At 35.7% G+C, this 144,179-nt stretch overlaps 2 protein-coding genes across 6 annotated transcripts; both read left to right on the top strand.

The window, feature by feature from the left end:
• The first annotated feature begins 38,100 nt into the window (after positions 1-38,100).
• On the top strand, positions 38,101-65,807 carry RNPC3 (RNA binding region (RNP1, RRM) containing 3). 5 transcript variants are annotated; one of them, XM_025996315.2, is made up of 15 exons: positions 38,101-38,444; positions 40,514-40,561; positions 45,392-45,510; positions 46,467-46,550; positions 47,287-47,398; positions 48,747-48,815; positions 50,245-50,387; positions 54,223-54,348; positions 55,400-55,551; positions 58,702-58,863; positions 60,116-60,210; positions 60,298-60,356; positions 62,195-62,327; positions 63,029-63,100; positions 64,101-65,807. In XM_025996315.2, exons 1-14 carry the CDS (start codon positions 38,250-38,252, stop codon positions 63,086-63,088), a joined length of 1,557 nt encoding a protein of 518 aa, XP_025852100.1. In that variant the 5' UTR covers positions 38,101-38,249; the 3' UTR covers positions 63,089-63,100; positions 64,101-65,807. The 5 variants fall into 5 exon arrangements, with proteins under 5 accessions (XP_025852100.1, XP_025852102.1, XP_025852101.1 ...); XM_025996317.2 differs by having other exon boundaries at positions 38,107-38,444; positions 55,403-55,551; XM_025996316.2 differs by having other exon boundaries at positions 38,108-38,444; positions 65,601-65,807.
• Positions 65,591-137,120, top strand: LOC112918226 (pancreatic alpha-amylase). The gene is made up of 11 exons (XM_025996321.2): positions 65,591-65,675; positions 130,146-130,358; positions 130,681-130,827; positions 131,654-131,851; positions 132,229-132,459; positions 132,843-132,976; positions 133,729-133,851; positions 133,947-134,046; positions 135,597-135,715; positions 135,822-135,947; positions 136,897-137,120. The coding sequence occupies exons 2-11, from the start codon at positions 130,191-130,193 to the stop codon at positions 137,084-137,086; spliced, it is 1,536 nt and encodes a 511-aa protein (XP_025852106.1). The 5' UTR covers positions 65,591-65,675; positions 130,146-130,190; the 3' UTR covers positions 137,087-137,120.
• The last annotated feature ends 7,059 nt before the right edge of the window (positions 137,121-144,179 follow it).

The following is a 144,179-nucleotide window of genomic DNA, read 5'->3' as shown; positions in this document are numbered from 1 at the left end:
GACTCCAGTATGCTTGTTTTTAACTTGGAGTCATTGCTTTCCACTTTTTTCAACACAGTATCTTTCTCTGTGCCATCAAAATTGCTGGCGATGCAGAATTTCTTAAAAGAAATTCCTAATTGTCCTATTGTCTTTTTAAGTTCCTGACATCCGCTCTGAAAGTTGTGATGCTAGTGCTTTTCTATCTGAATAAGCTCATAGTTTTATTTTTTCCTCATTCAAATTACATGTTGCTGAAACTTAAGAATCTTCTGTTCAGACAACAGAAAGTTTCTCTTCTTTTTTTTAAGATTTTCTTTATTTATTCATGAGAGACAGAAGAGAGAGAGAGAGAGAGAGAGAGAGAGAGAGAGGCAGAGACACAGGCAGAGGGAGAAGTAGGCTCCATGCAAGGAGCCCAATGTGGGACTAGATTCCGGGTCTCCAGGATCAGGCCCTGGGCTGAAGGTGGCGCTAAACCGCTGAGCCACTCGGCTTGCCCCAGAAAGTTTTTCAACAAATTTATGTCTCAGTACTCCAACAATTATCTCGTGTGATTCATGAATTTGGTCATTTCAGCCTCTTTTTGTTTTAAGATTTGGGTTACCTATTTCAAGACTTGGTAATCTCTATAGTTGCACTATTTAGTAACAATACACTTACTACAGTTGGAACTACAGAGTTCCAACAACACACACAGCTCAATGAGGTGAGTAAAATATAAATAGCTATACCAAATTTGCATATGTACAAGGATTAACTAGTACATCATGATTGACATTTAGTTTATAGCAGTTGTAAAATGCATCCTAATTTTAAGTATGTTAGTATTTGAAAATATATATATACATCTGCAATTTGATGAAATGCAGTAGTTTACTACATTGCTCACCTGATTACATAAATATATCTATCACGCCCTCATTGTCACTAATACAGCTAAGCATAGCTTTTTCTTTGCTTATCCAACAGAAATTTTTTTTTTTTTTGAAAGAGAGAGTGCACCCGGGAGTTGGGGCCAGGGCAGAAGGGGAGAGAGTCATAACCAGGCTCCATGCCAAGCACAGAGCCCCACGCAGGGCTTGATCTCACGATCCTGAGATCATGACCTGAGCCAAAATCAAAAGTCGGTGACTCAACCAACTGAGCCACCCAGGAATTCCCCTGTCTTTCTTGAGAGGGAGGGAGAAAGTGTTCACACTTCTTCCCTACAATCTACACTCCCCACAGGAGTTAATTACCTGTGTTTTGAAGGAATAGAATGCATTACAAGAATGTGCTCACATCTTTCCAGATCTCTAAGGCAGAGATTCAAGAGGACGTTGCAAATATAAAGAGCTGTGATCACTTCATCTTTAATTCTTTGGTCTTTGCTGTCAAAGCTGCTGAAAAGGCTTAGGCAAAGTTTAGACTTAGAATTTAACCAAACCTTTGCATCTCCAATGTAAAAGGCACTAACGCTACTTTTTTGGAGAGTGACCAGTAAGATCTTGACATATTTAGCCTCTTTAAATATGTACCTTTGTATTTTTTTGCTCTAATTTTTAAAGTTCAACTTTAATACAATTTGCCCTCTGAATAAACCATACAGAAATAACCAAAAGGTAATATAATTTTTTTAAAGTAGTGAAACAACTTACAGGTAATAGAAGCTAGAGATTAAAGAAAAAGAACATTCTGACTAAAACTTAAATCTCAAATTGAAATCTTTAACAATCTTCCATAACAAACTAAGTAATTCTGTTCTTAAATAAACTAAAAGACAAAAAACAATTCCCTTGGAATTTAGTTTATAATTACATTTTTAAGTATAATTTTTTTAGTGATGTTTTATCTCTGATATAAACACTAGTCCAAGTGTTTTTTTGAAATCAAGAAGTATGCATTGTAAATTCCAGTTCATTTATTCATTGTCATATCCAAATATATTTATATACAGAGTATTCTACTGTAGAATATGAGATTGAAAATATATATAATTCTTGGGGCACTTGGCTGGCTGTTGGTAGAGCATGTGACTTTTGATCTCAGGGTTGTGATTTCAAGCCCCATATTGGGTATAGAGATTACTTAAAGATAAAATTTTGGAAAGAAAAATAAAATATATATAATTCTAAAAATATGAAGAAAAGTAAAAAAAATTTAAAGCTAAATCATATGCATACAAAATGTGATTAGGTATCATTTTAAGAACATTATATTCCTTTGAGAACTAAAAAACCTTGTCACACATATTGAGTTATAATTATTTGTAACTAGTTACAATTGGATTTAATTTATGTAAGAGAGATTCAATTTCAGTGACCCCAAGAAGAGATGCTCCATTTTTTTTTTAATTTTATTTTTTTTTATTTATGATAGGCACACAGTGAGAGAGAGAGAGAGGCAGAGACATAGGCAGAGGGAGAAGCAGGCTCCATGCACCAGGAGCCTGACGTGGGATTCGATCCTGAGTCTCCAGGATCGCGCCCTGGGCCAAAGGCAGGCGCCAAACCGCTGCGCCACCCAGGGATCCCATTTTTAATATGCATCTGCCAAGGGCATCCTAAGAAACATCTTCATTTCTGTTAATAGAAAGAATTTAAAAAGCTTGGAGCATTACCTGTGGGAGAGTTTTATGAGCCAGACCTGGAAAGACTACAATTCACTTCTGTACTCCACTAGCTAAGAACTCAGTCACATGACCACTTCTAACGGCAAAGGAAATTGGGAAAGGGCTGTCAGCTGAAAAAGAAGAGGAGACTATAGCTTGGGTGAGCACTTAGAAGTTGTGTCACTTTTCCTCAGAGATTTTTTTTATGATATTAAATGAATTAATACATATGAGCACTTTAACAATTCCTGAATCATGAAAAGTGTTCAATAAATGTCCATTATTGGGGTGCCTGGGTGACTCAGTCAATTGAGCTTTGAACTCTTGATTTCAGCTCAGGTCATGATTGCAAGATCATGAGATGGAGCCCTGCGTTGGTCTCCCAACTCAATGCAGAGTCTGCTTGAGATTCTCCTTCTCCCTCTTCCCCTCATGCTTGTGCTTTCTCTCTCTAAAATAAACAAATAATCTTTTTAAAAAAATAAATAAATGTCCATTATTACTCCTTTCAATTCTTTCCCCACAAATTCTTGTCCTTTATTTCAGAATAACGAAGTCTTATTAAAAGCATATTTTAAAAAAAGAATATTTATTCTATTTCCTTATGCTTCTACCAAGAAGGGTCTAGTACTGTTGACCTGTAATAGTTAATTTGAAAGATCTAATTGACTTAAATATAAATTTAATTTTGTATGACATTTCTGCACTTTTATTAAACAAATTATTGCCCATTTAGATTACTGCTTACTCTAAGCATAAATACATTATCTCATATTGCTGTTATTTATAAATTTTATAACAAAGTATAAGATAAATATAAACTGATCTTTGATAGATTAAACATTGCATTTGTAACAAGTACAATAGGAGTAATACTTTTCCTTCCACTCCCTGACATTTAAGAATTTAGAAAAAAAAAATTGCCAAAACTAGTTTAATTGGGTTAGATAAAACAGTGAAAAAGGAATTCATGAGAAACTTTTTCCTAGTAAATTGAATTTGTAGTTGATAACAGCTACTAGAAGGCTCCATTTACTTAAATGTTTATCCTGTTAAATATTACTTTCCTTGGAACTAGTGATTAAACCATTATTCTAGGCAGCAGTTCAATATGGAAATTAGTGTAACTAACTATATCTTACTTTATCCTACTAAAAAGTACAGCATTATAAAGTTTTCACATTGTACTCTGAAATCGCAAACCATTAACTGTCTCAGCATGCTACTAAATGGGGCATTCCAATTCAGAATGTGGATCTAATGAGCTCTTTAATGAGATTATCTTAAATAAATTAAATGGTATCCGAGAGTATTTGTTCAGCAAACAATATTTGAGGATATCATTAAACATAAAAGAACATGTGTGGCAATGAATTTTTAAAATATTTTATTGAAATATAATTGACATTTAACATTATATCAGATGAGGTGTACAACATAATGATTACATATATATATAATAAATGGTCACACAATAAGTCTAGTTAATAAACATAACACATAGTTACATTATTTTTCTTGTAATGATAACTTTTAGAATATATTCTCTTAGCAACTATCAAATACATAATACAGTCTTTTTAACTATAGTCACCATGTTATACATTACAATCCAGGGCTTATTTATTTCATAATTATAAGTTTGTACCTTTTTACCATTTTAATTCTTTTTACCTATGCCAACTCCCTCCTCTGGCAACCAACAATCTGCAGAACTCAATTTTTTGATGCTACAAAAATGAGACGATATTTAAAAGACTGTAATATTAAAACTCCATCTAATGACAATTTGAAGGTGGTCTCACAAGCAGCCCAGGGGGCTCAGCGGTTTACCACTGCCTTCAGCCCAGGGCATGATCCTGGAGACCCAGGATCGAGTCCCACATCAGGCTCCCTGCATGGAGCCTGCTTCTCCCTCTGCCTGTGTCTCTGCCTGATTCTCTCTCTCTCTCTCTCTGTCTCTCATGAATAAATAAAATCTTAAAAGAAGAAGAAAAAAAGAAAGTGGTCTCACTATGCAACAAACTGAATATTGGATAACAACTGATATTGAGTAAAAGTAAGGAAAATCTAGTTGTCAATCTATAGGTTAACAACTTTGATGTTCTGTCAATGCCTTCCAGTCAAAGACCACCAGGAAAATACCTAGAGTTGAACAAGTTAGGTTTGTTACTTGCTATCATTGAGAGACAGTGCACACTATGAAGAACTGTGGGACTTTTCAGGAAGAGGATGTTAGAAAAGACTTATTGTAGGGTTTGGGTTATGACTGAATGATTTTGGGGAGGGCATAAGCAAGAATGCCTTAAATTGAGTTCTGCCAGAAACTGGGAAAATTTTATAATTAGGTATCTCATTTATATAGGAAAGGTAGATGAGGGTGAGAGGCTAAAGCAGTAATTAGTTAAAAAACAAGAGTCATTCATATTATCTAGGAAAGAGAAGTGTGCTATATTATGACTTTCACAAGTATTCATAGTTTGTCAATCGTTTTCAGACATGATAATCAAGTACACTTGCCTTTGTCTTGTTCTTTCATGGTCACAGAGTGACCTTTTCTGATGTTGGTGTTCCATGAAATTACTCCACGCTCAAGAAAACACCAAAACTTAGTTATAAAAATCAGGCCAGCTGACAGGATCACCAAAGCTACCCACAAATTTTTCCTTTCTCTTTCTTAGTATTCATTTATAAAAATAATTACTTTTAACTTAGTAGATATGTGGCTTGTTTTTACTAAATTCTGTACTATATCATGTGTATTGACATAGATGTGGTGCTCAATAAGTAATATAGCTGGAGTGAATTCAGCATTAATTTTACTAAATTTATTTTTTTATTATAACTATGATGTAATCTTGAAAAAATCTAAGTTTTAATAATATTTGATGTTCTTCCAACTTACATTGTGGATCACGTAGAGAAAATTTTACTATGAAAACTAATAATCCAGTAAAATTTGCAAGTATATATGGAGGAGCTGGCTCTGTGGCAAAATGAGGTATATATGGAGAAAATAAAGCTGAAGTAGGAACTGGATTTTTCATTTATTTTAGAAAACCAAATTTAGATAAAGGAAAAATAATAGGGTAAATAGGGTAGAAATAGTTCATCGTTAACAATGATTAGCTTATTAAATTAATAATATAAACTGACATTCTGAGTGTTTACTATAGACCAAGTAATTGACATGCATTAACTCATTTACACCTGAACAACATGAAACAATTTCTAGCATTATTCCTATTTCAAAGATGAGGAAAAAGTATTAGACAAGTTGGGGGCACCTGGGTGGCTCAATGGTTGAGTGTCTGTCTTTGGCTTGGGTTGTGATCCCAGGGTCCTGGGATCGAGCCCCATGTCAGGCTTCCTGCAGAGAGCCTGCTTCTCCCTCTGTCTATGTCTCTGCCTCTCTCTCTGTGTCTCACATGAATAAATAAATAAAATCTTAAAAATAAAAGTATTAGACAAGTTGCACAACTTAATTCAGGTAATCCAGGCTAATATATAACAGAAACGTGTGATGTGAAATCATGTCTGTCTGACTTCAGAGCTATACCTTCAATCAATCTTTATCCTACTAAGGAGGTTCTTCCAGAAAAATCATTAATGATGGGGTTTAAGATTATGAGACATCAGAGTGGCCATCCAGTATGAGGACACAGAGAATATGATGCCAATTATTGATGATTAAATTATTTTAGGCTAAATAAGACAACATATTAGTATAAAGAGTGGGAAAGCTCATAGTTTTCTGCTGTAAAAAGCATAAGAACATATCAATAGAGTCACCAATTTGAAACGATTCATCACATTATATTCAGGCTATGCTGAGGCAATGAAATGAGGATAACTGTTTCAAACAAATGTAATTTTTTAAATTATTACTTCAATAAATAGATTTTTCAGGAAAAAAGGAGGGGGTTTGTACTTTTCATAATCTGGCTCTATTTCACTGAACAAAAGTTTTTTTAGAATGAAAAAGTTAGAATGAAAGTACAAACCTAGATGTATATCTTTGTAGTTGAAATTAAATTTTAACAAGACTCATATTCTCAGGACTGCTATTTTTCCCTAGCTCATCACTAGATGATGAATAAAACGGATTAATAAAAGCAGTGCTGTAAGATGATATGACTCTTCCAGAAATTTGCCAATTACTTGGAAGAATTGCAAAACCTCAACATTTTCATACCCTGCTTCCTAATTGCTCACCAGAAATTTACCCAAAAAAATGCAGACAAAAATTTATGAATAAAGAATTTAATCAAATTAATATTTATAATGTTGGAAACAAGCCAAATCTGTAATATTAGGGGAATAGCTAAAGAATTATTATACCAAATAATTTAATATGATGCAGACATTTATAATTTGCCTTTAGTGTTTTTAGTTATGTAAGGAAATTATGCTATATCAAGAAATAACAAAAAAATAAAATAAATGTAGATATACACATAAATGGTCATAACTATAAAAATTCATATAAAAAGACTGAAGAGAAATATAGTGTACTGTTAATCATGAATATTTAAAAGCAGTAACAATATATTATTTAAATATTCCCTAAAACTCTATGTTCAAAACGTGCCTACCATTTCCTCTTCCCAACACTCATTTTCTAGACTCTACTGTACCACAGACTTTAGAAAGACAGACATTTATGAACCTTTTACCCACCTTCTCATACCCAATCATGGATAATCATCTAACCCAAACCCCATCAAGGCACTGGCAGCCCAGTGATAAAATCTGAGTCTTTCAAGAAGTTAGCTGATGGGGTGCCTGGGTGGGCTCAATTGGTTAAGTATCTTGGTTTCAGATAAAGTCATGATCTCAGGATTGTGAGATATAGCCCTGCATCAGGCTCCATGCCAGGTATGGAGCCTGCTTAAGATTCGTTCTCTCTCTCTCTCCCTCTGTCCCTCCCCACCCCTGTCTAAAAAAAAAAAAAAAAAAAGAAAAAGAAAAAGAAAGAAAGAAAAGAAGTGAGACAGAGAGATAGTTATCAAAAACTAATAAGAAAAGATGCTAAGCAGTCATAATTTAGAGCTATTACCGGTGATTCTAACTGGCATCACAAAAATAGGTTAGAAGGTGGTAAGAGAGAAAGAAACAGAATACCTATGCATCAAATAGAAAGCTAGAAAGCAGATTTTAGAGTCTATAGGGCTCCTGGATAACAGAGTGGTCTCTGTTCCTGACATCCCAAATCCTATATTCCACTAGAAAAATACAAATTTCAATTGTGCTCTGCATTTTTTTTTCATTTTAAATTTGAGGTAAATGTGTTTTCTTTTATGCGACTAGTTGAAGTTTTACTAAAAGTAGAATGAGTCAGAGATTGGCAAAAGAAGTCTGAGAGAATCCAAGCATGAAAAAGCATTCAACACACTGACACTGGTTCTGAGATGAAAATGAAAGATTCCTCTAGAAGCCAAGGACAATCCCCAGCTGACAGGGGAACAAGGAGAGGAGGATCTCTGCCTTACAACTGTAAGGAAGTGGATTTTGCCAACAGTGTGAATGAACATGGAAGTGGACTCTTCCCTAAAGTCTTCTCATAAGTGCGCAATTAGCCAACACTTTAATATTGGCCTTGTGAAATCTGGAGCAGAGAAAACAGCTGAGCCAACCCAGAGTTCTGATTTACAGAATTTTGAGATAATAATTTTGTATTGTTTTAAGCCACTAAATCTGTGATAATTTATTATGGCAGCAATAGAAAACTAACATACCGCCTTAGACCATCTGTCCCTGGTTGACTGTTGAGATAACTATTGCCACAAAAGGGATACCAGCTCAGTCTAGCCCCAATTGCTGATCCAGAGAACTGTTTGATGTTTTAAACCACCAAAATTGGGGGAAGTTTTTTAGGTAATAATAAATAACCAATACAGAAATAAGTACCGAGAATTAGAGTCTGCTGTACTAAAATTTTAAAGCAAATGGCAATAAATAAATAAATAAATAAATAAATAAATAAATAAATAAAGCAAATGGCATTGACATTGAGACGAGGTTGAAGGTAGAGCTTTGTAGAGAGGAAATGCTTAGTGAGACTGAAGAAAATGGTGATAAATTGCTTTAAGAAGCCAAAGTAGAAGCCACGTGCCTAGATAATATTTTCCAGTAAGCGTGTATACAGTAAGAAGAGTGCAGTCAGATCCTTAGGAAACAGAAACCTTTAAGGGGTCCAGAAAGAAGATGCTATCAGTAAAGGAGATTGACAAGCAGTGTTAGAGGAAATAGGCTGAGGACCAGGAAAAAGTAATTCAAGCAAATCAATAACCAAGGGATGGTCAGAAAGTTGTTGTTGAGAAATTTGGCAATATGTCTCCAGACTTGAAAATACATGTATATTTTATTTTATTTTTTATTTTTATTATTTTATTTTATTTTTTTATAAATTTATTTTTTATTGGTGTTCAATTTGCCAACACATAGAATAATACCCAGTGCTCATCCCGTCAAGTGCCCACCTCAGTGCCTGTCACCCAGTCACCCCCATCCCCCGCCCACCTCCCCTTCCACCACCCCTAGTTCATTTCCCAGAGTTAGGAGTCTTTCATGTTCTGTCTCCCTTTCTGATATTTCCCACTCATTTTGATTTCTAAGTATAATTTTGGCAAATTATGCTAAGGAAAATCACAGCATATGTTTTAAGAGCTAAAGAGAAATTCAAAAACAACCTAAACAATCTGACAATAAAGTACTGATTAAACAAATGACACAGCTATACTGTGCCACTATTTAAATATTAAAAATTATTTTTTAGGGAAATAGTTATTGACATGTAAGATAATAACCTTTCATTGACCAGTGGAAAAAGCATATTACAAAGCTTAGACTTAGCATTTAAAAAAATATATATATAAATATATGTGAATATTCATATGTATATGAATCAGATTTTTTTTTGAAAAAAAATTTTGGAAGTATATATAGTGAAATAGTAATATTAGTCATCTCTGAATGGTAGCATTACTATTGACTTTTTTCTTCATGTAATTAGTGCTTTCCAATTATTACAAATATGTGTAAGCCAATATTTTTTCCCTAACATTAATGAAGACGTCTTTCTCTAAAGAGTGCTCAGAAATACTAAATGCCACAGAGAAATAATTAAAAAGGGAAAAAAGAAATGATCACTTGATCTGGCATTCAATAGATCATTCACAATTTGAGAAAAACCATTCTATTTGAATTTGGAAGATTCTGATGGAAATTGAGGAATGAATGGGAGCATCCACTTCACAGAGATGTCATGAGAACTAAACAACAATGTGGGTAAAGAGCTTAACCAGTACCTGATACATATCAAGAGAGTAAGGACTCAGTCAATGAACAGCAGTTAATTTTAGGAGAGATGACAATGTCTTTATTTTAGTGCACAGACTTTGAGTTTGGGTTACCTTCAGCATCTGCTTTAGTCTGTCTCAATCTCAGTTTCCTCATCTGTAAATAGGGAGTAGGGGATATCTACATGTATTTTGTCAGACAGTTAAGAATTAAATTTGACAGTATATGCCACACCCAAGCTTTACACTCTGGCTTAGAAATATCTCTGGTTACTAAATAAAGGAGTGGGCAGAGCAATCCTAGGTAGCCTTACAAGAAGCTTGATTATGAAATAAAGGAATGATCGTGATTAAGGTACACAGAACTAAGGGAGAATATTTTCAGGACAAGAGAAATCAATGTATTTTCTGGAAAGAAGGAAATAGTGAAGAATGATTAAATGAATCTATCCAGAAAGAAATGTGATTAGTTTGTGAAAAAAAAATCCTTGAAGAAATGTGGGTAGATGGGATCTAAAAAGCATAGGAGAGGTATTTATCTGAGTCATCTTTCCTGTGAGACAGAAGGTAGCAATAAACATTTATATAAAGCACCTGAATCTTTAGGAAAGTTTTTTCTTGTTGTGTTTGAGTGTGCTTCTGCCTGAAGCTTGGAGAATATTCATTTTTGATCCACAAGTCTGAAAGCAGCTATTGTTCTTATTACTATTATTATCATCATCATTTCTTATTTTCATTGGTATATTATAAAACATCTCTTTCCCCCACACAAAAAGGGAAACTTAGAAAGGTATTTTATTGATCTAAAAACACATTGAGAAAAAGACATTTACTTACTGGAGTAGTGCCTTATCCAAACACCTTACCCAAAAATTATTGCTAGGCCCCAGATATCTTTATACAATTAAGCCTCAGTAATTTGAATTCCCACTTCATATAAACACTAGTTAACACAAGCTATGTGCTTGTTCCCTTAGTACTTTGAATTAACATTTTGAACATTTTTAATTTTTTTAGGTTCTGGAAAAGGAACATTTTTAAGGTATTTTTGGCAGGTGCTTTGGCTAGCTTCACTGAATCTATTCATTAGTACAAGGGAGCATTTTCCACTGGTCGCAGACCAAACCTGAGGTGAAACTTACTGGATAAACATTTCTGTTTACCTGTCATGGTAAATTATTTGATTTATGGCTGAACTAGTTTACTATACACAATAGTTTTGTTTGATAAATAAATTAAGAAATAAGATATGCAGCCAATATAGATGGTGGGTAATATGTTAAAGACAATATAACACTGTGAGGTTTTAAATAAAATGGATCATAATATAATTTGTGCAGCTATATTTCAATTTTCATAATTTTATTTCCATTTGAATATGTTTCTACTACAAGATGAATATGAACGTACTTCATATTTAGTAATTATTTTGTTTCTGGCCTTATATTAGGATTCTGCAGAAAAATAGAACCAGTAGGATGTGCATATATATATATGTATATATATTTATATATGTTTATATTTATATATATATACAAAGAGATTTATTTTAAGAAATTGGCTTACCTCATTTTGGAGGCTGGCGAGTTCAAAATTTGCAAGGTAGGCTGGCAGATTGGAGGCCCACTGCTGCAGTTCATGTCTGAAAGCCTTGTCCTGCTTGAATTCCCTCTTACTCAGAGGGAGTAGATCTGGTTCTATTCAGGCCTTCAATTTATTGAATGAGGCCCAACCACCTTACAGAGGGCAATCCACTTTACTCAAAGTTCGCCAGTTTAAATATTAATCTCATCCAAAAAATCATCTCAAACACATAGCAAAATGTATGACTACATATCTGGGTATGATAGCCCAGCCAAATTGACATGTAAAATCAGTCATTGTATCCCTCCTTAATTGTAATCAAATTTAATGAAGCTTTCAAAATTAGGCTAGAAGGATACATACCTGTGAGAAATAGAGTTTGTACACTAAGTCAATACCAGAGAGAAAACCTTCAATGCCCTTCCCCCCGCACCCCCAATCACTTCTGCTATGCTGGTAAATAAGTTGTGTGCAAAACATGCCACCCTGCCTGACTTTGGTCTCCATTCCTACCCTCTAACCCCTACCTCTAATGGAGGAGGCACCAATAATAGCCTGCCTTTGGCCCTATTCAAAAATCCTGTACTGTATTTCTCTTCTCTCTACTTCTCTCCTCCACTTTCCTCCTCTCCCCTCTTCTCTTTGGAGGTCTCCAAGCCTAGGGACTCCCTTCATTTTCCCTACACCTAAGTGGGTAATAAACCTTTGAATTACTTGTAATCACTGGCTCTGGCATGGACTATTTGTTATCTAATATCTTACAGAGGAGGGAATGCAGACATGACAACTGGTCCAGTCATGCAAAAACAGTAACAACACCAAACTGTTAAGATGAGTATTCCTAGACAAGAGTGCAGAGGATAAAGTTTCTGGTTTCTTACTCAGTGGACAAGTGTGTTAACACAAATATTTTGTAATTAAAAAGTATATATTTATTTTTAAAAGTAGGCCATTTAGGGATACCTGGGTGGCTCAGCAGTTGAGTGTCTGCCTTCAACTCAGGGTGTGATCTCGGGTCTAGTATCGAGTCCCACATCAGGATCCCCACAGGGAGTCTGCTTCTCCCCCTGTCTATGTCTCTGCCTCTCTCTGTGTCTCTCATGAATAAATAAATAAAATCTTAGGGGGAAAAGTAGGCCATTTAATTAGAGTAACTCAGATGAATAGTATATAGATCATGCATTTTTATGATACACACCTCAAATATAGTATTACCAATGGCATAAAACAAGAATGAAGTTTGTTCTCACACAAGTTAAAGGCCCTTGCTGTTACGGCATTATGCTATACAAAGTAATCAGAGGGGCAGCTTCCTTCTAACCTGTGGTTTGTCCATCTCTGTGTTCCCAGATGGCTCATTAACACCTATACAAATTCTAGCTAGAAGTAAAAAGGAAAGAAGAAAGGAAAGCTACTTTCCTTTTCTTTAAGGGTATTGCTTGTAGGTGGCAGAGATTATGTCGGCTCCTATGCCATTGTCCAGTACCCAAGCACATCTAGCTTGAAGGGAGATTGGGAGTCTTTGTGTGTGGGGGGGTAGAACTGAAAAGTCACAGGGTAATGATTACAGGAAGCAGGGAAAAGAATTGAAGCAAATAACTCAGCCTACCATACAAGTAAAAACACCTCCATAGACCTAATTTCCTAAAAATACTGATCTTTTGGGGCATCTGAGTGGCTCAGTCAGTTAAACATCTACCCTCCACTCAGGTCATGATCTTAGGGTCCCGGGATAGAGCCCTGCACTGGGCTCCCTGCTCAGCCAGGAGCCTACTTCTTCCTCTCCTTCTGCCCCCCTCCCACTGCTCGTGCTCTCCCTCTCAGATAAATAAATTAAGAATTAAAAAAAAATACTGATCTCTCTACATTAATATATAATCATATATGTCTAATCTTATATCTTATAATAAAAATAAACACATAAAATACATAAATATATTTTAAATATGTATTTAGTTCATATTATGTGATTTAGTGCATATCATGTGATAGGCACTATGGTATGTGTTTGGCTATGTTATTAAATATGTATTATTAATATACATTATACTAATTCCTACAGCATTGGGAATGTTCACTGATTCCATGGTCCACAACGCTAATATTTGTTTAGTAGTTATACTTTTTATGCCATTTTTCTATATTTTCACAGAATTAATTCATGATATAACTATGTGGATACATTAATTAAACCCTTTATTAAATTCTCAGTACCAATTTTGATGGTTTTCATTGTTGTTATTAAACATAGTTATAAAGGACTCAGTTTTGTAGACTGACTTTAGTAAAGTTAAATACAGTCGCCATTAGGAGGACATCAATAACAACTAACAGGTTATATATTTGTATTTTAGGTTCCAAAGAGAATAAGACTTTATCTTTGTATCACAAGGGGAGTTTGTTAACAAAGTATAGTCTCAGGTCTTACTCCAAGAGAGTCTGGTAGTGTAGGTTCTGTTATGGGCTCAAAATCACTAAATAGAAATTAGCTAAATCAGGGGTGCCCTGGGTAAGCATCTGCCTTTGGCTCACTGGTTAAGCATCTGCCTTTGGCTCAGAGCCTAATCCCGGGTCCTGGGATCCAGCACCCATGTCAGTGCTCAGCAGGGAGCCTGCTTCTCCCTCTCCCTCTGTCACTCCTCTGCTTGTGCTCTCTCACTCTCTCTCAAACAAATAAATATTTTTTTAAAAGGTTTTATTTATTTATTCATGAGAGACAAGAGAGAGACATAGGCAGAGGGAGAAGCAGGCTCCCTGCAGGGAGGTTGATCTGGGACTTCATCCCAGGACTCTGGGATCAGGACCTGAGCAGATAATCACTGAGCCACCCAGGCATTCTAATAAATAATTTTTTTAAAAAGAAAATTGTTTAAATCATTCAATGCATATTCTAAAAAAGCAGTCAGGTGATACAGGTAGTCTTGGAATGCACTTTGAGAAACACAGGTTTTGGGTTTAGGAACTCCAGAGAAAAGATATGAAAATAGCAGGTAACAGTAGACAAAAATGGTTCTCAATTCTTGGCTATTTATTTTTCTAATATGTACTTTGAACATAAAACAAAAATGCTCTAAGTGAATGTGTTTAAAGTACACCTGAATTGGGTAAATGAAGATGTAGGCTATTTTCTATTTCCTTAGCATTTGCAATGATTCTGTGGATATTTAGTAAAATTTTCTAATTAAAAAAGTCATAATGAGATGCTTTTCCTTGATTTTTACTTCGAAGAATTTTAATAATTTGCTTTCTTTCTCTATTATTAAGATGTTCTTGAGTCTGATGACTGATAGCTCTAATTCTAAATATTTTCTAATATATCTAATTTGCTATAAAGAGTTAGTATAGTTGGATAAGCCAGGCAGGATTTTCAGCTTCCTTGTTGTCAGCATTCTACAAAAGTGAATGCCAGCAATATTCTTAAATTGAGACATTTGATGTGAAAATCTGAAGTGATTACTTAATGAAATATGTAAATCCAACCTTGACTGGATATGCTTAGTGTCAAATTTAACTACAAGATTTAGCTTTCAAGAAAATTTGAAAGTTATAACAATGCAGTAATAACCAAACATTATTAAATTATGGTGAAGTTGATCATTCATTCATTACAATAAGAGTAGCTAACAGTTATTGAGCTCTTATAGGCACTTTACATACATTATTTCATTAAATCCTCAAAGAAATTATTCAGCTTGATATTATAATTATTTTACAGATGAGATTCAAAGAAGTGAAGTAATTTCTCATGATTACAGAACTAATAATATGAGTTTTTCCTTATCCGTTTATGCCTGTGGCTTAATATCATAAACATAAATCTGCTTTTCTTCAATTATCAAATATTTCAGGCAAAAATAATCCAGATTTTTTCTACTAAATTATAACATCCTTAATTATTTATTCACTTATTCACTAGATAATAGTTGAGCAGTTACAATGTGTAACAAATTACCCTAGAAATTGTGGACACAGACATATAAGAGAAGATATGGTCCACTATATTCATAAGTTTTGTTTGGCAATTTAATAAATATATACTGATTGATTGAATGGCTGACTAATGACAGTGGACCTACCCATTTTTCTCCTTCAAATTTTTGTCAACCATTTACTTGAAAACACAAAATGAAGGTTTTTAGAATTGTTCATAAACTAAAGATATGTATCTGAATAAAAAAACTAAAGAAATAACCCAAATAAACTAAATTGATAAATTAGAATTCTTTTGGTTGCAAGTGACAGAAAATCCAACAAAGCCGGGTGTTACAAAAAAGGAGGGATACTGGCTAACATAAAGGAACACTGTTGGGGTAAATCTATCTCCAGGTCAGAAATAAAACTGCACCAGAATCAATTTTCAGTCTCTACTCCTTGTGGAGATTATTATCTTAGGCCATGCTCTTCCAGTGAACAAAATGCTTTACCATTACCAAGCCATTCATTGTCATATCAATCCTAGTGTTGAAGGGGAGATTTGCCCTAGTATTCACAGTAAAAGTCTTTAAGTAAACTTTAATTGGACTGGCTCCTCTGTTCACCCCTGAAATAGACTCAATGGCCAGATCATGACTGCCTCAAGCCAATGAGTCTAGCCCTGAAGTACATAGATGTAACTCCATTGAAATCTTGAAGGTGAGAAATAGGAGTGGAGAGCAAGCTCCCCATATGAATATCAAGAGACTTTTGCAAGTATTTTTTTTATTGGGTCTATGCTTTATTTTACATAAAATAGGTTGTCAGTTTGCTTGATTCTAGACAATTGAAATATTACTGAGTAATTCTACTCACCAAAATCATTCATTCAGCAAATATTGACTGTCAGACTTTTATTGGTTAAGTAGACCATAAAAATTACCCTAAAGGGCTAAGATACTATCTTTAATCTTAAGAAATAGCTATTTTCTCTGACTTAATAACTGTAATAAACAAGCTAGCTGAAACTATCTAAAATAATCTAAAAATAATTAAAGCTGTTTAAAATAGGATAGAAGCAGAAGAATCCTTTAAGCTAGCCTTTCCTTTTTTTCTAGAAGTAGAGAAAAATTACTTTAAATGAGCCTTTGAGGGCAGCCCCGGTGGCTCAGTGGTTTAGCATTGCCATCAGCCCAGGGCATGACCCTGGAGACGGGGGATCAAGTCCCATGTTGGGCTCCCCGGGCTCCCTGCATGGAGCCTGCTTCTCCCTCTGCCTGTGCCTCTGCCTCTCTCTCTTTCTCTGTGTCTCTCTCATGAATAAATAAATAAAATCTTTAAAATAATGAGCCTTTGATTATAAAAAGGTAAGTAAAGATCCTATTCTGAAATAAAAGTTTAAAAAGATAAAAAGTTAGTTTCTTAATGTAATTATTGTTAAGTGCTTTCTTTACTCTGAAAGGAGCTGCATTAATGTGGGTAGTTTTCCTTATGAAAATGGATCTTTGCTAAATTTGGATTAAGACAATGTCTCTGAAAACTATTTATTTGGGGGAGATGTGATATCTATGTGTCTGCCTATCCTTACCCAAACTTACTCATCGCTGATAATTTAAAACAAGACACTGGATAAAGGCAAGAAGAAAAAGTCTGACTTCAAAAACATAGAAAAATTGTATAGGGGCAGGACTGAGAGTGCTGGAGCCCAACCTAGATTATTTAGCTGCAACTTCCTCACATGGTATGGTTCTATACTGGGCAATTTGCCAATGCAGAATGATCAATGTAAGCAATATTTTAGTTTAGAAGCGAGGTGGTAGATTCATGGATGTCCTTTTTATTATTACTAGGCTCTAAAACATTTATGTTAGAAATATTCTTTTATATTTATATAATATTATATTTTAATGTATAATAAAGGAAAATAATAAAGGGATTGGTTAAATCCATGCATTGGGATCCTATAAACCATAATATGAAGAACAATGTATAGTTATTCAAACAGATGTTTGGAATACATTACTAAGAGTTACAAAGTAATAAGAATGATAATATTCAATTTTTACAAATACATGTATATAAAATGTGTAAAGGAGTAGAAGGAATATACTAAGATGTTACAGTTTATCAATAGATGTTGAGGTTAAATTTTTTCTTTCTTTCATTTGCCAATCAGTATAGTTTCAATATAAACATGTATTACTTTTAGAAAAGAGTAATACATTCAGTTCAAGTAAGTTATAGTTTAAAAAATATATATATGAGTTCTCGGCGCACCTGAGTGGCTCAGTCCATAGATCCAGGCTCTTGATTTCAGCTCATTTCATGATCTCAGGGATGAGCTGCCTGTCAGGCTCCATGCTCAGTGGGGAGTCCACTTGAGGAATCTCTCTTCCTCTCTCTCTCTCTCTCTCTCTCTCTCTCTCTGCAAGCCCCAACCACATGCATAGGTGAACCCATGCATGCACACATGCACGTGGATGCTCGCACTCTCTCTCCTCCCACTCTCTCAAATAAATAAGTAAATTTTTTCTTAAAGTGTGAGTTCTCAGGGTGACTGAATCCGGAATATTTGTGAGACAGTCATATATTTGAAAATTTTACTTGGGGGATGCCTTCTTACTAAAATAGCTCAACTCATAAATTCTCTCTCAAGTTGAATATAAAATAATTTTATGAGTCAGGTTTGAAAGAGAATAGAGATTAGGGAGGATGTAGGAATCAGCGCAACACTCAGAATTCATGCCAAGTCTTCCTGTGATATAAGAAATCACTGTACTAATTTTTTTCCCACTTTGAGTCATTTAAACTGAGAAAGATTATCAATAGGTATGAATTCCTGCCAACGTTGCTTACAATAGCAAAGTCTGGGTTAAGTTAAAAAAAATAATTTTAATAATTAAATAATTTATATTCCTTTCAATTTAAGCCATTCTAATGAAGAGAATTAAGTAATAGTCACCCTACTTCATAAGCATAGAAGAAGAAAAAAATCTTTTCTTCAGTAGTTGAGTAGTACTTTACTGTCTAAAAGTACTATTATTCATTTTTACATGTCCACATTTTGAATATATTTTAGTAAGTTTAATTTACCACAGAATATGCATACATCTTTAATCAATTTTAAATAATGGATATTTATAAAATTAATTTCCAGAATCTAAAAAATTTGATCATTTAGAAGTTACCTAATTTGTATGCTCTTCAACAGCTTCTTTTCTTTCTTTTACACCAGATGCCTGTTAATAATTTTGCTAAACAAAAGTAAAGTTGGACAAACACAATAGCATTGAACCCAAGTTTCTTTTCCCAAGATGGTATCTTGATAGCTACAAGCAAACAAAAATTACGTGTGGTTCATATCAGTGTGAGTAACCAATAATCATGATAAAAGTCAAAGTTCTTGCTCAAGAATGAAGAATAAGTAGAAGATATAGAGTAACTCAAGACTCAGACAAAATCATAATGGAATTTTAGAACCAGCAGATATAGGGTTGAAAGAATTAGGAAACTTTTGTTAATAATGACTACTTTAAGAGAACTTTCAAAATACTGTTTTTCAATAGAAAAAACTGTGAATAATGTGATAAAGGACTAGTAGAATGACAAATGCTATGCAAGAGATAAGCTAGTCAGAAGGATAGAACATATAATAGAATGAAGAATAAAATATGGGTGATTCTTCTTATTTTATGATTAAACTTTCATCTTCCTATCATCCTGCCAAGCTAAAAAAAACACATATATGACATTTCCCCCTATCCTGCACTTTCACTCCTTTTGTGAGGCTTAACCCCAGCAAGGTTTGCCTTGCTTAGGACAAGCTTGCCATCTAGTGCCAATCCCTGGTAACTACAGAATATGGGAAAACATTCAGTGGATACAAACGTGTGTGCATTACCTCTCTCTCGGTCTCTTTCAAAGATTTTATTTATTTATTCATGGCAGACACACAGAGAAAAGCAGAGACATAGGAAGAGGGAGAAGCAGGCTCCATGCAGGGAGCCCAATGTGGGACTCGATCTTGGGACTCCGGGATTACTCCCTGAGCCAAAGGCAAACATCCAACCACTGAGTCACCCAGACATCCCTACCTCTCTATTTTTTTAAACCATTCTCTTTTTAAAGATAATTTGCATAGTTCCAATTATGAGCTTCAGTCTGGAGATACAGTGGTGAGAAAAAAAAAACTAATATGTTTCCTAAAAGTCTTATGGGGAAGATAGACATTACACAAATAATCATCAACTAAATGCAAAAGTGACAACAAATACAAATTCAATATACTGACTCTATGCCAGATTAAGTCATATAATACAAAAAGCATGTAAGGAAGACTTTTTTCCATTTTACAGATCAGAAAATTGAGACAGAAAGGTCATATAATTTCTCCTAAGTCACACAACAGAGCAGGAATATAAACCCAGGCTGTTTTACTCTCAAATCTGTGCTTTTAATTGCCTCTGAAAATAAAATTGAAACTTGGATATATGCAAGCAAGATAAATATATGACTGGAAAATACTTATTAATTAAAAAAAGTATTTGCTGATCTCCTACAATGTACCAGATACTATTTTTGGCCTGTAGATGAAGAAGTAAAGAAGAAAAAGATAAGACAAATAAACTTAACCTCCTAAAGCTTATATCATAAATACACACATCCATGGACACACTCACATATATAAGCATAATGTTTAGGCTGTTATATGCTCAAAATTTAATACATCAGGTATAAGTGATTAGTGATGTGAAGGTAAGGAGGTACACTATTTCCAAAGCAGTAATGAAAATCTTCTCTGAGGAAAGGATATCCAAATAGATGTTGAATAAATGTGAAGCATATGAGCATCTAGCAGAATGCTAGAAGGGGAAAGAGCAAACACAAAGGCCACTAGGAAGGATTCTATTTTTCATTCTGTGCCTCTGCCCCACCACCCCTATATTCCACTGCAGCAAGAATGATTAAAGGGGAGTATGTATAAGAAACAAAGTAGTAGGATTATATGAGATTACAGAAGTACCTTAAAAGGCTTTAGAGGACAAGGTAAGGACTTCGTTTTCCAAGAGTGATGGGAAACCAATTGAAATGTTCAAACAGGGAAGTAACATGATCAAAGTTGTATCTTTTAACGACCACACTAAAAAAAAAATAATAATAATAAATAAAGACCACACTAGTTACTATGAGAAGAATAGACTATAGGGTTTATACAGTGGAAGTGAAGATATTATTCAGGAGGCTATTGCAACCTTCCGGACAAAACATAAAGATGAAATCTAATAATCAGCACCTGGCTGACTCAGTCAGTGGAGCCATGTGACTCTTAAACCAGGGTTGTGATTTTGAACCCCACATAGGGGGGAGAGATTACTTAAAAATAAAATATTTAAAAATTTGTTTAAATATCTAATAATCAAATCAAACTTATAAATAACTATGATACAAAGGAAACTATAAGTGGCATAATAGAAGGTACAAAATATATAGGTCATCAAAGTTTGTATTTGCATGAAGACCAAGAAAGTCATCACCAAGGGGCTGAGAGATGCAGCATATTTAAGTATACAGAGAAGATTATGTGAATGTGTTTTTTTTTTTTAAAGAGTAAATACTTCAACTTTCCAATAGCATAAAGTGAATGTAAGGGTAAAACACGAATTAGAGTCAAATAAAGGAGTAACTCAAGAGACTAGGGAGACAAAATTAGTCTCTATTTTCTCTGCTTTCTTACACAGCTTCCTGTAACAGCTCAGTTACATGCTAGTTTCCATTTAATGTAGTTGGTCTGTCTTTTTAAATCCATTGAGGGTGGTTAGGCACAGAAAATGATGTTCAAAAATGATTAATGAATCTGCTCAAAGACCACGAAAGTATGCCACATCTATAATCTGACAAACCGGTTTATTTGCTGCCATAGAAATTTCATATTAGCAGAACTGTGGGTCATTTTACCATAACAAAGGTAGAGCCAGTGGGTGGTCTTCCTTGTTAGTTTGGGGGCAAGGTGGAGTTTAATTAATTTTAAAAAATACTTTTATTTATCTTAATTCCAGTATAATTAATATATGATGTTATATTAGTTTCAGGAATACAATATAATGATTCAACAATTTTATACATTACTCAGTGCTCATTTCCATATGTATACTCTTCATCTTTTTCATCTATTTCACCTATCCCACTACCCCCCTCCCCTTTGGTAACCATCAGTTTTCTATATTTAAGAATCTATTATTTCATCTTTCTTTCTTTGTTCCTTTGTTTTGTTTCTTAAATTCCACATAGGCACGAAATCACGTGGTCTTTGTCTTTCTCTGACGGATTTATTTCACTTAGCATTATACCCTATGGATCCACTCATGTTGTTGCAAATGGAAGATATCATTCTTTTTTGTGGTTAATATACCATTTTGTGTATATGAGTGTGCGCATGTGTGTGTGTGTGTGTATATATATATATATATATCTGATATATATGTGTGTGTGCGTGTGTATATATATCTTTTTATTCATTCATCTTTTCATCCTCCTTTTTTTAAATAATAAATTTATTTTTATTGGTGTTCAATTTGACAACATACAGAATAACACCCAGTGCTCATCCCGTCAAGTGCCCCCCTCAGTGCCTGTCACCCATTCACCCCCACCTCCCGCCCTCCTCCCCTTCCACCACCCCTAGTTCGTTTCCCAGAGTTAGGAGTCTTTATTTTCTGTCTCCCTTTCTGATATTTCCTACCCATTTCTTCTCCCTTCCCTTCTATTCCCTTTCACTATTATTTATATTCCCCAAATGAATGAGAACATATAATGTTTGTCCTCCGATTGACTCATTTCACTCAGCATAATACCCTCCAGTTCCATCCACGTTGAAGCAAATGGTGGGTATTTGTCATTTCTAATGGCTGAGTAATATTCCATTGTATACATAAACCACATCTTCTTTATCCATCATCTTTCGATGGACACCGAGGCTCCTTCCACAGTTTGGCTATTGTGGCCATTGCTGCTAGAAACTTCGGGGTGCAGGTGTCCCGGCGTTTCACTGCATCTGTATCTTTGGGGTAAATCCCCAACAGTGCAATTGCTGGGTCTAGGGCAGGTCTATTTTTAACTCTTTGAGGAACCTCCACACAGTTTTCCAGAGTGGCTGCACCAGTTCACATTCCCACCAACAGTGTAAGAGGGTTCCCTTTTCTCCACATCCTCTCCAACATTTGTGGTTTCCTGCCTTGTTAATTTTCCCCATTCTCAATGGTGTGAGGTGGGATGATCTCATTGTGGTTTTGATTTGTATTTCCCTGATGGCAAGTGATGCAGAGCATTTTCTCATGTGCATGTTGGCCATGTCTATGTCTTCCTCTGTGAGATTTCTCTTCATGTCTTTTGCCCATTTCATGATTGGATTGTTTGTTTCTCTGCTGTTGAGTTTAATAAGTTCTTTATAGATCTTGGAAACTAGCCCTTTATCTGATACGTCATTTGCAAATATCTTCTCCCTTTCTGTAGGTTGTCTTTTAGTTTTGTGACTGTATCCTTTGCTGTGCAAAAAGCTTCTTATCTTGATGAAGTCCCAATAGTTCATTTTTGCTTTTGTCTCTTTTGCCTTCGTGGATGTATCTTGCAAGAAGTTACTGTGGCTGAGTTCAAAAAAGGTGTTGCCTGTGTTCTCCTCTAGGATTTTGATGGAATCTTGTCTCACATTTAGATCTTTCATCCATTTTGAGTTTATCTTTGTGTATGGTGCAAGAGGGTGGTCTAGTTTCATTCTTCTGCATGTGGATGTCCAATTTTCCCAGCACCATTTATTGAAGAGACTGTCTTTCTTCCAGTGGATAGTCTTTCCTCCTTTATTGAATATTAGTTGACCATAAAGTTGAGGGTCCACTTCTGGATTCTCTATTCTGTTCCATTGATCTATGTGTCTGTTTTTGTGCCAGTACCACACTGTCTTGATGACCATAGCTTTGTAGTACAACCTGAAATCTGGCATTGTGATGCCCCCAGCTATGGTTTTCTTTTTTAAAATTCCCCTGGCTATTCATCCTTTTATTTTGTGAGTCTCTTGCTGTATTCTTTTAGAGAAATATTCATTAGTAAAAACTCCTTTTCTGTTTCCTACCTTCATGTTGTCATTTTTAGGTGGTCTTTCCTTTCTACTCCAATAGCCCTCTTCAAATATTTCTTGCAGGGCTGGTTTAGTGGTCAAGAATTCTTTTAAGTTTTGTTTGTCTGGGAAACTATATCTCTCCTATTCTGAATGCCTTGCTGGATAGAATATTCTTTTCCCCCTTCAATATTTTGGATATATCATGCTGCTCCTTTCTGGCTGCAAAGTTTCTGTTGAAAAATCTGCTGATAGCCTTATGAAGTTTCCTCTGTATGTAACTATCTTCTTTTGTCTTGCTTCTTCTAATATTTGTTCTTTATCATTATATTTGGCCTTTTTAATTACAGTATGCCTTGGTGTGGATCTGCTTTTGTTGATTTTGTTGGGTGTTCTCTGTATCTCCTGGATCTGGATATCTGTTTCCTTCCTCAGATTAAGAAAGTTTTATTCCTTTAAGTAAATTCTCTGGTCTCCTTTTCTCTCTCTTCTTCTTCTAGGACTCCTATAATATGAATTTTTTTTTATTTATTTATGATAGTCACAGAGAGACAGAGAGAGAGGCAGAGACACAGGCAGAGGGAGAAGCAGGCTCCATGCACCGGGAGCCCGACGTGGGATTCGATCCCGGGTCTCCAGGATCGCACCCTGAGCCAAAGGCAAGCGCCAAACCACTGCGCCACCCAGGGATCCCCTATAATATGAATTTTAATGTCTGATGAAGTCACTGAATTCCCTAAATTTATTCTCATTTTGCATAATTCTTTTTTCTCTCTTTTGTTCAGCTTCATTGTTTTCCATTACTATCTTCTAGGGCATTAACTCTTTCCTCTACTTCTTCCAGCCTGCTGCTAATTCCATCAAGCATGTTTCTCATTTAGTTTATTGAGGTCTTGATCTCTGTAATACTTTTCCTTATCTGTGTTAATGGTCTCATTCATCTCCTTCACTCTGTTCTCCAGTCCAGTGAGTACTCTTATGATCATTGCTTTAAATTCTCCATCAGGTGTGTTACTTATATCTGATGTTTCAGTTAGATCTCTGGCCATGGCCTTATCCTATTCTTTCAATGGGAGAAGTTCCTCTGCCTTCTTATTTATTCTAAGCCTCTGTGCCTGTGCCTATGTTAGGGAAGTCGGCCACAGCTCATTTTTGAGGGTAGCGGGTTTTTGAGGATGAGGTTTTATAGTATGCTGCTGCATAGTGTCTGTCCCCTGTTCCCCAGGCTTTGGCACTTTCAGAAATACAGCCAGTTCTGCTGCATGCACTTTGCTTTTCTATCATGGCTGCTTTATCCTTCAAGCCAATCATCTGCAGAGGCTTTCTGTCTGTTGTAGGCAGTGTTTGGTCCCTGGCCTGAATGTGGCATGTTTTAACTGGGTGTGTTCTAGTCTGCTTGTAAAATGAGACCTGCCACTGGAAGCAAGATCCTATAAACTCCTGGACTCAGAGATGCTATGTTGGCAGGGGTTTTGGCTAGTTTTCTAGGAGAGGGGGTCCTCAGCACTGGGACTGAAGCATTCATGACTGGGAAGGGTGGTTCTTGGAGAGCATGGGGTGCATAAGCAAATTAGGTAAGGAAGCCAGCACTGTACTGGTTCCTGTTCCTGGCTCTGTGTTTATGATGAGGGACAGGGAGAGGAAAATGGTGCTTGCCAATTCCTTTGTTCCCAGAGGGTTCTCTTTGTGAATGCTGCTTCTTTGGGAAATGCTCCAAGATAAACAACTAACCTCCCCACTCTTCCCCAGGCACTCTTCAGATGCCTGTTTCTATGCTATATGTCTGTGGCCTGTTTGCTTGCCTTCTCTCCAAGAGAAGCCCCAGTGTTCTCGGAGGTCTCCCAGAGCCAAGCATGCTAACCTTTAAAATTCCAGGCTTTAAGCCCCACTGATTGCAGGAACTTAAAAAATTCGGACTCTCTCACTTTCCAAGCCAAATGCTACAGGGATTCATTTTTCTCATGTGCTCCTGAGTGTTAGTCTATCTCTTGACCTTCTCCACAACCATGGCTCCCTCCCACTACAGTGGCCACAATACATTTCTCTCCTAAGCCACATCTTTGTTCTTTCTACCTTCTTCAATGTGGCTTCTTTTCTATCTTTAGTTGTAGATTTTGTTCTGCCAATCTTCAGATCAACTTCTGGAGTACTTAGGATGGTTTGGTAGTTATCTAGTTGTATTTGAGGGATAAGGCCAGCCTACTGCCAGAAGGAGGCAGAATAAGTCTGCTGCCATCTTCCCCCTCCAAAATATATTCTTATTATAAGACTAATATATGTTATAATATATAGTCTTACTATGTATAGAAATTAAATTTTAAAATCTTGTAATACATAAAATTTATATATTCACATGGAGAAGATAGATACTAGTTTTGAGGAATTGACTCCTGTGATTATGGAGGCTGAAAAGTCCCACAGTTTTTCTTCCGTCAGCTGGAGATCTAGGAAAGCTGGTGATATAAATCAGACCAAATCTGAAAGCCTGAGAACCAGGGGAGCTGATGGCATAAATCCCAGTAAAGATCAGAGGTGAGATATTTCAGCTTAACAGTGAGATAAGAAAAAAGAGGTAAACTTTTCCTTCATCCATCTTTTATTTTACCCAGGCCCTCAAAGGATTGTGTGATCCCCATCTATATTAGATTAGACAAGCTACTTTATTGAGTCCACCAAATCAAATGCTAATCTCATATAATACCACTTTCAGAGACAAACCAAGAAATAATGTTTAATCTGGGCATCCTGCAGCCAGTCAAGTTGATACATAAAATGAACCATCAGAGTGTATTTTTAATCATGATAGAATTAGCTTTGCTATAGTTAAAAAATATTAACCCTAAACTATTAGTGCATTTAACATAATAAAAGTTATTTCTTAATTATGCAAAGTTTGATGGGTATCCAGTAATTTTGTAATGCAGTTGTTAATGACATGGTAACTAGGTATTTTGTTATGTTTACCTGTCTGCCTATGTTTGCCTTATCTCTATAATCTCTATAATCTCTTTATAACCTCCATGATCACTGCTTTCACATCTACTCTTCCATGCTATATCTGGAATTGACACATGTTACTTTCAGTAACAGCCCACTGACCAGAATGAATTACATAGTCCCACCTAAGAACAAGGGAGTTGGGAAATGAAGAACACATAGAATAATTATTGAGCCTGATTGTGTCTGCCCAGGGGTGAAGGACAAAAGTAGCATAGCCATGAGGCTACTCCAATTTCACAAAGTTCATGGTGGCTTTGACAGAGTGGTAACAATGAAGATGGAGAAAAATGGTTCAATTTATTATATATTTTAAAGGTAAAATCAGTATTTGCTGAATGGGGAGTCATGGAATATAAAAGATAAAATCAAAATTGAGTAAGAAAAAGCTTCAGAGGGATCCCTGGGTGGCGCAGCGGTTTAGCGCCTGCCTCTGGCCCAGGGCGCGATCCTGGAGATCCAGGATCGAGTCCCACATCGGGCTCCCGGTGCGTGGAGCCTGCTTCTCCCTCTGCCTATATCTCTGCCTCTCTCTCTCTCTCTCTCTCTCTGTGACTATCATAAATAAATAAATAAATAAATAAATAAATAAATAAATAAATAATTTTTTTTAAAAAATTAAAAAAAGAAAAAGCTTCAGAGACTTAAAGAATATCAAGAGCTCAGTTTTAAACATGCTATGATTGAAATTATTATAGAACATGGAGGAGGTGTCAAAGTAAGCACTTAGATTTATGGTTTCAAGTTGTACGGAGAAGAGGTACAGGCTAGAGATATAAATTAGGAGTCATCAATATATGCATGTTTTTTAAAGCCATGAAACTTGTTGATATTGCCTGTAGGATGAGTAGAGTGAGAAGAAAATATTGAATCCTGAGAAATTCCTACATTTGGAGGTCAAAATGAGGAGGAATCAGCAAAAGAAAAAAAGATGGTGACCAGAATGGAGGGAAAACATAGAAAGTGTGGTACCCAGCAGTTTTTCCAGAACATCTAGTCACCCAAACAACAGGATCCTTTGAATTGGGATCCAGAAAGGCTTCTATAACCTGCTAACAGGCTTGAGCATAAGATATGAGAGATTTAACAATAGTCAGTCATACTAGCATGAGACAACAAGGGATCAGCAGAAGGTTGTACACCAATAGATACTGGTCTGCCTATGACTATTTCACATGGTATGAGATTATACTTCCCAAATGGGGAACTTCTAACAGTCAGTAAGACCATGGGCAATACCTTAGAACAGGGAAGTCCAATAGTTTTGGCAAGTTTAGAAATGTTCAGTTTGAGGATCCCATTAATTCTCTCAACCTTGTCTGATGATTGAAGTGATAGGGATAGTGATAATTCCAAAAAGTTTTCAAGGTTTTCATTAAGGCTTATATGATTTTCCCAGTAAAGCATAGGTGTCTTGATCACTGGAGATCATGGAAAGTATACTAAGTAGGAAACACATTTTCTAACAGTTTTTTGCCACTGTGAGGACATTAATCTTAGAGTAAGGGAAATCTTCAACCCATCCAGAAAACACACATATAAGAATATTGAAAAAGGATGCCTAGGTGGCTTAGTTGGTTAAGCATCTGCCTTTGGCTCAGGTCATTATCTCAGGGTCTTGGGATCGAGCCCCATATCAGTCTTCCTGCTCAGCGGGGACCCAGCTTCTCTCTTTCCCTCTGCCTGCTGCTCGCCCTGCCTGTGCTCTCGCTCTGTTAAATAAATAAAAAAATACAATCTTTTAAAAAATTAAATTAAAAAAAAGAGAATAAGAACATAGTGGTAACCCATATTAAGTGACAGTTGAATGAAGTCCATCCAACTGGAGGTGATCAAAGGGTCCAGAGGGAGGTGTGAAGCCTCTTGAAAAATAAAACAAAATGGTTTATCCAGGATTATGAATGTGAAATGGTTTATCCAGGATTATGAACGTGATGAGTCAGACATTGTTGGTAGACTATGTTTGCAATTATATAAAAGTTTTCCCAACAATGTTTATTAATAATTTGAGTCATCTTGAATGCACAAGAGTATGTGCAGATGTGTAAACACCAAAAATAAGCCTTGCCTGAGAGCCAGAACGAACTGCACAGCCATCCTGGGTTTCCCATGGCCCTAACTGTTCATTTAATTTACAATTATTGTTTCTTTGATTTAGAAGCAGGCTGTTGCCATGTGACAAGGACATTAGGATGGCAAAAGTCTGGCACCAAGGGGTCATTTGCTGCAGAAGTAGAATAGATTTCATCCATATGTGCCACAATCTTTACAGATTCTGTTGCTGCTGCCTTTGCATGAAAGGCAGCTAAAGCATTTCCCTGATACTCAGATTTAGTCCTTTTAGTATGAGCCTCAATCTTGATGAGAACAACTTCAGAAGATAAAAGAATAATATAAAGTAATAATGTTATATCAAGTCACATGTGTCTAGGAATTTCACATAATTTCTAGAACTCTTACATACCGATACAAACACAACACAAGGAAGGCATGGTATTAGTTCTTATTTGACAATATTTTCCATATAATTTACCATATCAAGTAAGTGTAATTTGTTTAACAAAATCTTTGGAATGTTAAAGGAAACTTCATCTAGGACAAAAAAAGACTATTTAGAATTTGATTTTGGTAAGTTCATCAAAATCACACACAAAAATTTTAAAGTGCTTGTCTGAACAATATCATAGATTATTATGAAACAATAATTATCTATTAGCAAAATTTAGCTCTTTTAATATTAAGAAGACTCTGTTTTCCTAGGTAATCAAAGAAATAATAAAAACAGCAGACATAGGAAATTATTTTTTAAAACAAAATCTTTGTTTTCTTAAAAGGTAAAGAAATTTTCATAATCTGTTATCAAAAGCAGACCAAAAGTCCAACACTTTGGAATGGGGCTCGATCCCAAGGACCCCGAGATCATGACCTGAGCCAAAATCAAGAGCCAGAGACTTAACTGACTGAGCCATCCAGGAGCCCCTGTCTGTTTTTCCTCTTTAGACAACGAGGCTCATTTTAGAACAAAATTACTTTCTTTTCTATCAACAAAAAAATGCATCTTGATTTCTCATACTTTCTCTTATTGAAAATACATGCTACTTTCTTGGTATAAGGATATGTTTCATTTATTATTTCTAGTAGTTTTAATCACACATATTAAAATTCTTAACCCTTAAAACCTTAATTTGTAGTGAAAATTTTAAGTTAGCAATTGTGAACCATTATACCTGAGAGTTGTAAGTAAGAGACAAGTGGGACCAGGTAGGAAAAGACAGGTAGGGGGCTACGTGACAAGCTCACAGAAATCCCAGAAATGCTGAAGTATACAGAAACCAGATATCAGGGAATATAATCAGACAGCCTCATTAAACATTACTGATGAGATATTCAAAGAAGTAATCAAGGTTCTTTCAGTGGTGACATAAAGAAGATTTAAGTTCCCTGATCCATTTTCTATGGATCATTTTCTATGGATCCATTTTCTATGACCATTAAAGCCCTAGTGGCAACCCATTTGGGGGCCCTCTCACTCCAGTGGGCTTTCTTTGGGTTCTCATCTTCACTTAATAAACTATCACTACACCCTTTTATGTCCCTGAGATTCATTTTTCAACTCCTAGAGACAAGAAAACTGCAACCCTGTAACACCAGCATTCTTTAGATTGGCAAATTTATGAATACATTTCATAATTTCTAGAAGCAGGTGCCTTTTTCAGTAGAGCACTAACACATCCAAATATCTTTTAGTTTCTATGTAAGAAGTGGAAAATAGATAAATCTATCTTCAGTAATTAATGTTCCATTATTATCTTATTAGAAAATGATCCTGAAATTCAATGAATTTAACTTAACTCATCACTTAGCAAAACCTTAAGGTTTCAAGTTACTAAGATTTGGGGAAACTATTTTTAAAATGTACCCAAATTTTACTTATTCAATCTACTTGTTCTTAACAATTCTGTTTAGATTATGCACAAAAACTTCATGAGACACCAAAGTCAACTATAATTCTAATTAGTTTTGCTGACAAACTGAAAATGATATTACATGAATTTAATTAGTAAATAAATTTAACTAGTAGAATAAATGTTGTTTACCAGAATTATATTCAATGTTGATAACTCTAAAGACATGTTTGTTTTAATTAAACCAATGAATTTATTAAACTCACTAATTTACTGAAGATAATCCCAGATCACAAGAACTTAAAAAACATTTAGGTTACTTTCTACTATATTTCTGAGAACTTTTAGGAATACTAATTTATGTAAAGTGCCTGTTTAAGCCAATTAAGCAGAGCTTTTTGAAATTAATTTTGGCAATACTATCTGGAGGTAGAAAATACCACACATCTACAACATAGATATAGATACACATGACATGTATGTTCAGATGCAACAGAGATTTTATAGCTTCTGTTTTAAAATTATTGCCATGAAATTGGTGCAAAATTCACTAGTTATAAAAGCTGGATCTAGGTTTGTTTTTCAGGTAAATGGAATAAACTAAAATTACCTGTTTAGATGGCTAAAGATTTTTGTAGTATTTGTGGAGAAGACAACTAAGATTTGTTATTTATCCTTAACAAATCAAGTTCTAAATAATCTTTTTGTTTTCACTTTTTTCCTAATAAGAACTATCTCCCCAAAATTTGCTTTTTAAAAAGATGGTCTAGATAAAAGTTTTGGAGAAGACCTTGGGTAAAACATTTATAATTCAAAGGAAAAAATAAAGCAAGATGCTCTTAGAATGTTGTTCCCTTTGTTCCCTTGTGGCCAGAGGTTTTACAAGTTTTACTTACAATCTTTTTGAGATAAATAAGGGTGGTTTGGGGATAGGTAAAAAGAATCAGTGCACTGCAAATCGCTTCTGGACTCACACCATTAGTCCTATAAACACTAGATTTTAAAACAAAGGCAACTATTTTAAATTCTTCAAACAATTAGTTTGGTTGCTACCAATGATATCACAGGACTGATGTACCCATCCACCTATGTTAGAATATCTTCTTTCCTTTTGGTTACATTCAGCCTATGGGAGAATGCCTAAAAAACTTTCTGTCAGGTTCTGAAGATCAGCTTCCACTTTGTCCAAATCTCTGATCATAGTTATTAAATCCTTCCAAGTATCTTGTTAGGTTTCAGCCCTGGACAGTCAATTTTCTGGCAGTATTAAACAACCTCATGGACCTATGAGGTGTCCTCAAAGAGGGTGCAATGATTGTATCTTCACAAGATCTAGAGTTACTGTCAAAGAGAAAGAACCAATAACCTGCACGTCCCAGGCAGGCAAAAAGCCAAGTCAAATTCTTAGGATGCAAAAAGTAGATAAACAAAAAGGGAATAGCTATCCTGGGAGAGAAAGAATCAATAACCAATTGGCCTGGATTTGGAAAGAGAGAGACAGTGTGAAATTTTATTTTCCTCTGTTGACTGGGCTCAGGAGGCAATCTTTTTACAAAAAATTTTGAAGGGGATCCCTGGGTGGCGCAGCGGTTTGGCGTCTGCCTTTGGCCCAGGGCACGATCCTGGAGTGTGCTCAACAACCTAAAGTATCCTATTTCTTTTAGCTGGGCCTTTTAGCTACATTTTTTGGAGGCAAACTAATATATACTATATACTATAGTAATAATACTATAATATATAGTAGCATATATACTAAATGATTCAGTAGAGTACATGAGAAGGCAAGGCAACTACTTCTGAAGTGAGAGGTTGCCTTAACCAAGGAGCACAAATTCAAGTATAATTGATGGGTATGGAAGTCTTCAATTTTTTTCAGTTAGAATAAGAAACAAGGTTATCATTTAAGAGTAAAGGTGGAAAGAAGGTTCAGAGGGGACAGAAGAGAAAAAAATGAAGTTGAAAATTTACCAAAATCAGTCCAAAGAGAAAGTGAGCTAGAATAAAAAAAAAAGAGAGAGAAATTGTATGTTTTGTAAACCAAGGGAAGATGATGTTTCAAAAAGAATGTGGTCAAAGGTCTCAAGTACTACTGAAAAGCTAAAATGAGAACTGAAAAAGTCCAATCAATTTAGCGATTTGGAGGTAATTGTTAATCCTAGCAAGAATTATTTTATGGACTGATGGGATCAGGAGCCCCAGATGGAAGTATATTCTGGAGTGAGCAGAAGGTAAAGAAATAAGGATAACTTACGTCTCTTGATGTAGGAAAGATGTTGAGTTTCAGAGTGAACAGCCAAGAACTCTTGAGACATCTTTGGAGCAAAAAGGTGGTTTTGTTAAAGCACAAAAATAGGACCCATGGACAGAAAGAGCTGCACTGGAGTCATGAGGATTGGCCGATAATATACTTTCAAATCGAGAGGGGGTAACGGACAGTGTAAGTCTCTGAGGAATTTTGGAAGCAAGGTTTCCAGGACCTTGAGGGGACCAGCTATGGTTAAAAAACGTCATTTATTACTGTCTAATATAACCTGAGTCATGAGACCCTTTGGATGTATATCCATGAGTCATGCTTGGGGGATGACTGCCAAAAAATATCTTGGTGGGCACAGATAAAGGACACTCCCAGAGGTATTTTTAAAAATATTTTATTTACTTATTTGAGAGAGAGAGAGAGAGAGAGAGAAAGCATGAGCAGGGGGCTAAGCACGGAGCCCAATATGGGGCTCAATTCCAGGACACTGAGATCATGATCTGAGACAAAGGCAGATACTCAACTGACTGAGCCACACAGCCACCCCTCCAAAGGTATTTTTTATGTTTAAATAGACTTCTAGGATTCTGGAGATAGGCAAAGGTTGGCTTTTAACCTTAGCAAAGTATTAATATTGAGGCAGCTGAGTTCATACAGGAATGTTAGCCTGTTTCAAGGGTTTATTAATAGGCTGGCTATAAGTAGTAATGGAATTTAATTTTTCTTTTGCCTTTGCTTCCCATATCAAATCTTTAGAAGTTTGCTGTGAAGGAAGAGAATGCTTTAGCTAAAAATTAGGAAAAGAATTCATAGAACTCAATTGCAAAAAAAATATACAATAATAATTTAATTAAGAATGAGCAGAAAATCTAAGTAGACATTTTTCCAAAGAAGACATACTGATGGCTAGCAGATAAACAAAAAAAGATGCTCAACATTACTAAACTTCAGAGAAATGCAAATCAAAACCACAATGAAATATCACTCACACTTTTTAGAATGGCTATTATCAACAAACAAGAAATAACAAGTGTTAGCTTGGATGTAAAGAAAATGGGACCCCTGTGCAATGGTTGGCAGAAATGGTTACTGGTATAGCCCCTATGGAAAACAGTATGGGGGCTCCTCAAACAATTAAAGATAGAACTACTATATGGTCCAGTAATTCTACTTCTGGGTATTTAGCTGAAGAAAACTAACTCAAAAAGATATGTGTGTCCTCAAATCCACTGCAGCAGTATTTACAATAGCCAAGATATAGGCTAAACAACCTATGTATCCCTGAATGAATGAATGAATGTATGAGTATAATGAAATATTTTGAATTATTTTTCAGAAATAAAAATTTGTGGCAAAACAGATGGCTCTCGAGGGCATTTTGCTAAGTGAAATAAGTCAAACAGAGAAAGACAAATGCCATCTGATCTCACTTATATGGGACTCAAAAACAAAAGAAAGCAAAACCAAGTTCACAGATACAGAGAATAGATTGATGGTTGCCAGAGGCAAGAATGGAAGATGGGAGAAACTGGTCAAGGGTGTCAAAGACATAAACTTCTAGCAATAAAATCAATAAATCCTGGGGATATAATGTATTGCATGGTGACTATAGTTAAAAGTTGCTAAGAGAGTAGATCTCAAAAGTTCTCTTCATAAGAAAAAAATCTTGTAACTATGTATGATGAATGTAAACTAGATTTATTGTGGTGAACATTTTGCAGTGTATACAAACATATCATTATGTTGTATATCTGAAACTAATACAATGTTCTATATCAATTGTATCTTAAGCAAAAAAAAAAAAAAAAAAGAAAAAGAAAAAAAAAACTCAGAAAAATAAAAGGAGTAAATTCCTTTCTCAGATTGGTCCTCCAAGGCATTCCAGAAATAGTAGAAACAGGGCCCAGGAGTCCTCCTGGCTTCATAAGAAAAAATAGGGAACTCAAAAATTGAAAGGAATGTCCAAATAGACACATGGCTAAGTGAGGTAAACTAGAGATATCAACTAAAGGCCAAAGAGGGGAAAGCTACTCTTGCCTGAAAGGGTATGGAGTGATAGAGGGGGAATTGATGAATATGAGCCCCCAAGAAACCACATTAGTAGAGGCCTTCATCACTAGAATCAAAATCAGAGTGAGATAAAGAACCAACATTTGGTCAATGAAGAAAGATACTCCCAGCCTCTAACTTTCTCTCCTACTCTGCAGTGAAGAAAATCAAAACTAAAACATTATATGCTAGTAGGGCCACAGTTTTGAGACTATGTGCTGAGGTATCCCAGGTGTCCCAGCTATCCCACAGAGGTGCTGTGGAAATTTTTTTTTAATAGGGTTTGAACTCCTGACCCCAAGATCAAGACTGAGCCAGCCAGATGCCCTGCTATGGAGTATTTTATATATTTGAGGGAAACAGCAATCCTATCTGCCAGACACTACATGAAACCCCAGCTTGAAATAGTTTTGGATTTAAAAATTTTTGCAAAGCTGGGTTTTGTTTTGTTTTGTTTTGTTTTCTGTTGTTTTGATAAAGAACAAATGCCTCTTGAGAATCTGGGTGGAACAGGAAGCAAGGAGGCACCAAGGGATGCTGTTAAGAAAGCAAAACAAAACAACACTACTAAGACAATAAATGCACCATTACCTAAGGAAGTTTGGGAACCTCTGTGGTATCCCAGGCATCCCAAGAAAAGAAAATGAGAAATGTGCAACACAGAGCAGACCACACTCACTTCTACTCAAAGGTGGGAGAAATGAAAGCAAATTAATCTCTCTCTTCTTAGGTGAAGCCTGATATGAGAAGAGGGTAAAAATTGAGGCCTGAACGTAATCCGGAGTCAACATTTCGAGCCCCCCAGGACTATTAACTGGAAATGACTAAGAAATCATGAAATCTGCCTAAACTATTGACAAGACAAGGGTAAGACAGATTTAAGTCAGTACAACTGAAAGTAATTAAGTGGAGAGAGAAAATTCTGTCCCTTTACTATCCCGATGAGTTGTGATGTCTCAATCATAGTAGAGAAGGACCCTTATTTTGATGGCCTATGAAGCAATTCTTGACCAAAATAGGCAGTTATAAATATTAAAGTTATTCCATTCCCACATTCATTCGCTGAACATATATTTATATGTCTATTATATGCTAATCATTTTACTGATGGTAAAAGACATGGACAAAAGCCCACAGAGGATAGTGTTTAGCATAGCATGTCTTCTCCAATCAGTTTATCCCTCTATCCTGTCTCTGCTTTTTTTTCCTTCAAAGAATATATTAATCTCCAAAGGAATTTACTCACTTACTTACAGGTTATGGTCTATCTAGAGTGTCAGGGCCAAGAGAGAAAGGATTATTACCTTGGTCTTCCCCTCTCCTCCATCTCTCCCCATTGGGATGCTTCATAAATCAATACTGGGTCCCTGTCTCCCTGCCTACAATACCTCTTATCTTTGAATATAAGTATTATATGTGTTGATGCTATACGTGTATCCTGTTGATACTTCTCTAGAATACCAAATGTACATCCAGTTGCCTTCTTGAAACACAGGCACTGAATAGGTATTTTAGCTCTAACACATACTCCTCCCTTTCCTACCCTTCACTGCAGTCCCTAATCTGGCTCCCTAGTGCCCCTTCTCATGCTCAACAGAGCAAAATCATCCACCCAGACGGTGACAGTCTGAGAGGCTCAAGCCAAAACCCCAGAATTATCCTTAATTACTTTTTTCCACCTACAAGTCTATCAATTCTACTTCCAAAATGTATCTCAATTCCAATTTCTTTTCTCTATATCCACAGTCACTAAACTATTTCAAGCAATGTTTTTTGGCCAGACTACTGTAGTAGTCCAACTGTCTTCTGGCTTCTACTCTGTTTTACAACTGTAACCAAAGAGAAATGTTCATGTCCAAAATTTTTTTTTTTAATTTTTATTTATGATAGTCACAGAGAGAGAGAGAGAGAGAGAGAGGCAGAGACACAGGCAGAGAGAGAAGCAGGCTCCATGCACCGGGAGCCCGACGTGGGATTCGATCCCGGGTCTCCAGGATCGCGCCCTGGGCCAAAGGCAGGCGCCAAACCGCTGCGCCACCCAGGGATCCCCATGTCCAAAATTTAATCATCACACACTCACACACACACACACACACACACACACACGCCTATTAGAAAAATCTGTCCGTTTCCAATTACTCTCCAGATAATCGAGGCTCCAAGCAAACCTACAGGGCCATCAGGGTCTGGCTTTACCTGACCTTTGGGGGTTTTCCCATGTTTTTATCTGTTTCTATTAATGTCTGTCCCTCCTTTGCTTCTCAAACAAGGCGTCATGAAAGCAGAAGTTTGACACAATGTTTACTGTAGCATCTTTAACATCTAATTAGGAAGAAAACACAAAGCGCGGGCCGAGGCCCCCGGGTCTGCGGGCCGTGGCTACCCAAGCGCGAAGAGCCGAGGCCGAGGGGGCCTCCCCGGGCCCGCAGGCCCTCACTGTACCGGGCGGGGCCGGCTGCGCAGGCAGCTCCAGGGCAATCTCGGCTTCACCGCGGGCGGACACCGCGGGCGGACACGAGGCGCAGGGCGGGCGGGGGCGCCGGCCGGTCCCGCTAGCAGCTCGGACGTCCGCCTGCCGCCTGCGGGCCGTGCGGCTCCAGGTCTCGGAGCATCAGTATCCTCAGCGCTAAGACGGGGACACGTCGGCGCCCTTTAAGGCTTTATGAGAATCAAGTATGTGAAGATCCATCTATCGATTAATTTATCCATAGGATTCTCTGGGCAGCCCGGGTGGCCCAGCGGTTGAGCGCCTGCCTTCGGCCCCAGGGCGTGATCCTGGAGTCCCGGGTTCGAGTCCCGCGTCGGGCTCCCTGCATGGAGCCTGCTTCTCCCTCCGCCTGAGTCTCTGCCACTCTGCGTCTGTCTTTCATGAATTAAAAAAAAAAAAAAAAAAAAAAAAAAAAGGATTGTCTATAGTCATTAGGCTGCCAGTCCGTGAAAGGAACACTGAGCTGAGCCTATTCAATGGCTGCATGCACGACGATTCTTGCTCCTTTAGCTGAGCTCGGCCAGCGGGGAGGGAGCCCGCCCTCTTGAGGCTCGACGCCGCCCCGGCCCTGCCCGGCCCTGCCCGGCCCTGCCCGGCCCTGCCCGGCCCTGCCCGCGCCCTCCGGCGCCCGCCAGCCGCGGCCCGGCACCGGGCTTCCGACCGACGCTCCGCCGCAGACCGGCCGCCCGCCGGCGCTTCCGCTCCTCGGCTTCACAACCTTGTCCTTCACGCGGCCGACGCCCCTTCCTCCTCCTCTGACAGGGCTTTAAGTCCCCGCGCTTCTCTGGGGCGACGTTCCCTTCCCAATCCCTGCGCCCGCTGCCTGGAATTTAAGTCACTTCGCGTTCCCACCGCGGTGCAACCTGGTCCTTCGCTTTAAGGAGACCGCCTCTGAAGAGGGGTCAGCCGCGCCCCCGCCCCGCCCGGGCGCAAGTCTCGCGAGAAGGAGACCATCTATCGCGGTACTTCCTTGTTTCCAGAATCCCTAGCGCGAGGCGGAAAAACACTCATTTCCCTCAGCCTCTGTGGCCGGGCGCCTTGTCGCTGCAAGCTCTTCTCGCGTCGCCGTCGCCGAGGGAAATGGCGGCTCCCGAGCAGCCGCTCCCGCCCATGTCCAGGGGATGCCAGAGCTCCGCCTCGCTCTCTCCGCCGCGGGGCGACCGGACCCTTCTTGTGAGGCACCTGCCGGCCGAGCTGACCGCCGAGGAGAAAGAGGACTTGCTTAAGTACTTCGGGGCTCAGTCGGTGCGCGTCCTGTCGGATAAGGGACGGCTGGTAAGGGCGCGCCGGTCCCGCGCTCCGGAAGGCCCGCGGCTGCTGGCGCCTCGGGGGGACGGGGGGGAGGGCGGCTGTGACAGCTGGAGGCCGAGCCGAGTGCGGAAGTGCGCCGGTGGAGCGGGGTCGTGCCCGTCCGCGCTCACGTCCAGACGTCGTGAGGCCGCGGGAAGCCGCGGGGGCCGGCGCCTGTGCTCGTCACGGCGCTGCCGGACCGGGCGGCTGAGAGTCGGGGCCCGAGGAGGCAGAATGGCGTCTTGCCTCCCCTCACCCCCCGGGAGAATCTCCACACTCCTCCGAGTTTGAGAGCGTTTCCTTTGGACTCCGAGTACTCTCGGGGATGAACTACAAAGAAATGTCGATTCACTTATAAGCAGCTGTTAAGACATTCATTAAAGTAGAGGTGAAAGTACAGTAGAAACCTCAGTAAACCGGGTAACAGCATTTCTACTAGATTTTTTAGGAAAAAAATTCTTCATGAAATTTCTGACGGAATCCGTTGGAATAGTATTTTAAGGTTTCTACGTAGGTATTTACGGGATTATTCTATTTACTTTCATATCCGAAGATGTTTTAGGTGGATTTCTCTCCGTTACACTAGTAATGAGGATGTTAAGATTCTGCCAGATAGTCTGTGATTGTGCAAAATATCAGTGGTTTTAGTCTTCTCATGTGGTTCTGGTATGAACCAGCGTTGAGAAGTACCGGGAAGACTGACCACTTGTGATCAAAGTGTCAAGTACACCAGCAAATACTAATATTCTCTGTCGTTAATGTAAGTACTCTTAATGAGGTCATCTTGGATCAGAGTAGACGAAATTAGAATGTGATATAATTACTCAAGCAACTTGTATATGCTTTAATAAGCTCTAGTAACATTATCCGTAGCATAATGATTTATTTACTCTCGACTTACCTTTTTTTTTTCTGATGGCTTTTACACTATTTACAATTTATATTTAAAAATACACTTCTCCCATTGAATCCTTATTATAGGGATAAAGCACAAAGGAACTATGCACTTAGGAATGCTTTTTTGTTGATAAACATTTTTAAACTTTGCATTTGGCTGTACAGAAGTACGCTTAAGATCTTTAGATGTATTATAAATTAAAGATCTTTGGTATATTGGGATAGTTTAAGGGCCATCCTCTGTGTATAGTAGGGGTTTTTAAACTTCTGGTCTGTTAAACTATTTGAAAACATATATAAAACATGCTGTATAAGTGTGTACACCTTTACTTTTTTTAAAAGGTTTTATTTATTTATTCGTAAGAGACACTGAGAGAGAAAGGCAGAGACACAGGCAGAGGGAGAAGCAGGCTCCATGCAGGGAGCCCAATTTAGGACTTGATCCCAGGACTCTGGGATCACGAAGTAAGCCCAAGGCTGACGGGCAACCGCTGAGCCACCCAGATGCCTCTGTGTGCACCTTTATATAAGAGCCTCCATAGCTACCAACTCAAGGAACTCTGATTCAAAAAAGATTCAGAACTACAGTGCTGAAATTAATGAACAGTTACAGTGATCTCGATTTTCCATGACTTTATTAATTTGTGAAATAAATAACTGTCAACTGGTAAAATCAGACTTCTTATGAGAAACTGAAATTGTATTAGAAATAATTTGTTCGGGGGATCCCTGGGTGGCGCAGCGGTTTAGCGCCTGCCTTTGGCCCAGGGCGCCATCCTGGAGACCTGGGATCGAATCCCACGTCGGGCTCCCAGTGCATGGAGCCTGCTTCTCCCTCTGCCTGTGTCTCTGCCTCCCTCTCTCTCTCTCTCTCTCTCTCTCTCTCTCTCTCTCTGTGACTATCATAAATAAATTAAAAAAAAATTTAAGAAATAATTTGTTCGGGATCCCTGGGTGGCGCAGCGGTTTGGCGCCTACCTTTGGCCCAGGGCGCGATCCTGGAGACCCGGGATCGAATCCCACATCGGGCTCCCGGTGCATGGAGCCTGCTTCTGCCTCTGCCTATGTCTCTGCCTCTCTCTCTCTCTCTCTCTCTCTCTCTCTGTGACTATCATAAATTAAAAAAATAAATAATTTGTTCCTTAATTCTTTTTCAGAAACATACAGCTTTTGCTACTTTCCCTAATGAAAAGGCAGCTATAAAGGTATGACTTTATTATTATTATTAAAGTTATCAGCAATTTCCTATTCACTAGTTTGGTCAAAAGTGAGACATTGTTGAACTGTCGTTTTCAAAAGCAAAAGTTTCTGTATTTCAGGAGTTTATTCCACAGACTGCATTTGGTTTATTCTCAAATCTTCCCCAAAGTTTAGGTATTTAGATGTAAGAATAGATTAACTTAAAGCAAATTAAAATTGAATTGTAATTTTATATGCAAGTAAAGATAAGTTCTAAAGAATGCAAAGATTAATAACTTTTAACTGCCACAGATGTTTTCAGTATTAAAGGGAACATACATTAAAAAATAAATCCTAGAGATTCATTCACGAAGGAGGTGACATTTGAGGTAGACCTTTAATGATTAGTTGGATTTTGAGCAGAAAACAAAGGGAGATGGGCCTGTCAGGTGGAGAGAACACTAACTGAAGCTATAGGGCATGAAAAGTTGTAAGAGCAAAAACTAAGGGTTGAGATGGAACTAGGACATGGAAAGTAGGTTGAATTTAAATTTGGGTGGGAGGAAGGGATTGAATTTTTAGTAGATACTACTTCCGGCATGTGCACACATAGTCACAATTTGAGCTGCACAATATGGTCAGGCCTCTGAAGATGTGGTAGATTAGATGAGGAAAAGATGGGAGGTAGGACGGCCAAGTGGAAATTCAAGGTAAGAGAACTCTTATAATGGCCAAGGCAAGATAAAGGATCCTGATAAATCAAGAAAAAGGCAAAGGGAAGGAGTAGGTATATACCTGATAGAGATTGAGTTTGCAGGCCTCGTGATCCCTATTGATACACAGCTCAAGAAAGGGAATACTTAAGATTTTTGGACTGAGGTATTGGGTTATTACATTAGCTGACAGGGCAGGATTCGGAGGATGTTTGCAAAGGTAGGTAATGAATTCAGATGTTAACTTTGAAGAGTCATTTAGATACTTCTATGGAAAAAACTTTTAAAGATTATTTATTTGAGATGGACTCAGAGCATGAGCAAGGGGAGGGGCCGAAGGAGGGAGAAGCAGACTCCCTGCTGAGTGGAGAACCCCACAGGGGACGGATCCCAGGATCTGAAGTCAGCCGCTTAACCAACCGAGTATCCCAGGCACCACAGAATATTTTTGATGCAGTTAAAAAATATGGCTCTATTGCTGAGACAAGGTCAAATATGAAGTATCTTGAATCAGATGAATGGATGTGGTTGTCCAAGGGAAGATGAGCCAGGAAAGGAGAATGAGAGGGAGAAATTCAAAAAAGAAGTAGAACTAGGAAAAAAAAATCATGGTTGAAAAGAGAAGAGAGTTTTCACAAGATGAGATCTTGTGATGACACAAAATAGGGAACAAATAGTGTATCAATAAAGGATTTTTTTTTATTGTGAAACAATAGAAGTCACCCAAATTCTCATCAGTAAGGGGAAGGGATACCTTTATTCCTAGGCTGGACTACTGTTGGAGAATGAGGTCAAATGATTATGTATTAATAAGTAATGTAGCCTAGGTAAAGTACATGAATAAAGTTGCCACACATCATGTATGAGATGTAACATTGGGTTTTTGGAAATCCAGTAGTACATATGTTGGTTTATGCATAGGAAGAAAATGTAGCAAAGCTGTATACCAAATGGTTAATAAATGCTTTCTGTCGAGGGATTATAGAAGACTTTCACATTATATGTATTTTTTTAACATACAGGTCCCCCCCACCCCCCAGAAAAGATTCTTATATATATAGCGTAAGATGTTATAAATAAAATATGGCAATGAAACCCGTATTGTTTTATGGTCAAGATTAACTTAGAGGAGAGGGTATGGAGCCAGTGTCTTTGGGAAATGTTTATAGTAGAGAAGGAATGAGAAGATGATAGCATCAATATGGTGTTTAGGTTACAGTGTATGTGACTGATAGATTTTTTTAAAAACCAGGGTTTAAGAATAAAGTAGCTGAGAGAATTGAGGAAATTAGTTAATATTAAAAATGAAAAATCATATATCCTGAAAGAGAATAGGTATGATACCCATTTTGCAAACAAGAAAGTTGAAGTAATTAGAGCTTAGATGCCTTTTATTTCAGACAATCGAAGATTCACTGATAATGAAGAGGTCTAGAGTTGATTTAGGGACTTGAAAAATACTGAAACATTTTATTATTTTTTATTGAAACATTTTAAAATGAAAGAATCAAATAAGGATACATAAGCATAGTAAAACAAAATTGTCCCAATTAAGGCTTATAGTTCCATTTATTCAAAAATATGAAATGCTTACAATATGCTAGATGCTGCTTTAGGTCTTGGGATAAATCCATGAATAATATTTACAAAAAAATAGGTAAATAAACACTTATGTCCTCATTGGGGCTCACATTCTCAAAAAAAAAGGCAGATTATAGATAATAAACTTGTTTACTATTTTAGAACATGTTAAATACTGTGAGGTAAAAAGGCAAAAGAGCTATAGGATAAAGAGTACAAGATGGGGACAGTTAAGTTGCAGTTAGGGTGTTTAGAGTCATAGTTGAGTAACAATTTGAAGGAGTTGAAGTTAGCTAAAGAAATATATGGAGAAAGTACATTCCAGTCAACGTAATGACTGGAACAAGGGCACTAGGGTAGGAGAATGCCTGTTGTGTGCAAGTAAGCCAGAATGGCATAGGCAGACAGAATGAGGGGGATGTAGTTAGAATTTAAGGTCAGAGAATAAGAGACCATTTCATGTAGGTACTCTAAAGATCCTGGATTTTATGCTGAATAAAATGGGGAGCTCTTGTAGTATTTTGAGCAAAGCAGTAACATAATGTAACATCTTTTTTTTTTTTTTTTACATTTTTTTTAAAAGATTTTATTTATTTATTCATGGGGGAGGGGCAGAGGGAGAAGCAGGCTCCATGCAGGGAGCCTGATGTGGGATTCGATCCCAGATCTCCGGGATCAGGCCCTGGGCTGAAGGCGGCGCTAAACCACTGAGCCACCCGGGCTACCCTAATCTAACATATCTTTAAAAGGATGTTGTGTTGAGAAGAGATGGGAGACAGGGACGAGTAAAAACAGGGAAATCTGTAAAAAAGTTATGGTAATTTAGCTCAGAGATGATGGCCGTTTAGACTGAAGTGGTAAGAAGTAATTAGGTTCTGGATATATTTTGAATGTAGAAGCAAACGATTTCTTGATGGCTTGGATATGCAATACAGGAAATAAGTCTTACAGATGATTCCAATATTTCTGACAGGAGTAAGTGAAAGAATGGGGTTACCATCAGCTGAAATATGAAAGGCTCCAGATAGAAAACATTTGGGGGGGATGGGGAGAGAACATAGTGGTTTAATTTCTGAAGTGTCAATTTTGAGATGTTTGTTAGACACGTAAGGAGAGCTGTCTGGTATGTTTTCTTGGAGTTTAGGACAGGCTTGGGCTGAGGTTATAAATTAGGGAATTAGGAGCAATGTGGGCATGGAATTTAAATTTAGGATGGTGATTAGATCACTAAGAGAGCTAGAAAGAGGACCAATAATAGAACCCTGGAGTATGCCAACTTTCAGACTTCAAGAAGGCACAAACCAAGAGATCACAGTAGAAGCCAGTGAGCTAGGAAGAAAACTGCAGGAAGTATGTGTTGACATCAAGCAAACAACATGTATAAAGGAGAGAGCGATCAACTGTATTAAATGCAACAAAATGAAGATGGAAAGTAGACCATTGCGTTGGCAGTACAGAATTTGTCATCTTTGACAAACAGTGCCAGTGGACTGATGATAAGACATAAGGCTTACTGAAATGAGTTGGAGACTGCATGGGAGGAGAGGAGTTTTAGGTAAAAGACTTGGCTAACTTTTGTTTTTTAAGATTTTATTTATTTGAAAGAGAGAGTGTGCACATGCATTAGAGAGCACAAGCAGTGGAGAGAGAGAGAAGCGGGCTGCCCATCCAGTAGGGAGCGCGGTGTGGGGCTTGATCCCAGGACTCTGTGATCATGAACTGAACCACCCAGGTCCCCCGGCTTAGATAATTCTTAAGGAGTTTTACTGCAACTGTAATTGAAAGGAGGGGAGCAAAATGGGATCAATAGATGAATAAAAACAAAGTAGTATGGGAGAAGTTAGAGGCATATTTGTATGCTAATATGGATGATTCCGTACAGGACAGAAAATTAACAATGTACTTAAAAACACTCCCCATACAGAGTGGAAGAGAGACTCTTGAGTAGATGGAGGGTGGGATTTAGTATACGAGTCAAACAATTAGATTTAGGTAAAATTTGGATAGTTAATACCTTAACAACAGAAAGTAGACTCCTTTGCTGGTAGATGGGAATTATGATGGCAATCTGAACTTCTCATCTGGTTATTTCAATTTTCCCAAAGTAGGAAGCAAAGTCCTAGGCTAAAAGGATGGGAAAGGAATGTTATGAGGTTAAGAAACAAGGAGAAAGTACAAAATAATATTCTAAGAGATTAGAAAAAATGAACTAAAAATGTAATAAGTATGGCATCATTAAGTTTCACCCCCAGATTTGCAATTGTGATCATGACCTTAAAGTGAATCTAGGCTGATTATGTATGTTTTTTTATTTTCGGTTGCTATTTTCAGTTGCATAGGTGAAGAGGGGTTTGGGTTTATCCAGATTTTAGTTTTGCTAAGTGGTAGGAAGCAGTCCCTTAGTAAATGACAAAGGCTAAGCACCTGGAGATTAGAAATGATAGCCAGAGATATATTAGCAGTATTCACAAAGATCATGTATAAATTATTTTGGAGATATTCTCTAACAAATAATTTTTTATCGCAATTATCAAATATTTACTCTTGTTTTTCCAACTAAAGGCATTGACAAGACTACATCAGCTGAAACTTCTAGGTCATACTTTAGTTGTTGAATTTGCAAAAGAGCAAGATCGAGTTCATTCCCCATGTCCCCCTTCAGACCCTGAAAAAAAGAAAAGGTATGTAGTTAGGTTTTCCTAATATTTTAAAGTGTTTTTAAATCAGTTGTATTGGGTTAATCAATTGGGTTTCATCAATTGGGTTGTTTTCATACTAGCAAGTAAATAACTTGACATAATAAATTATATATGTTTCTGTTTAATCTAGTATATTTATTTTGTTCCTAATTGTGCATTAAGAATCTGAGTGTTCATTTAATAATAAGAATTAATCAGTGTGAAGTGGGAAGAGGGTGGGTGAAAAGCATTCAACTTTAAGTGGAGGAATATAACTAGTATAAAGTCCTTGTTGTATTATAGACAGCAAGGTGTCATGAATAGGCATGGCCTTTGGTTCCCAGCAGTGACTCTTTGTAATTATAAAGGCTTTACAAATTTGCCCTTCCACTAGTGGTTCTCATAGTAGTCCCTGGGCTAGCTGCATTATGTAGGATCTTGATTGGAATACAGATTCTTGGACCTTACCCTAGTTCCACTGAATTTGAAATTTGAGGGGTGGAAGGGGAAGATAAGGCTCAGCAGTGTGAGTTTTAACCAACCTCCTTAGTGATTTTGATGCACATTAGAAACATTTGTGTATCACTGTTGTATACCATGTGAACTTCAGGGTTGATTTTTTTTGGCGTGTGTGTGTGTTTTTTTGGTTTGTTTTGGTTTAATTATTTTTTGTCTGTTTTGTCAGTGAAATTTATCAGACCATCTTCATAGGGTTTCATTGAAGAATAAAAAGAATAAATGAAAATTTGTGCCTAGTTTGTCTGGAATAGAGAAGGAATAGTAAAGGTTGAATCTATTTCCCTTTCTTTTTGCTATTTGCTTGAGAAATGGTTTAAAGTTTTATTTATTATGGAACTATTTTCATAATACTCTGTTTAAAAAGATAATATGTCTTTTCTGTATGCAATTTTTTACTCTATTTCTAAAGATAAAATCAACTTTAATTCTGTATTTTCTAGATCTGATGACCCTGTGGAAGATGATAAAGAAAAGAAAGAACTTGGTTGTATAACCATAGAAAATGGAATTGCACCAAACCATGGGTTAGCGTTTTTTCTCTGTTTTGTTGTTTCTGTTTTGTTTTGTTTTGTTTTGAGTACGTATATATAGATGTGTATATATATTGTGAATAAAATATTTCAAAGGATATTTTATTATGGCATGTATATTTTCAATATATTGATTAAACATTTTGAGTTATTAGAGTTTATCACTGAATTTGGATCCATTAAAATGTTAAGAAAATAAAATAAGCTCTGGTAAGAAATACCTTACTTTTCACTAGTGCATGTGAAGAAAACAAGTTTCTTGTTCTTTTTTAAAGTTTTTATTTACTTGAGAGAAAGAGAATGCTCAGGCATGTGCACACGTACACGAACCTTGGGGGACGTGGGCAGAGGAAGATGAAGAATAAGACTCCCTGCTGAACAGGGAGCCCAAAGGCAGCTTGATCTCAGGACCCTGAGATCATGACCTGAGCCAAAGGCAGGCACTTAACCAGCTGACCACCCAGGTGCCCCAAAGCAAGTTTCTTCTTAAATGTACTTATTTGGAATTATTAGGAACAAGGTAAAAGTACTGAATTATTTGAGCAGTTATATACTTCCCAGGTGCCCCAAAGCAAGTTTCTTCTTAAATGTACTTACTTGGAATTATTAGGAACAAGGTAAAAGTACTGAATTATTTGAGCAGTTATATACTTCCTTAGGTTACCTAAAAATAAGTTATTGATATGAAACTTATTTAAAACATGATAAGCATTTTAAATATATTTTTTAGGCTGACTTTTCCTCTGAATTCATGCCTCAAGTATATGTACCCACCACCTTCAAGCACAATCCTAGCAAACATAGTAAATGCTTTGGCAAGTGTGCCGAAGTTCTATGTACAGGTAAGTAGAATGCAACTTACTTTCCAAAAATAAATGCTTGAATAGCTTGATAAGTTTTTTTCCATGCTAATTTTTATGCTTTTCATAATAGTGTTTGTTAATCAGACTAATTCAGACAGGCAATGATATTACAATTATTTAAGGATATCTTCTCAGCTTGAGCTGCTATAACTAAGTACCGTGGATTGGGTGGCTTATAAACAACAGAAAATTATACCTCAGAGTACTGGAGATTGGAGCTCCGAGATTAGGGTGCCAGCAAGATTGAGTTCTGGTGAGGGTCCTCTCCTGGGTTGCAAATGGCTATTTTCTCTTTGTATCTTCACCTAGCTGAAAAGAGATGAGATAGCTCTCTGGGGTCCCTTTTATAAGAAACCCTAATCTCATTCAGAGGAGTCTATCCTTATGATTTAATTATTTCCTAAAGACCCTACCTTCTGATGCCGTCACATTGAGGGTTAGGTTTCAGCATTTGTATGTGGGTTAAGTCCATTGCAAAAGGTAATGAAATTTACTGCAGTCAAGTAAATGTATATATAAACTATGGTGTAAACGTACTAATATGTAGTATGTTAATACTAATAAACATAAGCTAATTTGGGAAATAAAACTTCTGGCAATTTTTGTTACTTGAGCATATACCTTTAACGTGGAGATTCTTTCTTAAAGGAAAAACCATAATAGATCCCTCAGCAAATGCTTGAAAGTATCAACAGTAGTAAGATACTTTGAAGTACAAAATACAGGTGTTACTTATTTTTTTATTTTATTTTATTTTATTTTATTTTATTTTATTTTATTTTATTTTATTTTATTTTATTTATTTATTTATTTATTTACTTACTTATGATAGTCACAGAGAGAGATAGAGAGGCAGAGACATAGGCAGAGGGAGAAGCAGGCTCCATGCACTGGGAGCCCGACATGCACCGGGAGCCCGACGTGGGATTCGATCCTGGGTCTCCGGGATCGCGCCCTGGGCCAAAGGCAGGCGCTAAACCGCTGCGCCACCCAGGGATCCCTTATTTTCTTTAATGTACTTTTTGTTTCATAATTCTACAGTAATCAATGGAAAGACAACATTTTGGTAGCATTTACATTGCAAGAACATGATATTTTTAATAATGAAAATAATGAGTGTTTGTAGAACTGACAAACATTTTAGGAAAGCGTAATCTTTTGAGATATACAGGTGGTGGTAATAGCCCTTTTTTGTGATAAAGCAAGAAGTGGCCAGCCTTTGCACTAAATCAGGAGTGTTACTGCAAAGTTTTAAAGTACATAAAATCTAAGATGTGAGTTGAATTATCATTTTACTATGTGATTTTCAATGTTTTGCTGCTTTAAGGTGCTTCATCTTATGAATAAAATGAATTTGCCCACACCATTTGGACCAATAACGGCACGACCTCCCATGGTAAGAAATATCTTAGAATTTTAAAGATTCATGGGGTGCCTGGGCGGTGCAGTCAGTTGAGTGTCTGACTCTTGGTTTCAGCTGGGATTGTGATCTCAGGGTCATGAAATCTAGTCCTACGTTGGGCTCCATCCTCACTCAGCAGAGTCTGTTTAAGGCCATCCCCTCACACACCCCCACCCCCTACCTCCCACTCCTGGTTAAATAAATAAATCTTTAAAGAAAAAAAAAAAAAAAAACTTTGAAGGTTCAAAACTTCTCTTCTGATGTGGGATTATTGAGGCTGACCTTCACAAATATTGTGCCACTAACCTCTAATGAGCTTTGAAATTAAGGGGCAAATTTAAGTTATTATGATAATAATAGTCGGTTGAAGACCTGCAACTGTAGGGGAAAGCCAGAACATGAAAGAGAGGCTTTTCGTAATAGAGGCTGTCATTTCTGCCAGTGTTGTTCAGTCCTTGACTCAGAACATTTTGCTATTTTATAAAATAATTACATTTAACTTAATTATGTAAAATTTCCATTGTTCTGGTTTTATTGCATATGGAGTTTCATTTGCAGAAGTCAAAAGAAAGATAGCCAATAATTTTTATTAGAATATACTATGCAGATACATCAATTTTAGATGGCAATCTGTGTCTGTTATTGAATCATTCTAGTTACTATTTTGTTATAGTCCTTACTACTTGTTTAGATAATAGCAATGAGAAAGTAATTTGAGTCCTGACACTTAAATAGAAAATTTGCTTTTCTATTATGTATTGCATATAGACTGCTTTTCTAATATATATATATACCATTGGCTTCATAATTTTTCTTTGTATTCCCAACACCTCAATGTCTACCTAGTACATTACAGGAATATTCATTAAGATTAGGCTAACTGCTACAAACAAAAAACTCAAATCTTAGTCACTTAAGTATATATAGCAGTATAAGTTACTTGTGCATGTCAAGTCCATTCCAAAAGTAGAGCAGAATGATGTCTTACTCTTAGTCATTCAAAAGACCTAACTTTTCTTCACTATGTGCATTCCCAGATTGATGAGGGCATTACCATATATCCTGCAGATCAAGAAGGAAGAGAAGACTATGGGTAGATTTTTTTTTTTTTTTTAATGTTAGCATTCTGTTGGCTAAAACTCAGTTACATGGTGAATCTAATTTTTTTTTTTTTAATTTTTTTTGGTGAATCTAATTATAAAAGAGGTTTGGAGATTTATTCCAGCTAGGTGCCAAGGAAGAATAAACAAGTTTTGTGATCAACTAGCGGTCTTTCTGTAGCAGGTGTTCCCTTAGTATGTGTTGAATGTGTGAAAGAATATCATTAGGGAGAAAGATGAGAATAACCTATCTGAACAGAAGTGGTTTTTCTATCCTATAAATATCATGGATTACCATATGAATACCATCTTCTTTTAATTAGTATGAAGACTATATGCCATTGCATGCACCTCTTCCACCTGCATCTCCTCAGCCACCAGAGGAACCACCTTTGCCAGATGAGGATGAGGAATTATCAAGTAAAGAATCAGAATACGAAAGCAGTGATGATGAAGACCGACAGAGGTTTGTAATATCAAAGGATATTTGTTTAGATTCTAAGAACAGATATGAGAAAGAGATTGTTTTTGCTCTTCTTAAATTTTGCCTGTAATACTTCATAATTTGGGGTCATTAGAATTTTTCCCCAACTCCCCCAACCCCTCAAGCATATATAATAGGAATAGGTATAGATTAAGATCTGATGGAGGACGCCTGGGTGGCTCAGCAGTTGAGCATCAGCCTTTGGGTCAGATCATGATCCCAGGATTCAGGATCAAGTCCCGCACCCAGCTCCTTGTGGGAAGCCTGCTTCTCCCTCTGCCTATGTCTCTGCCTCTCTATCTCTCATGAATAAATAAAATCTTTAAAAAAAAAAAAAAAAAAAAAAAAAGATTAAGCTCTGAGACTCTGCATCCAGACCTAAGGAGAATTTTAGATTATGAGTAATTTTTTAGATTGATAATTATGGTATTATAAAATGCAGTTGATCCTCATAATTTGTGGATTATGTATTTGGGAATTTGTCTACATGCTAAAATTTATTTGTAACCCCAAAATCAATACTTGTAGTGTTTTTATGGTCTTTTGCAAATGTGGGTATGCAGAGAATGGTGAAAAATTGGAGTCACTTGGCATGCACATTCCTAGATGAGGTCGAGCAGGGTGACATTCTGTCTTCTTACATTAGCTCCCATACTATAAACAAGTATCCTTTTTGTGGTCTGTTCAGTACCAAGCCTTTCACATTTTTATGCTGTTATTTGGTGATTTTGCTATTTACAGTGGTCCCCAAGCAGTGGTCCCTAAGCATAGCGTTAAAAGTGCTAACGTTTCCAAAATCAAGAAGGCTGTGATGTGCCTGACAGAGAAAACATGTTAGATAAGCCTTGTTCAGACTTGAGTTATAGTGCTGCGGATTATGAATTCAGTGTTAGTGAATCAACTATACGTAAAATAAGGTGTCCTTAAGCAGAGACAGATATGAAACAAGGTGTGTGGGGCGCCTGGGTGTTCCAGTCGGTTGAGTGTCTGCCTTCAGCTCAGTTGTGATCCCAGGGTCCTGGGATGGAGCCCCACATCGGGCTCCCTGCTCAGCGGGACCCCTCTTCTGCCTCTGCCGTTCGCCCTGCTGGTGCTCCCTGGTGCTCTAAATAAATAAAATCTTAAAAAAAAAAAAAAACAAAACAAGGTGTGTATTGATCAGTTGGTGAAATTCTAGAGCATAGGCTTGCAGGTCCCAATCCTGACTTTCCCCTAGGGGCATTGATTCATTATTCACTAATTATTTATGGAGATTTATAAAACATAACTATCTCAAAGAATAAGAATAGATTATATTCATATTTTTTCCTTCTTATTCCCCTAAATTTTATTCACCTCAGAATAAATTTCCAGAGCATTTCTGTGGGATTTTATACAAAACAATTCGTACTAATGCAGATTAACTTTTTTATCGATGGTTCTTGACAACCTACATATATTTTATTTAAATATTCTGGTGGGGATCCCTGGGTGGCGCAGCGGTTTTGCTCCTGCCTTTGGCCCAGGGCGCGATCCTGGAGACCCGGGATCGAATCCCATGTCGGGCTCCCGGTGCATGGAGCCTGCTTCTCCCTCTGCCTGTGTCTCTGCCTCTCTCTCTCTCTCTCTCTCTGTGAGTATCATAAATAAATAAAAATTAAAAAAAATATATAAATAAATATTCTGGTGAAAAGCAGTAGTTATTAATAATGTTTAGATGTATAATCCACAGCATAGCCTAGAACAGGAATTGCTAAACATTTTCTGTATAGAGCTAGAGTTTTGTTTTAATAGGAAAGCAGCTATAGGCAATACCTAAGCGAGTGAATATGGCTGTGTTTCAGCAAAACTTTCTGTTTACAAAGAGGTAAACAATTCAGCTGGCTGAATTTGGTCCTAGGGCTATAATGATATAATTGATATCCTCTAGCCTAGAAGACTACTCTGGCCATATGAAGGGAATCCTTTCTCTTTTTTTTTTTTTTTTTTTTGAGATTTTTCAAATTTTTAAGTGATTGTTAGACCCAGTTTGGGGCTCGAACTCACAACTCCAAGATCAAGCATCACCAACTGAGCCAGCCAGGCACCCCAAATGATGAGAATCTTAGGTAACTGTATAGAAGTCAGATACAGGAAGTAGTTGATAGGAGTCAAAACCCAAGCAGAGAATCCAGGCAATATTTACAAATAATCAGCAACAGTGTGGCTATTATCTCGTCACTGTTAACTTAAGCACTGGCTCAATAGACATTCCTTTTGGAGAAAGAGTTAAAAATATAGGTGGTGCCAAAACTACAAAAATGGTGTGAATAGAGGCGTTTAGGAAAGCTGGCAGTTCTTGATAGACTGTAACTTTAACTTGTTTCTAAGTAAACAACATTATAAAGTATTGCGTTGGGTTAATTACAAAATCTCTATAAATTTTACTTTCTTTATAAAAATAATGATAGTAATCAGGAATGCTTTATGCAGACTGGCCAAAATCTTTTTTGTTTTGCTTTGTTTATTTGGGTTTCTGTTTAGGGATGTAGTGAGGAATTCTGCAAGTAATTCATCTTGAGTAATGAGAATAGAATCCTTGCAAGAAACAATCTCTGGTTTCATGCTTTTCTACTATCTTCTGGAAATCTAAAAAACAAAACATATTATTCAGCAAATATTTATCTTATGCTGGGCACTGTTGAGAGACTTGGTATATTTTGGGTGAGCAATTCATGAGTAGAAACATGTTTTGTATAATTGGATTTATTCATAAAATTTTGGGTAAACCTTGATCGTTAAAAAGCCTTACAAATGTATAACGTGTTTACATTTTTTTTTTGTCATTTAGTTTAAAGCTTATTTTAACCACATTCTCCTTTCTTGCATTTTGTTTGCATGTTTATTTTGCTTTTAAATTCTACAAATGTAACAGAAATAGAGCTGTGACTACTGGTTTTGAGCTTGTGCTCAGTGGAAACACTGTATCTGATTCTGTGGAAGATACAAAAATGCCTAGACAAGATCTATTTGCAATATCACACATAATGAGGATAAACTGGGTACAATGTATTATCACACCTTGATAATTACTTAAAAAAGCAACTTCAGAGTATAGTATTGAAAACTTTGTTCTTAAGTAAGTTATTTTGTTTGTGTATTGATTCATGTGCAACAATTATGAAAATGCTTTAAAATAAAAATAACTTCAGCTTAGGCTCTTTTTAATTAGAATAAGAATCAAAATAATCATACTGTATTTGTAAGGTATTTTGAATATCAGTCAAGAAAAGTAATAAAGTTACATATGTTACTATATCCTGTTCAACTTTTTGGCATCAAATGCAGCCATTTTATTTGGACAACTAATAATTTTCATAATAATACATATTTTTAACAGATAAATGGAGAAGCACCTGGGTGGCTCAGTTGGCTGAGCATCTGACTCTTGATTTCTGCTCATATCATGCTCTCAGAGTTGTGAGATAACTTCTCATTGGGCTCCGGGAGGCTACTTAAGATTCTCTCTCCCTTCTCCTCCTCCTGCTTGTGTTGTGCGCAGAGTGCCCTGTGTGTGTGTGTGTGTGTGTGTGTGTGTCCCAAATAAATCTTTAAGAAACAAAAAGATAAATTGAAACTAAGTAAATGACAAGTTCCTTTTAAAGTAAAATGAAAGTTGGCCAAGGAAATTTAGAACTTGAGCTTATTTTAAATTATCTTAATTGATCGTTTAGAAACTATACTTCTATGTAAATCCTAACTTACGATGTAACATGTATAATTTATATTTATAGTTTAATTATACTATGTGCTTCTACATGAAGAATTTCTGTTTTTACTTACTCTTTTCATAATGTAGAATGACCAAACTAATGGAATTAGCAAATCTTCAGCCCAAAAGACCAAAAGCAATAAAGCAGCACCATGTGAGAAAAAAGCAAAAAATAAAGGATATGTTGAAAACACCTTCATCTGCTTCACATGGGTAATTTTGTTTTGAATTATGAAATAAGATTTTTCTGTATAATTTGTCTATTTGCTTTACTTGTGTCGTTTATAAACAATTACGGCAGACATTTTACTTGCCTGTTTGCCGTGGAATTCTATGTACTTTAATAATCACATAAAATTAATATTAATTGCAATTTTAATTTCATTTAGCTATTCTACCATGTAAATTTCACTCAAACTTGTAAGTAACTTCATAAATTGAGAATGTGTTTGTTAGAAATCTTTTTTCCCTTTTAATGTCTTTAATCTGTGTTTTTTAAAATTTAACATTAAGTATAAATATGATCTATGTTTCTCACCTGTGTATGTCTTAATACTGCAATCCCATGCTTTTGATCTCTGTAGCAGCACTGAACAGTTAAAAATAACGTGAACCAAATTCAGTTTTCCAGTAGCCACATTAAAGGAGTAACAAAAAAATAAATAAATAAATAAAAAATATAGGAGTAACAGGAAGCAGATGAAATTAATTTTGATAATATATTTTATTTAACCCATTATATCCAAAATATTTCAGCATATAATTAATATAAAAATTACTGATATGTCACCTTTTTTTGTACAGAGTTGTTATAAGTCTAGTGTGTATTTTATGTACTTATATTTTAATTTGGCAGCTATATTTCAAGTGCTCATTAGCCATACATGTGGCTAGTGGCAATTCTTTCAGAGAGATAGCTTTCTTATATAGTACACAGTACATAAAAATGCTTATATTAAACATTAAATGAATGTCTTTGTATATTGGTAAATATCCTTAAGTTTGGATTCAGTAGTCCCCAGGTACTGTTTCTGTCATTAGTGAGTGATATCCCTTAATCTTAGTCTTCTAGTCTAAATAGTAATTTAACAGTATTCATATTAGAAAATTTGTTGGGGTTTCTTGAAGTGGTAAACGTAAGTTTGTGCAATGCCTATAGTATTATGAATACTTTGTCAGTGTTAATTTAAGGTAAATATGAGTAATGTGTTACTCAAGATTTTATTTGCATTTGCAAAATAATGTTGTCACTATTTATAAACAGCAGTTTACATCCAGTGCTGTTACCTTCGGATGTGTTTGACCAACCACAGCCTGTAGGTAATAAGAAAATTGAATTTCATATATCTACTGACATGCCATCTGCATTTAAGAAAGATCTAGAAAAAGAACAAAATTGTGAAGAACAAAGTTATGGTAAGTATATTCTAGTTGTTTATATGCTATGTAAAAATTCTTCTCATTCTGCCTTTTTGTTAGAATTAAATTTTAAAAATATGCAGTTAGTCTTTTTTATTTTTTATTTTTTATTTTTTTTTCAGTTAGTCTTTTTTAATATGGAATACTGTCCATTTTGAACTTTTTCATATAACTAAAAAAAATGCTTAATGATGAGACCATCACTGTTGCCTTTTGCTAGTAATGAACTTCAGGGTGAAATTTAGTCTGGTTTTTGTTGTTTACACTAAAGATGCAATAGAACAATTATTTTTTTTTCATAGATGTGATATTCTGTGGCTTTATTAGTATATTTATATTATTGATAAGTAAACAAGCAATGTGACTATTGTGTGTATTGTAGATTTAATGTAAAATTTTTTTTTAATCCAAAAGACATAGATTATTTACTAAGATACTATTCTTAAGTTTAAAGACAGTTTATTGGGCAGCCCGGGTGGTTCAGTGGTTTAGTGCTGCCTTCGGCCCAGGGTGTGATCCTGGAGACCAGGATCGAGTCCCATGTCGGGCTCCCTGCATGGAGCTTGCTTCTCCCTCTGCCTGTGTCTCTCTCGGTCTCTTTCTGATTCTCATGAATAAATAAAATCTTAAAAAAAAGCTTATTAAAATTATAGATATTTATTTGTTTTAGGCATTAATTTGATACTATAGTGGCATTCCTTTGTTTAATTTTAATTTCATAAAACAGATTTCTAGAAACAGTAAAACAGGAGCTTATAGAGTAAAAATTTAAAAGGTTAACACCTCAAACCCCACTTTCCCCTATCTCACTACCATTGTTAATAATTTAGAATATAGCTATTCATCCAGATCTTATCCCTGTACATGTGTAAACACATTTTCTCTTCTTGTTTTAAATGAGCATCATGTTTTGTGTAATGTTTGTCATTGACTTAATATTGACTTATTGAAATCATACAGCATAACAGCTTTGTGCTGGGCACTAAAGGACAAGTTAGATGTGGTCTGTGATCTTTAGGAGTTTAAAGTCTAGTGGGAGTAGCTTACTATATCAACAAAAAATATATACCTTATTTTTTTAATGGCTGCATTATACTACATAATATAGCTACATCAATCTTTAATTATGCTCTGTTGATAGAAGTTGAGGTAATTTCTGTTTTTTTACTATTTGAGAAACTACTCATCGTACATTTTTGCACATATATCTTTGACCATTTGTGTGAATATGAGATTATAGAGTTCCAGTAAGTATTGCAAATGTAGCGAGTGAAAAACTAATTTTAATTTCTTTCTCATGGTTAGAATGCATTGCCTTTTCAGATAGCTTCTTGTTTTTTTCTCTTTCTTAGGGAAATAGATAATTTATTTAACAGCTAAACCTTATTTGTAACTTTACAGTATTTCGCTGTATGGTATGAGGCTGCCGTTTGTACTCTTGTCCTGGCCCTATTGGCATTAGAGGTGGGCTTGGGTCGGCCATTGGACCATAATCTCCTCCAGAGGGGCAGCATGTGCAGAACCTCTGCCCCAGAGCGCAGTGCCTGTGGAGCATATGACAAATATTGGCTGTGAGACAAGATGATCCAAGTAAAAATGCATGGTGCCAATGTCTAAATATTAGCTATTATTGTTTGTTTTTTAAGATTTTATTTATTTATTCATGAGAGAGAGAGAGAGGCAGAGACACAGGCAGAGGGAGAAGCAGGCTCCATGCAGGGAGCCCGACATGGGATTCGATCCCGGGTCTCCGAGATCAGGCCCTCCACTGAAGGCAGCTCTAAACCACTGAGCCACCCAGGCTGCCCTATTGTGTGTTGAATAAATGAACAGTACCTAGGGCACACAGATGGCTCCATTTTTGTTTCAATATATATATATATTTTTTTTCTTTTTGAATATTTTTCTTCATGTTAATCACCCTTAGACACAATATTTTTGTTTTTTTAAGCTTAAATTACTCAGGGGTCTAGGTGATTTTGACAGGGTGACAGTCCTCCCATTCAACATCAGTGTCAGGTAGCAATGTTGAAGTAACAGTAGAAGCAGTCTTAAGTTTTTCTCTTATGGATGCTTTCAGGCTACAGGAAGGAGATCTGTTTCTATAACAATTTTTTAACATTATTAAGAAACTTTTATGATCTTAAGTGTAGCATGTTCTTTGCATCATGCTCATAGCTTTTTAGAGTGTTTTTTGTTTGTTTTTTGGTGGTATGACTAATTTTTCTAGTGAACATTTAACCCTGTCCTTGCTGTGCCAGTTTAATTTCTGCAGTGTTTTTGAATTTTCCTAATTGAATAATTTCTTAAGTATGAATACTTGTTTTCCTTTACTACTTGTAAAGCTTTTATGAAGCTTTTTTGGTAACGTCAAATGGAAATGACATGATTTCATCATAGGTACTGATCTTAATCTTTTAATCATCTTTGATAAGATTGAAGGCTGTTTGATATTTTGATGTGGCACTCTGAAGTCTTCAGACCCATTGTATAAATAATCTTGAATGATGACATTTCATTACAGTAATGAAGTGCAAATTTCTTTCATGTAATTATTAATAATTCACAGTGAATAGGTTAAACAAAATATTTATTATTGACCCCCACCAACCTTCATTCTGCCAATCTTGCCAATACATTTTATTTTTTTAGGTGCCCCTCTGGCACCTCAAACTAATAAATACATTGAAAATGAATTCATTTTCTTTCCACTTTGCAGGCCCTATAAGTAGCACCACAAAGCAGCTGTTTGGCTGTTAGCTTGTTTAGTGTGGCTGTTTTCATATTATTGTGGCAGAGCTTAATAGCCATGACAGAAACCATATGGCCTACAAAGCCTAAAATATTTGCTATTGAGAAAAATACCAAAGTTTTAGTGCCAAAAGATACCGAATTTTTTTTTTTAAGATTTTATTTATTCGTAAGAGACACACAGATAGGCAGAGACATAGGCAAAGGGAGAAGCAGGCCCTACGCAGGGAGCCCAACATGGGACTCAATCATCACACCCTGGGCCAACAGGAGGTGCTCAACCGCTGAGCCACCCAGGGATCCCCGCCAAAAGGTATCTTAAAATTAAAAATGGAAAACAAAGCCTGTTTTAAAAAGTGGGAATTTTTAATAGCTTATGTTAATGTTAACTTTCAGATTTGCCTGCTCCTGAAGGTGATGCCCCCAATGTAGGATTTGGAAAAATCTTCCCCAAACCTAATTTGAACATCACAGAAGAGATTAAAGAGGACTGTGATGAAATGCCATCAGAATGTATTTCTAGAAGGGAGTTGGAAAAAGGCAGAATTTCTAGAGAAGGTAACTTCATGAAATAAATGTTTATTTCATTTCTTTGATGTGTCAGAAACAACAAATTTCGTGTTCTTTATTTTGATTAAGGCATGTATTTCAACACATCTTTCCAGTTAATGTTTTTAATCACTGCTTTTGGTTTTAATACCCATATTTTGTAGGGAGGAAAGTCTCTCTCAATACAGTGTTTTCAGTTTATTAGGAAAAAAAAATGTTTTCATTCCTAAAACTTTTTATATAACATTAAAAAAAAATCAAGTGACCCATTGTCTGGAGTTTTGTGTTCCAAATACAGTGGATATGTCATCATAGTTTTGTGTTTGAGATGCACGCAGTGCAGTTTAAAAAAGAATAGTTTCAATTATTTGGTGGTTAAAAGTCTGTGTTTAAGGATTTTATATCCTAACGTGATAGATTTTTTTTACTTCTAAAGAAATTTTCTGGGCAGCCCAGGTGGCTCAGTGGTTTAGGGCCGCCTTCAGCTTAGGGTGTGATCCTGGAGACCCAGGATCAAGTCCCACGTCGGGCTCCCTGCATGGAGCCTGCTTCTCCCTCTGCCTCTGTCTCTGCCTTTCTCTCTCTCTCTCTCTCTCTCTCTCTCTCATGAATAAATAAAATCTTGAAAAAAATAAAGAAATTTTCCTGTTTTGTACTTTTTAGGAAGTTATTTAGAGATTGACATGTAACATTATAATTTTTCCCATAAAAATGGGGAATAAACTTCCAATTAGCATTTTCGCATAGAACATCAGTTGCCAGGAACTGATTATTGAACTACCAGTAGCTATATAGGGATCCAGAAGCCACAGTTTATATGAAGTACTTAATTAGGTTTGAGTAATTTATTCTCCTGTTTGACCGTTGGTGCCTGGTGGTTTGGGAAATTGACTTTAAGTTAAACAGTGACACAAATGGTTGATAACGTACTTATCTGCTTCAGGTTTTTTTTTTTTTCTTCAATCTTTTTAATAAAGTAAAAAGCTTTTATTGTAAAGGAGCTTCAATAGTAGATATTTTATTGGACAAATTTTAGTTATGCTAGATGGCCTGAAATTTTTAAGCTTATTTGCATATTATCAATTCAGATTTTTAATTAGTGTTTTTATTCATGACATTGCTATTAATGGTTATTATGGTTGTGACAGTTTCATAATGCTTTATTTAGTGCTTGTATTTGAATGTTGTTAAAGCTTTTCTTTGAGAAAATTAATGAAAAAATCCTAATTTATATCCTCCTTTTGTTTTGTTTTTAAATAAGAAATGGAAACACTGTCAGTTTTCAGAAGTTATGAACCTGGTGAACCAAACTGTAGAGTTTATGTAAAGAATTTAGCTAAACATGTTCAAGAAAAGGTAAGTTGAAATTTGTAAATTGGCATTATTGTTTTACTTCTTTTTTCCTGAACCTTCTTACTTGTCTTTTTCTTATTAAAATTCTAGGACCTTAAATTTATTTTTGGGAGATATGTTGACTTTTCATCAGAAACACAACGGATAATGTAAGTAGGAGTCATATTCTCAAATTATGTTTTGTTTTTATCCATTATGAATTAGCTTTTCTTAAATCCCAGCACTTTCCCTTTAGAGATAAAAATTATAGGAAGAAATTGCTCTTACCTGTTACATGATTTTAACAATACACACACTGATATTTATGGCTGAGTTCCCATAAAATTTTATACAAACAGCCTAAATTGCAGCCCTAATCCCCATTTCTAAATTAGTGGTTCTCAAACTTTAACCTGCATAAGAATCATCTGGAGAGCTTGGTACTGTTTCCTAGGCACATCTAGGTTAAGGTAGGGCCTATGAATTTATATTTCTAAAAAGCTCATTGATCATACCAAAACTGCTGGTTTAAAGATTGCACTCTGAAAACTACTGTTTTAATGACTCATTCAGCAGTATATATAGCAATCCAGCAGAATTTTTCAGATTCTTAACTTTGACAGTAACTTCCCTTTGTTTAATTAATCTACGTTAAGCAAGGCTCCCGATTTTATGAGTGCAAAAGATAGGAATATGATCTGTAAATGCTATAAAAGCTAATATGTAGAGTTAAAATTTTGTTCTTTAAAATGCCATAGTTAGCTCCAAAGTATAGAAGATCCTTGGCCATATAAGTTAGAAGTAGAGAAAAGTAGAAAAGGTAGAGAGATAGACTTGAGTGGTGGTAAAATGGAGGAGTAACTGGAACTAGTTTTGTTTTAATCTTTTAAATCTTAGCTAGCTTGTTTATACTCATTAGTGGCAGAAATCTTTCCTTATCAGTCTACCAAAAGTTTCTTTTGCTAGGCATGCAAAATACTGGCCCTTTATTTTTGTTGCTACCTTAAATCATGATTATAAGATACAGAAAAAAAGTATATACGTATGAAATGTTTTACGTACATAAATACATACTAGTTTACGTCTGTTTTTTAGTATTGCTGCAATTAGAATTTGAGGGGGAAAATAATTTTATATGGAGAAAGCTATATACATCAAATGATAAATTATAGTTTTCCCAAAATTTTTGAAAAATGAATAATTATGGAATAATAGAACATTATACTTGGAATAAAAAAAAGTCTGGCTTGTATTTCTGCTCTAGTTTTAGCTATCGGTATTACCTGGAAGCGTCACTCATAATCTGTAGACGTCACCTGTAAAATAATGATTTTTGACTAGATGATCAATAAGGTCCCTTCCCTTTCTACTCTGAAGTTCTGTGTCACTTTTCTGTAGTTCCTTTCAGCCTTTCTATTCTTGGTTATTTAATTGTTTTTTTGTCATGTGAGTAAACAATATTGAGTTGGCTGTATGAAATTTTTTAAACATAGAGATATGAAATAAAGGTTTAAGTTTGCTTTTGTAGTTTGCAGTAATTTTTAAATTACATAAATACATTTAACATAGCTTAGAAGGATAGATACAAGGTCATTATCAAACTTTTATTACTTAGAATCAATTTTAGAACAGAATACAAAACATAATTTTATAAAGTCTAATGTTTTATTCAGACACAATCATTTTTACTCTGAAATAGCAAGCATTGGGCAGCCCTGGTGGCTCAGCGGTTTAGCGCTACCTTTGGCCCGGGGTGGGATCCTGGAAACCTGGGATTGAGTCCCATGTCAGGCTCCCTGCATGGAGCCTGCTTCTCCCTCTGCCTGTGCCTCTGCCTCTCTTTCTCTTTCTCTCTCTCTCTCTCTATGTCTCTCATGAATAAATAAATAAAATCTTTAAAAAAAATGAAATAGCAAGCATTTTAAATGTTTAGTACATTTCTGTTCCCATGCTCAGAATTGTTTGACATTCTTTAAATCAAAATCTCTTTTTCTTCCTTGACTTCTAGGTTTGATATACGTTTGATGAAAGAAGGTCGCATGAAAGGACAAGCTTTCATCGGACTTCCAAATGAAAAAGCAGCAGCAAAAGCCTTAAAGGAAGCTAATGGATATGTTCTTTTTGGAAAACCTATGGTGGTTGTATCCTTTAAATAATCCATTCCAAAGAAAATGTGTTTTTTAGTAGAAACTAAAACCTGAAACTAATTTTTATGTTATCTTTTAGAAATCTCAACCGCTGGTATTCTAGCTTGAGATACTCCGTTATAAACATACTTAGCTGAGTGACATGGCTGTTGTTTAGACTTTTATTAGAAAATAAAAGAACCTTAGCAGCATGAGATTATTAGAATATCTAAACATTTCATTTATATAGCTCAGAAGTACATTTTTAGGCTAAGCCTAAAAGACTAAACTATCTAAAGGTACACTTGTAGTCATTATAAAAGATACAGTTCATTGTAGTTTTTAATGTTTTATTGTAGTATAATTCATATTTCTATTTGGAAATTTTAACAACCAAAATGTATACTTGGATTAAAGATTTTGCTTCTAGTAGTTAATGCAGTTTGCAAACTAGAAATCCATGGGATAGATGAAGTGAAGATCCAGGTGTAAAAAATGATTATAAAGAAAAAGTAAAATTTTTTACTTCTGCAAATCATGGGCAGCAGACAGGAGGCGCTCAAAAAAAAAAAATATTTGATAGGCGGCTGAGAGTAGGAAAACAAATATAAGAGTTAAATTTTAAAAACTACTCCTATCCTACATTAGGAAGTTCTTATTTATCTAGAGAAGATTACTGTCATGTTTGTGAAGAAACCTTAATTTATAAATATTAGCAATTTGCTCGATCTGCTAGACCAAAACAAGATTCTAAAGAAGGCAAAAGGAAGTGTTAAAAATTAGTAAAGGTAAGTGTGAATATAACAGAATAAAAGAACAAGACTTTCTTGAGATAAAGTTAAGGATAAAGCTTGATAGAGTGGTAATTCAGGTATCTTCTGAGGTTTTTAAAAGATAAGATCAGTTGATCCATCTATCCATCCATGTCTGTTTCACTATGTCACTATCTCTGCAATCAATTCCCAATAAATTTCAGAATTATAACTACCGAATAAAACCCATCTGTTTTTAAAAGGAAGTTTAGAGAATGAATTTATGAGGGGACTATATGTCTTTGTCTTAAAACTTTTTCAGTTTACAGGAAAGCAATGGTTCTTAAACTTTAACATATCTTACAGTCACCTGAAGGGCTGATAAACCAGTTTGCTAGGCTTCCCCTCACCCTCACCCAGAGGTTCTGATTCAGTAGGTCTGGAGTAGGAGCTTTGGGTCGTCAACCATGCCAGTTTTCCTGTGCTGAGACTGGAAAGCCGAGACAAATTGGTTGCTCTTAATGGGGCCTAGGAATTTGTATTACTAATTACACATGTCACAGAAATGTTTACATATTTTTTGTGGAATGAAATCTTGTGCTTTTTATAGGAGTAATTTAAATGCATACTTATGTAATTTAATGATTAAAAATAATAGAATTAACCATTTTAAAGTTCTAAGTTTGTATAATTGACTTAAGAAACAAGTAGAAATATACCTTTTGTTTTATTTTAAATCTTTCTACCTTTATAAACTGGAAAAACATGAAGTAACTCAGTCAACAGTACTGATGTTAAGCTGAAAAAATTATATAACTAAATAAGGGAAAATTTTGCTTAATGTTATTCCTTTTGTGAAATGCCTTGAATATTTGAATTTTATGAAGTATCTATACTGATTGAATCAGAATTCTTACAAGTACCTTAGTGGAACAGTTAAAATAACAATTTTCAGTGTGTGTTTAAAAATATCATTTATAAATCTAATGTAAAAATTGAGAAAAAAATTAAACTGCATTCTGCTGTTCTTCTTTAGAAGCATTCCTGCGTAAATACTGCTGTAATACTGTCATACAAAGTGTATCCTTTCTTGTTGTATCCTTTTTGGGGCAGTGTTTTCTGTTTTTCCTAGAAATGTTTTGTCCCTCCCCCATTGATTCAGATTAAGCAATATTTTTTTATAACTTATTCAGAAGAGATATTTCTAAAATTATCAGTGTTGATTGGACAAATCATTTATGTCCTTTTTAGATCTGTTAATTTTCTGTGCTATTCTTGAGGTTATGTAATTTTTCCAGGGAAAGTTAGTGAATCAGGTCAACTTATTTACTTGGAGAATGTATTCATCTGTTTTTACACAGAATTTAGTCTTGTTTCTTATATTTATGTATTTCCTAAACCTAATTCAGTAACACATGCTTTCTGTTTTATGATGTATCTGGCTTAGGTGTTGTATATAACATGTTATAAAAATTTGGAAAAAGGACTTTTTTTCTTTTAAAAAAGTATATATACTGAAAAGAACTGAATTTCTTTGTAAATTCCAAGTAAGAGAGCAGACCTCACATCTGAGGTTTTATTATTGGTATCTCCTTTGAGATAGCAAGTAGAAGTATTTTTTTTCCCCTCTTTTTCTAAACAAAACTAAAGGGATAAGAAAAGAGGAACAGAGGGAAGAAGACATAATGTTGACTCAGGGTAGCACATTAAGTGGAACCAAAAAAAAATAAAAAAAAACAGTCCTGGTAGGTATATGTAGTAACAATGGTTTCCAGACTGGTTGATTATCGGAATTCCTCGAAACCATGATTCTTAGTCATGACCACATTTTGGAATCACCTGGGAAACTTAAAAAAAATAAAAAATTAAAAAAAAAATGATGATGAAATAAAAGGCTAAAAATGTACTAATGCCTAGGTTTCTCCCCATTTTGATTTAACTAGTCTTGGTGCACAGCATAGATACTGGAATTTTTCAAACCTCCTAATGTGTGACGAAGGTTGAGAACCACTGAAGAAGGATTTTTAGATAGATTCCTGGACACTCTCCTAAAACTAGTAAATCAGAATTTCTGGTAATGGGACCAAGAATCTAATTTGAAAAGATTTCTTTAGTAATTCTAAGGGATGACCAGTTTGGATACTAGCTTGTTAGAGTAAAATGGTTAGATACTTAATGCCAACCTAGTCATTCAATCTCCTGTAAGTAGGAAAATCAAGAATTGGAGCCTCTGCACTTCTTGCAAATCCTGCTATTGCTAATACTATGAAAACAATGAAAAATTCTGTTAGTAATTATTGTCACATTAAGAATACAAAAAATTACAGATACTGAAATTGCTATTTTTATAGAAGTTAAAATGTTTTATTTTTTAATGTTTTAATCAGTTTCCTTATAAACAATTTATTTAGACAATTAAAAGTTTGTAGTACTGACATGATTCACTAATTTTCTAAATATGAATGCTTTTAGTTATTTTAAAACCAATGAACTGTTTTACAATCATTATTTTTAATGAATTCTTATGGTGTTTTAGGTTCCTTTTGATTCCGTGTCTTCCAACTGCTTTCCAAATTTAAGGAGAAGAAAATGACACCTGGTCTATGGAACTGTGCGTAACAGCTTTTAAAGTATATTTAAAAGTTAAAAAATCTATATGCATTAAATCAGTTTATTGGAGATATATTACATGTATTTTAATCATCTTCCTCCTATATAATAAATTATTTTCTTTCCAATAAAATATTGTTCTTAATTTTTCTTTATGTTGTTTAATACATTTAGAAAGTATAATTTGATAATCACATAAAATTTTTTGAGGTAATTTTACAATACTAAATAGAAATTTTCTCTTATGATTACAGATACTGCCCTTTTTCATTACCTGGATACTAATACACTTAAACATAGTCTTTTATAGTAATGTTATTTCTTATATTTATTTATGGAGTGGTTTTATTTGGCTATGAGGCTTTTGTTTTTTGTTTTTTGTTTTGTTTTAGTAGTAGGAGATTTTCCCCACTTTAGGAAATTTGTATTCCTGCCCTAATTTAGTCTTTTATTTTGGTGCTCCCAAATCTATTAGATTATCATGTAAAGGTGTAAGTGTTTCTCCTACAAAAGTATTGGTATCTTAGTGAAATTAGTTTTAGCTATGTGTTAATAAGAAAACTTTGCATATTAATAGTGTCCTATGAGTATATAATAATTTCACCAGAATCAATGCCCAAAGATTTTGTCTTTGTTGGAATGCTGTTGTGAATCACAGCTTCTTCCTCATAGCATTGTGAAATAAGGAAATTGGGAATTTTAAAGATAGTAATTAGGAGTATGAAGAAGTGAATCCTGTAACAGCTCATTTTTAGATGTCAATATATAGACTGAGGAATAGGTAGAAACCAAATGAAAATATGTCAAGTAGGAAGGGGTGGTGAAATATGTCAGATCTGTTCTTGACAGACCTCTCCTTGACAAACTGGTTTGATGGATGGAAGAAATGAGAGGAGATATTAAAGAAAATATTAGGAATTTAATATAGTGAGAATTGAAGACAACCGTGATAGAGACCAGCCTTGCTCTCAGGGACATACAGTACCAAAAAGGTTTTTTTGTGTGTGTGTTTTGGGGTTTTCTTAAAGATTTTATTTATTCATGAGAGACTCAGAGAGAGAGGCAGACACATAGGCAAAGGGAGAGACAGGCTTCTTGTGGGGAGCTTGATGTGGGACTTGATCCCAGGACCCTGGGATGGGCATGTAAACGGCTCATAATTTTGAAGATGGGCATGTAAACGGCTCACAATAGCAATGGGAGAAAGGACAGATTGTGTAGGTCTAGATATTTGCAGTTTGCTAGGTACATAGTAGGAGCATGTAAAACTTACATTTTTTTCAGTGAAACACAAGCAAGGTCACAGAGGGAAGGAGTGTTGGATTGAGGAAAGAAAAGAAAGTGTAAAATAGATACTTGGGAAAGTGGTAAAGACATTCTTACAAGGATGGCTAGACAATACTTAAAGTGGTGATTAAAGTCTGTTGTTAATTTAAGTGATAGTAGACAAATTACTTTGTGTTTTTCTCCAGTTATGTTTAGCCTTGATGCTATCATTGAGTAGACAGTTGAATTTAATCAAAGTTGGAGTTTACCTAGATGAAGACAACAAAGTGGGAGAAAGGAAAAGGTGTTGATGTATTCAAGAGAATGATTATAAAGAAAAGACATAGAGGTCTGGGTAAAGAGCAAGGTGAGAAAATGAAGGTTGAGATACAGTGGAGAAATGATAATCATCAGTTATAGATTGCAGTATGATTGAAGATATATTGGAATTATTTACTAGAGATAGGATGTAGAAATTTGGGAGATTGAAATAAGAGAATAAGGTGACAAATTGACAAAGAGAGAATACAGTAATTAATAACTCTAAGTTCCAGGGTGTGAACATGGTAGTTGAGTGAAAAGAGTCATGGAAAGAGGTGAAATTAAAGAAATTGAGAAACTTGAGTATTAAAAGGATCATCTAAGTGGATTTTGAAATTATTAAGAATTATGACAGGAATAGTGAGCCAAGATCTAAATAAAATTATTCCTTAGAACATGTAATTCTGTTAGGTATGCCAAAACCCGTATTTAAAAATATCAATTTATAAAATCCCTATGTGTCTCCCTCTTTCTACAGAGACAAGAAATTCAGCCTAATTTACTGAAAACTAGTGTATGACAGTGGTTTTGTAGGTGTAGATTCTAACATTAGATCTTTTTCTAAGGTTTATTGCTTTGTGGCCTTGGGCAAGTTCTGTCAGTGCCCAAGGAGATAATCATGATACTTATCTTAGGGTTATTGTAAATATGATTTGATGAATGTAAAATACTTAAAACAAGTATGATAATGTGTGTAAGTGTGTGTAGTCAAGTTCTTTAGTAAATATTAGCTCTTGTGATGGTTGTGGTTGGTTCTCAGCTCATACTAATTCCAAAGGTGGTATAAAGATTTTGGTGTCTCAGACAAGATTTCAGTTATTTTTCCACTGTGATGACCAGCACTTCTCTTGGTTCTGAGGGAGGAAAATTTTCCTTGATTATTCAAGGTTCTTTAGTCTAAAAATTAAATTGACATGAGATATAATTCATAATTTCCAGATATGTGCTTCTTCCAATAAATCTTTCAGTAAAGCACAAGAAAATATTTACTATCAGATCCAAATTTATCTTTAGTTTCTCTTCAATAATGAAGCCAAATTTGAACCTATTATGTTCAATAGTTAATGTTTGGGTTTTTATCATATTTGGAAGTGATTTATGTCTAATAAATAAATTCCATGAATTTAACTTATCACTTAGTAAAACTTTTAGGTTTCAGATTACTGAAAAGATTTGAGATTCATATTTTAAATGTTTACCCAAAACCTTTACATCTACTTAATTTACTTGTTCTTAGCAGTTATGTGTAGGTTACCCACAAAAACTTGATGAGACATCAGAGAAAGTCAGACATTATTGTAAATTTGTTTTGTTTGGGGTTGACAAATTTTGCTAGAGATAATTTGAACTTACTTTCAGTAAACCCAGGCAGAATAAAAGTATTATTTTAATGCTGATAACTCTAAGGACATGTCTATTTTAATTAAACCAACAACGTTGTTAGCTTTAATACTGAATATTTTCCTAGCACACAGGAACTTGAAATTCATTGAATTGAGTTTCTTTTTTTATTTTTGAAAAATTTTATGAATTCAAAACTGTGCTTAATTTTCTTTAAGCCAATTAAATAGAACTCTTTTACAAATTAATTTTAGCAGTTCTAACCAGAGGTGGAAAAATGCCTAATATCCACAATAGACATACTGACAGATGCAGAAATCGTACTGTTATTAATATTTGAGGAGAAAAAGGGCAAGAGAACCTTTTGCAGTTCGTATTTTTTAAAAAGACCATCTTTTTTTCTTTTACTCAAGCAATTATGGGCTGTGTTTATACTTCAGAGATAGAAGATTTATAACTTTAAGGGACAGAGAAAGAATGTATTATAAGTTGTGGGTTTTTTTTTTTTTTCCTAAGAATTATAAGGTAATTGCTATTTAGAATTTACTTTCCTTAAGTACAGGATAATTTTGTTTCAGTAACCTGATTTTTTTTGTAATATCTATAAGTGTTTTGAGATGAATAGATGAAGTTTTGGGATTGATAGAGATGTGGGGGGCTTTGATTTGCATTTCTGGTTTTGTAGAGATTTGCCAAGCAAAGTTGTTTCTAATTCCCATAAAGAGCTGATTTATAGCCTGAATATCAAGAGATTGATCAGCCTTTTTAGAGCAAGATTTCCAACTAATGTAGAGATCAGAAGGTTTATATCTTTGTAAAAAAAAAAAAAAAAAAAAAGAGGAATCTGTATAAAGCATTTTAACAAGAGCCAGTCCAGTCTTGGCTTCTATTAGCCCCTGAATATCAACCTTTGCTGTTTGTTTGTAGCAGGGCCAGAAAAAATTAGTGTCATCTGTTTCTTTTGTAGTGGGGAGGATATGAAAAGCCGCTAATCTTTCCAATTTCTCTGTAAATTTGGTGGGAACTTCTGAAAGTGGAGGTAAAAATGGGCTTTATAATTTATAAGATTCGCTGCTATCCAAGAGACACAAAATTTTTTCCCTCCTGGGTTGGGGGTGGGAGGTCCAGGGTACATCTGCAAAGGACATGGCATAAGAATGCCTAAAACTGGCAGAGCCTGATTATAGAGCTTTGGAAAGTAGGAATTGTAAGAAATAGCAAAGTAAGTCCTATTACTTGTCTTCAGTGCTTCTATTAAATTTACTTCATGAATTTTATTTTATTTATTTTTTTAAAAAGGTTTTATTTGTTTATTCATGAGAGAGAGAGAGAGGCAGAGACACAGACAGAGGGAGAAGCAGGCTCCATGCAGGGAACCCAATATGGGACTTAATCCTGGGACTAGGATCACGCCCTGGGCCAAAGGCAGACCTTCAACCGCTGAGCCACCCAGGCATCCCTCACTTCATGGTTTTTAGCATTCACATGAGTAATCTGTATACTTTAAATCTAGAGTTTAGGCTGGCGTGCTCTCTAAATCTTCTAAGGAAGGGTAAGTTAAAACAGGCAGATGGAGCTGGTTTTTAAGAAGGGAATTTACCTTGGATGTGAACATCAGTTTTTCTCTTAAGTCTAACTTCTGTTCTTTCACCTTGTCAAGGGAGTCCCTAAGGCTAGTAGATACACTAATAAGACAATTGAGAGCTCTGTATAAGGATTTTTTTTCTTTGAAGTGTAGCTAATTTAAAGGATTTATTGTCTGACCGTTGATAAGTAGGATCTTACTAAATTTTTTTTTTTACATTTTTTTAATTTAAATTCAATTTGGCAACATACAGCATAACGCCCATTGGTTATCTCATCACATGCCCTCCTCGTTCCCCATCACCAAGTTACCCCATCCTCTTCCCTTCCACAACCCTTTGTTCATTTCCCAGAGTTAGGAGTCTCTCACGGTTTGTCTCCCTCTGATTTTTCCCATTCCGTTACCTTCCTTTCCCTTTTAATCCCTTTCACTATTTCTTATATTCCACATATGCGTGAAACCATATGATGATTGTCCTCTGATTGACTTATTTCACTCAGCATAATACCCTCTAGTTCCATCCACGTCAAAGCAAATGGTGGGTATTTGTCCTTTATGATAGCCGAGTAATATTCCATTGTATATATAGACCACATCTTTATCCATTTATCTGTCGAAGGACATCATGGCTCCTTCCACAGTTTGGCTATTGTGGACACTGATGCTGTAATCTTTGGGGTGCCCATATCCCAGCATTTCACTTCATCAGTATCTTTGGGGTAAATACCCAGTAGTGTAATTGCTGGGTTGTAGGATAACTTTATTTTTTAACTTCTTGAGGAATCTCCACACTGTTTTCCAGAGTGGCTGTACCAGTTCGCATTCCCAGCAACAGTGCAAGAGGACTCCCCTTTCTCCACATCCTCTCCAACATTTGTTGTTTCCTGTTTTGTTAATTTTCACCATTCTCACTGGTGTGAGGTGGTATCTCATTGTGGTTTTGATTTGTATTGCCCTGATGGCAAGTGATGCTGAGCATTGTTTCACCTGCTTGTTGGCCATGTCTGTGTCTTCTTTGGAGAACTATCTGTTCATGTCTTCTGCCCATTTCATGACTGGATTGTTTCTTTTCTGTTGAGTTTAGTAAGTTCTTTATAGATCTTGGATACTAGCCCTTTATCTGATAGGTCATTTGCAAATATCTTCTCCCATTCTGTAGGTTGTCTTAGTTTTGTTGACTGTATCCTTTGCTGTGCAAAAGCTTATCTTGATGAAGTCCCAGTGGTTCATTTTTGCTTTTGTTTCCCTTGCCTTTTGTAGATGTGTCTTGCAAGAAATTGCTGTGGCCAAGTTCAAAACGGTTGTTGCTGGTGTTCTCCTCTAGGATTTTGATGGATACTTATCTCACATTCAAATCTTTCAATCATTTTGAGTTTCTCTTTGTGTATGGCATAAGAGAATTGTCCAGTTCATTCTTCTGCACATGGCTGTCCAATTTTCCCAACACTATTTATTGAAGAGACTGTCATTTTTTCAGTGGATGGTCTTTCCTGTTTTGTTGAATATTAGTTGACCATAGAATTGAGGGACCATTTCTAGGTTCTCCATTCTGTTCCATTGATCTATGTGTCTGTTTTTGTGCCAGTACCACACTGTCTTGATGACTACAGCTTTGTAATACAGCCTGAAATCCACCATTGCGATGCCCCCGGCTCTGGTTTTCTTTTTCAATATTCCCCTGGCTATTTGGAGTCTTTTCTGATTCCACACAAATCTTAAGATGATTTGTTCCAATTCTGTGAAGAAAGTCCATGGTATTTTGTTAGGGATTGCACTGAATGTGTAAATTGCCCTGAGTAGCATTGACATTTTCACATTATTTATTCTTCCAATCCGTGAGCATGGACTGTTTTTCCATCTCTTTATGTCTTCCTCTATTTCTTTCAGAAGTGTTCTGTAGTGTTTAGAATATAGATCCTTTACCTGTTTGGTTAGGTTTATTCCTAGGTATCTTATGCTTTTGGGTGTAATTGTAAATAAGGTTGACTCCTTAATTTCTTTCTTCAGTCTCATTGTTAGTGTGCCCAGTGGCATTTCTGGGCATTGATTTTGTATCCTGCCACACGGCCAAATTGCTGTATGAGTTCTAGCAATCTTGGGGTGGAGTCTTCTGGGTTTTCTATGTCACAGATCATGTCATCTGTGAAGAGGAAGAGTTGGACTTCTTCTTTGCCAATTTGAATGCCTTTTATTTCTTTTTGTTGCCTGATTGCTGAGGCTAGGTCTTCTAGTACTATGTTGAATAGCAGGGGTGAGAGTGGACATTCCTGTCGTGTTCCTGATCTTAGGGAAAAGGTCTCAGTTTTTCCCCATTGAGAATGATACTTACTGTGGACCTTTCATAAATGGCTTTTAAGATATTGAGGAATGTTCCCTCTATCCCTACATTTGAAGAATAGGTGGTGGAATGGGTGCTGTATTTTTTCAAATGCTTTCTCTGCATCTAGAGTGGATCATATGATTCTTGTTTTTTCTTTTACTTAATGTGCTCTATCCTGTTGGTTGTTTTACATGTGTTAAAGCACCCTTGCATCCCAGGGATAAATCCCATTTGGTTGTGGTGAATAATCTTTTTAATGTACTGTTGTATCCTATTGGCTATGTCTTGGTGAGAATTTTTGCATCCATGTCCATCAGGGGTATTAGTCTATAATTCTCCTTTTTTGGTGGAGTCATTGTCTGGTTTTGGGAGCAAGGTAGTGCTGACCTCATAGGACAAGTTTGGAAGTATTCCGTCTCTTTCATCTTTCGAAACAGCTTTGTAGAATAGGTATTACTTCTTCTTTAAATGTTTGATAGAATTCCCCTGGGAAGCCATCTGGCCCTGGATTTTTGTGTCTTGGGAGGTTTTTGTTGATGGCTTCAATTTCCTCACTGGTTATACTGCCCTGTTCAGGTTTTCTATTTCTTCCTGTTCTACTTTGGTAATTTTGTGGGTTTCCAGAAATGCATCCATTTCTTCTAGATTGGTAATTTGTTGGCATACAGTTGCTCAAATACATTTTAAAATCATTTTTATTTCCTTGGTATTGGATGTGATCTCTACTCTTGTTTGTGATTTTACTAATTTGAGTTTTTATGTTTTCTTTTTAATAAATCTGGCTAGGGGTTTATCTATCTTACTGACTTTCAAGAACCAGCTCCTGGTGTGTTAATCTGTTCTACAGTTTTTCTGGTCTCTACTTCATTGAGTTTTGCTCTGATCTTTATCATCTCTCTTCTGCTTGGTTTAGGCTTTATTTGCTGTTCTTCCTCCAATTCCTTTAGGTGTGAGGTTAGTTTGTGTATTTGAGTTTTTTCAGAGTTTTGAGGGAGACTTGTATTGCAATGTATTTCCCTCTTAAGATCGCTTTTGCAGTATCCCAAAGATTTTGAATAGTTGTATCTTCATTTTCATTAGTTTCTATGAATCTTTTTAATTCTTCTCTAATTTCCTGGTTGAGCCATTCTTCTTTTAGCAGAATGCTCTTTAACCTCCGAGTTTTGAGTTTCTTCCAAATTTTTTCTTGTGATTGAGTTCTAGTTTCAAAGCATTATGGTCGAAAATATGCAGGGGACAATCTCAATCTTTTGGTATCAGTTAAGACCTGTTTTGTGACCCAGTATGTGGTCTATTCTGGAGAAAGTTCCATGTGCACTTGAGAAGAATGTATTCAGTTGCGTTCGTATGGAAAGTCCTGTATATATCTGTGAAATCCATTTGGTCCAGTGTATCATTTAAGGCCCTTGTTTCTTTGGTGATGTTCTGCTTAGAATATCTCTCCTTTGCTGAAAATGCCATGTTGAAATCTCCTATTACTACTGTGTTATTATCTAAGTAATCTGTTTACATTGGTTATTAATTGATTGATATACTTGGCTCCCACAGTAGGTGCATAAATATTCGTGATTTTTAGGTCCTCTTGTTGGATAGGCCCTTTAAGTATGATGTAGTGTTCCTCTTCATCTCTTACTACAGTCTTTGGGATAAACTTTAATTTATCTAATATGAGGATTGCTACCCCAACTTTCTTTTGAGGCCCATTTGAATGGTAAATGGTTTCCCACCCCTTCATTTTCAGGCTGGAGGTGTCCTTAGGTCTAAAATGAGTCTCGTTAAGACAGCATATAGATGGGTCTTGCTATTTTATCCAGTCTGATACCCTGTGTCTTTTGATGAGATCATTTAGTCCATTCATGTTCAGAGTAACTTTTGAAAGATACGAATTTAGTGTCATAGTATTACCTATACTGTTCTGTTTCTGTGGATTGTTTCTTTGGGCTCCTTCCTTTGCTTACAAGGTCCCCCTTAATATTTCTTGCAGAGCAGGTTTGGTGGTTACATATTCTTTCAGTTTCTACCTATCCTGGAAGCTCTTTATCTCTCCTTCTATTCTGAATTACAGCCTTGCTGAATAAAGTATTCTTGGCTACATGTTCTTATTTAGTACCCTGTATATATCATGCAGCCCTTTCTGGCCTGCCAGGTGTCCTTTGATAGGTCTGCAGTTAATCTGATATTTCTCCCCATATAAGTTAATAATCTCCTGTCTTGAGCTGCTTTAAGAATTTACTCTTTATCTTTGATATTTGCAGTTTCACTATTAAATGTCAAGGTGTTGAATGTTTTTTATTGATTTTGGTGGGGGTCCTCTCTGTGTCTTGGATCTGAATGCCTGTTTCCTTCCACAGATTAGGGAAGTTCTCAGCTATGATTTCTTCAAATATACTTTGTGGTCCTCTCTCAGCCTCTTCTGGAATCCCAATTAGATGTATAAGCTTCCTTCTCAGGCTATCATTTATTTCCCTAAGCCTTTCCTCGTGGGCTCTTAATTGTTTTTCTGTTTTTTCCTCTACTTCCTTCCTTTCCATCAACTTGTCTTCTTTGTCACTCACTCTCTCTTCTAACTCAGGAACCCTAGCAGAGCATCCAGTTTGGATTGCATCTAAGTTAAACTATTTTTAATTTTGGCCTGATTAGATCTCAGTTCTTCAGTAACAAAAAGTCTCTGGAGTCCTTTATGCTCTTTTCCAGAGCCACCAGTAACTTTATGATTGTGCTTCTGAATTGAATTTCTGACATCTAATTGAAATCCACATTCTGTAATTCTATGGCAGAGAGTATTGCTTCTGGTTCTTTGTTTTGTGGTGAATTCTTCCTTCTAGTCATTTTGTCCAGTGCAGAGTGTATGAGTGACCTGAGTCAAAAAATACCAACCACGACCTACGTAAAATACACCCTAGATGATTCCGAAGAGATCAGAGACCAGAAAATAAAAGAAAAAGAAGAACAGAAGAAAATAAAAGAACCACTAAAGTGAAAAAGTAGTAAGAATAAAAAAAAAAAAAAAAGGAGAAAAAGCAAAAATGGGGGGAGATGGTTGTGGTGAGGAAGTGGTAGTGGAGAATGAATGTAGTCTCCCTGAGGGGATCTAGAGGGTGATCCTCTGGGTTCCAGTTGTGTTCTGTTTTGTATGTTAGAAGATGCTCAATCCCAAATTTATATAAACCAGCAATACTTATAAGAAAGCCCCTACATTGACCACAAAAACATAAACAAGATAAAAGAAGGAGGCAAAATGGGAAGGAACAGAGAATTTAATCTCAGAGAATGAACCAGCGTGGTGTTCCACTTGGTTCTGTGTGTGTTTTGGTCCTGTGTTAGAAGGTACTAAACTTTCACCATCAGAAAACAAGACAGAAAAAACAAAAACAAAAAAGCCGTATCTGGTATATCTACCAAAATTAAATTGAATATGTTGAAGGGAATCCAGAAGTGAAAAATAAATATAAGATACATAATTGTAGAAATATGAAAGTCAAAAAGGAAAAGAAATTAAAAATGCAGAGTTGGTAAAATATTGTAGTTAAGATGGGAAAAGAGAAAATATATTGGAAATTTTTAGCCTGATAAAAAAATTGAGTCATAATGGGGGGGGGAAGGGCCCTCAAGGTTCTATATACTATTTTCCCATAGTCCTGGAGCTTTCCAGTGCTGTTTCTTAAGTAAACTTGCTTTTCCCTTTTACTTTCTGCAGTTCTGGGGGAGGGGTCTGCTGTGCTGATTCTCAAGTGTCTGTGCCTGGGTGGAGATGCCCTGCCCCTTGCCAGGTGCTGGGCTCAGTATGAGCTGTGTATCATGTGGGGCGTTTGTTCTATAGATGCCCCTCCTCTCCCAGATGCAAGGTGACTTGAAGAGGAAAAAAATTGGTGGCAGCAAGAGATCCTGCTCTGGTGTGGAGTTTCCAAGAGTAATTAACTTCAGTCTTCCAGTCCACACTGGCCTAGCTGCTCCTGGGGGCAGGTGTGGGTCCTCTGATCTGCACAGCTTGCGGGGTGCCCAGTGGCAGGAGAGTTCTTGTTTTCCTATGCCCTCCCCAGTTCCACCTGTCCCAGGGGAAACGGAGGATAGCCAGCTTTGTCCACTTTGGTGCCCTCAAATCGAGGGCTCTGTGCCATTGAATCCATACTCCTAGGGTCTGCCTCTCCCGAAGGGAATGGAGGACAGCCATCTCCATCGTTGCTGGGCTCTAGGGTAAAGGGAACTCCAGGAGTAACCGGTTTACTTCTGCAAATGCCCCGGAGGGCTGTGGCACTCCAGCCCTTTACTGAGATTGGACCACAGTTTGGGGTGAGCTTTTTCCTGGATGCCCCAGTCTTACAGTGTCTCCGAGAATCTTGATACTTCACTGGCTCTCCTGCAATTCTGCCCATTTTCCTGCTATGCGCTTTTCGTCAGGTAACACTCAGGCGTGGATTTTTAAGTTTCTGTTTGTACGGGCCGGGCTTTTGTTCCCTGAAAGCACTTGCCACTCCACTTCAGCCATGCTAGTCACGGTTCCCCTCCGCCACTTTTTTTCTGCCTTCAAAAGTTTTTAGAAGCAAAAGCTTTCCTCTTGGTAGCATTCCAGCTGTTCTCTCTTTACATCTCACAGTGAATGCATAGGTATTCAGGATGTTTTGAAAGTTATCTAGGTAAGTGTGGGACCAGGTGAGTTGAGGACTCCTGCTCTTTTGCCATCTTGCCAGTCTCCTCGGATCTTACTCATTTTAATAACAACTCAAACCAGTATGCCATTTTTTTTGGAAAGGCCCAAAAGCAAGTTTCTAGGCTTAGACCATGGAAGTAAGAGGCATCCCTAGAGAGGACGTGGATGATACAGTCCCCATGATCCAAAAGTTTACTCCCAAAAATAGTCTTAAGAAAGCAAAAGCCTTTGTTACACAAGCAGTAAGTATGGGTTATTGAAAATCGTGTCTGATTACCCAAAAAATCCTGAAATGCCTCCTGTCGCACATCTAATGTGTGACATAAGGTGGGTGCTACTGGAATGGGACTTTTCAGTACTAATAGGCAACAAAGTTTGAGAGCATAAAAGTCCCTTATGGACTGGTACCTCTTATTTACCTTTCTGAGAACTGGCATGGCTGGACAAAGAGTGCTGCTAGCAACTTTAGGTACCAAGGTGTATCCCAGTAAGTGCACTATCTGCCTGGTGGAGACCAGATGATATTCTCACTGGTCACAAAGCAAGTTCTCAGGACAAGGAAAAACCTTATCCAGATTTCATGACCCACAGGAAGGTTTGTGGGAACATACTAGTCTGATAAGAACCATGAACTCAGCAGTCTATAATGTTAGTTTGAACAGCAGGCATATAAGGGTCTATGCTGGTATTCTTTCCCTATAGTAATTCCTTTTTATAACAACACAAAAGACAAAAATAGTGATCATCTCTGGGTGGAAATGGATCAATAAAACCAAGATTACCAAATTGATCAGAGATGCTGAGCCAAAGGAACTATTTCCAAAAATATTTTCTGCTCATCTTAATTTAAAAAGAAAAAACACTCTTGTACCACTAGGTCTTGCAGACAATTTCCAGGAGTGTGACATGGTAAGAAATTATACCTTTTGCTAGCTATTTGTCAAATGTCCCAGTATTTCTTAACTACAGCGATCTCAGGGTGAGCAGTATTTAGCCATTTGAAGTTTATCCTGCCAACTAGCCAACTGTTAGGGCTGAAAGAAATTTCCTTCAAGATTCTTCTAACTGGTCTAAGAATTAAATTGACATGGGACAGATTAATAGTAGGAAAAAACATACTATAATTACATGCACATGGAGGCCTAATATAAATAGTCTCAACGAAACGTCCAAGTCTTGTGCTTTTATTGTATACATTTTAGACAGGTGAACTGGGGAGACCCTGGGCCCTGAGTCCTCAACCCAGCCCATCTAGAAAGAGTCATTAAAAGTTCTCTCTCAAAAAAAAAATTCACGTCTTGAGAAAGAATTCAAGGACAGACATGTAGCAGTGAATAAGTGACATAAGTGCGAAAGTTTAATAAATGAAAAGTACACTATAGAGATATGAGAGCAGGGGGCCTTGAGAGAGCAAGAACTGCATGCCCTGAAGGTTCTTTTATTGACCATTGTTAACTAGAGGGTGGAATATTTATTACTTAGAGCAGGAAGCAGGGTTTTGTACTTTCTCTTCCTATTTTGGTCAGGGTATCTTTTTTTTTTTTTTTTTAAGAGATTTATTTATTTTTTAAAAAGATTTTATTTATTAGTTCATGAGAGATACAGAGACAGAGAGAGGCAGAGGGAGAAGCAGGCTCCATGCAGGAAGCCCGATGTGGAACTCGATCCCGGGTCTCCAGAATCGCACCCCGGGCTGCAGGCAGCGCTAAACCACTGCTCCACCGAGCCTGACCTGGTCAAGGGTTTCTTGTCATGACATCCATCATCTTGGGCCTGATATGATCAGGTTTCTTGTAGAATGTTACCAGGACAGGCCTCTAACTTTCTTAATAGCTGGCCTCCAAGTATTTTATTAGAGCCTAACTGCCTACTCCAATATGAGACATAACGAGGAATTGACAGGATAAAGAAAATTTGTTTGGGAGCTTTACATAGTAAAGGATTTTAAACAATTTGGACTAAGATTATAAATTATTAAAATTAATAGGCTTATTTATATAACGTTCTTACCTCTGAGTTTCCTCTCTTGTGATAAGGATATCTTAGGGAGAGTGCCTTTCACGTGGGAGATTTATTTCCTGCTTTCTGGAAATGAAGTGGGAAGGGGAAGAGCATTCTTAATCACTATGCCAAAGTGGCACATTTGGGACTGTCTGTGCTCAGCCACTACATTTCCTTGGCACAATTGGACCATGAAACTTTGACAAGGGTAAGAATGTTGGTGTCTAGGAATTAACTATTCGTGAATAATGCAAAACCATTCCACTCTATTTCATAAATTGAGAATGTGACCCAAATAGATCCAATTAGAGGAATTTCCAGAGCTTGTACAGATTTTTTTTTTAAACTAGGTAGAGCTATGCCTGGTGCTGCTAATAAACATTATCCTGATAATTAGGATGACAGTTCATTATCAGTTTTTTTTTTTAAATTCATCATGGAGAAGTGCTAATAGTTTAAACCAACAGCATAAGCCCTAACAGCTAGTGTATCATGGATTTTTTTTTTAGTTTAAATGAAGTAAACTTGAAATAACTTTTTTTTTTTTTTTCCTTTTGCTGGAGGGATTTGGCATAGGCTAACTATGGGTCATATATGGTCACACTTATGGTATAAGGAGTGAAGTTTCATATGGACCACGTGAAGTGAGAGAAAGGCCTTGTTCCCCAAAGGAAAAGCATAGAGCTATTAAGAGAAAGTAGGTACTACACAACCAAAAACAAATGTGATACTAAAGTATATAATATATAAAACACATATTTCCATGTAGTGGTTTTCACTTGTGCCTTCTATAAGAGCTGGGAATGGTATGAGGCAAGTGAGGCACGTATAGTGTAAAATTTAAGAAGTAATTGTGAGAATAATGCAAGTGCTCTTCATCCCAGTCTAGCATGGCTCTGTCTCCTATACTGTTAGTAACATGAATAGAATCAGCATAATACTGATTAGATAAATCAAACAAAAGGCATTAGCATTCAGGTTGCTGCTTTAGATGATTTGGAAAGTATTTGCTATGCAAATGAAACTCCTTTAAAATCAGTATCAAGAAATATCAAGGCTTTTAAAGAAAGTAAGGGAAAATATTTATTAAGCACCTAAAATTCAAAGGCAGTGTACTGAGTACTTGTAGCAATTTGATCTTAACCACTCTATAAAGAAGAGAATACTTCTATTATGAATAATGGAGTTTTTTAATAAACTTTATCTGTAAGTTAATAAAATACTTGGTTATATTTATAACTTATTAATTCATATGAAACAAAAAATATTGACCTTAAATGATTGTTTAGGATTGATGAGAGCCAACCACATCACTTAAGAGAACTGATAATTCCTGGAAGAATAGTGTTCTCACTCCAAGAACTTAAGCTACTTTATATCCTACTTTGACATTTCCTAAAAGTAAACTATTGTAGAGGTATAGCATTCACATAAAGGCCAGTAGGTAATCTAAACAAATAAAACTCACTAAATTTTGAAAAAGAAAAAAATACTAGGAAAGAGACACCCTGTACTCAACAAGCATAAGCTTTAATGGCTTGAGGTGAAGCTAGGGGATCAAACAAAACTTCAGAACATCTGATTAAAAGGAGTTATATCTACTAAAACATTACATCAACTGAAATGAGAAAAGGTATTTGACTACACAGAAGAAATTTTAATTTTTTCAAATGATGTAGCACTTATCTACCAGGATACTTGAAAATCTTAAGAGTTCAAGAAGAAAGTCTGAACAAGAGATTATTGTATGAGGCTTCTCAGAGCTTAGAAAAAGATATACAAAGTACCATTAAATATTGTTTATGGAGACATTTAATACTTGCTGTGTAAGAAATGGATGGAAGGGAAAGAAAGATTGAGGTTTGAGTGGGCAGCTCTGTATATATTGTACATTTCTTTTAAAAAATTATTTGAAGGATATTTTGATAAAATGTTAACATTAAATCTGGGTCTTGGGAAATGGGGCTGATAATTTTTGGGGGGCTGATAAATTTTTCTGTATGACGGGATCCCTGGGTGGCACAGCGGTTTGGCGCCTGCCTTTGGCCCAAGGCGCAATCCTGGAGACCCGGGATCGAATCCCACATCGGGCTCCCGGTGCATGGAGCCTGCTTCTCTGCCTCTCTGCCTGTGTCTCTGTGACTATCATAAATAAATAAATAAATAAAAATTAAAAAAAAAAAAATTTTCTGTATGACATAAATCACAACTTGAATGAAAATAAAATAGTGGAACACCTCTAATCCAGTGTTTTGCAGCTATGTTTTCATATTGCCCTCCCCAAAGGAACATTTTTAGAATTTTTTTCACTAGTTGCTCTACATGAAATTTTAATATCACAGTGTATTTTTTTTATTTTGAACTGTATGTGTATCTGTCTTTTTGGATAAAAATAGGAAGATTTTCTTCCACCCAAGAACTAAATGGTGAATACATGATTTGGTACCATAAGACATTAACAATTTCAGATCATATGTTCTCTGACCTTAGCTGAACTAAATTATAAATTAGGTGTCAGTAATACATTTGAAAAATGTTTAAATTTATGAATATTAAATAATATTTCTAAATAACATGAATCAGGGCAGAATTCTTAAGGGAAATTAGAAAGTTTTTAAACTGGATTAAAGTGAAAATTCATCAAAAATTTATGGAATACACCAAAGGAGTGTTTAAAGGGAATTTGCTTATATTAGAAAAGTCGCAGATTGCTGATTCAACTTTAAGGAACTAGAAAAAGAAGAGCAAATTAAACCCAGAGCAAACAGAAAAAGGAAGTAAAGCATAAGTCAATGAATTTGTTGTAACCAGAACAGTAGAAAATATTGTAAATAAAACTAGTTCCTGAAAAGATTGATTACGTTGAAAAAGTTCTAGCCAGATGCAAAGAAAAAAAACGCCCCTAAAATTGTAAGGAAATATTTGGAATATTTTGAACAAATATATTTATATAAATTTCTAACTTTGATGAAATGGGCTAATATCATAAAAGTGACAAACTACCAAAGCTTGTTTGAGAAGTAGGTAACCTGAACAATGAATGCTATGCCTACTTAATAAATTTACTTTGTAGTTAAAAATCTTCCTGCAAAGAAAACTTAAGGCCTAGATAAATACTTTCACTGGTGAATTTTGCTAAACATTAAATGAAAAAACCAACAATTCTACAAGACAGTACTTCCAAATTCATTTTATGAGTCCTGTACCCTGATGCTGAAATAAGGTAAGACACAAGAAAACTATTTCTCATGAAAATAAATGTAAAAATCCCATCAAAATATTAAGTTGAATTGAGTAATATGTGGAAAGCATATTATGAATCATCAAATGCAGTTTTTATTGGGATATGCAGGCTAGTCCAACCTTTGAAAATCAAATGTAATCCATAGCAACAGACTAAGGAAGAAAAAGCATATGATCATTTTAATAAATGAAAGCATTTGATAAACATTCCTAATAACTCAATAATACAAGAATGGAAGAAAGCTTTCTTAATCTGGTAAATAGTGTTTACAAAACTTACAGCTATCCTAATGGTTAAAAATGGAATGTTTTTCTCCAAAATTGAGAGCAAGTTAAGAAAGTGCACACTAATCCCTCCTATTCAACATCTACTGACAGCCAGTACATAAAACGAAAAGCCATTGTAATTGGAAATGAAGATGTAAAATTGTCCCCATTCAGAGATGGCAATTGTTTATGTAGAAAATCCCAAAGAATTAAAATGACTCCTATAACTAGTAAGTGAGGTAAGCAAGGTTGCAAAATAAAAAGACAATAACTGGATATTGAAATTTTTTTCTAAAAATAGTACTTGCAGTAATACCAAAACAAACCTATATAGTCTACCAAAATGTGTACTAGACCTGACACCCCTTCACCTATTTTGATAATGAAAGATGAAGAAGATCTAAGTGGGAGAGATACTGTGTATGAGTCAGAAAACTCAGGATTTTTAAGAATATCAATTTTTCCAAATTGACTCATTACTATTTAAAAATCTTAGCAGTATAGTATTTTGCTTTTGCCAAGCTGAATTAAATTTTTCTGGAAAAGCAACAACGAGAATAGGCAGCACAATTTTGAAAGAAAAAAAAAATTGGACGACTTAGACTACCTAATTCTAAGACTTACTACAAAGCTAGAGTAATCAAATGGATTTGGTATTGACAGAAATGGACACACAGAACACTGGAATGTAAAAATCCAGGAATAAACCCACACAAGAACAATATTTTTTTACAAAAGTGACAAGGCAATTGGAGAAAGGATAGTCATTTCGACATATGATGCTAGAGTAATTGGATATCTATATGCTAAAAAAAAAAATGAAAAAAACCAGTATGTTGCTCTCATGCAAAAACTTTCAAAAATGAGTCGTAGTCCTAAGTATAAAGTGTAAAAGTATAGAATCCGAGGGAGAAAAAAAAACAGGATAAAGTCTGCATGACCCTAGACAAGTTCTTATATACCACACCATTAAAAATAAATGTGCCTTCATCAAATAAAAACCTTGAACTTTTCAGAAGACCCTAGTAAATTGAAAACGCAAATCACACAGTGGGAAAAATCTTTGCAAAGTATGTGTTTCAATTTTATCCAGAATATATAAAGAACTTTCAAAACTCCGAAAATAAAAAGGACAATAAATTTGAATATAATTTACCAAAGACTTAGAGATAGCCAATAAGCACGTGACAAGATGCCCTAGCCCATTAGTCCTTAGACAAATGTAAAACAGCCACAATAATACAGCACTACTCACCTATCAGAATGCCCTAAAATGAATTCTGACAGTACCAACACTTGTCAAGAATGGAGCACTACAGTTTTCATACATTGCTAATAGAAGTACAAAATGGTACAGCTGCTTTGAAAACCAGATTGAAGAAGTTTGTTAAGGTTAAAAGGTTAAATATGACACTTATGTGTGACCTAGCTATCACACTTCAGAGTATTTAAGAGGAACAATTAAAAAAAAAAAAAAAAACTTGTACGTGAAAGGGTACTGGGAACATGGCATAGGAAGTGTCAGGAATCCATTAACCCACCTAGATGACAATTGCAGTGGTAGAATTTATTTGATGTAATTATTTTGGAATTGGAGTCATATTAAGGCTTTGCAATTCAAAAGGGAAAAGCTTGGACAGTAAGTTGTTAATTTCATTCAAATTTGGCCCTTAACACAGCAGCTACCAATTTCCCAACTTCAGCCATGTAGCAGGCCACTGTGTGTGTTCCTTAAAGAGCTTGCGTACAGCCCATAGGAGCCAGGGTAGGCAAAAAGAACCTTCAACTCCAAATATTGGGAATCCGTGCTGATAGCTGACTTCTGCATTCGATTACAGAGGTGCAAAGTGGGAAACCATGGTGGTTCTACCTCTTTCCATTGTAACAACACACCCCTACACTTTGTGAAGTGACTTCCAAGGGTATAAAAGGACTGACATCCCCTTTATTTCCTTTCAGTTTCTTTTTTCTTTTGGGGGCCAGACATTAAAGGCCAGGCCATTCAAAAACAACTGCACATATGGAAAAAATTAGAAATTGAACATGAATGTCCAGGGAATGATCCAAACAAGATCTGAGAACTTGGGTTTTATACCTTTGATGATCGTTAGCACAGAGGGGAAAAAAAACAACCAGCAAACAATAGGGTGCCTGGGTGGCTCAGTTGGTTAAGCATCTCATTCTTGATCAGTTCATGATCTCAGACTCCTGAGATCGAGCCTTGTATCAGGCTCCATCCACACTGGGGGTGAAGCCTGCTTAGGATTCTTCTCCCTCAGCCCCCTCTCCCACTCATGGGAAGGCATATGTGTGCACTCTCTCTCTAAAAAAATAACCCAAAACAGCAAACCCCGGGAAAAGAAAAAAAAAATCTGATTTCTAGGACTAAAATATTGTTAAAATGTCACTTTCAACAGAAAACCATAACAAAAACAGGAATATATGACCCATTCAAATGGGAAACAAAAACTACCTGAAATAGACCTGGTGGCATTTACTAGACACATAGACTTTTTTTTTTTTTTTAGATTTTATTTTTTTAATTCATGAGATACACACAGGCAGAGGGAGAAGCAGGCTCTGTGCAGGGAGCCCGACTCGGGACTCAAACTTTGGACCCTGGGATCATGACCTGAGCCAAAGACAGATGCTCAACCATGGAGCCACCCAGGTGTCCTGACAAAGAGACTTTAAAACAATGTATAAAGATACTCAGAAGACTACAGAAAGATGTTCAGAAAGCTAAAAAAGCAAAAGGAATTCTGTAGCTGAAAAATAAATGAAAAAAAAAATCACTAGAAGGGCTCCAAGAAAGATATGAGTAGGCAGAAGAAAGAGACGACATTATTAAGTCTGAAGAACAGAAGCAAAAAAGATTGAAGAAAGGTGAACAGAGGCTGAGGGACTTATGGGACACCATCAAGCAGATGTGTACACATTGTGCAGGAGTCCCAAAAGGAGAGAGAAAGAGAATATTTGAAAAAATAATGGGAATTTTCTGAATCTGATGAAAATTATGAATATAGAGATCCAAGAAGCTCAACAAATTTCCAGTAGGATGAACTCAGAAACCCACATCAAGACACACTGTACTCAGACATTCAACAGACAAAGAATCTGGAAAACAGCAAGAAATAATTGAATTGTCACATACAGGGGGATACTTAATGAGATTATCAGGAGATTTTTTTTTTTTCCATCACAAACTTTGGAGAACTAGAAGGAAATGGGATGATAGTTACAAAGTGAAAAAAAAAAAAAAAAACCTGTCAACCAGGAATCCTATAAGCAAAACCATTCTTCAAAAGTGAGGGAGAAATTAAGATAATTTCAAAAAAAGTTTGAGAGTTTGTGAACATCACATCGGTTCTGCAAGAAATACTCAAGGAAGTCTTGCAGAGTGAACTTAAAGGACATGACAGTAATTCAAAGATGTTTGGAGAAATACAGATCTCAATAAAAGGAAATATATGGGCAGTTATAAAAGTTAATATCATAATAGGGGTTTATAACTACACCTGTTTTCTACATGACTGAAGAGGCTAATACATTTTTAAACAATTATTAGTTTTTAAGTCAGAATTGTGATGGTGGCTAGTAACTTTATCTGTTGTTTTCTACATAATTTGAGACTAATGACATTTAAAATAATTAGTTTTATGTTTTGGGATACACATATATGAAGATGTGATTTGGGGGACTTCAACAATGAAAAGAAGTGAGGAGATCAGTTAAGTCAGAGTTTTTGTATATTAAAGTTAAGTGTTAAAGCTTTAGGGTTGCTAAACCTAAACCTCATGATAACCACAAATGAAAGAGCTACAGAATAAACACGGAAGGAAATGAATGAGAAAGTAAACATGTCACAACGAAAAAGTTAACTCAGCATAAGACTATAAGGCAGGGAGTGAGGAACAAAAAAGCTATAGAGCATATAGAAAACAGGCAAATTGGCATGAATCTCTCATTTTAAGTAAGTATAAATGAATTTAACTCCTTGATCAAAACAATTGGCAGAATGTATGAAGATACTTAATTCACCTACATGCTGTCCACAAGAAACACTTTAGATGGAAAGACAGATTTAAAGTGTAAGGATGGAAAAAAGTTTTTTAAAAAAGTGAAAAGATAGGAAAAGTTACTGCATACAAAGAGTAATCAGAAGAATGCAGGGGTGGTTTTACTTGATATCAGACAGAAGAGTTTAAATTGAAAAGATTGCAAGAGACAAGATTTTAATAAAAGTTTCATTACAGCAAAATAATGTATTTATGAATTATAAACAAATTGTAAATCTATAAATACATAAATTGTAAACATTTATGTGCCCAATGAATATGAAATGAATGAAATACGAAGCAAAACTGAAGAATTGAAGAGTGAAATAGGCAATTTTAAATAATACTTCAAAACTTTAGTACTCCTTTTATGATCATGGATATACTGAGATAGAAGAGAAGGTAATAGATGACACAAACAATAGATTCACAACATCTAACATATACAGAACACTACCTAAGAACAGCAGCATACACATTCTTCCCAAAAGCAAATGAGAAATTTTCTAAGACCTTATATCAAGCCACAAATTAAGTTTCAGTAGGTTTATGAAAAGAGGCATACAAAGTAGTTGTCTAACACAGTAGGATTCAGTTAGAAATCAATTAACAGAAGGAAAGTTGGAAAATTCACTTTACCATTAATATTAGGCAACATTCTTGAACAACTGATAGGTGAAAAAAGAAATCACATGGGAAATTAGAAAATACTTACAACTGAATATGAAACAATGTACCAAAACTATGGAATGCAGCAAAAGTGGTGCTAAGGGGAGACAAAGCTTCCAAACCAACAAGCTAAATTTTACAATTTAGGAAAATAGAAAAAGTAAAATAATTAAATCCAAAGCTAGTAGAAGGAGGAAATGACAAAGATTACAGACAAATGAAATAGAATAGAAAAATAATAGAGAAAATCGCTGAAACCAAAAATTGTTTGAGAGCATCAGCAAATTTGACACATTTAGAACTGGATGAACTAGTAAAAAAGACTCAAATTACTGAAATCAGAAGTGAAGGTGGGTACATTACTACAGATCCTACAGAAATAGGATTATAAGAGTGTGAAGAACAATTCTCAAATTGGATAACTAGATGAAGTGGACAAGCTCCTAGAAATACAAAACCTACTAGGACTAAATTACACACAAAAATAGAAATTCTGAATAGACCTATAACTAGTAAGGAGATTGAATCAGTAATCAAAAATCTGACAATGAAAAATCCTGGAAATGACAGCTTTACTATTGAGTTCTACCAAACATTCAAGGGAAAAATAATACCAATCCTTCCTTAAAACTGTTCTAAAATTTGAAGAAGAGGGAACAGTCTGGACTCATGCTGTGAAACCAACATTACTCTGATAACAAAACCAGACAAAAATACTATAAGAGAAAAGATATATACCAATATCCCTCATGAACATTGATGCAAAACACAACAACACACACACACACACACACACACACAGAGAACCTCTCAACAAAATACTAGCAAACTGAATTCAGCTGCATATTATAAGGATTATACATCATGACCAAGTGGGATCTATTCCTGGAATGCAGGGATGGTTCAACACATGAAAACTTACTGCTATAATACACCACATTAACAGAATGAAGAACAGAAACCACATGATCATCTCAATCGATACATAAAAAGCATTTCACACAATCTAATACTTTTTCATGACAAATATTCAATAAACTAGGAATAAAAGGAAACTACCTCAACATAATAAAAGCCATATATGGAAAATCACAGTGAACATCACACCCCATGCTGAAAAAGTAGGGAAATGTTTTCTTGTGCAATCAGGAGCAGGTCAAGGAATCTCACTTTCACCATTTCTCTTCAACCTAGTTCTACCAAAATTTTTTGTATTTATGTCATCACCAGTCTCATTTAAAGAGAGAAGATTCTACTCTCTAAGTTTGACTTCTTCCCTCTCTTTTTTTAGATTCTACTTACAAGTGATACTATACAGTATTTTTCTTTCTCTCTGGCTTATTTCAATAATCATAATGTTCTTCAAGTCCATCCATGTACTCACAGATTACTGGCATTGGTGTACCATATGGTAATTATGTTTTTACTTTTTTGAGGAACCTCCTTAATGTTTTCCATAGTGGTTGTATTACTTTACATTCACATCTACAGTGTACAGGTTCTCCTTTTTCTACATCTTTGCCTGCATTTGTTATCTCAGATCTTTTTTATGATAACTATTCTAACAGGTGTGAAGAGGTCGCTCTCTGTGGTTTTGATTTACATTTTCCTGATGTTTGGTGATATTGAGTACCTTTTGTATAACAGTGTCCTATTTGTATTTCTTCTTTGGAAAAATGTCTAGTTAGGCCCTTTGTCCACTTCTTAATTAAGATATTTGGGTTTTACTTGAGTTTTAAATATAATCTTATATATAGTAAACCCTAAAGATTCCACCAAAAAAAACTTGATAGAAAAAAAAAAACTTTTCAGAATAAACAAATTCAGCAAAGAAGTGGGATACAAAGTCAACATGTGTTAAGTCAGTTGTATTTCTGTAAGCTAATGAACAATCTGAAAAGGAACCATCTGAAAAGAAATCCCATTTCTTTATGGGAGAAATCCATTTATAATAGCATGAAAATGAATAAAATGCTTAGGAATCAGCCAATGAGGTGAAAAACATGTACAATGAAAACTACAGAATATTACTGAAAGATATTAAAGAAGACATAAATAAATTGAAACATTCCTATTTTCATGAGTTGGAATACTTAATAGTATCAAAATGTCAGTTTACCCCAAATGATCTATAGCAGTCTCTATCCAAATCCCACTGACTTAAAAAAGAAAAAAGAAATCCTATCCTAAAATTTGTTTCTCAAGGGATCCTGAGTAGCCAAAACAATCTTGAAAAAGAACAACAAAACTGGAGGACTCTCTTCTGGTTTTAAAACCAATTTTAAGCCTATAATAATCAAAACATTGTGGTACTGGGATAAAGACAGACATAAATCTATGGACTAGAATAAAATCCAGAAAACTGTCTTCTCATATATGGTCAAATGATTTTTTTAAGATTTATTTATAGTATTTATTAGAGAAAGCCTGAACAATTGGGAGGGGCAAAGGGAGAGAGAGAATCCCAAGCAGAATACATGCTCAGCATGGAGCCTGATTCGGGGCTCAACCCCAGGACCCCGAGATCACAACCTGAGTCAAAACCAAGAGTTGGACACTTAACCTGTTGTGCCACCCAGGCACCTCTGGTCAAATGATTCTTGACAAGGGTGATGACAGGACCATTGATTGGGAAAGGACAGTTTTTTCAAAAATGGCTGTGGCAAAATTAGATATCCACACACAAAAGATTGAATTTGAACTCTTACCTAAGACTGTATATAAAAATTAGAATGGATCAAATATCTAAGAACTAAAAAACCTCTTAGAACAAAATTTTCACAACCTTGGATTTGACAAGTGATTCATTAGATATGATACCATAGACATGGATAACAAGAAAAAATAGACAAATTAGACTTAACAAATTTTTTTTAAGTTTGTACATCAAAAGATGTATACAGAAGGAAACTATTTCAAATCAGAAACCTGATGATATTGATACCTAGAATATATAAATACCTAACATTCAACAACAAAAATCAACCTAATTAAAAAATGGGCAAAGAATTTGAGGGCAGCCCCAGTGGCCCAGTGGTTTAGCATCACCTTCAGCCCAGGGTGCGATCCTGGAGTCTTGAGATCAAGTCCCACATCGGGCTCCCTTCATGAAGCCTATTTCTCCCTCTGCTTATGTCTCTACCTCTGTGTGTGTGTGTCTCTCATGAATAAGTAAATAAAATATTTTTTAAAAAAAGAATTTGAGTAGAGTTTTCTCTAAAGAAGATGTACAATTTATCAAATGCATATATATCAACTCACTCTCAGAATGTTTACTATAAAAAAAAAAAACAAGAAACAATGCTTTTGAGGATGTGGTAAAATTGAACCCTGTGCATTGTTGGTGGGAAGGTAAAATTGTATAGCTGTTGTGGAAAACAGTGTGGCAGTTTTTAATAAAACTACAATAGAATTACCATATGATTCAGCAATTCCACTTCTAGATACACACCCAAAAGAAATGAAAGCAAGTTCTCAGTGACAGTGATGCACCCATGTTTATAACAGCATTACCACAGTAGCCAAAAAGGTGGAAGCAACACAAGTGTATATGAACAGATGGATAAGTCACATGTGGTAATGTTCATACAAGGGAGTATTATTCAGCCTTTGAAAAGAAGGAAATTTTGTAGTATGCTACAATGGAGGTAAAACTTGATGTTATGATGATAAACTAAGCCAGTCACAAAAAGACAACTTCTCTATAATTCCACTTAGATACTTAGAGTGGTCAAAATCATAGAGACACAAAGTAGAATAGTAATTACCAGTGGCTGGGAAGAGGGAGGAATGGAGAGTTTGTGTTTAATAGGAAAAAAGTTTCAGTTGTATAAGATGAAAAAAACTGTAGAGATTGATAGTGGTGTTGGTTGTACAACAGTATGAATATATTTAATGACACTGCACTATGCATTTAACAAAATTAAAATGGTAAACTTTGTTACATGCATTTTACCACAATATAAAATTTTTAATAAAAGATAACATGAATAACATGATGTGAACATTTATAGTGGTTTAAACATCATTCTCCAAAGTGAAAATAACCCAAATGTTCTTCAACTATCATATCTCTATATGAAATGTCAATGACATACATGTGACAATATGGATATATCTCAAACAGATCATAGGTAAAAGAAGCCAGACTCACAAAGTCACACACTCTGTGACTCCATTTTCATGAAATTATATAAAGACTAAAGTCATTAGAGATCTTCTAAGTGGTTGCCAGGGGGTAGGTGAGTGGATGAATGGACTACAAAGGGATGAGGGTATTTTGGGGTGTGATGGAATATTGTATGTGGCGGTTGAGGTGAGTCTATGCTATGCATTTATTAAAGCTCAGATTTCTGCCAAAAAAAAATAATAATCTTACTGGATTACTTGTAGATTGCTAGTGGGAGTATGAAGTGGTATAATCACTTTGGAAATAGTTTGGCAATCTTTATACATTTTGCATACAGTTACAATAAGAACCAACAATTTTACAATGAGGTTTAACCCATGTGATATGAAAATACATGTCTATAAAAAGTCTTTATTCATGATTGCCAAAAAATATAAACAGCCTATATGTCCATCAACACATTAGATAAACAAATGATGGTACATGCATATAATAAACTACCATTCAGTAGCAGACTATTTAATATATTTTCTTACAAATGCTTTCTGATCCAATTTTGAGGCCCTGACTACAGATCAATCAGACCTTCTTGGGCATCTGGTTATGTCCACATCCCAATCTACTCTTATCAGACTTTCGCACTCTGAGTCAGTATATTACCTTCCCTAATCACCCAAGGACCAGGAATATCCTTGTACTCCAGAGCCCACTAAAATTATTTAGACATCCTAAACCTGCCTACCCTTTCTCACCCATTCCTTCTTATGGAAACCATCAAAAAAGGAACTTGCACATAATTTCTTTCCCTTCCTCTGTTGAGTAAACAACCTTGATTCTTCTTTTGAGTGGGCCTGTGTGGTGTCCTGTTTCTCCTCAAGAGACTGTAAGCATAACACACTGCAAAACTTTCTGGTTTCTCTCTCTTGATCTGAGTCTGACATCACTATACCAAACCCACAATAGTAAATATTTTTGAAACAACTACTGAAGTACAAAGAATACATATTTGTATTAGTTTCCTATCACTACTGTAACAAATTACTATAATCTTAATGGCTTTGAACACAGAAATTTATTTTTTTTACAGTTCTGGAAGCCAGAAATCCAAAATCTTTTTCTCTGATCAAAATGTTGTCAGGGCCATGCAAACTCTAGGGGCTTTAAGGAAAAACAAAACCTTCCTTTCAGCTTTGGTGACTGCCAGCATTCCTTGGCTCTTGGCTGCATCACTTCAATCTATGCCTCCATGGTCATATGATTCATGCCTTTTCTATTTCTATGTGTATTAACTCTTTCTTCCTCTTTCTTTTACATTTGATGATATTCATGACCCAGCCAGATAATTCAGGTTACTCTAGTCATCTCAAGATCCTTACCTTAATTACATCTACAAAGACTTTTTCCAAATAAGGAAACATTTATAGGTTCTAGGGAATAGGGCCTTACGTCTTTTTAACAAAATATTTATTTATTTAAAACAATTTAATCATCTTTTTTTTTTAAAGCAGTTTTAGGTTCGCAGCAAAATTGAGAGAAACTACAGAGTTCCCAGATAATACCTGCCCTCACACATGTACAACCTTGGCTCCTGTCAACATTCTGCATTATAATAATGTACCTACACTGACACATTGTTATCACCCAAAGTTTACATTAAGATTTACTCTTGGCATTGTATGTGTTGTTTTTATAAATACATAATATGTATCCACCATTATCAGACAGAATAGATCCATTGCTCTAAAGACTTATGAGCTCCACCTATTTATCCCTCCTTCCCTCTAACTTCTGGCAACTAACTACTAACCTTTTTACTGTTTCCAAACTGTTGTCTCTTCCAGAATGTCATATTCTGTTACAGTATATAGCTTTTTCATACTGGATTTTTCATTTAGTAATATGCATACAAGAGTCCTCCATATCTTTTCATGGCTTGATAGCTCATTTCTTTTCAGCACAGAATAATTTTTCACTGTCTGGATGTATGCAGTTTATTTATCGATCCACCTACTGAAAGACATGTTGCTTTGACATTTTGGAGATTAGGAATAGAGCTTCTATGAACATCTGTGTGTACAATTTCTGTGAACATAAGTTTTCCATTTATTTGGGTAAATACCAAGGAGCAGCGTTGCTGGATTGTATGGTAAGAGTATGTTTAGTTTTACAAGAAACTGCCAAATTGCCTCCCAGGGTGTTTGTACCATTTTGCATTTGCTCCAGCAGCGAAGGGGAATTCCTGTTGCTTCACATCCTCAGCATTTGTTGTCAGTGTTCTGTTTTTTTGTCATTTTAATCAGTGTGTAGTGGTATCTTGTTTTAATTTGTAATTCCCTAATGATAAATGATGTTGTGGATCTTTTCATATGCTTGCCTGCCGTCTTCATATCTTCCTCATTGTTTGTTTAGATCTTTTGCTCATTCTTTAATTGCATTGTTCATTTTCTTATTGTTGAGTTTTAAAAGTTCTTTGTATATTTTGTATAATTATACTCATCAGATATGTCTTATGCATATATGTTCTCCCAGTCTATGGCTTTTCTTCTGATTCTCTTGACATTATTTTTCTCAGAACAGGTTTTAAATTTTTAATAAAGTCAAACTTATCAATTATTTCTTCCATGGATTGTGCCTTTGATATTGCATCTAAAAAGTGATTCTCAAACCCAAGCTATCTAGATTTTCTCCTGTGCTGTCTTCTGGGAGTTTTATAGTTTCACATTTTACATTTGAGTCCATAGTCCATTTTGAGTTTATTTTTGTAAAGGGTGTAAACTCTGTGTCTAGCATTCTTCACCCTCACCCTGTTTTTGGGCATTTAGATGGTGAGTTGTTCCAGTGCAATTTGTTGAAAAGATGGTCTTTTCTCAAATATATTGCCTTTAGTACCTTGTGAAAGATCAGATGACTATATTTGTAGATCTATTTATAAGGTCTTTATTCTGTTCCATTGGTTTGTCCCCTTTTTACCCTTCTCCCCCAAATATCACTCTCCTGAATACTGGAGATTTATTTGGTCTTAATGTCAGGTAGGCCTGTAATCCTGTTGTTCTTTAATATTGTGTTAGCTATTCTGTCTTTCGAATCTCCATGTAAGCATTAGAATTTGTAGATATCCACAAAATAATTTGTTAGTATTTTTATTGGGATTGTATTGACTCTATAGATCAAATTGAGAAGAACTACTATCTTGATAATATTGGTTTATTTTAATCTAATATCTCTCCATTTATTTAGTTCTTCCTTGATTTTGTTTATCAGACTTCTGTGATTTTCTTCACATAGATTTTGTATATCTATCTTGTTAGATTTTTAACTAAATATCTTATTTGGGAAGGCTGCCAATAATAAGAGATGAACAATATAGGAGAGAGAGTTAAGTGACAGGGTTGATAGAGTGATAACTATCACATATTCAATTGTAGCTCCAAAGAAATAAATGAATTGTGGAGATAGTTGTATATAAGGTTATGCTCTTAGAATTTTCTAGATCTGGTAAGGAACTCACACACACACACACACACACACACACACACACACACACACACAGAGTTCCAAGAACATAAGATGAATATTTTAAAAATCTATGTTTAGACAGAACACAGAGATAATATTTTTAAAGCAGTTAAAAACATTTAAAAGAGAGAAAAAAAAAAACATTTCCTCCATGGAATGATGTCAGTTAGACTGAGGTCTGTTTCTTTCTAGTTACAAAGGAAGCCAGATATCTCTAGAATATACTCAAAGAAGTAAAACAAATAACTTCTATAATTTTACACAATGAAAGTAGTTTCAAGGAATGAAGATAAAACAAAGACATTTTCAGACAAGCAACAAAGAAGTTTGAAAGATTGTATATCAACTATATTCAAATTTTAAAAATATATATATTTCACTTAAACAGAAGAGGATATATGAGCAGATAATTCATCAAAAGAAATTATAAAGAAAATATTTTAGACATCTGTAGTTACCTCAGTTAGGAGATCTCAGATACAAGAGGAGTGAAGAACAAAGTAAGTGGTAGATATCTCAGTAATCTAAATAAAAGTGTCTTTATTAAAAAAAAAATAATGATTTGTAGGATTAAAAATATAAGACTGATTTAAAAATGAAAACAATGAGTATTATCTAGAATGAAATAGAGTTGAATATTTTCTTTGACAACAGACATAGTCATTAAGTTTGAACTCTGAAATTACACATGGTGTTATTTCCATGTTAAGCATTAATAAAATAGAAAGCATAATTTCTACTGTGGTAGTGAACACGAATAAAAAATAAATTTATAAAAAAAAGAAAAATAATTTTAAAGAAGACAAGAAATATGAAAAAAATTTGGCAGGCCAATAAGGTGTAGATTTAAACTTAAATTCAGTGTAAGTGGACTAAAAGTTTCTTATTAAAAGACAAACATTTTCACACATGATTAAAATAAGTGGGTAGAAGTAGGTAAAGGTAAAAGGCAAGTACAAAATATACCAAATTCTAACCAAAGGAAAAGTAGTATAGCTTTATCGGAATTAGATGAAATAGATTTAAGGCCAAATCAGTACAAAAGATTAAATGGTTATATGTCATAATAAAAATATTAGACTTTATAATTTTTTTTAATTTTTTTAATTTATGATAGTCACACAGAGAGAGAGAGAGAGAGGCAGAGACACAGGCAGAGGGAGAAGCAGGCTCCATGCACCGGGAGCCCAATGTGGGATTCGATCTGGGGTCTCCAGGATAGCGCCCTGGGCCAAAGGCAGGCGCCAAACTGCTGCGCCACCCAGGGATCCCTTATTCCTTATTTTAATTTGTATTTTCCAATTTGCTAGCTAGGTTGAGCATCCTTTCACTTTTTTTTTTTTTTTTGACATTTGTTTTCCTCTTTTGAGGTTTGTCTGTTGCTTCTGTTTCCATTTTGTAAAAAGCTTTTCTCTTCTTATTGATTATCTGGAATTGTTCTTATCTTCTTGGTATTGTTTCTTTTTTATATAAGTACATTCTCCCAATGTATCACTTGTTTTTTGAATAGTATTTCTAGTACAAGTTTAAGAATTCACAGATGCTACTAAAAAGCCAGGATGGTGCCAAAGATATGCCTGCTTCGTTTTTTTAAAACTATTTTCCATGCAAAAAGTATTTGTTGCTATTTAATGTATTTTTAATTGAAATATATGTCATATAGAACATTATCTAAATTTAATGTGTACAATATGTTAATTATGACACATTTATATATGCAACATTATAGCATTAATTAGCATTCTGACATGTTGCATAATTATCCTTTTTTTGTGATTGCAATAATTAAGTTCTAGTTTCTTAGCAAGTTTGATCATTGTAATACAATATTGTTGTCTACATTCAGTATACTATGTATTAGATCTCTAGGACTTATTTACTACTCAGTGTAAGTTTGTACACTTAAATATCTATCATACCCCCCAACCCCTGCCATCCACTGACAGCTACCCTTCTACTCTGTGCAAATTTGGCTTCTTTAGATTTTACACATATGTGATATTGTGCAGCACTTACCTTTCTCTATGTGACTTATCTCAAATACATAATGTGCTAAAGTTTCATCCATTTTGTCATAAATGGCAGGATGTCCTCCATTTTCGCGGATGAGTAATAAACCATTGTGTATATATATGTGTATATATATATATATATATATATATATATATATATATATATACACATCTTCTCTATCCATTCATCCATTGGGGGAATTTAGGTCATTTCCATTCTTGGCTCTTTTGAATAATGCTTGCAATAAATATGGGAGTGCAGATATATATGTCTTGGAAATCCTGTTTTTTTAAAAAAATTATGTTTATTGGAGTTCAATTTGCCAACATATAGCATAACACCCAGTACTCACTCTCATCAAGTGCCCCCCTCAGTGCCCATCACCCAGTCACCCCCACCCCCTGCCCACCTCCCTTTCCACCACCCCTTGTTCATTTCCCAGAGTTAGGTGTCTCTCAAGTTCTGTCTCCCTCTCTGATATTACCCACTCATTTTCTTTCCTTTCCCCTTTATTCCCTTTCACGACTTTTTATATTCCCCAAATGAATGAGACCATATAATGTTTTTCCTTCTTTGATTGACTTATTTCACTCAGCATAATACTCTCCAGGTCCATCCAAGTCGAGGCAAAAGGTGGGTATTTGTCATTTCTAATGGCTGACGAATATTCCATTGTATACATAGACCACAGCTTCTTTATCCATTCATCTGTTGATGGGCACCGAGGCTCCTTCCACAGTTTGGCTATTGTGGACATTAAATGCTTTCTCTGCATCTATTGAGAGGATCATATGGTTCTTGTTTTTTCTCTTGGTGATTTGATCAATCACATTGATTGCTTTACGAGTGTTGAACCAACCTTGCATCCTGGGGATAAATCCCACTTGGTCATGGTGAATAGTTTTCCTAATGTACTGTTGGATCCTATTGGCTAGTATCTTGTTGAGAATTTTTGCATCCATGTTCGTCAGGGATATTGGTCTATAATTCTCCTTTTTGGTGGGGTCTTTGTCTGGTTTTGGAATTAAGGTGATCCTGGCCTCATAGAACAAGTTTGGAAGTACTCCATCTCTTTCTATCTTTCCAAACAGCTTTAGTAGAATAGGTATGGTTTCTTCTTTAAACATTTGATAGAATTCCCCTGGGAAGCCATCTGGCCCTGGACGTTTGTGTCTTGGGAGGTGTTTGATGACTGCTTCAATTTCTTCCCTGGTTATTGGCCTGTTCAGGTTTTCTATTTCTTCCTGTTCCAGTTTTGGTAGTTTGTGGCTTTCCAGAAATGCGTCCATTTCTTCTAGATTGTCTAATTTATTGGCGTATAGCTGCTCATAATAAGCTTTTAAGATCGTTTGTATTTCCTTGGTATTGGTGGTGATCTCTCTTTTCTCATTCATGATTTTATTAATTTGAGTCTTCTCTCTCTTCTTTTTAATAAGGCTGGCTAATGGTTTATCTATCTTATTAATTCTTTCAAAGAACCAACTCCTGGTTTTGTTAATCTGTTCCACTGTTCTTCTGGTCTCTATTTCATTGAGTTCTGCTCGAATCTTTATTAACTCTCTTCTTCTGCTGGGTGTAGGATCTATTTGATGTTTTTTCTCCAGCTCCTTTAGGTGTAAGGTTAGCTTTTGTATTTGAGTTCTCTCCAGTTTTTGGATGGATGCTTGTATTGTGATGTATTTTCCCCTCAGGACTACTTTTGCTGTATCCCAAAGATTTTGAACAGTTGTATCTTCATTCTCATTAGTTTCCATGAATCTTTTTAATTCTTCCCTAATTTCCTGGTTGACCCTTTCATCTTTTAGCAGCATGGTCCTTAACCTCCACGTGTTTGAAATCCTTCCGAACTTCTTCTTGGATTTAGTCAAAGCATTATGGTCTGAAAATATGCAGGGGACAATCCCAATCTTTTGGTATCAGTTAAGACCTGATTTGTGACCCAGTATGTGGTCTATTCTGGAGAAAGTTCCATGTGCACTTGAGAAGAATCTGTATTCAGTTGCGTTTGGATGTAAAATTCTGTAATATCTGTGAAATCCATCTGGTCCAGTGTATCATTTAAAGCTCTTGTTTCTTTGGAGATGTGTGCTTAGAAAATCTGTCGATTGTAGAAAGTGCTACATTCAAGTCACCAAGTATAAGTGTATTATCTAAGTATGTCTTAACTTTGGTTATTAATTGATTGATATACTTGGCAGCTCCCACATTCGGAGCATAAATATTCATGATTGTTAGGTCCTCTTGTTGGATAGATCCTTTAAGTATGATATAGTGCCCCTCTTCATCTCTTACTACAGTCTTTGGGATAAACTTCAATTTACCTGATATAAGGATGGCTACCCCTGCTTTCTTTTGAGGACCATTTGAATGGTAAATGGTTTTCCAACCTTTTATTTTCAGGCTGTAGGTGTCCTTATGTCTAAAATGAGTCTCTTGTAGACAGCAAATAGATGGGTCTTGCTTTTTTATCCAGTCTGAAACCCTGCGCCTTTAGATGGGGTCATTAAGTCCATTCACGTTCAGAGTTACTATTGAAAGATGTGAATTTAGTGTCATCATGATACCTATTCAGTCCCTGTTTTTGTGGATTGTTTCTTTGGACTCCCTCTTTCTATTACAGGGTCCTCCTTAGTATTTCTTGGAGAGCCAGGTTGGTGGTCACATATTCTTTCAGGTTCTGCCTATCCTGGAAGCTCTTTATCTCTCCTTCCATTCTGAATGAGAGCCTTGCTGGATAAAGTTTCTTGGTTGCATGTTTTTCTCATTTATGACCCTGAATATATCCTGCCAGGTCTCTGTGGAGAGGTCTGCTGTTATCCTAATGCTTCTCCCCATAAAAGTTAGAAATTTCTTGTCTCTTGCTGCTTTAAGGATCTTCTCTTTATCTTTGGAATTTGCAAATTTCACTATTAAATGTGGAGGTGTTGAATAGTTTTTATTGATTTTAGGAGGGCTTCTCTCTATCTCCTGGATCGGAATGCCTGTTTCTCTTCCCAAACTAGGGAAGTTCTCAGCTATGATTTGTTCAAATACATATTCTGGACCTGTGTCCCTTTTGGAGTCCTTGGGAACCCCAATTAAATGTAGATTTTTCCTTCTGAAGCTGTCATTTATTTTCCTTAATCCATCCTCATGATCTTTTCATTGTTTTTCTCTTTTTTCCTCAGTTTCCCTCTTTGCCATCAACTTGTCTTCTATGTCACTCACTTGTTCTACCTCGTTAACCCTCGTCGTTAGGAACTCTAGTTTGGATTGCATCTCATTTGAGATTGATTTTTAATTTCTGCCTGATTAGATCTAAATTCTGCAGTCATGAAGTGTCTTGAGAGTCCTTTATGCTTTTTTCTAGAGCCACCAGTAGCTTTATAATTTGCTTCTGAATTGGCTTTCTGACATTGAATTGTAATCCAAATTTTGCAACTCTGTGGGAGAGAGGACTGTTTCTGATTCTTTCTTTTGAGATGAGTTTTTCCTTCTAGTCATTTTGCTCAGTGCAGAGTGGCCAAAAACAAGTTGTACTGGAAAAAGGAGAAAATGAGGGAAAAAAAAAAAAAAAAAAGGAGGAAGAAAAAAAAAGAGAGAAAAAACGGGTAGGGGGAAACAAACAGAAAACAAAAAACAAGGGGGAGTATCCTCTAATTCTATATACTGTAAATCCCTCGACTTCCCCTGGAACTTTCCAGTGCTGCTTGGTCAATAACTTGCTTTTTCCCTGTCCTTCTAGGTAGTCTTCTGGGGGAGGGGCCTGGTGTGGTGATTTTCAGGTGTGTGCACTTGGGGGAGCTGCTCAGCCCCCTGGCAGGTGCACGGATCAGTGGGAGTTGTTTATCCTGTGAGGCCCTGGCTCCGTCCCAGGTATAAGGTGACCGCAGGAGGATCAACAGTGGCGGCGGCCAGCTCTCCAGCCCTGGAATCGCGCTCCTGGCCGCGCAGCCCCCTCCGTGCGGAGCCGCTGCCCGAGCCCCTCCGAGTTGCCCCCGCATCCAGCCGAGCGCGCTGCAGCCCTTTAGTGAGCTCGGCCGCGGGGTGGGGCGCGCTCTCCCTGGGGGCAGGTGTCTGTTAGTGCTCCAGGGAGCCTGAGGGCGTCCCCGCCCTCCTGGGGTCCTGCTCCACCTCCCTGCGAGTGGTGAAGCTCCTGCTTCTCCGGGCGGAGCTCTCCTGTCCTGGGGACGCTGGCCCAGGCCCTAGCCCGGCTCCTCGCGAGGCCCCTCCCCCTTGGAGGCTTTTTATTTCTTTATTTTTCTCCCCGTCTTCCTACCTTGATAGAAGGGCGAACTCTTCTCACTGTAGCATTCCAGCTGTTCTCTCTTTAAATCTCAGGCTGAATTCGTAGGGTTTCAGGATGATTTGAAAGTTATCTAGGTGAGTTGGTGGGGACAGGTGACTCGGGGACCCTGCTCCTCCACCAGCTTGCCCCGCCCCTCGGAAATCCTGTTTTTATTTCCTTTGGGTATATACCCAGAAGTGGAATTGATGGTTCATATCATAGATTTATTTTTAATGTTTTGAGAAATGTCCATATTGTTTTCCACAGGGGTTGATCCAATTTGCATTCCCACCAACAAGGCACAAGGGTACTCGTTTTTGCACGTTCTTACCAATACTTACTATCTTTTCTTGCTGATAACTATTCTCACCGGTGTAAGGTGATAGCTCATTGTGGTTTTGATTCGTATTTCCATGTTGATTCCTAATTTTGACCATCTTTTCATGGACCTGTTGACAATTTGGATGTCTTCTTTAGAAAAACACCTATTGGGATCCCCGGGTGGCTCAGCGGTTTAGCGCCGCCTTCAGCCCAGGGCGTGATCCTAGAGTCCCCGGATCAAGTCCCAATCAGGTTCCCTGCATGGAGCCTGCTTCTCCCTCTACCTGTGTCTCTGCCTCTCTCTCTGTGTATCATGAATAAATAAAACTTAAAAGAAATTAACACCTATTTAGTTATGCCACAAAATTTAATTTAATTTAGTTAGTTTAATTAGATTGTTTGGTTTTTCATTATGGAGTTATAGGAGTTCTTCATATATTATGAATATTAAATATATTTTGATAAATAGTTTGCAATTTTTTTTCCAATTCTAAAGTTGTCTTTTAAATTTTGTTTATTGTTTCTTTTGCTGTGCTTTTAAGTTTGATGTAATCCCATTTTATTTTTTGATTTTTGTTTTTGTTAATGATTTTGGTGTCATATCCAAAAAATCATTGCCAAGACCAATGTTGAGGGGATTCTTCCTTAATTTATTTTAGTAGTTTTATATTATCAGGTCTTTGTTTCAATCCTTGATCAGTTTTGAATTAGTTTTTGTGCATGGTATAAGGTAGGGGTCCAATTTCATTGTTCTGCATACATTTCTCCAGTTTACCAGTACCATTAGCTGAAGATTCTATCCCTGCCCTTTTGGGTATGCTTGGTTTGCTTGTTAAATATTAATTGACCAAAAATGCAGGGGTTTAATTCTGAACTTCCTATTCTGTTGTGTTAAGCTGTGTGCCTGTTTTGGGGCCAGTACATACTGTTGTTACTACTATAGTTTTGTTATATAGTTTGAAATCAGGAAGTCTATTTCCTGCTTTGTTCATTTTCCTCAGGATTATTAGACTATTCAGCGTCTTTTATGGATCTATACAAAGTTCGGATTATTTTTTTATCTCTCTGAAGAAATGTCATTGCTATTTTGATAGGGGTTACACTGAAAATATAGATGACTTTGAATAGTATTAACATTTTAGCAATATACTTTCTATCCATGAAAAAGGATGATTTTCCATTTTTCTGTGTCATCTTCAGTTTTCTTCAGGAAAGTATTGTAGTTTTTGTTGTACAGATCTTTCATTTGGTTAAATTTATTCCTAAGTGTTTTATTTTTTCTGATGCTACTTTGGATAGGATAGTTTATTTTTTTCTCAAATGTTTATTACTAATTTCTGCATATTTATTTTTATCCCATAATTGTATGAAACTGATTAGCTCCAACAGTTTTTGGGTTGAGTCTTGTAATTTTTTATATATAGTCATATCATCTGTAATAGGTGACAGTTTTACTCCTTAAATTACAATTTGAATAACTTTTAGTTCTTTTTCCTGCAGGACTAGCCAGGACTTCTAGTACTATATTGAATGAGTTGTGAGAGTGGACATCCTTGTCTTGTTCTTCATCTTAGAGAACACGTTTTCAATTTTTTCCCCATTGAGTGTAAAGTTAGGTGTAGGTTTGTCATATATGGCTTATATTGTGTTGAGGTTTATTCCTTTTAAACCGCACCTGCTGAGGATTTATAATCATGAAAGGATGTCTGTCATTTTAAGAATGTGAAATATTATGCATTGATTTGCATATTTTGAACCATGCTTGTACTCCACTTGGGTGTAATGTATATTTTTTAATATGTTCTTGAATTTGGCTCTCTATTTTGTTAATAATTTTCACATTTACATACATCAGGGATATTAGTCTATAGTTTCCTTGTGGTGTCTTTATCTAGCTTTGGCATCAGAGTAATTCTGGCTTCATAGAACAGGTTTAGAAGTGTTCCCTTCTCAATATTTTAGAAGAGTTTGAGAAAGATGGATATTGATTCTCCGCTAAATATTTGGTAAAATTTACCAGTAAAGTCATCTAGGCCTTGGGTTTTCTGTGTTGAGCGGTTTTTGATTATTGATTCAATCTTTTTGCTCATTATTGGTCTGTTCAGATTTTTTTTAAAATTTCTTCCTGATTCAGTCTTGGAAGCTTGTATGTATCTAGAAATTTACTCATTTCTTCTAGTTTACATAATTTGTTGGTCTGGTCTCTAGATCATTTATTTCCACTCTGATCTTTATTATTTCCTTTCTTCTGCTACTTTGAGCTTAATTTGTTCTTCTGCTTCTATTTCCTTGAGATATAAAGTTAGGTTGTTTATTTGACATCCTTTAAATTTCTTGATATATGTGTTTATCACTATAAGCTTTCCTCTCAGAACTGCTTTTACTGTATCCCATAAATTTTTATGTATTGTATTTCTATTTTCATCTGTTTTGAGATAATTTTTATTTCCATATTTTGATTTTTTGACTCAATTGTTCAGAAGTGTGTTGTTTAGTTTTCACATTTTTGTACATTTTTTCAGCTTTCCTCTCATTGGTTTTATTTTAATAATTTGTGATAGGAAAGGATAGTTGGTATAATTTTGATCTTAAGCCTTTAAAAATTCTTATTTAATTTCAATTAATTAACATACCATGTATTATTGGTTTCAGAGGTAGAATTCAGTGATTCATCAGTCTTATATAATGCCAAGTGCTCATTACAACACGTGCCCTCCTTAATGTTCATCACCCAGTTACCCTGTCCCCCACCTCCTTCCCCTCCAGCAGCCCTCAGATTGTTTCCTATGTATAAGAGTCTCTTATGATTTGTCTCACTCTCGGATTTTGTCTCGTTTTATTTTTTTCCTCTCTTCCCCTATGATCCTCTGTTTTGTTTCTTGAATTCCACGTATGAGTGAGATCATTTGATACTTGTCTTTTTCTGATTAACTTAATATACTTAGCATAATATCCTCTAGTTCCATCCATGTCATTGCAAATGCAAGATTTCAATTTTTGATGGCTAAATATATATATATATATATATATATATATATAATCTTTTTTTGAGATTTTATTTATTTATTCATGAGAGACACAGAGAGAGAGGCAGAGACACAGGCAGAGGAAGAAGCAGGCTCTATGCAGGGAGCCTGACGTGGGACTCAATCCTGGGTCTCCAGGATCATGCCCTGGGCTGAAGGCGGTGCTAAACCACTGAGCCACCTGGGATGACCTTATCACATCTTCTTTATCCATTCATCTGTCGATGGTCATCTGGGCTCTTTCCATAGTTTGACTCTTGTGGACATTGCTGCTATAAACATTGGGGTGCAATACCCCATGGGATCACTCCATTTGTATCTTTGGGGCAAATACCCAGTAGTGCAATTGCTGAGTTGTAGGGTAGCTCTATTTTCAACCCTCTGAAGGACCTCCATACTGTTTTCCAGAGTGGGTGTACCAGCTTCATTCCCACCAACAGTGTACAAGGATTTTTCTTTCTCTGCATCCTTGCCAACATCTGTCATTTCCTGACTTATTCATGTTAACCATTCTGATTGGTGTGAGGTGGTATCTCACTGTGGTTTTGATTTGTATTTCCCTGATGCTGAGTGATGTTGAACATTTTTTCATGTGTCTGTTGGCCATTTGTATGTCTTCTTTGGAGAAATGCCTTTTACCCATTTCTTTCTTTCTTTCTTTCTTTCTTTCTTTCTTTCTTTCTTTCTTTCTTTCTTTCTTTTTTCTTTCTTTCTTTCTTTCTTTCTTTCTTTCTTTCTTCCTTTTCTTTTTTTTTTTTTTTTTGGCTTCATTTATTTATTCATGAGACACACACATAGAGAGGCAGAGACAGGCAGAAGGAGAAGCAGACTTCCTGCCAGGAGCCTGATGCAGGACCCGATCCTGGACCCTAGCATCGTGCCCTGAGCCGAAGGCATATTCTCAACCACTAAGCCACCCAGGTGTCCCTCTTTGACCCATTTCTTGTTTGGATTATTTGTTCTTTGGGTATTGAGTTTGATAATTTCTTTATAGATTTTGGATACTAGCCCTTTAACCGATATGTCATTTGCAAATATCTTCTCTGATTCTGTCAGTTGTGTTTCAGTTTAGTCAACTGTGTTTCCTTTGCTGTGCAAAAGCTTTTTGTCTTGATGAAGTCCCATTTTTGCTTTTGTTTCCCTTGCCTTTGAAGACATGTCTAGCAAGAAGTTGCTGTGTTCTGTAGTTTTCAGAGTACAGATCCTTTACCTCTTTGGTTAGGTTTATTCCTAGGTATCTTATGGTTTTGGGTGCAATTGTAAATGGGATCTACTCCTTAACTTTTCTTTCATCTGTCTCATCATTAGTATATAGAAATGCAACTGATTTCTGTGCATGGAGAGCAATAGAGCTGGAGAGAGCAAGTTGGGGGAAGGGGAGAGGCAGAGGGAGAGGGAGAAGCAGATGCCCCACTGAATAGGTAGCCTGATGTGGGGCTTGATCCTAGAACACCAGGATTATGACCCGAGCCAAAGGCAGACACTTCACTGACTGAGCCACCTGGGCACCCCTGTTTCCACGAATTTTTAAAATTCTTCAATTTCCTGGTTGACCCATTTATTCTTCAGTAGGATGCTCTTTAGCCAGCCTTATATTTGAGGGGGTTTTGTTTTGGTTTTCCAAATTTCTTCTTGTGATTGAAGTTTCAAGGAATTGTTGTCTGAAAACATGTAGGGAATTATCCCAGTCTTTTGGTACTGGTGGAGACCTGATTTGTGACCCACTATTTGATCTATTCTGGATAATGTTCCATGTACACTGGAGAAAAATATATATTTTGTTGCTTTAGGATGAAATACTCTGAATATATCTGTGAAGTCCTTTTGGTCCAGTGTGTCATTCAAAGCCCTTGTTTCCTTGTTGTTGACCTTCTACTTAGATGATCTGTCCATTTCAGTGAGTGAGGTGTTATAGTCCTCTATTGTGATTCTTTAATTTTGTTATTATTTATCTATATATTTGTTGACTCCCAAGTTAGGGGCATAAATATTTGCAATTGTTAGATCTTCTTTTGGGATAGACCCTTTAATTATGATATAGTGTCCTTCATCATCTTCTATTACAGCCTTGGTGTAAAATCTATTTTGTCTGATATAATCATTGCCCTCTCAGCTTTCTTTTGATGTCCATTAGTATGAAAAATGGTTTTCCACTGCTTCACCTTAAATCTGGAAGTATCTTTGGGTCTCAAGTGAGTCTCTTGCAGATAGCATATTGATGAGTTTTGCTGTTTATTGAGTCTTTACATGTCTTTTGATTGGGGCCGTTAGCCCATTTATATTCAGACTAACTATTCACAGATATGAATTTAGTATTATTGTATTACCTGAAAATTGTCTGTTTCTATATTGTCTCTGTTCCTTTCTGGTCTATGTTAACTTTTGGGCTTTCTCTCTGCTTAAAGGATCCCTTCGAACATTTCTTATAGGACTGGTTTGATGATCACAAATTCTTTCTGTTTCTGTTTGTCCTAGAAGCTTTTTATCTCCTTCTGTTTTGAATGACATTCTTTCTGGCTAAAGTATTTGGGGCTGCGTATTTTTCGCTTTAGCACCCTGAATATATCATGCCAATCTGTTCTGGCCTTCCAAGTCTCTGTGGATAGGTCTGCTGCCAGTCTTCTGTTTCTATCCTTATAGGGCATGGACTTTTTGTCCTGAGCTGCTTTCAGGATTTTCTCTTGGTGTCTGAGATTTGCAAGTTTCACCATCTAGTTTTATTGATTTTGTGGGGCATTCTCTGTGCTTCCTGGACTTAGATGCCTATTTCCTTCCCCAGATAAGGGAAGTTCTTCACTGTAATATGCTCCAATGTGCTTTCTGCCCCTCTCTTTTTCCTCTTCTTCTAGAAGAAGAATCTCAATTATTCCAATATTTTTTCACTTTATGGTGTTACTTATCTCTTGAATTCTTCCCTCGTGAGGCAGTAGTTGTGTATCTGTCTTTTCCTCAGTTTATTTATTCTTCATCATTTTGTCTTCTATACTACTAATTCTCTCTCTGCCTCATTTATTTAGCAGTGAGAGCCTCCATGTTTTATTGCGTGTTGTTAATAGCCATTTTGATTTTGACTTGATTAGATTAGATTTTAGTTCTTTTATTTCTCCAGAAAGGGATTCTCTAGTGTCTTCAGTGCTTTTTTCAAGCCCCGATAGTATCTTTATAATTGTTATTCTGAAATGTATTCTGACATCTTACTTATGTCCTTATTGATTAGGTCCCTGGCAATCAGTACTGCCTCTTGTGGGTTTTTTTGGTTTTTTTTGCTTTTTTTTTGGTGAATTTTTCCATCTTGTCATTCTGTCCAGAGAAGAATAGATGAATGAGAGAAGAAAATACTAAAATAGTGACAATGACCCTAGCGAAATATAATAAAAAAATTAGAAGAGACCTGAAATAAAAAAAATAAAAATAAATGAGAAAAAGAGAATATAGTCAAACAAGTGTACAGAGTAGAGTAATACACTTGATCCTGTATGTATTTTGGCTCACTTGTTAGAAAACTAGATCCCAATATTTTAAAAAAAGAAAAACTTATATACGTATAAAAAAATTTCAATGCAATGAAAGGATAGAATGTAACTGTAAAAATGTACATTAATAGACAAAAAAAAAAGAGAGAAATAAACAGAGAGGTGAACAGAGGAGCAATACACCACATCCTGAGTGTATTTTAGTTGGTTTGTTAGAAGAAACTACATCTCAAAATTTTAAAGAAAGAAAAATATATATATATACAAAAATAAAAAATACACTGAAAGGATAGAATATGAGTTTAAAGATGAACATTTCAAAAAGAGTTTAAGAAAATGAGGAAAAAAGTACAAGGGAGAAAAGCAAATATGCTCAGACAGGTGAAGAGAACAGAACCATACACTAGATTTTGGGTGTATTTTGGTCTGGTAAAAGAAACTACATCCCAAAATTGTAAAGAAACACATACACACACACACACACACACACACACACACACACACACACAAACATAAACATAAAAGTAAATGCAATGAAGGGATACAATGAAACTGTAATGTGAAAATTAAAAATGATTTTCAAAAGGTTGATAAAATAAGAAGTTGGTTGACAAATGAAAGAGATAAAAGTTAAAATTGAAAGACTAAAGAAGTGTGGAAGGGAACCCCCATGAAGTCTACATGCTATATTCCCCTAATGCTGGATTTTTGCAGTTCTCAATGATCAGGAAACTTGGTCTTGGCTGGATGTTTTTGCTGGCCTGGGGGAGGGGCCTGTTGTGTGGATTCTCAAGTGTCTTTGCCCTAGCCAAATTATACTGCCTTTGCCTAGGTGGCCAGGCTAAGTAAAATGCTCTTGATTGTTCTAAGTGGTTTTGTTTCCTAAAGGCCTTCAGGGTAGCTTTAGAAGATGAGAGTGAAAATGGTGACCTCCCATACTCCATCTCTGGAGCAGAAAGCTCAGGGCCCCACTCCTCAGGACACCCTCAGGGAAAGCAATCATTCACTTCTGTCTCCTTGGTCTCTCTCTGCACTCCATGCTTATCCAGCCTGTGACTGAGCATTTCTGGCTCAGGTACAAGACCTTGTTTTGAGTCCCCAAGTTTAGCAGATTCCTGTGGCATACTTCCACACTGCTCCTCCTGGTATAGGAAGGGGGGTGTTCCCAGTTCTGCCACTTGCTGGGCCCCTATTACAAGAGCAGTTGTGCCAAATGTGCAGTGGTTGCCAGAGCTGAGAGCCCACTCCTGGGCTCGCTGATTATAGCTCAGATGCCTAGGATCTCTTCTGGTAGCTGGCTTATGGAGGTCCCTCCCCGATTTTATATTCCCATAACACTTTGATTCACTTTTCCACACCTTATACATTGCAGAGCGTGGTCATTTTCTGTTTGTAGAGTTGCAGCTATTCTTTTCTTAGATCTCCAGTTGAGCTCTCAGGTTGTCAGAATGATTTAATATCTATCTAGTTGAATTCCTTGCACCAGACAAAACTAAGGTCTTCTACTCCTCCACCACCTTGGACTATCCCCTCGATCTTAAGTTTGCTAAGATTTGTTTTGTGACCTATTATATGATCTGTCCTGGAGAATGGTCCATATATACTTGAGAAAAATGTGTATTCTGCTGCTGTTAGATGGAATATTCTATATATGTTATGTCCATATATTCTAATGTATGATTCAATTCCAATGTTTCCTTATTGATTTTCAGTCCAAATAATTATCCATTGCTGATTATGGTGTATTAAAGTCCCTTACTATTCTTGTTATCCATTTGCCCCTTTAGATCTCTTTGTATTTGCTTAATAGAGTTCAGTGTACCAGTGTTGGGTGTATATGTATTTACAATTATTTTATTCTCTTCGTGTGTTGGCTCTTTTCTCATTATATAATGCCTTTTTTTGGCCTCTTTTCAGTTTTTGGCTTGAAGTCTATTTTGTCTGATTCATGTATGGCTACCCCTACTTTCTTTTGTTTTCATTTGCATGGAATATCTTCTTCCAGCTCTTTACTTTGAGCCTGTGTATGTCTTTAGAACTTCAATGAATCTCTGATAGATAGCATATACTTAATTGGGACTTTTTTTTTTTTTATCTATCCAGTCACTCTCTGCTTTTCTATTGGTGAAATCAACTCATTACTCTTTAGAATGATAATCGATATGTAAGAACTTACTGCTGCCATCTTGTCATCTTGTTGTATATATATATTTAATTTAAATTCAATTTGCCAACATATAGTATAACACCCAGTGTTTATCCCATCACATGCCCTCCTTCATGCCCATCACCCAGTTACCCTATCCTCCAACCCACATCTCTTTCTGCAACCCTTTGTTTGTATCCCAGAGTTAGGAGTCTCTCATGGTTTGTCTTCCTCTAATTTTTCCCCACTCATTTTCCCTCCTTTCCCTTATAATCCTTTTCACTATCTCATATTCCACATATGAGTGGAACCATATGATGATTGCTTTTTCTCTGATTGACTTATTTCACTCAGCATTATACCCTCGAGTTCTATCCATGTCATAGGTATTCACCCTTGCTGATGGTTGCATAATATTCCATATATATTATATGGAATATATATTAATATACCATATATAATATATATTCCATATATATATGGAATATATATATATATATATATATATATATATAATATATATCTACCACATCTTCTTTATCATTCATCTGTCGGAGGACATCATGGCTCCTTCCACAGTTTGGCTATTATGGACATTGATGCTATAATGTTTGGGGTGCAAGTGTCCCATCATTTCACTACATCTGTGTCTTTGGGGTAAATACCCAGTAGTGCAATTGCTGGGTTGTAGGTAGCTCTATTTTTAACTTCTTGAGGAATCTCCACAGTGTTTTCCAGAGGGGCTGCACCACCTTGCATTCCTACCAACAGTGCAAGAGGATTCCCCTTTCCCCACATCCTCGCCAACATTTGTTTTCTGTCTTGTTAATTTTAACCATTCTCAGTGGTGTGAGGTGATATCTCATTGTGGCATTGATTTGTACTCCCTTGATGGCAAGTGATGTGAAGTATTTTTTCATGTGCTTGTTGGCCATGTGTAGGTGTTCTTTAGAGAAATGTCTGTTCATGTCTTCTGCCCATTTCATGACTGGATTGTTTGTTCTTTGGGTGTTGAGTTTGACAAGTTCCCTATAGATCTTGGATATTAACCGTTTATCTGATATGACATTTGCAAATATCTTCTCCCATTCTGTAGGTTGTCTTTTAGTTTTGTTGACTAACTAGTTTCCTTTGCTGTGCAAAAGCTTTGATGAAGCTTTGACGAAGTCCCAATTTTTGCTTTTGTTTCCCTTGCTTTTATAGATGTGTCTTGCAAGAAGTTGCTATGGCCACATTCAGAACGGTTTTTGCCTGTGTTGTCTTCTAGTATTTTGATGGATTCTTGTCTCACATTCGGATCTTTCAACCATTCTGAGTTTATATTTATCTATGGTGTAAGAGAATGGTCTAGTTTCACTCATTCCTGTCCTGTTCCTTACCTTAGGGGAAAGGTTCTCAGTTTTTCCCCACTGAGAATAGTAATCACTGTGGACTTTTCCTAAGTGGCTTTTATGATATGGGGAAATGTTCCCTCTATTCCTACACTTTGAAGAGTTTTAATCAGGAATGGATGCTGTATTCATTTTGTCAAATGTTGTCACTGCATCTATTGAGAGTATCATATGATTCATGTCTTTTGTTTTATTGATGTGATCTACCATGTTGACTGTTTTAGGAATGTGGAACAACCTTTGCATCCCAGGGATAAAACCCACTTGGTAATGGTAAATACTGCTCTTAATGTTCTGTTGAATTCTATTGGATACTATCTTGGTGAGAATCTTTGCATCCATGTTCATAAGGGATACTGGTCTATAATTCTCCTTTTTAGTGGGTGCTTTGTTTGGTTTTGGGAGCAAGGTAATGTTGGCCTCATAGAACAAGTTTGGAAGTATTCCCTTTGTTTCTCTCCTTTGAAAAAGCATTAATAGCAGGTATTATTTATTCTTTAAATGTTTGGTAGAATTCCCCTGGGAAGCTATCTGGCCCTGGACTTTTGTGTCTTGCAAGGTTTTTGTTGATTGCCTCAATTTCCTCACTGGTTATTGGTCTTTTCAGGTTTTCTATTTTTCTCTGTTCTAGTTTTAGTAATTTTTAGGTTTCCAGGAATGCATATGTTTTTCCAGATTGGCTCATTTGATGGCATATACTCATAATATGATTTTAAAATTGTTTGTATTTCCTTGGTATTGGATGTGATTTCTCCTCCTCCATTCGTGATTTTATTAATTTGAGACTTTTCTCTTTTCCTTTTAATAAATCTGGCTAGATGTTTATTTATCTTATTAATTATTTTGAAGAACTGGCCCCTGGAGTTGTTGATCTATTCTACAGTTCTGGCTCTACTTCATTGAGTTCTGCACTAATATTTAGTATCTCTCTTCTTCTTCTTGATTTAGGTTTTATTTGCTATTCTTTCTCCTGCTCCTTAGGAGCAAGGTTAAATTGCGCCTTTGAGATTTTTCCATTTTTTTTAGGGAGGCTTATATTGAAAAATATTTTTGGCTCTTAGGACTGCTTTTGCTGTATCCCAAAGATTTCAAATAGTTGTCTAATCACTTTCAGTAGTTTCTGTGAATCTTTTTAATTCTCTAATTTCCTGGTTGACCCAGTTATGTTTTAGTAGGATGCTCTTTAACCTCCAAATTTTGAGTTTCTTCCAAATTTCTTCTTGTCATTGCATTCTAATTTCAAAATATTGTGGTCTAAAAATATGCAGTAGACAATCCCAATATTTTAGTCAGCTGAGACCTGATTTGTGATCCAGTATGTGGTCTATTCTGGAGAAAGTTCCATGTATACTTGAGAAGAATGTGTATTCAGTTGCATTAGGGTGGAATGTTCTGTATATATCTGTGAAATCCATTTGCTCCAGTGTGTCATTGAAGGCCCTTGTTTCTCTGGTGATGTTCTGCTTTGAATATCTGTCCTTTGCTGAGGGTGCTGTGTTGAAGCCTCCTACTATTAATGTATTATTATGAATATATCTCTTTACTTGGGTTATTAATTGATACACTTCACTGCTCCGACATTTGGGGCATAAATATTCATAACTCTTAGGTCTTCTTATTGGACAGATGCTCTAGTATGATATAGAGTCCCTCATCAACTCTTACTACAGTCTTTGGGATAAATTCTAATTTATATGATATGAGGATTGCTCCCCAGTTCTCTTTTGAGGACCATTTGAATGGTAAATGGTTCTTCACCCCCTCATTTTCAGTCTTGAAGTATCGTTAGGTATAAAATGAGCTCTTATAGACAGAATGTAGATGGGTCTTGCTTTTTTATCCAGTCTGATACCCTGTGTCTTTTGATTGGATCATTTAGCCCATTCACGTTCAGAGTAACTATTGAAAGATATGAATTTAGTGTCATAGTATTACCTATACTGTCCCTGTTTCTGTGGATTGTTGTTTTGGGCTCCCTCCTTTGCTTAAAGAGTCCCCCTTAATATTTCTTGCAGAGCCAGTTTGGTGGTCACATATTCTTTCAGTTTATGTCTTTCCTGGAAACTCTTTATTTCTCCTTCTATTCTGAATGACAAACCTTGCTGGATAAAGTATTCTTGGCTGAATTTTTTTTCTGGTACCCTGAATATATCATGCCAGCCCTTTCTGGCCTGCCAGATCTCCTTTGATAGGTCTGCTGTTAATCTGGTATTCCTCTCCATATAAGTTAAGCATATCTAGTCTTGATTGCTTTTAGGATTTTCTCTTCATCTTTGAAATTTGCAAGCTTCACTATTTTGTGTCAGGTTGTTGATCAGTTTTTGTTGATTTGTTTCAGAGGGGGTAGGTCCTCTCTATCTCTTGAATCTGAATGTCGGTTTCCTTCCCCAGATTAGGGAAGTTCTCAGCTATGATTTGTTCAAATATACTTTTTGGTCCACTATCTCTCTCCATCTTCTGGAATCCCAATAAGACAAATATTATTCCTTCTCAAACTATCATTTATTTCCCGAAGCCTGTCCTTAAGTATTTTTAATTGTTTTATTCTTTTCCTCAGCTTCCTTCCTTACCATCAACTTGTCTTCTATGTCACTCTCTGTTCTACCTCATTAGCCCCAGAAGTTAGAGTATCCACTTTAGACTGCATCTCAGGTAAAACTTTTTTTTTTTAATTTTGGTCTGATTAGGTCTCAATTCTACAATAAGACAACCTCTAGAGTCCTTTGTGGTTTTTTCAAGAGCCACCAGTAATTTTATAATTGAACTTCTGAATTGTATCTCTGACATGCTACTTAAATCCATATCCATTAGGTCTATGGCAGACAGTATTACTTCTGGTTCTTTCTTTTGTGGTGGATTTTTCCTTCTAGTCGTTTTCTCCAGTGTACCATGGCTGTATGAATGAGCAGTGTCAAAAACATCAACCACAACCTAAGTAAAATACACCCTAGACAATTCCAAAGAGGTCCAGGGACCAGAAAATAAAAGAAAAACAAAAACAAAAATCAGAAAGATCATGAATGTGAAAAACAAGTTTTAAAAAATTGTAAAGTTAAAAAAAAAAAAAGAGGTGGAGAGGAAGTAGTGGGGGAGAGAGAATATAGTCCCACAGATTGGACCTAGAGGGTGAATCTCTTGGTTCTGAATGTATCTTGTTCTTCATGTTTGAAGATGCTAAATTCCAAATTTACATAAAGCAGCAAAACTTATATAGAGACACAACAACAACCAAAACAAGATAAAAGAGGGGGGAAGAATGGGAAGGAAAAGAGAATATAATCTCACAGAATGGACCAACATGGTGCTCCACTTGGTTCTGAGTGCATTAGAGGGTACTAACTTCCACAATTATAAAAAAGGAAGACAAAAAAACCCTACATAACTTATATATCTACAAAAATTAAATTGAATACATTGAAAGGAATCCAAAAATGAAGAATATACCTAAGACATAGAATTGTAAAAATATGAAAGTCAAAAAGAAAAAAAAGTCTAAAACAAAGAGTTGATGAAATATTAGAGTGAAGGCAAGAAAATAGAAAAATACTAGAAATTTGTAACTTGACAGATAAACCAATCATAAGGGAAAAAAAACCCCTCAAGTTCTAGATACCATTTTCCTTCAGTCCTGGAGCTTTTCAGTGCTGCTTGGTCATTAATCTTGCTCTTCCCCTGTTTTTCCAGCTGTTCTTCTGTGGGAGGGGCCTGCTGAGCTGATTCTCAGGTTTCTGTGCCTGGGTGGGGATGCCCAGCTCCTCACCAGGTGGCCAACTCAATGTGAAGCTGTTTGTCCTGTGAGGTTTCTGTTCCCTAGAGGCTGTGCCTCTCCCAGGTGAAAGGCAAAAAGAAGAAAAAAAAAAAAAAAAGAAAAAAAAAAAAGGTCAAGGCCAGATCTCTAGCCCAGGAGCCAAGAGTTCCCAAGTATACTGAACTGTTGTCTCTCAGGGGACAGTGGCTTAGATCCTCCTGGGTGCAGCTGTGAGGGCACTGATTTGTACAAATTGAAGGGCACCTAGGGGCAAGAGAGCTTATGTAGTCATGAGCCCTTCCCAGTTCCACCTGTTCTGGAGGGAATGGAGGATAGCATTGTGGTGCCCTAGGACAGAGAGCACTAGCTGCTGGACTTGCATTTGGGGGTTGCCTCCCGTGGAGGGAACAATGAATAACCTGCTTCTGCCACTGCCAGGCTCTGGGGTAAAGAGAACTTAGGTGCTGGCCTGTAACCAGGCCCTCCTTTCCAAGATGCCCCAGGAGGGTTGCTGTGTTCCAGCCCTTTACCATGATCCCACCATTGTTTGCTGTGAGCTTTCTCCCAGGCACCACTATTCTTACTGTGTCTTGGGGAATATTTTGACTTAACTGCCCCTCCTGCAATTCTGCCCTTTTTCTCCACTGAGCACTTTTCAGTCAGGGAAGACTCTTTCAGGCACAGATTTCTAAAGTTCTCAACTGAGCTACACCCCTTTCCTCCAGCAGCTTTCCAAGCCTCGCTTCCTGGTTGTCTTAATCTCCATTGTTTCTTTTATCCTCTGTTTTTGCCTACATTTGTAAATTCGTGTCCCCCCCCCCCCTCAGTGATTCAGTCTCTCCTTTTTAAATGTTCCCTCAGTGATTCAGTCTCTCCTTTTTAAATGTTTATGACTCTAGTCTAGATTTCTTTTTGTGGTTATCATGAGGCTTACATAAAACATCTTATAGTTAGAATAGTTCTTTTTATACCGATAACTTATCTTTTGGGGGAAGCATTGAAATTTCCACCCTTTTACTCCTACCCTTTTACATTTTTTTCTCGTCACCCTCCAGCTTTAATTTATTTTTCCCTTTTACATTTTGCTGTCACAGTTTGCTTCATTTTATGTTATGAATTCATTAATACATAAGTATAATAGCTATAATTATTTTCCCTTTACATTTTGATATCACTGTTTACCTCATGTTGTGAATTCATTAACATATAACTATAATAGCTATAATTATTTTAATATTCTTTTTCTAAGTCTTTATCCTATAGTTATTTACTCATGATTCTAATAGAGAGTTACAGTCTTCTAATTCTGTTATTCACTTTTACCAGACTGTTGTGTGCTTTCATATGTTTTGTGTACTCTCATAAGTTTAGCATCTTTTCATTTTAGTTTGAGAAACTCGGTTTAGCATGTCTTGCAAGGCACTTCTAGTTGTAGTCAACTCTTTCATCTCATCCTTTATTTGTCTGAGCAGTCTTTCTCCTTCATATCTGAAGGATATCTTTGCCAGATAGCATATTCTTAGCTATTAATTTTTATCTTTTAATACTTTGGATATTTCATTCTCACCTGTCTCACCTGGAAATTCTGCTGAAAATTCCATTAATAGTTTAATGGGGATTTTTTTTTTTTGGTAGATTACTTTCCTTTTTACCCCGAGCTGCCTTTAAGATTCTTCATAATTTATTTTTTATAACTGTTTTTTTTTGACAGTTTTGCTCTAAAGTGTCTTAGAAATGGTCTTTTTGTATTGAAATAATAGGTTATTCTGGCTTTGTGGACTTGTATGTTCAGTTTCTTCTGCAGATTTGGGAAGTTCTCAGCTATTATATCTTTAAATAGCTCTCTACCCCCCCCCCCCCCTTTTCTGATACACTAATAATTCCATTTGCTTTTCTGATAGAATCTGATAGTACTCACAAGGTGATTTCACTTTTTAAAAATTTCAGTTTTCTCTCCTCTTTGGAATGAATCATTTCTAAATTCCTGTCTTCCAAGTCACTTATACTTTCTTCCATCTTATGTGCCCCATTACTTATGCTCTTCAATGCATTCTTCATTTCATTCTCTGACTTCTTCAGCTCCAGAATTAGTTTGTTTGTCTTTTATGAATTTCAGCCTCTGGTAGAGAACTCCTTCTTTTCATTAATTTTGTTCCTGAGTTCATTTAACTGACTTTCTCAGTTTTTTATAGCTCATTAAATTTCTTCATACTAGTTATTTTGAATTCTCTCTCAGTTTCATCTCAATATTTTGTCTTTGAGTTCAGTATATGAAGAATTATTTTCTTTTCATGGTATCATATTACCTTGACTTTTTATTGTATCTGACAATATATGTCTCCGATTTTACATTTGAAGTAGCAAACACTTTTCTTACTTAAGAATTTGTGTGATTTGGCTACTACAGCTCTACAGACCTGCAATTAGAAAACTTTCTTTTGTAATACAGAAGGTGCACTGTAGCTCCAGCTTTTGGTTTTTCCTATGGGAGATGACTCTCAGGACAAAGTGTGCAAAAGAACTAGCAGCAAAGTTGAGGGAGATGTGGACTTAGCATCTGGGACTTTGAGGTTATCTACAGCCCATTAGGTGGAACCTAGTGTAGGGAATTTCAAGAGATCCACAATCAGACCCACAGCTGAAATTCTGAAGCATAAAGATGAAATAATTTCCATCAACATTATTTGATATTCCTTGTCTGCCTCCTTTCCTTCCTTCTCTGTCCCCCAAGTCATGGAGGTTCTCTTTGAACTGTCATGTTACAGGAGAGAAATGAGCCCATCCAGCTGCAACCTGCATTCAGCTGGGCAGTGTGTCACTTCTTTCACTTATCACTTCCTCTGCCAGAAAGATAACTCTTTCTGTTGCTCAAACTCCAGAGTGTTGAACTTTTGCCATAGATGGGGAGGCTGCCTCCCAAATCCTCTGCATCCAAATTCACCTCTATTCCACTCTGATGATGTGCCAGGTTCTCCTGTCAGGCTAACTGGACCTCCACAGATTCTCTGTCTCTCATGAGTATCTGTCTACTTGTGTACTCTCCAAGTTCCTCTTCTCTAATCAGGGCAAATGCTGGTGAACCAGGTTCACTAACATCCCTGAATTCACAGTCCCCTCTGAGATTCCATCTACTTACTTTTGGGTGCACAAGTAGAAAAAAATTTCACAGGTATCCTGGTGTAATGTGGAGGCACCTTTCTTTAGGTATAGGTGACTAATTAATTATAATAAAAGAAGAGAAGTAAAAGGAATCCACACCACCATGATGCTGGTATCATAGTCAATTTTTAAAAAATTGTCATTTGTTCAATATAAATACTACTTGCCTCAGTTATAGGTCTTATTTTTTATCAATAAAATAATTAGATTTAGATAAGTAGTTCCAAATTAAAAGATAAAAAGTATATATTAATGGTAGATCTTTTATGAAACTGAATTTCATGACTTTTATATAAAAATATGTATTTATATATTAAAAAATTCTACTGATTACTTAGGGTTCAAAATCTAGAGACCACTGGACTGACTTATTCTATTTCATATTAATGTTCTCAGATCTTATGATTTATTCTTTATTCCTACATTACAAGAGAAGAGAAATGTCATATAGTATGTCTAAGAATCAAAGAACTTAAGGGAACTTAATGGTTATATCAATCATGATAGAATAGGATATTCCACAATAACAAAAAAAAACCTGAATTCTCAGTGGCTTACAGTAGCCAAGTTTATTTCTCATGTTTATCTTGGATCAACAAGGAGACCCTTAATTTTGGTCACTTTACAACCTGCCACTGAAACTTCATTTTGATACATGCTTTAACAATCACAGATGGGATCCCTGGGTGGCGCAGCGGTTTGGCGCCTGCCTTTGGCCCGGGGCGCGATCCTGGAGACCCGGGATCGAATCCCACATCAGGCTCCCAGTGCATGGAGCCTGCTTCTCCCTCTGCCTATGTCTCTGCCTCTCTCTCTCTCTCTGTATGACTATCATAAATAAAAAAATAAAATAAATAAAATAAAAAATAAAAAAAAAAAAAAAAAAAAAAAAAAACAATCACAGAGACACCAGAGTAAAACTTCTTACTTCTGTTTTATTTCATTGCCAAAGCAAATGACATGGACATTCCCAAATTCAACAGGATAAGGTGTGTATTTCATCTGTAGGGAGGAGCATGGCATATTTATGAATCATAATATTTCTCAGGGTGTGAGATCAGGAATAAAAACTTTACCAGAGACAGGTGCCTGGGTGGCTCAATTGTTTAAGCAACTGACTATTTCGGCTTAGGTCATGATCTCAGGGTTGTGAAATCAAGCCCTGTGTCAGGCGCTGCACGAAGTATAGAGTCTTTTTTTTTTTTTTAATTTTTTTATGATAGTCACACACAGAGAGAGAGAGGCAGAGACACAGGCAGAGGGAGAAGCAGGCTCCATGCACCGGGAGCCCGACGTGGGATTCGATCCCGAGTCTCCAGGATCGCGCCCTGGGCCAAAGGCAGGCGCCAAACCGCTGCGCCACCCAGGGATCCCCGAAGTATAGAGTCTTAAGATTCTCTCTCCTCTTTTCCCTCTCATGCTCATGCTCTCTCTCTCTTTCCAGAAAATCAAAACCAAACAAAAACAATTAAGCACCATTACAACAGAGAACTATTAATTCTGTTTAGTGTAAAAAATTTGAAAAACAGGAAGTATAAGACAAACTCTTTTTACTTTTGCTATTTTCTAAACATATTAATATTAGCTAAACAGAAATTTCCAGATTCTAAAATATCTTCACATAAAGCATTTTAATAGAATGTTTTTGTTTTTGTTTTTTTTTTACAACTCAGTGCTGGAGACTGATAAGCTTGAGTACTGGCTAAGAACTCACTATAGTGTTAAACTACTTGGTTTTGAATCTTGGTCTCAGCATTTACTGTAATTCAACCATGGACAAATTACCTTTCTTAATGTGCTTCAGTTTCCTTCTTTTGAAACTGGGTATCATCATAATTCTATCTTGCATTTATGTTTGTGTGAGAAATCAAAGTGATAATACACTGACATGGTTCATAATAACACTCATAATATGTTTTTATTTACTTTCGGTTAGTATTGCATTTTTGTTATATTTATCAGTAATAATATTACCTCCATTTTCCAGCTGAGACCTAAATACAATCTATAGGTGGGGACTCTGGGTGGCTCAGTGGTTTAGCACCTGCCATTGGCCCAGGGTGTGATCCTGGAGTCCTGGGATCGAGTCCCACATCAGGCTCCTTGCATGGAGCCTGCTCTCCTCCCTCTGCCTGTCTCTGCCTGTCTCTGCCTCTCTCCCTCTCTCTCTCTCTCTCTGTCTCTCATGAATAAATAAATAAAATATTTAAAAATAAATAAATAAATAAATAAATACAATCTATAGGCTTTTGTTTTCTCTAAGGTTCACATAGTAGGTGGCAAAGCTCAGATTCAAAATTATATTTAGGGTTTAGAGACTTTGTTTACATCCTAGTCACACTTACTTAATTTAACACAATCATTTAAATCTATGTCTTTAAGCTTATTTTATCAAAAAAAATTTCTTACAGCTTGATATAAATAGTTCAGGAAAACAAAAAACTAACTGAGATTGGGAGAGGATACTGAGAAATTAAAGAAGAAAGCAAGCAAAGAGAAAGTGAACTGAAAATGTACAGTGTAATTAGAAAAGGCAGCAGGGCAGCACATTGAAAGCAAAGAAGACAGTGGTTCGTGCAGGAATCAGGAGTGACAGCAGCCAATTAGGTATCATTATATGGCTCACATAAGACTTTTTTTTTGCAGATTAGATTTGGGGAATTGGAAAGGGTTCTAAGAGCACCGATTGAAAAGGATTATAGAAGGTCTATGCAGTTCTAAATTCAGCATTTTCCCCCATTGAAGAGAAAGCAAAACAAGAGCTGTGTGGTTTTCCTGCTTTTATAATTGGAAAGGCTGACCTTTGGATTTGAGAGTTTGCTGATTTAAAGAAGTTAATGTGGTGAGTTATTTTTTAATGTTTATGACTATCATGTAGTCCCTATACCCGCCTTCTAGTTTTGTCTTAAAATAATTGGTTTCTGTAATATGGTTTGATATTGTTTAGAGTTTCCCAATCTATTTTAGGTTTGTTGACAACTCAAGTTTCAGTTTCCAGCAGGACAAAATGTACTATTTGTGTCTGAGCCTTGGCTTAACATGTTTCTCTCACTTAAGAGATCTCTAGACAAACTTGATTATATTTGCCTCTGTTTCTCTAATCTTCACATGTGACTTGTTACCTGGTGCTCAGGTTCATTTTCCTGTTTTTCTTTTCTATTTTTTGGTGGGGATAGACAGCTGTAGGGGGACAGTTTTGAGGGAAAATTGTACATTATTCAGTGTAAAATATAGAGGAATTATGACTTTTTTCAGTATGAGAAATGGCTAGCTTGACCAAATACTGGAGTAATAATACTACCTAGTGCTCTAGAATATTGAAAACTATGAAAATAGAAAATAAAACACTTGGAGATAAAGTGACAAAATAAGCATAGATGTGACATTTAAATGTTTAATGATACTTTAAAAACTTGCTATGAAGATATTTAACTATGAGAGTTCTAGGCTAATAACTACAAATGATAAGAGTAGATAACTACTCTCTTCTTGGTTAATGTTAAATTATTTACATGTTAAAAAATATATTGCTGTCTGCCTGAGATGCGAATCTTTGGTGGGGGGAAAGTACATTTGTCATAGCTAATACTTATGTAAGTAACTGATATTTACATAAGTAGGAAGGAAGCTATAAAAATAGATACTAGTTTTTTGACTACTACTTTTTACCTAACATTTTAATAGAGCTCCTTTATTTTATTTATGACATGGACAATTAAGTAGACTTTAAGCTAAATGACTAAATGGTATTTCATGCATTAAGAAAAATCCTGAATTTATTCTAGGGCCTTTCCCCTTTGTTGTCATTTATATTGTGGACATTAAATAAAATAACAAATATCTCAATACCGATTGAGAAAAAAAATACTTGAGAACATCAGAACCTAGCAAACTTATGAAGTCTGAATTAGTAGTATTTTTTTTCTCCTTAACATTGCATATGTTTTATTGGTACTTCAAATATAAATACTTCTTAAGGAGTATTGCTTTGTTGATAGGACAGTACCAACTATTGTAGTTCATATTTTTAAAGAACTCCCAATACATCTCATTTGACATATTATAGTAGTCCTTAATGCATTAAAATAGAAGGAAATTTCTCTTTATAAGGCAATCCAAGCATTATGAGATGTGGGCAACAGAGCATTGATAATAGTATTAATGACTGTGAATATCTTTTCTGAGCAGAACAATTTTAGGAAATCAATAAAGGGAAGTAGATATTTCAACTCTTTCAAGTTCTTATTTTTTTGCTTTATTATATTTTTTAAAGATTTTATTTATTTGAGAGAGAGAGGGCATGAGACAGGAGGAGGGACAGAGGGGGAGGGAGAAGCAGGCTCCCCACTAAGCAGGGAGCCCACCATGGGGCTTGGTCCCAGGACCCTAGGATCATGACCTGAGCCAAAGGAAGATGCTTAATTGGCTTAGCCACCCCGGTGCCCCGCTTTTGTTTTGTTATTGATGTCAAAGATGTCTGAGAAAAAAAAGAAAGATGTCTGAGATTTGTTTGCAGAATTTACTTCACAAGATATAAATGTGTTAATTATTTTAATGCCTTTCCTAGGGAGTTTATTATTTTTGTTATTATTTTTTTAGATTGAGATGAAAATTAAGATTACATGAGAAAATCTATGACAATGCGTGACCCTTGATAAAAGATTATCATATATTTGTATACATCCACCTAAGCTTGTAAAATTTCTCAATTTATGTCTGCAAGTTATCCCTTATTTTAATAACATCCTAAAATACATGTGAAAGTATTTAAAACAGTTCATAGTTAATTGTTGAGGCAGTGATGAGAAGTTATTTCAAAATCAACGTGTGATCTCCTAGAAACTCAGAAGAGATTAAAACAAAAAGAAAAAGAAAATAAAGTGTGGAAAACATTGCCAGTTCCTTCTTATCACTATTCCTGGGGGAAGGATATGTAAATACTTCTAAAAGGTAGAAAGTATTATTAGAATTTGGAAAGAGTGGAATGGAAAGAGAGAATGTACAAGTGACAATAAGTTAAGTGGAAAGAGAGCATGAGTTTAGGGCAGTTGGAATAGTATCAGTGATAAAAATAACAAAACAGCAATAGTAACATTACAGAAACCAAACATATTGAGTTTTTAATGTATCATGCATTGGGGTAACAGTTTTATTGGTGTTAATTCAGTATATTCTGATAATAGTTCTTCAGTTTCCCTAAACCAAGTCTGCCTTTGGATTGCACTATGAATGATAATGGTGTTGTCATTCTACCATTCACTAAACTAAATTAATTTCTTTCTTTCTTTCTTTCTTTCTTTCTTTCTTTCTTTCTTTCTTTCTTTTCTTCTTTCTTCTTTCTTTCTTTCTTTCTTTCTTTCTTTCTTTCTTTTCATATTGTTCTTATTTTTTTCTTTAAGGTTTATTTAGTTATTGTAAGAGGGGTGGAGGTGGAGAGAGTTTTAATGACACTCTATGCTGAGGACAGAGCCCCATATGGGTCTCAATCTCACAACACTGAGATTATGACCTGAGCTGAAACCAAGAGTCAGACACTTAACCAACTGTGCCACCCAGTCACCCCCTTTCACTAAACTTTAAACCTCTGTGTCCCCTTTGTTTCTTTCTTTTCATTTTCCCCCTTCATCTCATTAGCTACCATTTCCTGTAGAATTGGCCTCCACCAAATCTATTGCATCTTTCCTTTCTGTATTAGTTAATTATTGCTGAATAGCAATAATGCACATTCCGCCACACAATTTAATGGGTTGGCTAGGTGGTTCTTTTGCTGGTTTAGCCCCAGAATAATCATTCAACTACAATAATCATTCAATCATTCAACAGTTAGTTGGTAGATCAGCTCAGCTGGTTGGAATGTGTAGGGAGATATACTCTAAAAGCTCTAATCATGTTACTTGCCTTTTTAAAAACAAACAAAACAGAGGAATAACATTCTTCTGTAGCTTCTTATAGCTCTAGGAAGAAATTCTTTCTTCTCCCTGACTTAGAAACCCCAATGTAACTTTCTTACTTTAACTCCTGTAGCTCCCTTAGGCCTAACGTAATGTTCTACAAAACTATATTGTAGTTGCCCATTCTTCTTGCCCATTTCCTACATTTTTTTAAAGATTTTATTTATTTATGAGAGAGAGAGGGACAGCATGAACAGGGGAAGGGGTAGAGGGAGAAGGAGAAGCAGGCTCCCTATTAACTAGGGAGCCTGAATCAGGGTTGGATCCCACGGCTGCTGGATCCCAGGACTCCAGGATCATGACCTGAGCTGAAGGCAGATGCTTTACTACTAAGCCACCATGGCGTGCCATTTTTTTTTTTTTTTTTTTTTACATAAAAGCTACTTCACTTTATTTATTTATTTATTTATCTATTTATTTATTTATTTATTTTTAAAAGATTTTATTTATTCATGAGAGACATACAGAGAGAGAGAGAGAGAGAGAGAGGCAGAGACACAGGCAGAGGGAGAAGCAGGCTCCACGCAGGGAACCCAACGTGGGATTCGATGCCGGGTCTCCAGGATCAGGCCCTGGGCCGAAGGTAGATGCCAAACCACTGAGCCACCCAGGGATCCCCCACCTTATCTCTTTTAAAGTCAAACCGGAATGCCTGGGTGGCTCAGTGCTTTAGCACCTGCCTTCGGCCCAGGGTGTGATCTTGGAGACCCACGATCGAGTCCCACATCGGGCTTCCTGCGTGGAGCTTGCTTCTCCCTCTGCCTGTGTCTCTGCCTCTCTTTCTCTCTGTGTCTCTCATGAATAAATAAATAAAATCTTAGAAAAATAAAGTCAAACCCATTCTTTGAATTGACTATATCTTTTTCTGTTCTCATTCAGCACAAATTACTTTAAAAAAAAAAAAAGATTTTATTTATTTATTCATGAGAGACACACACACACACACACACACACACACACAGAGGCAGAAACCCAGGCAGAGGGAGAAGCAAGCTCCAGGCAGGGAGCCCGACCCGGGACTCGATCCCACGACCCCGGGATCACGCCCTGGGGCCAAAGGCGGTGCTAAAGCACTGAGCCACTTGGGCTTCCCACGAATTACTTTTTCTATCAGTGAATTCCTTAAGCACTTTACTCCTACCTTTCTTAAAATGGTAATCATATTCTTCATTTTATTATTGTCACTTGTATTTTTGTACAGATATGTCCTTTCTTTGACTTAACATTATCTCTAGAATGATACTCTCCAGTAGAAATATAATGAAAACCACATATGTAATTAACAGTTTTTAGGAGCAATATTAAAAGAGGCCAAAGAAACTTGGGAAATTAAATGTCAATAATAAATTTTATTTAGCCTAAGGTATCACAAATTTTTTTTTTAAGATTTTATTTATGTGACAGAGAGCAAAAGAGAATGAGCTATGGGGGAGGGGCAGAGGAAAAAGCAGATTCCCTGCTGAACAATGACCTGATATGAGGCTTGATCCCAGGACTCTGGGATCATGACCTGAGCTTAAAATAGATGCTCAACCAACTGAGCCACTCAGGCCCCCTCAAAATATTATTTCAACATAAATGACTTAAAATTATTTTTATATTAATTTTTCATACTAATTCTTCAAAATTTGGGGTGTATTTTATACCTTATAGCACATCTCTGTTCAGACCAATATTTCCATTTCTCAGTAACCAAATAATTGTTTGTGCTACCATATTGGACATTACCCCTCTAGAATTCTATGATAAATATTGGTGTATGACAGAGAATGTTGATTTATGGTAGGACCTATTATCAAATTCTTGCTTCATTATTTACCGTATGAGCCTGGACAATTTATTCACTTTGTCTGACTTTAGTTCCTTCAACTGTACAAATGTTTTACAAAGATTAGATTGTATGATGTAATTTCTCTGGTGTTTGTTTACTTTAAAAAATAATTGCAGACATAACCCAAGTTATGCCAGCGTCTTGTACAGTGCGTGGAATTTAGAGTCTTATTTTACAGCAATTTACTGATCACATAAGCTATTGGTCTCATAAGCATAATGGCTTATGCTAGTTTCTAAGAATATTAGTTTGTTTTGCTAGTTTCTAAGAATATTAGTTAGGAAGTCTACCTTTAAGAAGTTTGGTACAGAATGATGGACTTGTAAATACTTAGTTATTTACAATATATTTATCATGTAAATCAAATGAATCTTAATAATGTCATATAAGATAAAAAGCTATAATACAGAGGATTTATTAACTATGCCTGGGAATTTCAGGATAAGCTTCAAAAGATGTTGCTTCAGCTGCATCTGGAAAGAGGAATGTTTCCTAAGTACACCAGGATGTTAAAAGGTGATCCTAGAAAGAAGGAAAATACTTGGAAAATCATGGTGTAATGAAATTGTTTGTGAAATGTGAGGGAATTCTCATTTTGCAACGGATGAGTGTTAGGGACTGCGCATTTGGGTCTCCTTTCCTCCAGATTTACATGTTGAAACCCTAATTCCCAGTGAAATGGTGGGGCATGTGAGACCGTGGGGCAGGTGAGAAGTAATTCAGTTGAGATAAAGTCATGAGAATGGAGCCCCATGATAGATTAGTATCCTTATAAAAAGAGAAAGAGACTAGAGCTCTCTCTTGTTATCTACCATATAAAGATACAGGAGAAGATGACTATCTGTGAACTGAGAAGCTTGTGATAATTTTGGCATAACAACTTGAACTGACTAAGAAAGCAGGACACATAGTGTTTACATGGTCGGCTGAAGGAAGGACCAACAGAGATCACTAGGGTTGATAGAGGAATAATTATGGACCATAGTGCTCTACATAACCCTTCCCCAAACTTCCTTGTTTTTCCTCATCTTAATGAATGGTATCACCAAATATCTTTCTGTAAGTTTTCTCTTCCCCTCATTCTTCAGCTCTCATTTATCCATAAGCCTATAGCCTCTCTGCCTCTGAAATATAATATATCCTGTCAGTGCCCTTAGTCCAATCTGCTGACCTCTTTCCTAGACCACTAAAAAGTAGGACTGATCTCCTTACCTCTACTCTAATCTTCACATAATCCAATTTCTTCACAGCAGCAAGAGTGATGTTCTTTTAATGTATACCAAAGTTTCCTAGCTTCCATTTTTCAGATTCAAAGGCGCTCTTGTTAAATTCTACAAGGTCCTTCATGACCTGGCCTAATAGATATCTTATCATTTTACCTTTCCCATTATTACACATTGTTTAGCTACCTTGACTTTTTTTTTTTTTTAACATATCACTTGAGTCTTTTCTTTCCTTGAGCTTTTTATCTTGTACTTTCCTCTAGATTGCTCTTTCTCTGATCTTCAAAGGACTGGCTCCGTCTACTCCTTCAAATGCTAGCTGAAAATCATTTCCACAGGGAAATCTTCCGACTATCCAGTTTAAAAAACCCTGATGGAAAAGTAACTTTCTATTTTATTACTGTTAATTCATACTAGTTCTTATTGATATCTTCAGTTGTTTTTTTATAATTTACTCATATATTTTCTTTTTTTCCAAATTTTTACTTAAATTCTAGTTAGTTAACATATAATGCAATATTGGTTTTAGGAGCAGAATTCAGCATTTCATCACTTACATGCAACACCCAGTGTTCATCATAAAAAGTGCCCTCCTTAATTACCATTATCCTTCTAGCCCATCCCACACTCACTTCCGTCAACCCTCAGTTTGTCTATCATTAAGGGTCTCTTATGGTTTGTTTTCCTCGCCCCTCTTTTTTTCCCTCTCATATGTTCATCTGTTTTATTCCTTAAATTCCACATATGAGTGAAAATATATGGTATTTGTCTTTTCTGACTTAATTTATTTAGCATAATACACCCTTGCAACATGTTGTTGCAAATGGCAGGATTTCATTTTTTAAAATTTTATTTAAATTCAAGTTAGCTAACATATAGTGTAGTACTGGTTTCAGGAGTAGGATTTTGTGATTCATCACTTACATATAACACACAGTCATCATCCCAATATGTGTTCTTTTAAAAACCCATCACCCACTTTACACGATTCCCACCCATCTCCACTCTTTAGTTTGTTCTTTTAACTATATAGTCCATTAAGGTGCCTCCCCCTCTGTTTTTATCTTATTTTATTTTTCCTTTCCTTCCCCTGTATTCATCTGTTTTGTTTCTTCAATTCCACATACAAGTAAAATCATATATTTGTCTTTCTCTGACTTATTTCACTTAGCATGATATATTCTAGTTCCAACCACATTGTTACAAATGGCAAGATTTCATTCTTTTTAGGCTGGATATATATATCCTCTATCCATATCCATACCATTCCTCATATCTATATCTATCTATCTATCTATCTATCTATCTATCTATCTATCTATTCCACTCCTTTACCCATTCATCATTTGATGGACGTTTAGACTTTTTCCACAGAGTTTGGCTATTGTTGATAATGCTGCTATCAACATAGAAGTTCATGTGTCCCTTTGAGTATTTTTGTATACTTTGGGTAAATACCTAGTGGTGCAATTGCTGGATCACAAGGTAGCTCTATTTTTAACTGTTTGAGGAATTTCTAAACTGTTTTCCACAGTGGTTGCACCTGTTTTTATTCCCAAAAACAGTGTAAAAGTTTTCCCCTTTCTCCACCTCCTGACCAACACTTGTTGTCTCTTGTGTTGTTAATTTTAGCCATTCTGGCAGGTGTGAGGTGATATTTCATTGCAGTTTTGATTTGTATTTCCTTGGTGATGAGGGATATCTAGTGCTCATATAATTTCTTTCCACAATAGAACGTAAGCTCTTTGAGAATATGATTCCTATCTGTCTTATTCATCACTGTATCCCAAATATCATCTGAATGCTTACGCAAAAAGCAGCATTCAGTTAATGCTTGTTGACTTAATGCATTAAGTCTCCCCCCCCATACAATTATTCTCTTTTATAGGCTTTTACTTAGATTAAGAATGAAGCAGTGTGTGAATTCATCAATTTAGTATCCTATCAGGTAGTAAAAGAGGTATTTAGCTAAAAGGAAAAAAAAAATACCACAAAACCCTCTACATGATAGCCATTGCATTAAGTATATGATTTGATGAGGGTGGGGAAAGGGTCTGTTTCCTCAATTCGTGGGCATTCAACTTTCCAATAGTTTCTTAAATTGTAAAGTAGAAACTTCAATAACTAAAAATGAGACTTGGTGGTATAAAAACAGAACTGAATTGAATATCCTGTTTCTTTTTGAAATTGAAACATTATAATGGTTACAAATAGTTAAGGCAAAGTTTTGACCATAAATTCAGTTGGCTTTAATTGTGATTTTTCCTTCTATTAGTGAAAGACTTCAGAAATAAAAGTTAATCCTAATTAAGTAATACATGATTAAGGATTCTTTATATATAAACTGCCAGATGTTTAAAAAGGTTAATATTCCCTCAATAAGGAAAACATTAAGTCTAAAAGGTCACTTAGATTATTTTTCTGGAAAGTTCTTTATAGATATTCTTCACCTGTTAATATTATTATTGATAATCCTTTTTTCTGATTATGAATAAACACTTTGTGCTCTATGTATTTATTCATGGTAACATTTACTTAGTAAAATATGTCTCTTACAGGAGGATAAATAGTTCCTGGGAAGAATACTACCAACTCAAAGCAAAATGAAGTTCTTTCTATTGCTTTCAGTCATTGGGTTCTGCTGGGCTCAGTATGCCCCAAATACCAAACCTGGACGGACATCTATTGTCCATCTGTTTGAGTGGCGCTGGGCTGACATTGCTCTTGAATGCGAACGATACTTAGCTCCAAGAGGATTTGGAGGGGTTCAGGTGGGTATTGTTCAGAGCATAAATTGCAGTTTGCTATACTTAGAGGAAATGGTATTATGATTTGTATCTGTGAAGCTGGAGCATTTTACTGAGGACAAAAGAAATGTAGTATTGTTGACAACTTTATGTTTCATTCCTAATATAACCTTTCTTTGGCAGGACATTTCCAGTATGCTGTTAATATTTTCATGTGGTTGTTAAAAATGTAGCTGTGTATGCAAAAATTCAGAAATAATTTTAGATTATTGATGAGTTTCTAGAGTAATCTGATGATATAAACTAACCCATAATTTGATACTTATTAAGATTTTTTTATTTATAGATTTCTCCACCCAATGAAAATGTTGTGATTAATAACCCTTCAAGACCTTGGTGGGAAAGATACCAACCAATTAGCTACAAGTTGTGCACAAGATCAGGAAATGAAGATGAATTCAAAGACATGGTGACTCGGTGTAACAATGTTGGTGTAAGTGAATTAAAGTTTCCTTTAAAAAATATTCAGGAAAATAATGTCTCCTGTCTCCTGTTACTCTTTAGCAGAATGTTTTCCATATTTATTTATTTTTTTAGTTTACTTTACACTTAAGCCATAACTAAAGCTTAATTGTTACCTTATGCTCAGCTTTTGTAAACTTTTGTATATGTGCTATTTATCTACTAAAGGAAATTTAAATCAAAGTTTCAAGCTGAGCTTATTTATAAAGAAAGTATCAACTTTGAACCCCATAACTATACACATTTCTGGGGAATACTTTCCTAGTTAGGAGTTGGAAATTCCAGGTGCAATATTTGCTTGTAATTTTTATGTGACTTGTATCTCCACCTATCATTTCTGAATCTTCTTCCCCATAGGTGTATAGTTATATTCTTTAATTGGTAATATATAGTTAAATCATTTTTGATGAGGAGCATAAGAGACAATAATTAAGTTCAGATGTTAAGTAGATAATAGAGACTAGCTTTCTAGGATAATGCATGGAAATTTTAAAAACTACTACTCTTTCTTGCCTCAGCTGATTCCTGCCTCTCCCTAAAAAGGCTGTTTGCCTGGTAGCTTTAGTTCTATCAGTTTATCGTGTATGTAAATATTTTACCAAGATGGTAGAAAGCAGATAGGCATTTAGTTCATATTGATTTCCCTTCATGCTTGACTTTTGGTTTACTAAGAAGATAAGTTAAAAAATAGCAAAGACCTGTTTTGGAGTGTGATTATCATTCCATAAACTTTAGTCAATAATACTATGAATTTCTACCTTTCTATGAGTCAAACAAATAGAAACTTTGTTTTTCAGGTCTATATTTATGTGGATGCTGTAATTAATCATATGTGTGGGAATGCTGTGAGTGCAGGAACAAGCAGTACTTGTGGAAGTTACTTCAACCCTGGAAACAGAGATTTTCCAGCGGTCCCATTCTCTGGTTGGGATTTTAATGATGGTAAATGTAAAACTGGAAGTGGAGACATTGAAAACTATAATGATCCTTATCAGGTAATTAAATTAAAAAACCACAGTGATGCGAATAAAGAGCTATCTGTACCTTTAATTATTTACATGTAGTTTATTGATCATAATTTTACATACTGGCGTAGATTCCTTAGGAAAATAGAAATCAATATTTAAAACATTTTTCTCAATTTAATTTGTCCCAGTTGAAAAGCTCTTCTAATTTATTTCCTACATACTCCATTTTTATACTAGAAAATATTTCAAAGGTATGTCCATACTAGAATGTCAGTATCTCCAGTTGCCAATGCAAGGAAGCACTACAGAAATATCTGTTAATTAATAAATGAATGCATAATGAAATGGATTCTCAAGTAAATATGATGTTTTGTGTATGAGTCACAAAATTTTTGCCTTCATAGGTCAGAGATTGTCGTCTGGTTGGTCTTCTTGATCTTGCACTGGAGAAAGATTATGTGCGTTCCAAGATTGCTGAATATCTAAACCGCCTCATTGACATTGGTGTAGCAGGGTTCAGAATTGATGCTTCCAAGCACATGTGGCCTGGAGACATGAAGGCGGTTTTGGATAAACTGCATAATCTAAATACAAGGTGGTTCCCTGGAGGAAGTAAACCTTTCATTTACCAGGAGGTACATTAATACATATATGTATCTATATTTCATATGTACATAAAATAATATCACTTAATTCCTTAGAAAATTGTGGATTTAATTAAAATATAATTCCGTTGTTTAATGGCTGAATCATTTATATAGAATAGTGTTCTTGAATTCTTTCTTTTTTTTTAAGATTTTATTTATTTATTCATGAGAGACACAGAGAGAGGCAGAGACATAGGCAGAGGGAGAAGCAGGCTCCATGCAGGGAGCCCAAGGTGGGACTCGATCTGGGGACTCCAGGATCACACCCTGGGCTGAAGGCAGGCACTAAACTGCTGAGCCACTCAGGCGTCCCTGGTGAAAAGTCTTTAAAGTTTTTATTTAAGATAATCTCTCCCCTGTATTTCTACTAGGTAATTGATCTGGGTGGTGAGCCAATTAAAAGCCAAGAGTACTTTGGAAATGGCCGTGTGACGGAATTCAAGTATGGTGCAAAACTAGGCACAGTTCTGCGCAAATGGAATGGAGAAAAGATGGCTTACTTAAAGTAAACAAGATATGTTTTGTCTTTTAAATTATTTCACAGATGTATTAGTCTTATTATCTCAATCTCCATTATCTTAGAAACTTATTTAGAACTTTTAAGGATTCAGTGAATAGTAACAAGGGTTAAAGTTCCCAAAATTCAAATTTATCATCTTTATTATTTAGCTTGTCAATCATGAGGATGTCTGGAAACCCCAAACATAACCTAGAGACTTTAATCTGTGTATTATATAACTATTTTAGATTACTAATGTTTGCATATAATATGTGAAGGCCACATTGTTATTAAAATGATCGTGTCATTTATAAAGCATAACCCACAATGTGGTTATACTATTCAATTTATGAGTATTATCAATTAATTATTTTCAAATATTAGACTATTTATATTATAGCAATATAATATTGAAACTTGCTTTTAAACCCAGTATTCTATTCTGAATGCTATGATATGGATGTTGATAAATTCTGAAGTTTTTTCTAAATTATACTGAAATCTCTAAAAGGACTTTTTATAGCATAGATCTTATAACTGTAATATGAATATAATCCAAGTAATTCATACATATATCCATACATGGAATGCATAATATATCTATATATAGTTTATATATATTTTTAAAACTCCTATAGAATAATCATTTAATTAGAGATTTCATTTGGGCCTGCTCTGCCAAAATAAATATACATTTAGGTTACCCTAAAGCTACTGGGAAAGAATACATGTTTGTGTGTTTACGTGTGTTTTAATAGGAACTGGGGAGAAGGATGGGGTTTCATGCCTTCTGATAGAGCACTTGTCTTTGTGGATAACCATGACAATCAACGAGGACATGGAGCTGGAGGAGCATCTATTCTTACGTTCTGGGACTCTAGGTGGGAAACAAAGTGCCCCCCCCCTTTTAATCTACCTTTTAATGATACTAAAAATACTGTTTACTTCTATGATGGTATCATTTTGTAACCTTTAGACTGTACAAAATGGGAGTTGGATTTATGCTTGCTCACCCATATGGATTTACACGAGTAATGTCAAGCTTCCGTTGGCCAAGATACTTTGAAAATGGAAAAGTAAGTTTTGGTGTTATCTAACATGTTTGTTTCTCAAGAGAGAAAAGAAGGTGTTGTTGTAATTGTACCATGATGCTATTATATTTACTAGTTATCAAATATTGAAGTGTAAACCTGATACAGGAATGCTTTTAGCAATGCGGTAGATATTAAAGAATTAAAATTCATTGTCTCTGTTGTCAAAGAGTATGCAAACTATATCAGAAATATGATAAACATACACCCACCTCAAAGAAAGACTTAAAAGTAAGGATATAGTAAGTAAAATATGTATTTTTCATAAGTACCTACCTCATAAGGTTGATATAAGGATTACAAATTAACACATTGAAATAACTTAAAACAGTACCTGCCCATAATATGAACAATAAAAATATTTGTTAAATACTTTGGAAAAAGTCATATGGAATGGAAAGAAATTATTTGGTTGAACTGGGGTTAAATAGGGTAAATATCTTATAAGAGGAAGGAAAATAAATGTATTGAAGAAATTTGAGACTATTTAGGGAAAAGTAAAGATGAGAAGATTATTTGGGGTATTATATGTGGTATTGAGTAGCAATTTTATAAGGGAACTAAGAAATAAAACTGTGAATGTATTTGGAAATGTAATGGAAATTTTTTTTAATTGAAGAATTCACATGCAGCATTGTACAGCAACTTCTTACATAAAATAAAAAATGCTTTTCAGCATAAACCAGACTGATATTTACATAGTTTCTTCCATTTTTTCTGTGACTGTTGTTAAAAGTATCAGTCAGAAAAGCACAATATTAAACCTCTGATCAGTTTAGTAAAGAATATTGTGATGTATTGATTAGCACATTTATCCAGAAAGAAGACTGAAAGAATTGAATACTTATTTAGCAATTGTCACATTCAAGGCATTTTCACATATATCATTTAATTTTTTTAAAAGATGTTATTTATTTATTCATGAGAGACACACAGAGAAAGAGAGGCAGAGACACAGGCAGAGGGAGAAGCAGGCTCCATGCAGGGAGCGAAGTGGGACTCGATGCCAGGTCCCCAGGATCAGGCCCTGGGCTGAAGGCAGGCGCTAAACCGCTGAGCCACCTGGGCTTCCCTATCATTTAATTTTTATAGCAACTATGCATTATCCCCATTTTACAGGAGAAGAAAATTAGGCACAGAGAAGTTATGTATATCAACTAAGTTTTCTTAACTAATGGTAATAGAATCTTTGTTTTTATTCTGCTGTTTCTGACACTGAAGTCTTTGCCATTTCATTATCATTGCACTGCTGACAGTGATATTAAGAATTCCATGGCAATTTCTTAGAAAGAAAATTAAAGTGTATTAAAAAATCTTGCCCTTAAAATATGGTACTAGAGAATGAGAAATTGGGGATAAATAGCTAGGACTTGGCAAAATGCTGTAACAATGCTGAGGGAGTTACATTCTAAATGAAGACAATGCAGAGATACAAGACATATTGGATTTGGTGTACTGGAGAAGAAATAGACAAATATGTGAAATGTTAAAAATATGAGCTTTTTAAACTTTTTCTTTTTTTCTTTTTACTTCAGGATGTTAATGATTGGTATGGGCCACCAAATAATAATGGGATAATTAAAGAGGTTACTATTAATCCAGATACTACGTGTGGTAATGATTGGGTCTGTGAACATCGATGGCGTCAAATAAGGTAGGAATTCTTATTTAGAGATGTCCTCTACTAATAAACATTCTTAACATTTTATTTTAAGCTGTTGATGTATTCATAAGCATTTTATGTGGTATTTTATTTTTAGAAACATGGTTATGTTCCGTAATGTAGTTGATGGACAGCCTTTTACAAACTGGTGGGATAATGGTAGCAACCAAGTAGCTTTTGGAAGAGGAAACAAAGGGTTCATTGTCTTTAACAATGATGACTGGTAAGTAGATATCAATTAGAAATAACGTTTTATTCTAACATGTTCTTGGTTTACTACTTTCTCTTCTTGCACATTTATCTTTTTTTTCATATCTGAAAAAATCTTTAGTTAGAGGATTAAGAAACCACAGAAATCAGAAAAAAAAATGAAAATGGCTCTTATTCATAAAGGCTCTGTGTTCTAAGTGGAGATATGTGCATCCTGGCATATCATGTACATATATGAGGCACACGTATAGACTCACCTGTATACCCCACACAAAATACACAGAGTAGTTCATATGAAGGGTGTGAAATCACTAGAACAACATGTCTTACAGCCCCCATTCCATTTTGAAATGATGGAAAAATACTACCTCAATACTGAAGTACATTTGTTTAGCTCTTTTTCGAAGTACTCTTGTAGCTGGTTCTTTGTCTCCTTTTTTCACTTCCCTGTCTCTCTGATGAATGATGTATTTTTTAAGGCATTGTTTAAAGAACATGTATCTTAGGGTTGGTCAGGGATTCACATCAGGAGTTTTCAAGTTTTAGTTCTGATACTTCTTACTTTCATTGGTATACTCACATCCTTTGCTTCTAGTATATTGATTCCCTTATATATAAAACTATGGCTTAGGAGATGTCTTTGCAAGCAGTTGACAAATTTAAAATATTAAAAGGAAGTACTTTTATCTAAGGGTGATAATTCGTTCAAATCTTCACTGAAGTTCTAAAACTATAATTTTGTGATAATATTCACAGTCAACTAGGGATTTGCTAAGTCTTCTGTAAGATTACCATTAGCTTGTAAATTGTTCACATCTGCTGGAGAGTTCTTTGTATTTTCTTCTCACTGAGGCTTTGACTGCTTAGAGTTCTATTGCACAAACTTAAGCTTTTAGAGATAGTCTGAATTCTTGCTTTTAATTGTACTGAATTGAAGTTAAATCTTAAATTTTATTTTTCAGGCCATTATCTTTAACTCTGCAAACTGGTCTTCCTGCTGGCACATATTGTGATGTTATTTCTGGAGATAAAATTGACGGCAATTGTACAGGAATTAAAATCTATATTTCTGGGGATGGGAATGCTCATTTTTCTATTAGTAACTCTGCTGAAGATCCATTTATTGCAATTCATGCTGAATCTAAATTGTAAATTTGAAATAAATACATACACGTACTCAAAGCAATAACCAAGTGTATCTCTTTCTTTTGTGTGTATGTATATATTATTATAGTTCATTATTTTTTGATAAAAGCTGTAAGTAATCAAGTCGAAAAACTGAGAAAGGCATAAAGATCACTTATAACTATATAATTATAAGATAGCTACAATTAACATCATGATATATTTTAGAAGACTTCTTGATGACTTATTTGTCAAGGGAATTTCTAAGAATTCAGAGATGTATGTTAACTGGTATGTTTATTGCCATTTTTACAATTTCCCAATATGTATTTATGTTATTTCTTCCATCAACTGTTTCTAACAATTAGTGAGGGATAGCTGATTTAATAATTGCCATACAAGGCTATAACATGTGAGTGATTTCACTTTGCGAGAACCCTTTTATGGTCAATCAGTTAATAAATAAAATAAAATCATGCAAGGTATGATTCTTAATTATAGGGATATAATTATATATACATATAATTATATTTATAATATATATGTAAATATAATTATAGGGAACTCATAGGAATCTTCTATTTTATCTGTATTTTTTCTCTCCTTGTAATGTCTTTAAGTTGATGTTGATGTAAGGGTTTTTTTGTTCCATTTCTTAACCCCCAGTATGGATGGATGTAATTATTTGGGGCTTTCATCATACCACTTGGTCTAGATTTTCTCTCTGATCCTCTACTTGTTCATCCTTCTTCACTATGACCTTAAATACGAAATTTGGTAAGGATCTCATCTGGGTCTCATAACTCTCAGTAGTTTTTCTTATGCTTGGCATCATCATTCATTCAGTTCTGCAAGTAAGAAATCTGAGTCTCATCTTTGAAACCCCCTTCTATTATATCTCTTAGATCCAATCAAACATCATATTTTTATTTTACCATCCAAATATTTCTATCATTTTTTCTCTCAATTGCCACTATTTGTCCTTTTATTAAATGACAAAAGTCTCTTACTTTACCTCCATTATTATGAGAAAAAGATCACAGGTGCCCACCTTAAAGCCAGACTTCAGTGCTTTTAACAAATACATTGTAGAATGAAAACAGGGAGAGTAATCACAAGCCAGGGGCTGGCATTCTCTTACCAGTTTTGTAAAATATCAGAATTACATGCTTTTATTTTATTATTTTTTTACATGCTTTTTTTTTTTAATAAAAGATTGTACCTAAAGAACTCCTTTAAGAATTTCCTGGTGGGAGGTGCCTTGGTGGCTCAAGCAGTTAAGTTTTGGCTGAGGTCACCATCCCAGATTATGTTCCCAGGGTCCTAGGATCAAGCCCTAAGTCAGGCTCCTGCTCAGGAGGGAGTCTGCTTCTCCCGTCTCCTCTCGTCTCCCACCCACTCATGCTCTCTTTCTCATATAAGTAAAATCTAATATAAGTAAAATCTTTAAAAAATAAAAAAAAGAAGAACTTCCTGGTGGTTCACAGGGTAGTAGGATGTCCATGATCCTCAGGTAATGATGGGACATTTTATTTTATTTATCATGATGGTAATGATTTACTCAGGTAAATAGTGGAGAGTAATGGCATCTCAGTTCCCAGCAAGGGAGGAGAAGATAAACATTAGGAACATAAGCTAGGAAAATTAAAAAGAGGTTCTATCATGGGATTAACAGTATTTTTATTAGAGCTTGCCCAGGAGCATGAAACATCAGATTTCTGTTAGTTGAAATCTTAACTTTTACTATACCAGACCACCAGAGCTTCATGTTCTATTGATTATGGACAGCCTGACTGCAGCATCAGAATTACTTTACCCTTTCTCCCACCATCCCAGTCTCTATCATGCAGTTGGAGTGATCTCACATCAGAAATCCACCACTAGCACCACCACTACCACTTTCCCAAAATTCTATCAAAAGACCAAAAGTCTTAAGTTAAAAAACCAAAATTCATAGCAGCACTCTAAGATTTGTCTGTATCTGAAGCCTCCCCTCACAAAACTTTCATCCTTAACTTTTTTTTGAGCCATACTAATGTTTTAGTTACTCACCAAGCCTCTTTAATCTCCTCAACTTCAACTTAAGGAACATTCTGCTTCTTCTACTTGGAAAGTGTTTTTTCACCTCTTCCCCTAATTAACTCCTGTTCATCATTCAAATCTTAGTTCAAAGCTCACTTCACCATGGACATTTACCAGTATTATGTCAAGTCCTCCTGTTATGCCATGACTTTCTGTACTTTTGTTTTTATCACCATCATTGTACTATAAGACAGTGTCTATTTTGTTTTTCATTGAACCCTGAGTCAAGACACTGTTTGGTACATGTTATGTAAGAGCTCAATAATTATTTGTGAAATAAATTGAGATAAAGAAAAGAAGAAATATATCAATATTTGAAAAAGAGTGCTAGTGATTCTTCTCATTTCCTCCCCAGTTCTTCCCAAATTAAATTAATTCCTTTTAACCCTGATGTATTAAGTCCTAAATGTCATAGAATTTCAACGGAATCAAAAATGTTTTTGACAAAATTAAACAACTTGTGATAAAATCTCTCAATAATTAGGTAATAAAGGAATGTACCTCAACATAATAAAGGCCACATATGACAAGTCCACAGCTAACATGCTCAATGGTGAAAAGCTGAAAGTTTTCCCTCTAAAATTAGGAAAAAGACAAAGATGCCCATCCTCATCCTTTCTATTCAACGTACTACTAGAAGTCCTTACCAGAGAAATTAGGCAAGATATAAAAATAAAAGACATCCAAATCAGAAAATATTAAGTAAAATTTTCTCAGTTTGCAGATGACATAATCTTATGTATGGAAACTCCTGAAGACTCCACAAAGTAACTGTTAGAACTAATAAATTTAGTAAGTTGCCAGATACAAAATAAACATGCAAATATCAGTTATTTCAATACATTAACAATGAACTATTAAAAAAATTAAGAAAGCAATCTCAGTTATAATGTCCTGGAAAACAAATACATAGGGATAAATTGAACCAAGGAGATGAAAGATCTATACACTGAAAACTATGACATTAATGAAGAAAATGAAGAAGACACGAACAAAAGAACGATTTCCTGTGTTCTTGGATTAGAAAAAAAATGATGTTGAAATGTCCATACTACCCCAAATGGTGTATTAATTCAATACAATTGCCATCAAAATTCCAATGACACCTTTCCAAGAAATAGAAAAAAATCCTGAAATTCATAAGAAACCACAAAAGACTCCGAATAGCTAAGGCAATCTTGATAAACCCAAACAAAGCTGGAGGCATCATACTTTCTCATTTCAAACTATACTCCAAATGTATAGTAATAAAAACAGTGTGGTACTGCCATAAATACACACACATAGACCAGTGGAATAGAATACAGAGCCCAGAAATAAATCCATGTATATACAGTCAACAAATCTCTGAGAAGAGTGCCAAAAACACACAATAGGGAAAAGATGCTCTCTTCAATAAATGGTGCTGGAAAAACTATATCCATATGCAGAAGAGTGAAACTGGACCCCTGTCTTACAACACCCACAAAAATGAATTAGAAATGAATTAAAGACTTAATTAAATGTAGAACCTGATACCATAAAACTCCTCCTAGAAGAAAACATAAAGAAGAAGCTTTACGACATTGGTCTTTGAATGATAACACTAAAAGTACAGACAAGAAAAGCAAAAATAAGTAAGTGAGACTACATCAAACTAAAAAGCTTCAGCATAGCAAGGGATATAGTCAATAAGATAAAAAGACAACAAAATGGGAGAAAATATTTGCAAACCATATATCTGACAAGAGGTTAGTATTTAAAAAATATAAGGAACTCTTACAACTCAAAAGCAATAATAACAATAACCATTTTTAAATTGGGTGAAAGACCTGAAGAGACATTTTTGCAAAGAAGATGTACAAATGGCCCATAGGTTCATAAAAAGGTGTTCCACATCAGTAATCATCAGAGAAATGCAAAACAAAATCATAATGATATGTCACTTTACACCTATTAGGATGTCTATTGTTGAAAAGATAACAAATGTTAGCAAGGATATGAAGAAAGGGATTCATTGTATACTGGTCTTAAGAAGGTAAACCGGTACAGCCATTATGGAAAACATTATGGAGGTTACTCAAAAAATTAAAATTAAAACTACCATATGACCCAGAAATCTCACTCCTGGCTCTATATCTGAAGGAAATGAAATCACAATTTTGACTGATATGTGCCCTCCCATGTTCACTTCAGCATTATTCGTAATAGTCAATATACAGAAGCAGTCTAAATGTCAACAGATAAGTGGGTAAATAAAATGTATTTTTTATACAATGGAATAGTATTTAATCATAGGAAGGAATAAAATTCTGTAATTTGTGACAACATGTATGAACCTGGAGGCCATTATGCTAAGTGAAATAAACCAGGCAGACACATACTGTATGATGTCACTTATATGTGAAATCTAAAAAGCAAGTAAGGCTGAACTCACAGAAAGTGGAAATGATGACAGAGAATGAGATGTAGGGTACATGATATCAGCTTCTAGTTATGAGGAAGTTCTAAGCTTCTAATGTACAGCAAACTGACTAGAGATGGTGATATGGTCTTGTATTACTTGAAATTTTCTGAGAATAGATCTTAATAGTTCTCACAAACAAAAAAAGTTAATTATGTGAAGTGATGAATGTGGTAATTAACTTAAGCTTGGTAATCATTTCACAATGTATATCAAAGCATCACATCATGCACTTTAAATATATACAATGTTGTCAGTATTTCTCTATAAGCTGGAAACAAAATCCTGGAGAAGTTAAGTATTTTGGCAAAATCCCATCATATTTTCGGGATGTAAATTGTAAGAGTAGTCAAATTTTTGTAAGCTATGCCCCTCTTATGTCAACACAATATTCTTTTTTTTTATTTTTTTTTATTTTTTATTTATTTATGATAGTCACAGAGAGAGAGAGAGAGGCAGAGACACAGGCAGAGGGAGAAGCAGGCTCCATGCACCGGGAGCCCGATGTGGGACTCGATCCCGGGTCTCCAGGATCGCGCCCTGGGTCAAAGGCAGGCGCTAAACCACTGCGCCACCCAGGGATCCCTCAACACAATATTCTTAAAACAGGAAAAATGATCCCAAATTGGTCTGGATATAATACATTTTAAACCCATTTACACTGTGTCCTTAGTGATTTCTTATACTTGAGTTTGTTAACAGATTCTTCATTTAGATATTTCATTTTATGTATTCAAGGAACTCTGTGAATACTGAGTTATTTCTCTTCTCACGGAAGGGAAAGTATGTTGAAGAATCCTTGTTCATGATTAGGCTTTCACCTGCAAGTCAAAGTGAAACCACTAAACATTATCATAGAATATGATCAGAGAGAATGATTGAGACAAACTCAGTCCCCTTCCAGAGTAATCTCAACATTATGATTATTAGTATCATTATTAGTATCATTATTATTATTAAACCCCGAAATGAAGTGTATCTAGATATTGGACCAATAGATGATAAAAGCTTCCAAAAAGACACTTACGTTCAACCAATCAAACCTCTAAAGAAATCACTTTCTGTTGTGTAAAGAAACGAATGAGACAGTTTGTGCAAAGGATAGAAAAATCTCTGAGTATTTAAACCAAAGTTTTGTAACATTTGTATTTTGTTCTTATGTATATGTTAAAGCAAATTCCTTATTCCAATTTAGAATGGCTGGAAAAAATTTCAAGGGCTTAAGTCAAGGCTAGTTTACCTGAGTTAGCCTCAGTTTTTCTTCTGCTTTGTTTGCCCTTGCAAGTATCTACACACACACACACACACACACACACACACACACACACACACACACGTACATATAAAGCAGAAAAATCTAGATATGTCAGATACAGCTTACAATTTGTTGCAGAAAATCCTAAGGTTTTAGAAATAATCTTCTAAGATCCCCAATAAAAACATAACTTAAAAAACGAAGGTAAAGTAATATATAAAAAAACCTTTAAACTTCTTTCACAAGAAATGGAACAGATGAGCAAATACATAGTGTGTTTGCTCTTTCTGCCCTTGAACACAAAGTCTGGGGTGAGGGGAAAGTATGGCTTGGAGCCAGCCCCTCATGCAACCTATTTAGGTAGAAATAGTTGTGTTGAAAGAGGTTAGGTTCAGCATGACTTACATTAGAATAAAAGGTGATATTTATTATTTCCCTAAATTGCAAATCTGTCAAACCCAACTCAATATTTTTCTTTGATAATTTTAAGGATTTCTTTTGAGTCATGAAATAATTTTATTTTCATAATTAATTCAATGGACATTTTAAAATCACCTCTCTGAACCTCAGTTTCCTCATCTGTAAAACAATAGTAATAGCTACTTTTTTCAGTTTGGTGTACTGAATGAGAAATTGTATATAATACACTAACCACTCTTTCTGATTAAATGCACGTTCTTCATCTCTTTAGTTAAAGTGTGTCTCTTAATGCTGAGGGTTAGTAACTTGATACTCTTCTAAAGTCTAAGTGATAAAAAGGAGAAAAAAATCCCCACAAAACATTGGAATTAGAACAGAAAGAACATCCATTCTAATCTGAAATTTTGCCAGGTTCAAGTGATGTGTCATTTTCTGAAAGTTAGTTGACAGAAAATCCTTGTCTTGAGTATAGTGTCTAATTCAGTTCTAGGTCCTATATAAGATCTGTGGGAATTCTTCTATCAGAAACTTCAGCCTCGGCTTTGTATATTGCCATCTTACATGTGCTATAAGAGCTACAAGCAAAGATTAAACACATCTGTTATAATGAAAAAGCACATCAACCAATCTAATATATTAATTAAGTGTACTGGACTCTTTCAGGTACTTTGAAATATGTTATCCAAGTTTCAAAACAAAGTATAGTTGGGAAAACAAAATATAACTACATGATACATTAATGAAATTAGAGGGAAATAGTTAAAATTATGCATAATGAAATATGGGATAGACCGTTGTTTGATTTCAAAGGAGGGAGATAATGCATGTCCTGAAATGGTCTGAGACAATTTTATGGAAAATGAAGGTCTTGATAAGGGTAAGGATGATTTGTAAGGAAGAGCAAAGAGGCAGAGATAAAC

This window comes from Vulpes vulpes, chromosome 3, assembly GCF_048418805.1.
Source record: "Vulpes vulpes isolate BD-2025 chromosome 3, VulVul3, whole genome shotgun sequence".
Classification (NCBI taxonomy): Eukaryota; Metazoa; Chordata; class Mammalia; order Carnivora; family Canidae; genus Vulpes; species Vulpes vulpes.
The sequence above is the reverse complement of the archived record's forward strand: the minus strand, read 5'-3'. Positions and strand labels throughout refer to the sequence as shown.

Coding starts and splice junctions, on each gene's coding strand:
- RNPC3 (XM_025996315.2), top strand. CDS start 38,250: ATGGCGGCTCCCGAGCAGCCGCTCCCGCCCATGTCCAGGGGATGCCAG. Junction 55,552..58,701: donor TTGTGAAGAACAAAGTTATG/GTAAGTATATTC, acceptor GTTAACTTTCAG/ATTTGCCTGCTCCTGAAGGT. Junction 60,357..62,194: donor TCAGAAACACAACGGATAAT/GTAAGTAGGAGT, acceptor CTTGACTTCTAG/GTTTGATATACGTTTGATGA.
- LOC112918226 (XM_025996321.2), top strand. CDS start 130,191: ATGAAGTTCTTTCTATTGCTTTCAGTCATTGGGTTCTGCTGGGCTCAG. Junction 131,852..132,228: donor ACTATAATGATCCTTATCAG/GTAATTAAATTA, acceptor TTGCCTTCATAG/GTCAGAGATTGTCGTCTGGT. Junction 134,047..135,596: donor GATACTTTGAAAATGGAAAA/GTAAGTTTTGGT, acceptor TTTTTACTTCAG/GATGTTAATGATTGGTATGG.